The sequence below is a fragment of the Hevea brasiliensis genome, chromosome 8 (assembly GCF_030052815.1).
Source record: "Hevea brasiliensis isolate MT/VB/25A 57/8 chromosome 8, ASM3005281v1, whole genome shotgun sequence".
NCBI lineage: Eukaryota > Viridiplantae > Streptophyta > Magnoliopsida > Malpighiales > Euphorbiaceae > Hevea > Hevea brasiliensis.
In genome coordinates this window covers 97,565,698-97,709,876 of record NC_079500.1, presented here as the reverse complement: position 1 = coordinate 97,709,876, position 144,179 = coordinate 97,565,698, and the positions used below count along the sequence as shown (strand labels likewise).

Below are 144,179 nucleotides of genomic sequence, written 5' to 3'. Positions count from 1 at the left end.
CAATGACTTGTACCACTTTTTGGTGACCCACTTCATCAATTACTTCTTTTAGCAAATTAGCAATAAATTGCTTATCTTTCACTTCACCAGAACAATCTATAGATTTGATAAACATGGGGCCAGACTCAGAAACAATCATAAAATTAATCAAAGGCCTTCTCTGCTGGTCTAATTCAATAATAATTCTGATTCTAATTTTAATTCTAACTTTTAAAGGGTTCGATCCAATTCAATTTAAATGGCGTAGTCCTACACTCGTCAAATCATCTCAAACCATAATCAAACCGTCAAACTAAATCACCAATTCTCATTGAAAGGGAAATCAAAAATTACTTCTATATAAAATTCAGATCAATTACCATTAATCTTCACTAATTTCAAATTTAATTTAAACCCATTTCAGTCCGATTGAAGACCTAAACCGGCCCTAACCTGGCATATGCTTAGCCATGTTCTTCATGCTTTATTTTTTAACTAAATTCTTCATGCTATTTATGAATTAGTAGAAGCAATCACCATGACTGTAGCTTTATTAAAGCAAGTTTCGAACTTGTTAAGACAAAGAATCTGCAATTTTCAAGCCTTTTGCTGCCAACATTGTTCAAAAGTTGTCAAAAAGTTGTGCACAGCAAAGTTCTTACAACAATTTTTTTTTTTTTTTACTCATGGATATATATAGCCTCCTAATTAAAATTGGTAGAATAATTTCATAATTGTTAAAAACTTTCTCTAACTCGAAAAGTGTTGAAAGCTGTCAACATGATTGAGTTGTTTGAGTTTTGAATTGTCTATACTAAAATGGTTTAAATCAATTTGGTTTGACTCTCTCTTGCTATATATTCACTTTTAATTTCTTATTATTTTTCGATACGAGACTCTAACAAGGTACAATGATAATATAATGATCAGTCCATCTTCTTTTCTTTTTACATACGAATAAGATTATAATGTTTAATAGAAAATTAAATAGTTTATTAATAATGATCATTAAAATATTATATAGCATAATTTTTTTATAGACAATTAAAATCTTTTTTTAAAAAATAATCTGAATACAAAAGCATAAGATTATAAGTAAAATAAAGATTTAATTCTATATCTTACATCTATTGTGATGTTAATCATGTAGAAAATATTTTAACGTTTTTAACAATAAAACTGATTTTATAAATATAATTTTATAATTATATTTTGTTTTCTATATAGAACTATAATTAATTGAAACGCAATAAATAATAATAAAATTCACTTTTCAATGCCATCTTTTCCAATAATTACATTAATAATTTATATATGTAACTATTTCTTTTACTTTCTTTTCAATCTTCCCCTTTCACTCCCACCTCATTTAATAATTACACCAATAATTTTATACAATAATTATTTTTTTACAAAATAAAGAAAGAAATTCTCCAACTTAATTCTTTTTTTTTAATTTAAAAATATATTTATCACTCAATTGAGTGGTTTTTCAATTCATTATCGCTTAACCATTTCATTTAAATATATTCAAATAAATTCAACCATAATTAAATAAAAAAATCATTAGATTTTACTAGTTATATAATTACCATTTTTAAAATCAAATGGTTATACTTAGACTTTGTTTGTTTCACAGAAAATAACTTGTATGTAAAAGATATATTTCATAAAAAATGTTTTTCAAAAAAATATTTTCCATGCACATATTTTTCCTTATTTGATTATATTATTAACTAATGATATATATTTATATTATATATTTATAAGTGTTTTTCATTTTAATAAGATTATCAAAATCTATAAAACAGAAAATAACTTTATCAAGAGAAAGCTATTTTTCTTAAAAATAATATAATTTTTTATTTGACGAGAAAAATATTTATGGTTAATTTATTTTTCTGAATGTCCAATTATTAAAAGATATAAAAAAATATTTTTTTTAAAAAAATATTTTCCTTAAAATAAATGGAGCTTTAAACTTTAAATATCTACACATTTTTTTTTTCCCAAAGCTCTCCAACTAACAAATCTTAAAAATCAATCTAAAATTATAAATTATTGTAAGTTGCAAAATATATATATATATATATATATATATATATATATATTCAGGGAATACAATTCACTTTTAAGATGTCTTGGTGGTGAAATGGTAGACACGCAAAACTCAAAATCTTATGTTAAAGAGCGTGGAGGTTTGAATTCTCTTCAAGGCATAATATTGAGAATGCTCATTGAATGAGCAATGCAATGAGAGATCTCAGATCGAATCAATATCAATTCGATCTGAGATATTGGAAATGGAATAAGTTCGGCAACGGATCACGAAATCTTATATGTCACGACCCAACCTATGGGCCGGACCGGCACTAGGACCTGGGCCAGCCTAAAGCCCCCGAGGCCCGTAGTAAGCCTAACTGTTTATTTACCCAATTCTAAGGCCCATTTGGGCCCAATTTCAAGAAACCAAACGGACAGAGTCCAGCCATAAAAAGGACTTTCCAACGGGGAGTTTTCGACTCACCCGACCTGTAAACACAATAAATACTCATTTTGGGAGCTCAGCTCACCCTCCACATACTCATCAGCATAAAAATAAATGGGAGCTCAGCTCCCTCATCCAATCCATCAAACATGCATAGAATATTAAGTTTACAGGTCCAAAATAATAATTTAGTTTACAGACCCAAATCAAATAAACATTTCTAACACATGCGGAAATTCTAAGATTTAACAAGTTTATACAAACATTAGTAATCGACCTGCGAGGGAGAAAGCAGGTTAACCTCAAAAATATCCTCCTGTGGCCTGGAAAAATTTTTGAACAGGAGTGAGCGTTCGACTCAGAGAGTAAAATATCAATTTTAACCATAATCTCTATAACTATCTAAAACTAATGCACCCTGTAGAGTAAAATGCAACATCAATAATATTTTCACATCATAACATCAAAAAGGTAATTTGGAGCACTCACGCACCCTGTAGCATCAATCATAATATATGTGAGCTGATCCCCTATACAGCTCTCTTAAATCCAACCTGGTGCCAGCGAAGAACTCAAGCCGGACTTTTGCTTAATAAACCAAATCGAGGGTCCCAGCGAAGAACTCAAGCCGTGACTACTCGTCCTGTCCATAGTCCACACCACATCACACGCACACCAACGCACGCACACTGCTCCAAATTACCACAACAACATTCATGGCACGTTAACAGTTATGAATGCAACATAAGTCGTGCCTAGAGTTTAACTATATAATATATGCATATAAGTGATGCATGGGCATGCTGAACATATAATAATATCGAAATTACAATTAAAATTAATATTTTACTCACAGACTTGACGACAATCATCGTGTGGCGGTAGGAAGAAGGTCATCGACTCACCTGACAATTATATTACAATTATTTAATACAATTGACTCAATACAATTCAAGAAAAGACCAATTGCGTCCTAAGTCGTGCCGAAAATCCGGCAGAGTCTCCCCTATACCTAGGACCTACCCAACCTGCAAAATGGCTCAAAACACACTTCTATATTTACAATCCATATATCCACAGCTCAATCATATCACACAGCCCCTCCTGGGCCCGTCAAATCAATCATCCATCACAACATGTAAAATTTCAATTTAGTCCCTATAATTGACCATTTTTGCAAAAACTGCCCAAATAAGCTTTACAAATTCTAAAACTTTGCCCCGCGGTCCTTAGCAATATTACTAAGCTATTGCAAAAAGAATCATAATTTTCTAAGCTACCACGAATATTTTATGGATTTTTAATCCTATTTAAGCACTAGAAAATTACGAAAAAGCAAGGTTCGGGTTTACCTTTGCCAATTCCGACTTCGGGAACGCGCTCGGGACGTCTGACAATGGGGGGCTAGCCAAAACCTCGGTCCAATTCGGAGACTTTTCCGGTAACGGGTCTGTCTGGCCGGAATTTCACAGACCCGGTCAACTGTCGAATTTCCGCGAATCGAGGATACCTACACGAAGCCCATAACACGGGGGTTAGTACATAAATTTTTCAGAATTTTCTAAGCTCATTAAATGCTCGGAAAAATACTGCGAAGTTCCGTGGGACCCACCGAAAAACGGTGTCGGAAAAATTTGAAATTTATGTCGCCGCGAAGCTCTCGACGAGTGGAGCGTGCTGGTACCCTCGGTTTTCTCGTGGGATTCACGGTTTTCGAGAAATCTAGCCCAAAAGTCGAAATGGGCTAAAAACTTCCCGAGCAAAAATTGGACAAACCGCTCGATGGATTTCGGCGTTCTTGGTGTCTATGGAAAGCTCTCGCCGAGTAGATGATTTTAGACACAAGACCCGGTCCAATTGGTGGCCGGATCGGCCGGATTTTGGCCGGAGAAGTCGAAATGCCGCGCGCGCGAGGGAGGGAATTCGCGCGCGGTTTCTGGCCGTTTGGCTGGTGGTCAGGAGGTTGGGTGGCGGCCGTCGGTGGGGGTGGCGGTGGAGGTGGTGGTGGCCGTGGGGTAGGAGGAGAGAGAAAACGGGAGGAAGAGAGAAGGGGGAAGGGACGCGCGCGGGAGGAAGAAAAAGGGAAGGGAGCCGGTCCGATTCGACCGGTCCGATCCGGTCCGGTTCGATTCGGCCGGTTCGATTCGAAATACAAAATTTTGAATTTTTACTCTGCCTCGGGACTGAAAATGAGGTCCAAAAATTTTGAAAAAATTCCAGAAAACTCAGAAAAATACGTAGACTCCAAATATATTTTTAGTTTTGCCACGTGGTCTTTAAATTAATTTTTAAAATTCATCAAAGTTTATATTTTCGGAAAATCGAACCCGATTTTTAAAATCCGAAAAATCTCAAAAAAATTCCTAAAATTTAAATAAAATTAAAATACCAAAAATGCTCATAAATTTAAAATTTTTGGGGTGTTACATTCTTCCCCCCTTACAGAAAATTCGTCCTCGAATTTTACACAAGGCAGAATAAAGCACATGATTATTAAGCGAAAGTCCGGCTTGAGTTCTTCGCTGGCACCAGGTTGGATTTAAGAGAGCTGTATAGGGGATCAGCTCCCATATATTATGATTGATGCTACAGGGTGCTTGAGTGCGCCAAATTACCTTTTTGATGTTATGATGTGAAAATATTGTTGATGTTGCATTTCACTTTACAAGGTGCATTAGTTTTAGATAGTTATAGAGATTATGGTTAAAATTGATATTTTACTCTCTGAGTCGAACGCTCACTCCTGTTCAAAAATTTTTCCAGGCCACAGGAGGATATTTTTGAGGTTAACCTGCTTTCTCCCTCGCAGGTCGATTACTAATGTTTGTATAAACTTGTTAAATCTTAGAATTTCCGCATGTGTTAGAAATGTTTATTTGATTTGGGTCTGTAAACTAAATTATTATTTTGGACCTGTAAACTTAATATTCTATGCATGTTTGATGGATTGGATGAGGGAGCTGAGCTCCCATTTATTTTTATGCTGATGAGTATGTGGAGGGTGAGCTGAGCTCCCCAAATGAGTATTTATTGTGTTTACAGGTCGGGTGAGTCGAAAACTCCCCGTTGGAAAGTCCATTTTATGGCCGGACTCTGTCCGTTTGGTTTCTTGAAATTGGGCCCAAATGGGCCTTAGAATTGGGTAAATGAACAGTTAGGCTTACTACGGGCCTCGGGGGCTTTAGGCTGGCCCAGGTCCTAGTGCCGGTCCGGCCCATAGGTTGGGTCGTGACATTATATATATATATATATATAATGCTTAAAAAAACTGATAGTTGTATTCATCATTAATTGATATAATTAAAAATAATAATTTTATTTGAAAATTTAAAATATTTAAAATTTTAGTTTAATTTATGCTAGAATTTATAAATTTTAAAATATTTCTAATTTTTTTCATGATATGTAGGCTGCCTTTTAATATTTTAATGGCCAATTGTATAAAAAATACTAAATGTTTGGATTAATTCACATTTATATTTATAACTTCAATTTATGTACAAACTAGCTAAATCTTTAAAATTTGTCACAATTGTATTTAAAGGGGTGAAATTGAATTTGAAAAATTAATGTAAATTACAATATAGTACCTAAAATTTTTTGTAATTAACAAGTAAAAGTTTTAAATATAATCATGATTTAATATAAACGTTTAGCATTTTTAATCAATTTATTAAACTGTATATTTAAAAAGATAAAATATTAACATAATTATCTTTTAAATTAAGTGAAATAAATAAAATTTAAATTAAAAATAAATATAAAATATATTTTCTTTTTAAATATAAAATTTAATTAATAGATTAAAAATGCCAAATATTTATATTAAATCACAATTATATCCAACGTTTTTTTTTAATCAAATAAAATTTCAAGTAATATATTGTAATAACTTTTTAAATTTAATTTCATCCTTTGAATGCGATGGTGACAAATCTTAAAAATTTGATTATTTTACACAATTTACACATAAATTGTAGTTATAAATATAAATGTAAATTGACCCAAACATTTGGTATCTTTTATATAATTGGCTATTTTAATTAGTATAACTATTGAATTTATTATATTATATTACTAAACATATATACCAACCATAAATTATTAGATTCTTTTTTAGTATTTTAATTATTTGCTTATTAGGCCATGTCTCATAAAAAGAAAGTTGAGATGGAGGTCTAAAATGTCAATTTTATCCTCCTTGATCATCAGGCCAACATCATATTCACCTAACATATATATTATCCAATCAAATGGAAAAAAGGCCATCCCTCGAACGAAATATTAAAAATGAAATTATTATTTTTTAATACTTGATATAATTAAAAAAATAATAATTTTATTTAAATAGTATAAAATATTTGAAATTTGAAAATATAAATTATTTAAAAGTTCATTTAATTTATATCCCTCAAACGAAATGTTAAAAACGAAATTGTTATTTTTTAACACTTTACATAATTAAAAAATAATAATTTTATTTAAATAGTATAAAATATTTGAAATTTAAAAATGTAAATTATTTGAAATTTCATTTAATTTATCTTCTTTTAATTACGGTCTAAAATTTTTGAAATTTCTTTTTAAAAATTAAATTAGTTTTACTAGATAAAGTCTTTTAAATTTTATTTTAACTTATTTTATTTAATATCAAGTCAGAAATATAAAGAGAGTATTTTTCGGTTAGGGCACTAACTTGAATTGTCAAGTGAATATACCTTCTGCAACAAAGCTGTGAATTAGAACTACCACTGATTTGGATGGTTTAATTAAGGTTTGGGTGTTAGTTTTTTTCACCTGTTTCTTAATGGTTTCATACGCATCAATTCTACGATGTGAAGAGCAACGTTTAGAGTTAAAGTCAAGAGCAAATTCGCATGATGAAAGCAATATTCAATTCTGGCATGGTGAATCCCACCAAGAGGTGAGATAAGGAAGATCAGAGCCCAATAACAAGAATATGGCCAAGTTGGCGATACCAATGTCTTTTACTGGTTCCAAAATAGAAAAATCAATAAGCAAATGCAAGCTGAGAGACCTTCAAATAACTCAAAAGCCACAAACACATCATACCTCTTACTATGGGTAAATTTCACCCACCGTTCTTAAATTTTGATGGTTGTTTTAGTAATTTCCTTTAACTTCAATTGTCATAAAAAAAAAAAAAAAAAAAAAAAAAAAAAAAAAAAAAAAAACTCTAACTTTGAAGCCAAGAGAATCCTTCGATAATTTGTTTAACAAAATGAGTATATTAGCATAGCTTGGCAAGCCAATTGGGAAAATATTACAATCATCATAAATGAACTAGCATCTAAAGTATAATAAATAACGAAGCTTAAATATATCAAGAACATGTTACTTCTTTCATTCATTTATCACAATCAATACAATTGGATCAGCTGTTCAATGGGTGTGGCGAGAGGAGACATCACTATACTTGAGCTATCACATTTCTAGAAATACATAAATAGAAATAAATACCAAATATTCCTTTTAATCCCTAAAAATTATATTTTACTACCCAAACTTTAATTTAGCACTGCATAAAAGTCCCTCACACTGTTTCCAATGGTATCTCAAGCAAGATGTTAACATCTACATGCCAAGCTGGATTAATAACTATAAAAATTTTTCTCTCTCTTTCAGGTGGATACAACAGTCTCTCTCTTTCCTTATCTTCGGCGATAAGGAAATTCTAAATTTGACTTTTGCTATTCAGTAATGTCCATTATCTTCAATGATAACCTTTTCCCTTCCACCCATGACTCTTTAGAAGAGGTTCCTCTTCCTTTTCCATTTCAGCTTACGCCTTTTCACTAATCTTATGATCAAATCCTAAAAGATGTAGCAAACCATGAACCTGCACAAAGAAATTAAGGAATTTTGAGGTACTTGTCATGAATGTTAAAAGAAGGGGGGAAAAGAGAGATTGTTTGGAATTGCAAGTGTTACAACTTCAACACAATTTTTTAAAAGTTGAATATAGAGAACAGTTTATATTATATTATTTTCTTTTTCCTTTTTGAAATTATTTCATTAGCTTTCAAATATTTATTTTAATAGCAAGAAACATCTCTATCTCCTTTCTACCGCTTCTTTCCTCACCCTAATCATTGAAAAATCTCATCTAATTCACAATCACAACCTTCTAGGAGCCGAAAATTCTTTACTTTTGGAGTCAAAGAGTTGCCAAGCTGATTTGTTAAAATATGATTGTGAATTTTATTGCCATAATACCACCTTGAGTGTCAATTCGTGATTCTCTTAGATACCAACCAATGTTTTAGATAATTGACACTTCTCATGTGTTATACACTGTGGAAACTATAAACTGCAAAGAAATAAAGTATATATATAAAATACCAATATTTATATGGTTCACCCTCTTAACATAGGGCTACATTCACGGATATGTCATATTTCACTATCATCATTAAATATAAATCATCAATTATAAACTCAAGTTATATTATTCATCAACCTAATAACATCCAAGAGAACCCTCACATAATCTTTTTTACCATTCTCCTATTTATACTGTTAATTTCCTCAATCTTAATTTGATTAGGAATAACACTCAATTTAAGAATAACACTAAAATAAGAGTTTTACTCTATATAAGAAATATTCCTGCATCCTATTGAGAAATATTTTTTCCACTCAAATTAAGAAAAGTCTCCAAATTCTATTAAAATTTTGAGTCATAATTCTAACAATCTTTACCTCGACTCAAAATCTATAAACGATTGCATATATCAAATTTTTGGGTGTTTTCAATCATCAAATCTCCATTATTGAGTTTGAATCCTTCAAAATATCAATCTTTTCCATCTTCATCTTGAGCATAACTTGCTTCTTTCTTCAAAAAAAAAAAAAAAGTTTCGCATCTTCAACCATCTTGATTTCGCATGAAGAGTTTCACCCTAATTTCAACTCTCGACCATCACCATTATTGCATGTGTGACTTTATACATGTTGCAGCAGTTTCACCTTCAACCAAACTCACTAAGATCATCCCCAGGCTCTGATACTAATTATTGTACACCGCGAAAGTATGTAAATTATAAAGAAATAAAGCAAACACATAATTCATCCATATTTATGTGGTTCACCATCTCAACATAGGGCTACATCTATGAACATGCAATCTTTCACTATCATCAATAAATATAAATCATTACAAACTCAAGTTATATTATCCATCAACCCAATTACACCTAAGATAACCCTTACATTAAACTACCACTCATAGTAAATGCATTAGTTAGTCCTCTCAATCTTCTCTAGATATAACTCAATATATTTACTATTATAACTGTTACATCACAAATGGTGTCTTTAATTATAATGGGTTATAATCCATTCCTCTTAGATTATGCCCTTTCTCTACCTTAGGCCAAAGCCTCTTTCCCTTCATAGGATTGTAATGGGCAAGAGCCCTTCATTAATAGGCAAAGTCAAAACCTCAGCAATTGGCAAAGCCCCTCTCTGCAATGGGTGATAGCCTTACTCCATGAGCTGAAAGCCAAATAACCTTTTCTATCATTCTCCTATTTATAGTGTTAATTCTCTCAATCCTAATCTAATTAGAAGTCCCACTCAATTTAAAAATAACACTAAAGTAAGAGTTATAGAAAATATTCCTCCATCCTATTGAAGAATATTTCTCCCACTTAAATTAGAAAAATAACTCTTCAAATCTCATTAAAATTTTGAGTCATAATTCTAACGTCATAATATTCAAAAAACTTATAGCAAAACAAAAAACTATGCCAGTAGCAGATGCAAATGCATGAATGTTATTGGAAGAATAGAATTTTAATTTGCCACCCAATAGGATGATGTGAATTTCATCAATAAGAGTAATGCCCTCTTTCTTCTGCTTGTCGTGCAGCTATCTCAATAGGGATGACAAAGTCCCCTAACATAAGCTACAAAGAATTACCCAAAAAAAGCATCAACTAAACACAATCCAGATAAACCCTTCCTTCAATTGAGAGATATACTACTTACAATTGAAAAGTTGAGTTCAAGAACGTGTTGTAGCATGGAGAGAACATCAGTAGCATGGTCCGCATGGTCCTTATCTCCCATTCCTTATTAAGTTTGCGAATGAACTCATCATTGCAAAGGAGTACGGACAACTCAACACTTTCAAATCCCCCTAACATCACTTACAGCCTTATCTCTCGTATTATAAGCTTAATCTTTTAAGCCATCGAATGCTAACTTCATTGCCATTGCACATTAAGACGAAGTAATTATCCTATACTTTGCATATAGAAAAACAATTGAATGTATCTACTTGCCAATCATAATAAGAAAGATAATAATTTTGCTTGAAGTGTGCTGCCTTTTCTCAAACAAAATCCTAACCATAACAATTTTAAGGTTGTATGTTCTATACAAGAATTATCAACCAACTAAGGTAGCTTATGTGCCAAGATTTCAAGATCATCAAGCAGCTCTTCTTCAATGCAAATGCTAACATTAAGCTCCAACTCCTTATCTTTACTCTTCGGCACCACCCACCTCCTCACTTTTCAGTATCCTCTTTGTGCCGCCCAAACCCTCCATCCTATTGGTCGTAAAAGCCTCCTTCGATCACCATCTTCACACAAAGCATGAAACTTTTTACCAAAAGTGGAAGGGGTTAGATTTGGGAGTGAAGAATAGGTTTGAAAAAGAGTGAATGGAGGATATTGTAGTGGTTAGGGGAGAATTGAAGAGAGAGAGAGAGGTGGCGCGTGAGAAAAAGTTGTGAGGAAGGATCCACCTAGAAGATAACGAAGGAGAAAGAGTGATGTATCCACCAGAAAGAGTGAGAAAATTTTTTATAATTATAAATCCAGCTTGGCATATACACGTCATTATTTTGCCTGAGATATCATTGGAAAATGGCATAAGAGACTTTATGTAGTGCTAAATCAAAGAATATTTTTGTGATATAAATTGAAGTTTAAAAACATCACTAAAACAACCATCAAAGTTCAAAGAAGGTGGGTGAAATTTAACCCCTTGTTACCACTAATCCAAATAGTATTATTGTTCCATCTAATAGCCAAATTCAAACACCTAGAGGAAAATGGTACATTTGTGATAATGGCGTTTGCGTGTTTGACATTTCAATTATATTTCTTTTTCCTTTACATCATTAATCTTAATTATATATATATATACACCAAAACTTGATAGTCACCATTAATTAATACTTTACATAATTAAAAACTAATAATTTTATTTAAAAAAAATATAAAATATTTTAAATTTTATTTTAAAATTAAAATTAATTTTATTAGATAAGGTATAATTGAGTTTAAAATTTAATTTTAACTTATTTTTTTCCAATTATAAATTTAATTATTGGTATTAAATAATACTTACTTAATAATTTTGTCTTAATAATATATATTAATTTAATAATATTTTGTTTAAACTGAAATAATTGACTAAATTAAAATTTTGAAATTGACATTCTACTTATTCGTAATTTTGGTTTGCTTCAAGTGAAAAGTTTTTTTTATCAAAATAAAATCAGAATTATTAAATTAGCTTTTAAAAATTCTAAACAAACTGTATCTAATTACCAAATAAGGAAAATGTCAATTCAAAATTTTAGTTCGATCAGTTATTTTAGTGTAAATTAAATGCTACTAAATCAATATATATTGTTATACAAATTAATAAAATAATTATATTTTTTGTCAATATGTTAAAAAATAAATAATTTAATTGATTAAAATTTACTTAATTTAAATTAATTATTATCACGCAATGCATAAGTAGATGACTAGTTATTTAGTAATTTTAGTGTCCCTACTAATAATTAGTTTTCATATATTAAAAAAATTAATTAATTATATAAAATATACTTTTTTTGTTTCAACAAATAATTTTTTAGCAAAAATAAAATGCATTTCCATAAAAAGAAAAGAAAAAAAAAAAGAAAAAACAAAAAAGAAGGTTCCCTGGAGGACCTGTCAACAGAGACAGATAGGGCAGGACAGTAATGTTAATGAAGAACCTATTGTTATCCTCTAGTAACCAAACCAAAGAATGCTCCTGGTCTCCTACTATAAAATCAGAGCAATGAAAGCCCAACCATGCCCCAAAATATCTATCTTTGGATTAACATTTACATATTCATTCTCCTGTTATGCCTCAATCTTTCTGTAGCTCTATAGATTTGAGTTCTTTATTATAGGTATAAATGGAGCAAGAACTGCAGAAGAGAATGGGGAGTCATGAAGCTAAAGAAAATGGTGATGATGAACAGAAATGTAACACCCTTGATTTTTTTTATATATTATTATTGGGCTTCATGTAGGTATCCTCAATTCGCGAAAATTCGACAGTTGTCCGGATCTGTGAATTTCCGGCCAGACAGACCAGCTACCGGAAAAGTCTCCGAATTGGATCGAGGTTTTGGCTACCCCACCATTGTCATGCATCCCGAGCGCGTTCCCGAAGTCGGAATCGGCAAAGGTAAACCCGAACCTTGCTTTTTCGTAATTTTCTAGTGCTTAAATCCATAAAATATTCGTAGTAGCTTAGAAAATTATGATTCTTTTTGCAATAGCTTAGTAATATTTCTAAGGACCGCGGGGCAGAGTTTTATAATTTTTAGAGCTTATTTGAGCAGTTTTTGCAAAAATGATCAATTATAAGGACTAAATTGAAATTTTACATATTGTGATGGATGATTGATTTGGTGGGCCCAGGAGGGGCTGTGTGATGTGATTGAGTTGTGGACATATGGATTGTGAATATAGAAGTGTGTTTTGAGCCCTTTGCAGTTGGGTAGGTCCTAGGTATAGGGAGACTCACGGATTTTCGGCACGACTTAGGACGTATTGGTCTTTTTCTTTGTTTGTATTGAGTCAAATTTATTAAATGATTGTAATAAAATTGTCAGGTGAGCCGGGACAGCCTTCTTCCTCCGCCCAGCAGCCACAGTGATTGTCATCAAGTCTGTGAGTAAAATATTAATTTTAATTGTAATTTCAATATTATTATATGTTCAGCATGCCCATGCATCACTTATATGCATATATTTATGTAGTTAAACTCTAGGCACGATTTATGTTGCATTGATAACTGTTAAAGTGCCATGGATGTTGTTGTGGTAATTTGGAGCAGTGTGCGTGCGTTGGCGTGCGTGTGATGTGGTGTGGACTATGGATAGGACGGGTAGTCACGGCTTGAGTTCTTCGCTGGGACTCGATCCTTCGAGGGATAGTCACGGCTTGAGTTCTTCGCTGGGACCCTCGATTTGGTTTATTAAGCGAAAGTCCGGCTTGAGTTCTTCGCTGGCACCAGGTTGGATTTAAGAGAGCTGTATAGGGGATCAGCTCCCATATGTTATGATTGATGCTACAGGGTGCGTGAGTGCTCCAAATTGCTTTTTGATGTTATGATGTGAAAATGTTGTTGATGTTGCATTTCACTCTCCAGGGTGCATTAGTTTTAGATAGTTATAGAGATTATGGTTTAAATTGATATTTTACTCTCTGAGTCGAACGCTCACTCCTGTTCAATATTTTTTTCAGGCTACAGGAGGATTTTATTTTGGTTAACCTGCTTTTCTCCTTCGCAGGTTGTTTATCGATATTTGTGTAATTTTATTTACTCCTAGAATTTTCGCATGTGTTAGAAGTATTTATTTGATTATGGTCTGTAATATTATTATCATGTTGGACCTGTAAACGTATAATGATATGCATGTTTGATGGATTGGATGAGGGAGCTGAGCTCCCATTTATTTTTATGAGGATATGAGTATGTGGAGGGTGAGCTGAGCTCCCCAATTGAGTATTTATTATGTTTACAGGTCGGGTGAGTCTAAAACTCCCCGTTGGAAAGTCCATTTTATGGCCGGACTCTGTCCGTTTGTTTTCTTGATATTAGGCCCAAATGAGCCTTAGAGTTGGGTAAATGAATAGTTAAGGCTTACTACGGGCCTCGGGGGCTTTAGGTTGGCCTGTGGTCTAGTCCGGCCCATAGGTTGGGTCGTGACAAATATGGTATCAGAGCTTATGCTACCGATTCATAGTGAAAAATTATCTAAGTGTTGGTAAGAGTCTACTAGGAGTCACATGCGAGTATAGGATTATGATTCGACTTTTCCTGTAATTCTTTGTTTCTAGATTCTACGTTATACCTCGGGAAATATAAGATTACCTCAGTTAGTGTCTTGATTTTCGTGGAGTACACAGAAATGTGAAATAGAGTTAGTAGACATGTGAGGTCTATCATGAGGATACGTACTCCAAGAAATGTTATATTTTTGTCAGTATGGGTTTAAATGGTGTGCCCATTTCGTGTAAGGCACGAGTACATAAAAGTGAGTCTTAAAAGTACAGTTGCCCTAGATAAGGATGAGGATACCACTCTTCGGTCATCAGTAGATGACCCTGTCAGAATAAGTTTGTGATAATAGAAGATTCAGGAGAGATAAGAAATTAGGAGACCTAGTCTGTCAGGACGTATCGTAGTAACTATACAATGTTCTCGATGTCTGCTCTGTAAGCTGCAGATTACAGTACCGACATGAGATTATTGTGTAGAGCTGCGTGCATCCCCGTGGTGCTCCATAATGAGGGTGTTTGAGATGGCTTCTGTTTTGGTACAGTTATGCCAGAACAGAGTTCTATATTTGCAGAGGAGTTGGGAACTCCTGGCTAAGAGTCTAGAGTTAGAATATTGAAAGGTCACAGTTGGGTGATAACTAGAGTCAGTGACTCAGTTACCCCAGCATGAGCTAGAGTTACATCAAGAGTTGCCATCAGACCAGAGGTTTCGGACTAGTTGCAAAGTAAAGGTGACACTTATAGAGTGAGAATAGTATACCTTGTGTGTATCAGTATGGAATAAAGTACAACTCTACTACCTAGAGAAGGTCGAAACTATGAATTGATGATTTATAGAGCTATGATATGATAAAAGAGTCATTAACTTGACATGGTTCTGGCAAGGTGGTAGATGTAGTACCTTTGTTGCAGCAAGTTAGGATATAGTCCTATCTTTTCAGAATGGATCAAAGGTTATTATTGATAATGATGACTTATGGAATAGTGTCCCAGATGGGACTGTAGAGTGTGGTAGAGAGTAGTTGGCTCGGGTATCCTGGAGAGGATACAAGTTCCATTATAGGAATCATATATAATCAAATCACGATGGATGTAAATCCTTTGAATTGGATGACGGATTTGGGTGCCCGAAATCTTAAGTTTTGGAATTGAGTAAACATGGAAAATAATAATAATAATAATAAAAATAATAATAAATAAAATTACTGCAGAATCAGTTCTCGATGTAGTAAGGGTATTATGTAAGCTAAAGGATAAGAATAGAAATCATACGATAAAGGCATGACTGCAATTTCCTGAGTTCCTTTCTGACTTCATATTGTTCAAACAGTAGTATAATCTAATTATAATAGTGTTAAGAGTAATAAATTAGCGAAGATAAATCACAGAAGGCCAGTAGATAGAGAAAGTGTACAATGAAAATTGGGATAATTGATTACAGATGCAATATAATCTAAGTGCCAGTGGGAGTACTAGCTAGAGTGGTCAAAGGACCAAATCTGAGTAGCACAGACATATGATAACGCGATAGAGACTCTGAAAGATATAGTTAGCAAGTACAGCTGTTATGTTAGGAAGAAGAATGGAACCAGGGATAGAATAGTCAAGTTCTATTTTGGGTAAGACAAAGGAAATAAATGAAAGGACAACCTAAAGAGTGCATAATAAAAGGAACAAAGTTAAGATATAGGATAGGCTAAGTGTTATTCTTGGCAAGGAGAATGACAAGGATGGAAAATCCAAAATGGTACCACATTAGTGAGAAAAGTGATGGAGGTATGGAATACAATAATAATGAGTAAATGTTAGAAGGTGTGCGATGGTATTGCAGACTACCTAACTAGGTAGAGAAAGAGAAGTTAGTAAGCAGTAAGTTGAATAAAAGTCAGTCTAGGGGATCAAATAGGTATGAGGAAAAGAATGATAGATAATGACACATAGGTTTTAGGTTAGACTTTTGAGATAGTGAGAAGGTAGTTAGAGGTTCGTTATGAATGTCAGGCAAACATTTTTAGTGTGATCAACAGAATCACTTTGCAGTGAAGCAATAACGACAGAGCAACAGTAGGGGTAGAATAAAAAGTGACAAGTATGGATGGTAATAAATCACTAGAAAGTTTAAGGATCAAATTAATGACCATAGATAAGGGTGGAATTAGTGTTGGAAGAATCTATTAGCGAGAGAAATCTTTCAGGATTCAACAAGGGTTAAGGGCACAATATAAACGATGATAGATATGAATCATAGGTCGAGTATAAGTAAAGTTAATAAATTATAAAATATTATGTCAGGAAGGACGATGGTACAGTAAAGGGTTCATGCAGATGATACCTTATAGGTAGAGCATAATTGTGCTAGGAGATGTTGAAATTTGGAGAGAAAGACCAAGAAACTTAGGTGAAACGTTATAATATGACAATCGAGTGTAGTTGAATATAAGAGGATATTTTCTTTCTTTTCAAGTTTAGCTTGTGCTTTTGGTTCTAGAAGGTTATATAAGGAACAGAAACTGAGTCAAGGAGACCTAGTTATTGAGAGTTTGGTAGGCACAAATTCATACATAATTTCCTGATATGAGAATGACAGTAAGTGCATACCTAGTATTAAGTATGAAAGGACGAACAGAGTAATGACAGGAGTTAAATTGAGTTAGCTACTAAGGCTTGCGACTGTTTTAAACTATGAGCTAGATGAAGTACTATTTATGGATGAGTTTCAATAGATGAAATTGTTGCTGATGGGTAATTTGAGGTTGAAGTTTAGAAAGCTATGGGCAGTATATATGATTATATTAAGGAGAATGAACACGTGAAGTATCTTGTTTGGAATTAAGGCATGACACATATTTCCTACAGCCGTGTTAGTTCAGATGGAACTTATAGTTTATGGGGCTCATATTCATCCAGGATAAGCAATTTCCTACTAAGGCTGGTAGGGAATGATAATGTTCTGATAGTTAAGTTGGAAAAAAGGGGATACAAGAAAAATTTTCTATGGGTAATTATAAGTGTTACATAAGGTGAAGAATGTGCTGGTAGGAGTAAATCATAGGGTTAGAATTCTCGAAGTAATGAAACTAGTAATCAAGATAAGACTAAGAAATAAAAAGAAAGTTAAAGTTGATGATGGGATAGACATCTTTGAAGGAAAAGGTGTAAGGATGAGATAGGACTAAAATTAAGGAATAAGTACAGCAGGTTGAAAAGATACCAACAATACCAAAAATAGGAAAAGGGAAGTGGATAAGATGCAAAGGACAGGAAGAGAGCTAGATAGAGTCAGTTATAATGATGAGGATAAGGAGTGGCTAACCATCGCCTCGTGTTAACACTACCTATGAGCGGTGAAGGATACACCGTGTCTTGTGACGCCTTGAGTTGGCCTAGGTGTGTTTTGATGCGAATGGAAAAGTAGTGGCTTATGCTTCAAGGCAGCTAAAGAGGCATGAGCAGAACTATCCCACCCATGATTTGGAAATGGCGGCTGTAGTCTTTGCACTAAAAATCTGGAGACACTACTTGTATGGTGAAGTGTGCGAGATATACACCGACCATAAGAGTTTGAAGTACATCTTCCAACAGAGGGATTTAAACTTGAGACAGAGGAGATGGATGGAGCTTCTGGAAAACGATGATTGCACCATCCAGTACCACCAGGAAGGCCAATGTAGTAGCAGATGCTTTAAGCGTAAAATCTTCTAGCGCTTGGCACATTTCAGCAGAGAAGAGACCGTTGATTCAGGAAGTACATGAGTTAATGGATCAAGGTTTAATCCTAGATCTTTCAGATGAGGGGGTCTTGTTGGCTCATTTTTCAGTGAGGCCAGACTTGCGAGATAGAGTTAGAGTTTCCCAATACAGAGACCAACAATTAATGAAGATCATAGAAAGAGTACAAAGAAGGTGAAGGTGGTGAGTTTGGATTTGCCAATGATGGTGCCCTAGTGCAAGGTTCTAGGATGTATGTGCCCGATGTGGAGAATCTCCGAGATGAAATCATGCGAGAGGCACACTATACACTGTATAATGTCCACCCAGGTTCCACCAAGATGTACCATGATGTGAAAGATAGCTATTGGTGGAATGGCATGAAGAGAGACATAGCAGACTTTGTGTCCAAGTGCTTGACTTATCAGAAGGTGAAGTTTGAACACCAGAGACCGTCAGGGAAGTTGCAAGAGCTCCCTATCCCAGAATGAAAGTGGGAAATGATTTCTATGGATTTTGTGACTAGGTTGCCTCGTACCACGCGAGGATATGATTCGATATGGGTAATTGTAGACCGCCTAACCAAATTAGCTCACTTCTTGCCTGTGAAGACTACATATTCTGTGGCACAGTACGCCCGGCTCTACATTCGAGAAATAGTCAGATTGCATGGAGTTCCGGCTTCCATAATATCTCGAGAGGGCCCCAGATTCACTTCTCGGTTTTGGAGAAAGTTGCAGGAGGCACTTGGCACACGATTGAACTTCAAGACGGCTTTCCACCTCGCATGACGGACAAATCAGAAAGGACAATCCAAACACTGGAAGACATGCTTCGCATGAGTGTTTTGGATTTTGGGTCAATGGGATGAGCAGCTAGCTTTGGTGGAGTTTGCCTACAACAACAGTTATCACTCCAGCATAGGGATGCCACCCTATGAGGCACTATATGGAAGAAAGTGTAGGTCTCCTCTGTGTTGGACGGAAATGGGGGAAGCGAAGGTGCATGATGTAGACCTAGTGCAGTACACTTCAGAGGTAGTTCCTTTAATCAGGGAACGATCAAACACTTTTCGAGGCGTAAGAGTTATGCAGACCCCAGACGGAGGGATGTGGAGTTTGCAGTGGGCGACTATGTATTCCTGAAGGTTTCTCCAATGAAGGGAGTCATGAGATTTGGAAAGAAGGGCAAGTTGGTACCTCGCTATATTGGACCTTTTGAGGTTACGGATAGAGTTGGAGCAGTTGCCTACCGGTTGGAGCTACCACCCAACCTTTCTCACGTTCATCCCGTGTTTCACATCTCCATGCTCAGAAAATACATTCCAGATTCTTCTCATATACTACAACCAGATGTAATAGAGCTAAAAGAGAAATTGACATTTGAGGAGTAACATGTAGCCATAGTGGACTACCAAGTGAGACAGCTAAAATCAAAACAGATTCCTATGGTTAAGGTTTTGTGGAGGAGCCAGTCAGTGGAAAAGTGCACCTGGGAGTCAGAACGGGACATGCGTAGCAAGTACCCTTATCTGTTCAATGTGTAATCATGTACTTTATTCTGCCTTGTGTAAAATTCGAGGACGAATTTTCTGTAAGGGGGGAAGAATGTAACACCCCTGATTTTTTTTTATATATTATTATTGGGCTTCGTGTAGGTATCCTCAATTCGCGGAAATTCGACAGTTGTCCGGATCTGAATTTCCGACATGCACTACTACGTAAAAGTCTCCGAATTGGATCGAGGTTTTGGCTACCCCACCATTGTCATGCATCCCGAGCGCGTTCCCGAAGTCGGAATCGGCAAAGGTAAACCCGAACCTTGCTTTTTCGTAATTTTCTAGTGCTTAAATCCATAAAATATTCGTGGTAGTTTAGAAAATTACGATTCTTTTTGCAATAGCTTAGTAATATTTCTAAGGACCGCGGGGCAGAGTTTTATAATTTTTAGAGCTTATTTGAGCAGTTTTTGCAAAAATGATCAATTATAAGGACTAAATTGAAATTTTACATATTGTGATGGATGATTGATTTGGTGGGCCCAGGAGGGGCTGTGTGATGTGATTGAGTTGTGGACATATGGATTGTGAATATAGAAGTGTGTTTTGAGCCCTTTTGCAGGTTAGGTAGGTCCTAGGTATAGGGGAGACTCTGCCGGACTTTCGGCACGACTTAGGACGTATTGGTCTTTTCTTTGTTTGTATTGAGTCAAATTTATTAAATGATTGTAATAAAATTGTCAGGTGAGCCGGGACAGCCTTCTTCCTCCGCCCAGCAGCCACAGTGATTGTCATCAAGTCTGTGAGTAAAATATTAATTTTAATTGTAATTTCAATATTATTATATGTTCAGCATGCCCATGCATCACTTATATGCATATATTTATGTAGTTAAACTCTAGGCACGATTTATGTTGCATTGATAACTGTTAAAGTGCCATGGATGTTGTTGTGGTAATTTGGAGCAGTGTGCGTGCGTTGGCGTGCGTGTGATGTGGTGTGGACTATGGATAGGACGGGTAGTCACGGCTTGAGTTCTTCGCTGGGACCCGATCCTTCGAGGGGTAGTCACGGCTTGAGTTCTTCGCTGGGACCCTCGATTTGGTTTATTAAGCGAAAGTCCGGCTTGAGTTCTTCGCTGGCACCAGGTTGGATTTAAGAGAGCTGTATAGGGGATCAGCTCCCATATGTTATTATGATTGATGCTACAGGGTGCGTGAGTGCTCCAAATTACTTTTTGATGTTATGATGTGAAAATGTTATTGATGTTGCATTTCACTCTACAGGGTGCATTAGTTTTAGATAGTTATAGAGATTATGGTTAAAATTGATATTTTACTCTCTGAGTCGAACGCTCACTCCTGTTCAATATTTTTTTCAGGCTACAGGAGGATTTTATTTTGGTTAACCTGCTTTTCTCCTTCGCAGGTTGTTTATCGATATTTGTGTAATTTTATTTACTCCTAGAATTTCCGCATGTGTTAGAAGTATTTATTTGATTATGGTCTGTAATATTATTATCATGTTGGACACAGAACGTATAATGATATGCATGTTTGATGGATTGGATGAGGGAGCTGAGCTCCCATTTATTTTTATGAGGATATGAGTATGTGGAGGGTGAGCTGAGCTCCCCAATTGAGTATTTATTATGTTTACAGGTCGGGTGAGTCGAAAACTCCCTGTTGGAAAGTCCATTTTATGGCCGGACTCTGTCCGTTTGTTTTCTTGATATTAGGCCCAAATGGGCCTTAGAGTTGGGTAAATGAATAGTTAAGGCTTACTACGGGTCTCGGGGGCTGTAGGTTGGCCCAGGTCCTAGTGCCGGTCCGGCCCATAGGTTGGGTCCTGACAGGTTCATCATTCATCAGTGTATTATAAAGGAAGGACACCTCTTCGAAGATCAACTGGCGCATGGAAAGCCTCTCTCCTTATCATTAGTAAGTTCAATCTTGTTAAATGTATACACTTTTAACTTAGTGTTTAGTTAAAAAAAAAATTTTAATGAGTTTAATTTAGTGATATTTGAATAGTTTCTAAGGTCCTAATTAAAATGAAATAAAAAAAATTAAATTAAAAAAAAAAAAAGAATGTATTCGAATAGTGATTTAAGAAAAGCTAAAAAACTACATGGAAGAACCAGCCTCTCCTCTCCTGTGCACAGGGGAATAAATTCAAAGTTCATCTTTAATATTTTTGTGTGCAGTGATTGAATTTTGGGAGAGGCTCAGCTACCTTGGAATATCTTCAAATCTCATTTCTTATCTGACTAAGGTGATCCATCAAGAACTCGAAACAGCGGCAAAGAATGTGAATTACTGGGGAGGAGTCACAACAATTATGCCTCTTTTTGGAGCTTTCTTAGCTGATGCCTATACTGGCAGATTTGCTATGATCCTGATATCCTGCCTCATAAGAAGGAAAATGATTACAAATGGCTTCATTAACTGTTCTTTCACTGCCAAATTAAATTACAGGGTCTAAGCCCCTTGACAATGTCACAGTTCCTTCCAAGTCTGAGGCCATGCAATTCAGCCAAATGTCAGAATCCAAGAAAGATTCACGAAGTGGTGTTTTTCCTTGCTATATATTGTCTCGCTCTTGGAACTGGAGGATACAAGCCATGCCTTGAGAGCTTTGAAGCAGATCAATTCGACGGTGGTCATTCGGAGGAAAGGAAGAAGAAGATGTCCTACTTCAACTGGTGGAACGTGGCAACTGCTTGCGGCCTAATTCTTGGTGTTACAGTTATAGTTTATGCTGAAGACAACGTGAGCTGGGGTGCCGCATTCCTTATTCTTGCCATTGTCACGGCTATTTGTATTGTAACATTGTATCTGGGTTGGCCTTCGTACCGATATCGGTTGCCAGAAGGCAGCACTTTCACACCCTTGTTCCAGGTTTTGGTTGCTGCTTCAAGGAAGACAAAATTACCTTATCCTTCCAATCCTGCCCTTTTGTATGAAGTTCCCGTGATATTGAAGACCCAAGGCAGGCTTTTAGGTTATACTAATAGGCTCAGGTGAGTAACTTTTCTCCAATTTTCATTGTGGCTGTGACCTGTGATTTCTGTTAGCTTTAGATAACCATTCAACCTATAAGTTAGATTAGCCTAATTGATAAGTGGGTATTAGAATTTTATTTCAAAGAGACAAGAATTTCACTGATCACTGATTAGAATCTTAATTTGTTGACAGGTTTCTAGACAAAGCTGCAATAATTGAAGACAAGGTGCAAATGTCAATTGATCAGGCGAATAATAGCCCCTGGAGACTAGCAACAGTGACAAGAGTGGAGGAGATGAAGCTTGTCCTAAACCTGATTCCTATATGCTTAACTTGTGTAGTGTTTGGATTAAATGTGGCACAACCTTCAACATTCTTTGTCAAGCAAGGAGCTACACTGAACAGAAAGATTGTTCACAATTGCCATATCCCACCAGCCTCTGTCGCTACTCTTATTGCCGTGGATTGATACTCCTGTGACCATTTAAGATAAAATTCTTGTTCCAGCATTTAGGAGAATTACTGGCAATGAAAGAGGTACTAGTATCCTAAAAAGGATAGGTATTGGCATGATTTTTGGTGTTATAGGTCTGTCTGTGGCTGCCATAGTTGAAAGGAAGAGGCTGAGAGTTGCCAAAGAGGAGATCAATATATGCTGCAAGAATCAGGGAAAAAAATGAATCTGCCAATGAGCGTGCTCGGGCTAGCACCGCAGTACTTGATTCTTGGCATGGCAGATGGGTTCAGTTTGGCTGGCATGCAAGAATATTTTTATGACCAAGTTCTTGATTCAATGAGAAATTTGGGCATAGCTTTGTACCTTAGTGTGCTTGGAATCGGACACTTCTTATGTAGCTTTCTTATAATCTTGGTGAATCATTTTACAGATAAAGATGGCAAGAGCTGGATTGGCAAGGACTTGAATTCCAGTCGTTTAGACAATTTTTACTGGCTTGTGGCAGCCATTAATATGTTGAATTTATGTGTGTTTGTGTTCTTGGCTTGGAGGTATACTTACAAAAATGTGCAGGAAAAATTGGTAGCGGCTGATTGCTCTAAGGATGATATGGTTGTGGAGTTGATGCCTTGAAAATTTATCCAGTTGTAGAAGTGTGATAAATATTAATAAATAAGAGGCTTAAGAAAATAATTTAATTTAATTTAATTTAATTTAATTTAATTCTCCACACAATCGTATTTTATTTTTTTAAAAATAAATTTTTAAAAATTAAAAAAAATTGAATTCTTCAATTAACATTCAATAATAAAAATTAAAATGTCTTCAAAAAGATTATTCAACTGTTTTTTTTTTTTTAATTTGATAAGACTTTTAAAGTTATGTAATATTATGCAAATAGCCAGCATAACTATGGAGGAGTTATTTATAATTATTTTTATAAATAGCTAATATATTTTAAAAATGTTCAACAAATTATTCTAACTTTGACTAATAAAATTTAAAATATAAATTTATTATATATGCAATTTAACAAATTTTCTTTAAAATGTTCTCTAATTTTAAAGAAAATTCATTTATTTTACTCAAAACCATCTATGATATCCTTGAATTTTATTATCCAGATGCCTCAACTAATAATATTGGCAAAAGCCAATTTAGGAAGATTAGTATTAAATTGACATTTTTTTTCCTTCTAATTTCAATTAATTAACCAATAACTTGACTGATTGAATTTTTTCATTAAGATATTAAATAAAAATATTATTTTTTTAAGAATTTAATAAAACTGTTACTTCATCGATGGTTCATTTTCCCCATAAATAATCGAAAAATTTTTTATAAAAAATAATTTTTTTAAAAAAAATATTTTTATATATAAATTATTTTTTCTTGAAATATTTGATTCAAAGGAGCCTTTGTTTACCAAAAAAAAAAATTTACTTAGAAAAAGCTTCTTCTCCCATACTTTACGTCAAGACCCCTCTGGCCTGTCTGCTAACGCACAGCAACCACACTCTCTGCAACTCACAGAAAAATTTTAATCATTATATCATAACCCTGTGTCCTTCATCAATCATCATCACTTCTCTTCTCTTTCAGTTCCTTCTCTCAACTCAAACCCGAAAAGCTTTCCATTCATGGCACAAAACTTTGAACCCTCTCATATCCCACAGCAAAACAGAAGAAACAAGCTTCGCTTCACTACTCAAACCAGCCAAGAACAGCAAAACCCACCAACCCTCATGAGCCCTTCTCCATCTCCTCCTTTTTCTTCCATTCAAAACCCTAAAGATGATCAATTGATGAGCTACCACCCCTTAACTAGCCATCAAGGTTTATCTTTGTCTCTGTCATTTCAACTCGACAGCCAAAGATGTAATGCTGTTTCAGTTTTTGGAGATTTCTTGAAGCATAATGGTGAAATCAGAAGTTCATTCCCTCTTGGCCCATTTACAGGCTATGCATCAATCTTGAAAGGTTCAAGGTTCTTGAAACCTGCACAACAGATTTTGGACGATCTTTTTGGTACTGTAAATTATGAAGTTCTGAACCTCTCTTTGGATTTCTTGAACGAAAGCGAAGGTATTATGAGAGAAAGTGTTCCTTTTAGTGATCAAGTAGAGCATCGATGGAAGAATTCAAAGTTGATGTTGATGCTAGATGAGGTATGTTTCTTCCTCATTGTGTTTAAGAGAATTTAATAACTTTTACTTTCTCAATTTTTTGCAACTGCTTCAACGAGATTTTAATTTTTCAGTACTTCATTTCAAAATCCGAAATTCAAAAAGATGGATGCAAAAAATATATTATCTCAATAATCCAAACTTTTCATTAAAATAAAGAAGGTTGTGTGTTACTTTAGAGATTTAGATTGTCATCAATGAAATCATGCATGCTTTCATCAATTCTCCTACCTATCAAACATGATTGTTAAAGAAGGGTGTTGATTCAAAACTTTTCTTTAAATAAAAAACAACAAAATAATTTTCTTTTTCCTTGAAATTTATTTAGTGCAACAGTTTGATAAGGAACACAGCAGTTCACCATAGGTGTTTACTTGATGCTTCCTTTTCTTCCAATCCTTTGACTCAAACTAATTGTGTAATTTCTTGGCTGTCTATTAGAGCTTCAATGAATTATGAAACAACAGTAACAAAGGATGTCATGGCCTTCTCAGAAAAACCAAAAAAAAAAAAAAAAAACCAAATAATATCATGGCGGTATCGATTAGGAACCTATATTTTTAGTAAAAAATGGATTGAGCACTTTTTTTTAATTGTGTGTTAACCTATTAATTTAAAAAAAAAAACTTCAATTTAATAATATAACAATAATTTAAAAAATAAAAATTGCATTACTTTTTTATTGTCAAAATTATTGAACTAAAGAAAATAAGAAAAAAATATTTTTCAAATTCATAATTTTTCGAATATTGGTTATTAAGTGATTCACATTTTTATTTTTTAAATGGTGTCAATAAATTTCTCATTAATTACTTTAAATTGGAAAGTTCATGAAATCAATAATATATAATTGAAAATAAATTATTTTTGGCTCCTGAATTTTGTAAATTTCTTTAGGAATTTTTCTTGTGCATGAGGCATGTGAAACTTTGTTCATAGGCTACCGTAATTCAAATTCTTTTTCTTAACATGTACAGGAAAAAGCTACACACATGCACTGCCAATGAAACACTATGCATGGAACAGTCTAAGATTAACATAAAGAAAAGATGATAAAAGATCATGGAAGCTTGTGAATCTTTGATGTTAGTATTTCTTCCAATTGAGTTAATGAGAACTGGTGATTTGATTGTTAGTGTCAGTGCAACAGTGTATTGGGACAAGATATTTGAGTAATTTTAGTAGACATTGCTAAAAGATGACTTGTCTTGTCATATATTGAATCAATCTACTGTTCCTTGTTCTGTTTTGTTTGATTTAGTTTTCTTTAAATTTTCAGTCCTGCTTTCATACTGCTTCTTTAACTGAACTGAATCTGTTGCATGTTTACCTTACTGTGCCAGTCAAAATTGTATTATTGAACATAAATTGATTAATCAAATATTGTTTATTTGCTGATAAATTTTTATTAAGAGATCTCGTCTTTACACGAGCATAACCCCTTGATATACCACAAATTGAGGAATTGTACTATTATGAATTTCAGATTTGAAACTGATCACAATCTGTTGTTTGGTCATGTGTTTCAGGTGTACAGAAGATACAAGCTCTATTGCCAGCAAATGCAATCAGCTGTTGCTTCATTTGAAACTGTTGCTGGCCTTGGAAATGCAGCTCCTTACATTTGTTATGCTATCAAAACTGTTTCAAAGCATTTCACTTGCTTGAAGAATGCACTTCTGGACCAAATTCACTTCACAGGCAAAACTTCTGATGATGGTCGTGGTGAAAGAATTCCAAGATTTTTGGCAGCGGATGAGCAAAACCAAAATCCAAGTCTCAACATCAGTTTTCTTCAACATCCTGTTTGGAGATCTCAAAGAGGACTACCAGATCATGCAGTAGCTGTCCTTAAGACATGGTTATTCGAACACTTCCTGCATCCGTAAGTGAATCAAAACATATAGAATATTGTTTGGGGTTAAAAGAAATTGATTTAATGCTACTGTGTTCATGTATTGCAGCTATCCTAGTGACTCAGAAAAGCAAATTCTAGCTCAACAAACAGGTCTATCAAGGACTCAGGTATTTTCTCCCTTCAAATTTGCTTTCCATTGTTTACCATTAACTTCAGTGTTTCCTCTAACTTGAATGGTATAGGTGGACATACCTACTTGCTTCAATTGCAGCAAGAATCAACCTGAAAGGCTAAAATTTCTTGGTGATTTAATAGCATTTCTGTGAAAACTCTTGTTCTGCAGGTTTCTAATTGGTTTATCAATGCAAGAGTTAGACTTTGGAAACCAATGGTGGAAGAAGTATACAAGCTTGCATCTCAGCAAGCTCAAGTACCATTAGAAGCAGCTAACCACAATACCTGTTTACTGCCTGATTTCCCTGTGGAGAAACTGTCCCAAACCGCTCAGCCTCAGAACGCTGAGAATATTCATATCCAAACGAAACGTTCTAGAAATGAATTAGCTGATATATCTATGCAGAGACAAGAACAGAAGCATGCATCTTTTAACAATTCTTCAAGCCATTACCAAACTGCTATCAGTGGAAGCAATGGAGTTTCTTTGGCATTAGGACTTCATCAGAACATTGGGATTGATTTGTCGCGGCCACTTCCCATGAACATAGCTCACCATGTCAACTTGGAAATGATTAGTATGATGGATTCAGCATCGGCTGCAAGTTTTCAAGCACAAAACCAGCATTTTGGGAACCAGTAGAGGGGGAAGGTTCCACAAAATTTGCCGGCTGTAGTTTGATTTGTTGTGCTTCAATTATAGAACAATTTTTAGATTTTAATGCAACTTCAATTTGGCAATCTTTTTATTTTATCTTTTTTTTGGGCAGAAAGGATATTTTGGATATTTCATTGATGAAATAAGGGTTACAAAGCCTGAACCCATTGAAAGATACAATGTTACATAAAGTATTAACTCAACTCAGAAATAAAAGCTAAAATCTCATGGAAGGAAAGTATAAGTAATGGAAGGGTAATAAAGAGTAAGAAAAGAGAAAGGTAAAAAGAGTTATAATAAAAAAAAAATTTCATGTTTGAGAAGGGGTGAATTAATAGAAAGATAATGAGAGGTAATTTATGTATAAATAGAAATATTCACAACTTTCACCCTCAAAGTTTACTCTTACTTAATCTTATTTTTTATTATCTCACCTCTTTTAAAGCAGAGATAAAATAGTTACTTGTCTCTTTTTACTTTTATTTACTCCTCCATCATCCTCGTCAACAAAAGGGTATATGATCCTAAGGAACATGGATCCTTAGACTAAACGGGTATATGAACCGAAGACCATTTTCATCAGCAGCCGACGTCGATTCCATCACCCGCAATGCTTCACTGGCCTTCAAAGAGAAATCTACAAGACAATTAGAGACTTTAACATAGAAGGAGAAAAAATCAATATTAGAGGGAGTGCATAAGCACCTACTCAACTCAAATGACTTCTCTATTCAATACTTTCAAACCCAGATGAAAGACAGAGAAAATGCAATGAACACTAGAAAATAAATAGAGATTAGGATCAATGTCGAACAAATGGGTTAGACAAAAGTGATCAAATCGGTGCCAACCTTTGAAATTGCCAGTTGACAATACTTTAAAAGTTTCACAACATGCAGCACGAGAGCCGACTACAACGTGTAGTGCATCCCACAAAAACCTAACAAAAGCCTATTCAAATAGATTACTAAGACTTGATCTCTAGATGACTAACTGAATGTAAATTTACTAAGTATCATGAAAGAATTCTTTAGTAGAATGATCGGATCTCTGGCTCTGTTTAGATAGGGTGAGGGAAGGTAATTAATAAAAGTATAAGGAAGGGAAAGGGTGAAGAGGGTTAATGGAAATGTAAGGAAAGTTAATGTATATTCTTCATGTTTAGAAAGAGGTAAAAGAAGGATAAATAATTATTAGAAGTACAAAAATATAATTTTTTATTAAATAATTTATTAAATGGTAAATTCATTATGATAGATTTTAAATTTATAAATAATAATATCTACTATAAATAAATCATAAAATTAATATATCCAAATAATAATGTGTAAATCTAACAAAGATTGAATAAAAAATAAATTATTTAGAAAAAAAAATAATAATTGAAGTATAATTATTAAAGCAAACTATTAAGAAGTACAATAATTACAACAAATTATTTAAAAATAAATGATTGAAAGTAGAGAAACTATGTATGATCACTTGAGGGAGAAGACATTTATTTATAATGATATCCTAGATTTATTTTTAATAGATATAATTAAATTTTTAATAAAAAATTAAAAATACAATAAAAAAATTTAAAAAAATAATAATTTTTTACTCTCATCTCTCTTTACTTGCATATCAATTTAGAGTATAAAAAAGAATTAAAATTTAAAAAATAAAAAAAATAAATCTTATTCTTATATACTCTTATTTTTTATTAATTCACCTCTTTAAAACATAAAATAATAATTACTTACTTTTCATTACTCGTATTTATCTTTTTCTCACGCCACCCAAAGAGGGCGTAAGGGAATGGATTCCGAGCATGGGAGAGGAAGAGAGGTCACACGTGGCAATCAGCAAGTGGAGTTAAAAGGATTAACCGACTTGCAAAAGCAGCGGCTTTTAAACCATCGCATCGGACATCTGTCAAACCAAAGCACGTCATTGGAAGTCCAACTTACATAGAATATTCCAAACCGAACTTCTACTTATTCGGCCTTCCAAACACTCCCCTATTTTCCTGCCTACACATGGAATTAATTTCAACCGTTAAGATCGCTTACCCTTATGTCAAAGTCAATAATATCTTTCTATTATATAACATATCAGCGGCTGATGCTGTTTTGCATATCATAAACTGACAGCAGATAGCATAAAAGTCCAAAACCGACCCAAGCACCAAACGACGAATCTCTAGGTCCCAGGGTTACGTTACAGTAAAACGACGCAGTATCTGTGCTTTGTTGCTTCTTCTTGTTTGTTACTTTGCTTTCGCCATAAGCAGAGATCACACGGAGCTAGAAATCAAAAGCAGAATAAGGATTCGAAGAAATTTTTTTGTGGGTTTCTATTAGTTCACGAATGGGTGAAACAAAGTCTGGTTTTTTTTTTCATTTTTGTTTTTTTTAATATAAGAGGGTTTTTATGGAGACCCTTTTCTGAAGAGGAAACGCAAAGGTAAAGAGAGGGAAGGAGAGATGCAGACAGAGGCAAGAGTTGGAGTGGTGGTAGAGGGAGGGACGAGGGCTTTCAATTCGCAGAAGAAACAGCAAAAGCCAGTGCAACAGCAGCAATCCCAGATCGGAACAGTTTCGCAGCTTATGGCCGGTGGCATGGCGGGTGCTCTTAGCAAGACTTGCACTGCACCCCTTGCTCGCCTCACTATACTCTTTCAGGTTTTCCCTTTTGCTTTTTCTTTTTCCCTCTTTTATCATTCTATTGGTGGCAGTTTCTTTTTGTTAGCCATTTTTAGGATTGATTCATGGATTTTGTGTCATTTACCTGAGTTCCAGGTTTTTTAATTTGGGCTTTTGTTCTGGTTTAATTTCTACAAAAATCTATATATATATATATATATATATATATATATATATATATATATGTTTTTAACTTGCCATGTTTTGAGGTGTAAAGTTGCCTTCTTTTTTTCCTTGGTGGGTAGGAGCTTATTTGAATGCCACCATGGACAGTTATTCAAAGGATCCGGTGGATAAGCAACAAAGTGTTAAAACAATAAGAATACGTGGGGTAACGTGTGGGAATGGAAACAATATGTGAGCTTCAATGGATAACCTGGAGGAGTATGCCATCAATGGAGTTTCGAATGCCAACTCAAATGAAAAAGTGAAGAATGTTACAGGATGGTCTGACTTGAGTGAATAAGTAGTTAATGACTTGATTTGGCAACTTTTGTTACTAGTTGTAATGAGCAATTATTAGCTATTAGCTTGTTGCTAAACAGCTCCTCTTTATTCAAAAATGTTGGTATGGACTAAACAGGTTCTAGAGGTTGAGATTTTCAATGTCAAGGCTGTAGAGGGTATATCTGGAGCTCATCTTTGTCAACCTTGCAATTCTAACTTGATGCTTGGATTTGGGGAATTTTAAGACATGGGTAAAAATGGTGATTTTTTTAAATATTTTATAAAATAAGTTCCAGGACTTATTATGGAAAACTTTTAAATTATGTTTTTCATATTTTTAAATTATGTTTTTCATATTTTTAAATTATGTTTTCATGTTACAAAGACTTGCTCATAGACACGAACCAAAAAATATTTTTCATGGCTGACCTCCTTTATATTTGGAGAATCCCTTTCTTCCTCTCGTAGTATTATTCATGTGTAAACATCAATGACCAGTCATGTGACTTACAGTTCATTTAGTTGCTGGATCCTTCTTATAGAGAAGTATGACTCTCATTTTATGCTTACTTGAGGAGATACTTTATAATATGGTTGCATGCTTTGGTGTGGATTCATATTGTACGCATTTTAGCTTTCTTTCTTCATTGTTTTGCATGTGCTAATTTCCTAAGACATGGTTGTAATAATTTTTGGCCATGGATGAGCTGAGACCTGCATAGGGCTTTCTTTTGCTGCTGATAGCTATAGACACATGCCTAATCTTTCATTTTTTATGTTTATCATAAAATTTGTGGTTGGTTTAGTTATTTAAGGTGCCATGCTGGCTCAACAAATGAACGCTTTGGAATCTTTTGTTATTCTAACCTTAGCTGTTCAATATGGGTTTTTGAACACCGATTGTGTAAATTGAGCACCATTGTTTTAATGACCTTATATTTGTAGGTGCAAGGTATGCACTCTGATGTTGCAACATTGAGAAAGGCTAGCATATGGCATGAGGCATCTCGAATATTTAGGGAGGAAGGATTTAGAGCTTTCTGGAAGGGGAATCTTGTCACAATTGCTCATCGGTTGCCTTACTCATCTGTCAATTTTTATTCATACGAACACTATAAAAAGGTTTCTAAACTTGCATGAATGGTTATTGAAACATGGTTTGATTGCATTGTTAGTGCAGAATCTAAGATTTACTCCTTGTAGCTCAAACTTTGATAAAGCGATTTTTTGTTGCAGTTGCTACATATGATACCTGGACTAGAAAGCCACAGGAAAAATGTGGGTGGAGATGTCTTTGTTCCTTTTGTAGGCGGTGGTATGGCTGGAATAACAGCAGCATCTGTTACATATCCATTGGATCTTGTAAGAACACGCCTTGCAGCTCAGGTAAGATGAGATTTGTATAGCCTTTAGAGATGTGGCTCATAATTGTGTTTTTTAGCTTCCTTATCTTTTCCTGCTTCTAGTGTGGTTTGTCAACATGATTGGCATATTCAGGGACATGAACACTGCTCTTTACATATATATATATATATATATATATATATATATATATATATATATTTGAGATAGACAACACTGCTATCATTTCCCAAATTGTAATTCAAAATTTATTTTAGAAAGGAGTGAAGAAATGTTAGCCTATTATTTGCTTTTGAAGTAGTAGTTATATTTCCATGTGTTCATTTTGCTTGTTTATTAATTCATTTTATTCTAAATCTGCAGACAAATATTATCTATTACAGAGGTATATTGTATGCATTACGAACAATTATCAGAGAGGAGGGTGTTTTGGGACTCTACAAGGGACTGGGAACAACACTTTTGGTATCATTCTGTGGTTATGTTCATAACATTTACTCTAGACAAATGTCACAAGTCCCATTATTTTTTATATATATTAATTTAATACTAATGCAGGGTGTTGGGCCCAGTATAGCTATCAGCTTTTCAGTGTATGAGACGTTACGATCTTTTTGGCAATCACACAGGTAACCATCCTAGTTGGCTCAGTAATACTATGGTTGCTATAAGACTATTCCACTAAACCTATTTTCTGTTGTAATCTTTTACAATTGTCTACTTTGTTTCAGGCCCCATGATCCTACTGTCGCAGTGAGTTTGGCTTGTGGCAGTCTATCGGGAATTGCATCCTCAACAGGTGATTAACCTGAAAAATTTAAGTGAAAGGCTTCTTGCACATTTTAACTGAGATATACTAGTGTTTTGTTATTCAAACAAAGCATGGTCTTTGCTCTTGAAAGTTCATCTCAGCTAAGTGTCCACAGTTCAAGTCTGTCAACCATGATTAATGTTTTGTGTGTAATTTTCTGCAAAATGATTGCACATATTCCTTGAATAATCTTTTCGCTGCATATTTTCTTTGAATAGTAGCCCTTTTCATGTCATGTCTGCTCCCTATGTTTACCATAAGACAGAGGAACAGGCGATGTAAAGGTTAAAGTATTTTTTTCACTTGTCACAGAAATTAACTGACTGTATGTTTGGTAAACTTTTCATTGGACTACTCTTTATCTGATTAAATGATGTCAATATGTAATCAAAGAAGTTAATTGTTGTAGCTGTTTATTATGCTTTTGATGCAGAGAAGCAAGGTGTGGTGCAGGCTCTGCATTAAGTATCTAACCAGACTGACCCCTAGAGCCAGAGACCCGACAGGAGTTATTTATATCTTGCATTTGATAATTTAGTAAGGAAGTCGAGGAAGAAAAAAAAAAAACCATTTTATTGCCTTCCATCTAACTTTACTTTCTATTTAAGAATCTCAACTGCATTAACTTCATTTCTCCAACATTTGTTGTGGAACTTGTCTCCCCAAGCATTGCAGTTGATTCTATAATAGGTGGCACTATTCTCAGGTGAACTAGTACTGTTCTCTCAGTAATCAAATGTGAGAGGTGTCCTCTTTGAGGTATGCTTCTCAATTAGGTTTCCTTGCCAATTGCATTAAATTAGGATGTGGAATCCTGGTGATGCAGTTGTCAAAGGTGCTGCCCACTGGTTTGTACTAAAAAAAAAGGTTAATTCAAAGTGAGCTGATGCAAATGCATGCACAAAGATTAATTATGACCCATAGTTTTTTGTATAAACTTTGTAGTTAATCGATTGTGTTTAGGGAAAAATACAAAAAAAGTACCTTGAGGTTTTTGGGCTTTGACACTTAGGGATCTATGGTTCAATTTTTGACAAAATGATACCATGAGCTTTACTCCATCAGATGTCGTTAATTTTGCTAACATGGCAATGTATAGTAAGTAAAATAAAATATTTTTTTCAGTAAAAAATTACTAACTCAAATGTTTTTTAATTTCATATTATTTGCGGGACCTGAAACATTTTAAAAAAAAAATATTGTTTTATTAAACTTGCACTGCCATGTCATTAAAATTAATGGCATTAGTGCATTTGTCTTCTAAGTATCAGCAAAGTAAAGCTTAGGATATTATTTTGTCAAAAATTGAATCACAAGTCCCTAAATGTTAGAGTGCGAAACCTTGGGATACTTTTTTGTACTTTCCTCTTATGTTTATTGCTCATGTCAAAAAGTATTTGACCCTAAGGATAAGCAGAACTGTACTGGAAGCAGCTATAAGTCCAAATTCTCTTGGTGAGCTAGAACTTGGTATGTTCCTTTTGTTTGATATTAATATCACTTATAATTGTCTATGATAGCTGCATTGGTAAATTTTCTTTTGCATGCAAGCGCAAGGTAGCCTCTGTTATGGCAGTATCCGATAAGTGGTAATGGAATAGAACTTCATAATACCCAATGTGGATTTTCTTTTTTTAAGTAATTCATTGGCTTTTGAGATTATTATTCCTGTGACTTTGCCAATGTTTAATGTGCACTATATATATATATATATATATATATATATATATATATATATATATATGAACATTTGAGACCTGCATAATTTTTATTATCTTCACAAATCTGGTCCAGTTAAAAAGAGTTACATTGCTCAAGAATAATGCATTCTGTTTAACTCCGCAGCAACATTTCCTCTTGATCTTGTGAGACGACGGAAGCAATTGGAAGGGGCAGGTGGCCGGGCCCGTGTTTACACAACAGGTCTTTTTGGTACATTCAAGCATATAATCCAGACCGAAGGCTTTTGGGGTCTATATAGAGGCATTATGCCTGAATACTACAAAGTCATACCTGGTGTTGGCATTTGTTTTATGACCTATGAGACTTTGAAATTGCTGTTAGCAGATGTTACTGCCAAATTATAGTTGCTGTGAGCATTTTTCGGAGGCTGATGCACAAACGAAACAATCAATGCACTGTTATGCAACAGCATTTTCGGTTGTGCTCCATTGGTTTTCTCATGGTGCATAATTTTGTTATGCTACTGTGAGAATTATATTTTTAAGTGTAGATAGGTCAAAGCTCAATCATATTTCAAGTGTATTCTTAACAGTTTGTCCTAACAATTCACAGAAATTAATACCATTGGTGATACTTTTTCAGTAGTCCAGTTTCTTATCACCCTCATCTAGAACTGGGACATCCAACTGACACTGGATTGTCGACATTTGTAGTTTCATCACCATCAGCTTGTGAAACTATGTGACAATACAATTCAGAATCAATCTGCTGATGCAGCTTATGCCTCTTATCTACAAACTTTGTTTTGTCGTCCAAAAAATACCTTCAAGTCCCTAAAAGCCAATTTCTTTTTTTATGCATTTCCATTGTATTTGTTCAAGCATTTGTAATTGTAAGGAGAATTTTTATTCTTGATCTTATAAAAGTGCAATACTGTTAATAGCCTTTGGCATTGTCTCACACTTACCTTGCTGACAGCATTACAGTGATTTGTTCTGACCTTATCTTGTCATGATGATGGTGAAGAGAATAAATTTTGTTGATTGGTTCCACCAAAATTTGCAGCCTTGAATTGTAATAGTAATTATTGAGAAAATTAGTGTTTGTAATTATTTTTTACTTGATTGTTTTTGGAGTAAAACTTTTATCGAGCCACTATAAATTGTGTTCTTTATTTTTGTGGGATTGTTTTTCATAACAATGTGAGTTTGGTGTTGAATTGCTGCTCGCACATGGGTTATAGGCTCTTTCATGGCGAATCTCATTTCCTGTGTACAATGAACTCTTAAACTAAGAATAAAATTATAGCTATCACAAGTCTGCCTTCAGTTTTGTAGCTGTTACTTTCTCGGTTTCAGATTTTTTTCTCTGCATAAAATAATGTAGAGTTTAAAGTTTTTTTTTTTTTTTTTTCCTTTGCTGTATGTAATAGTCTGCACATTTTATCTTGGCAGACTTGGCAGTTACCTGGCAGAGGCAGAGAGAGGGAAGGGGAGTGAGAGAGACAATAACATCTTCCATTCTGCACATAACAAGTAATCTAACTGAATTGAATTATATCTATCTTGAATACATCAGCCATTCAAAGCCAGTATTGCTCAAATATGAAAGCACTGTAAAAATCATAGAATAAGAACAAAAATGAAATCTTTTTCAATTAGCTTCATAAGCTTTAATGGTTCATGATCAGTTTGGCAACATATTAGGTTATGCACCTTAATTGATAGTTTCACAATTGCTCGACCACATAACGGTTATGTTTTTTGCTCTCCCTGCTTTGTTACCAAATGAATATAATTAACAAGTGGGTATGCCTAGAGCATGACAATTGCAGCTAAAACATAATAGAACTGAAAGAATCATTTAATGACTAAATAATAATAGGACATAGTCAATGCATATTATTAAACTTGAAGAGTATTTTTGGACATGTGTCATATAGGACCCCAAAGAAAATTTAAGGGAGAGCTGTCCAAACTTCCTCAAGGGCAAAATACTACATCAAATCAGACCAAAGAAGAGATAAAGGCATGAAGCAACATATAACTTTTGTTAGTATTACAATGGGAAATGCCCAGTAAGCTTAATATGATCCAAAGTGCAACGTAAACCATACTTATTGACAGCAGCTTTAGCAGTCCTGAATCCTCCCCCATAAGCTAGTGATAGTGAAGCATCATTGGCAATTTGATGCATGAAAAACTCAGCCAGTTTATTTTCAACATTGGACTTGCCTCCCTTTTTTGAAGAGGATGATGAAGAGGAAGCTACTGAAGTAGATGGCATGACTTTAGACGGAAATACTTCTGATTCAAGCCACATATATGAGAGCACTTGACAGACACCTTCCTCTACCTCAAGATTAAGATTACGGTAACCTACATTATTAGAAAGGAAATGAAAAAAATAAACCATGTAATTTAAAAAAAAATTCCAGGTAGAACAATTAGATAGGCATCTATCCCACCCACCTTTAAGGCGTAACCAGGCATGCATCAACTCATGGGCAAGAATAGCACCTGTTAGTAGTCTGCATCTACCAAGAAAATCAATAAATGGGATTTTCCAAAAGCAGGAACATAAAGAAAGTTCAGCATGTTAGAGAATTGGTTGATATCTTAGCAATGAAAAGATAAATCAAATTATGAGTCTGCCTTCAACAAGGATGCTAATAAATTGGGACGAGTAAAAGTATAGCATGCTATGGATTCTATTGATATTCCTGTTAAGATTGATCTAATTATGCATGCTCCAAGTCATTTGCTCTTCTTTTTTTTTTTTTTGGTTGAAATCTTTGTATTAATACAGAAATGCTTTGACAAACTTGGCCCCAATCCCCAAATAATAAACAGACAAATAAATAGGAACTTCTGTTTTTATAACTTCACTGATTGCAGTCATGTTTAAACTGAGCAACTTTGGACTATAATGTGTGTGTTCAATTAAACTGGGTAGATTTACATAATCTCTTAAAAATAGGAATAGATTTTTTTTTTAAAACAGGAAGGAGGAACCCATGACCCTTCATTGAAATTTTGGCAAACCCAGATGCATGACTCCAATCAATCAACAAATTGATAAAGAGAAGTGAAAACCACCCAGACTATTACCTTGGAAGACCATAAAGTACAAGAATGGCCGTAACCTCACAACTTTTCCGAGTCAGCTTTCGTGGTTGAGTACTAATTCCAACTAGTCGGTTACCACCAATTCTTGGCCTCTTCTGTATCTGGATATAATCAAAGAGAAAGTATCAATTCAATTCCTCACTCATAAACCACCAGGTTAGTATTACAAAAACTAATAGCATAGTTGTCTTGTATCATACACTGGTAACAGTCAGCTCTTCTGAAAGGCATAGACCCCTTGTCTCAGGCATGTCATGATAACCCTGGAAAGAAACACAAATGAATAAGGGCAATTTCATACACAAATCTACATGATATAGCAGGAGATCAAATATTACATTTTTCTCCCCAACTCTAGCTTCATTGAGTGCTTGTCTTTCAACCAGAAGCATAGGAATCTGCTGATCCAATTTCACATTCATCCCTTCATAGTGGTCCCTGATGGCATGGTAAAGGGTTGGCAATCACCAGTGTCCATAATAGCAGATTCCATGCATTCTAAGCATAAGCTTCGTCTGTCTTCCAAAGTATAGTATCTTGCATTCTAAGACTTCAAGATGCATTAAATGGAAAAGACAAAGAAAATAACAATAACCATTACCCATTGTATTTCTTCCTGACAAAGTGATGACTATTGGACCATACAATTTTTTGCGCTAGCTTAGGTAAATACCTCCACGCGTTCACAACTGCAGCATCGAGCTGTGTTATCATGTTCATGTGATGGGCAGTATTTCTGGGACCAAAATGGATGGCATCTATACTCAATCAAACCAGCTTCATTTGTTGGGATCTGAAAAGTTTTGAAAGTGAAAACTATGATATTAATAAAGCTGTTTATAATGTACATGGACCATATCCAAGCCATAAAACATGCATAACCTCCTGGACCAAGCATAATGGTGGTATTTGAATCCAGTTTAAAATAGTGGCTTCATGTTGAACAAGTAATGCCCCTACTTTTTACCTATAAATTGATATGTTTATTTAACATAGTGGTTAAGATGATATACATTATACTGTCATCACATCACAAAACCATTACTGTTACATCAAATTCCAACACATTGCAAATTTTATATCTGATATCAAGAGTAATCATTTTTATTATCAAATAAAAAGGAAAAAACTCTTTAAACTAGCGTTGATGTATTTTATAAATGAAACTTAATTCAAAATTTCAGCTGGTTCAGCGTTGATGTTGAGAACAGTGTGTAAAAATGTCCTTTTTCTGATTACATGCAATAAATATTAAGAAACGAAGTTCTTACACTTCATATCAGTGTTATCAAGGCAAAAGGCGACACTAAGGCTATAGAGTATTCTATGGCTTTAGGCGAGAGGCGAGGCGAGGCGAGGCGAGGGCCTTTTTGAAGCAATGCGCCATAACCTTAATTGTTTAAATTATATATATATATATATATATATATATATATATATATATATATATATATATATATATATATATATATATATACTTTTAAATAGTTGATAAGTAAAAAAACATATTAAAAAGAAAAAAAATATGATTTACACTATGTTTATATCTAAAATAAGAGAAATTGAAAATAGTGCATACCTGTATTTCCAGCTTAAGTATAAGATACAAATGAAAGTATGAGACTGTAAAATTAAAATATATAGCATAAGTAAAAACACACATAATAATAAGAGATGTTAAAAAAAGAAATAGTTCATACCTGAATTTTCAGCAGATGTATATGATAAAAGTGACGCTATAAAATTATACATAATAAATAAAAAATTAGAAATAAGTCATAAGTCACATAATAGAAAATATAAATTATAGAAGTTCAGACTTTAATACATAAAAATAAGTTGTAAGTCATAATAAACAAAATGCAATAAGTACATAAAAAACTTATAACTAAAACTACTCATCATCAAGATTTCCAAAATCATCTTCATTTTCAACAACGGCCATCACAAATTCTTCCTCCTCTTCATCATCATCAACTTGCGAAGAGGATGCACCTCTCATTGCACGAGGCCTTCGAAATGATGGAGTTTCAACTGGTGGTGTTGATCTTGCAGCCGATCTCGATTCATAACGAGATTCAGAAACTCCAGCTGCTCTACCAACATCACCCCAGGTCAATACGTCATTCATGAAAACAAGAGAATCATCATCATCATCATCCCCATCACCTTTTTCTAATTCACCAAGCAACCATTCATTACTCTCATCAATATTTGCCAAATCAATAGGTGTTGTGATATCCCCAAAAGTGTGTCGGCGTAGCAACGCTCTATTGTACTTCACATATACCAAATTGTCCAAGCGTTCTTGAAATAGCCGATTTCTTTTCTTACTATGAAGCTGTCATTTATTTTACAGTAACAAATAAGTTAAACTTCAAACTCAAAAGGCTCAAGATAAAATTACAAATTAAGAAATTTATATATATATATTACTTACATGCTCAAATACACTCCAATTTCTTTCACAACCACTTGCACTACATGTGAGACTCAGAACCTTTACAGCAAACTTTTGTAGGTTTGGAGTTGAAGAACCATATGTTTTCCACCAAGCAGCTATTAAAATATAGAACCAATGATTGTTAAATTCATGATATAAATTAATAAATGAGCAAAATGAAAAATTAATAAGAATTAAATTAATAACCTGGAGATTTGGTTGTTCTTCCTCTAATAGCTGAAGGAAAACCAAAGGTCCCTGCAGCTGCCTTGTATTTCTCAATTTCATCAAGAATCATATCAACTTTTGCTGAATTTTTTTCCATTTTATGAATGCATGAAAGCAATCCTGTATTGACCTCTTCATCAGATTCAATTCTCATCTTATTTGGATAAAAAAATTCAGGATTCAAAAAGTATCCAGCAGCATGCAAAGGACGATGCAATTGAAGTGACCATCTCGCATCAATAATCTCAAAAATGCTCTTGTATTTCTCTTCATTGCCATTGAGTGAGTTGGCAATGGCTTCTTTAGCCCTATCCATGGCTTCATAAATATATCCCATAGCTGGTTTTTTTTCATTATCAACAAGTCGAAGCACACGAACAAGAGGACCGGAAACCTTAAGAGCATAAACAACATGATTCCAGAAGGCAGGACTCAAAACCGTCCTTTCACACTTTTTGCCTTTCACCTCTTTAGCCCATTTACTAGTTGTCCAACTTTCCGAAGTAAACATTTTTCTAATGTTGGCTTTCTGAAGATGAATCCTTCCCAGTGTAATAAAAGCAGTAGCAAATCTAGTTTGCCCTGGCCTTAGCAATTCTACTCCATTAGTAAACTTCCGCAACATATTTAGAACTCCTGAAGAGCCATATGTGAAACCAGTAAGCTCAACAGCTTTGCGGAATGTTTCTTTGAAAACACGGATCTTAAAGATATCCTCCAACATCAAATCTATACAATGAGCTGCACATGGAGTCCAGTATAGATGAGAAAAATTTGCTTCCAATATTCTCCCTGTCATAAACAAGTAGAAAAATTCATTCCATTAATAATAAAAATAAAATGATATTTTTTTTAGTAATATAAAAAATTAAATAAAAATTTTACCTGCTGCAACATTATTTGATGCATTATCTGTAACAACTTGAACTACTTTTTCAGGACCAATTTCCATCAATTCTTTCTCAATCAAACTAGCCAACAATGCCGCTGTCTTTGATTCATCACTTGCATCAACTGATTTAATAAATACACTTCCCTTTGGACTATTAATCAAGAAATTAATCAAGGTTCTCCCTTTTCTATTCGTCCATCCATCACACATCAATGTACATCCATAATTTTCCCATTCTTCTTTATGAGACTCGAGAAGATCATTTATGATTTGCACTTCTTTGTTAAGTAACCGAACTCTAACCTCATGAAAACTTGGAGGTTTCATTTCTTTCCCATAATTTCCAATTGCTCGAATCATTTCCCCAAAGCTATCATAATTCACAGCATTAAAAGCTATTCCCACATCATACATCCATCGTGCTATGGCAACACAAGCACGCTCCCTTAACTCCTTTTTAGCTGGACTATTTTCATCAATGGTAGTTTGCCTCATATTTTTTCCCAAAACAGCAGGTCTAGGGGAAAAATAACAGTCAATAGGCCCTCTACTACTTTGTGGTGGTAAAACTTTTGGTTTTTTAAAAGCACTAGTACCTGTAACTTCCAGTACTTGCCTTCTTCTTTCACTGCCAATTTCTTGCATCAACTCTTCCTCTTCCTCATTTTCATCTAATCCCAGTACTTCAACATCATCAAATTCAGGTAGTCTTTCCATATTCATAATTAATTTTTGCTCTCTTTTTCTAGCAGAAGATCCAGATGTATTATTCTTATCACCCATTTATAATCTAACAAAAAAATTAACAAGAACAAAAAATAAATTAATTAACAACAAATTAACAATATCCAATATAAATTAAATAAGTAATTAACAAGAATAATAAGTAAAAAGTAAAACAGTAAACTAATTAACAACAAATTAATAATGCCCATATAAATTAAACAATTAATTAATAAGAACAAAAAGTAAAATCATAAATTAACAATGCCTATATAAATTAAACAATTAATTAATAAGAACAAAAAGTAAAATCATCAAATTAATAATAAATTAATAATACCATATAAAATAAACAACTAATGTCTAATTAACAAGACAAAAGTAAAACTAATTAATCTAACAACTAATTAACAATAATAAGAAATAAAAAGTAAACTAATTAACAACAAAGTAATAATGTCCATATAAATTACACAATTACTTACTAAGAACAAAAAGAAAAATAATCAAATTAACAATAAATTAATAATACCCATATAAAATAAACATCTAATATCTAATTAACAAGAAAAAAGTAAAATTAATCAAATTAAAACTAATTAACAATAATAACAAGTAAAAGGTAAACTAATTAATAATAAATTAACAATACCCATATAAATTAAACAATTAATTAACAATAATAAGAAGATAAAAAATTAAATTAACAATAAATTAATAATATCTATATAAAATAAATAATTAATTAATAAATAATATCTAATTAACAAGGTATAAAATAAAACTAATCAAATTAACAAGAATAACAAATAAAAGTTAAACTAAATACTAACAAATCAACAATACCCATATTAATTAATCAACTAATTAAATAAGAATACAAATTAAAATAATCAATTTACCAATACCCATAAAATTTAAATAATTAATTAATAAAAATAAAATAATTAAATTAACAAATAAATAAATAATTAATTAATTAAAAGGAGGAGAAGGAAAAAAAAAAGAGACTGCTGAAAGAAGGAGAGGAGAAAAAAAAAAAAGAAAAAAACAGAGCAGCAGGAAAGGGACGTGAAATCAACAGAGCAGAGCAGCGTGAGATCAACAGTGGAGAGGGAGAGAAAAAAAAAAAGAAAAAAAAAGAAAAAAGGGACGTGAGAGAGATCGAAGCAGCGTTGCAGGAAAGAAAAAAAAAAAGATCTGAGAGAGAGATCAAACAGAGGTGGAGACTGGAGAGGGAGAAAAAAAAAAAGAAAGGGACGTAAGAGAGAGAGAGATCGAAGCGGGAGAAGAAGAAGAAGAAGAAGAAGAAGAAGAGAGAGAGAGAGAGAGAGAGAGAGAGAGAGAGAGCGTACCTGTTGTCGTCTTGAAGTCGAGGTTGAGCCGTTGAGGAGAAAAGCGTTCGTGAGGTTGAGGAGAAAAGTGTCTCTGCTCTGCATCAGGTAAGCATAGGTTTATTGATTTTTTAATTTAAAAAAAAAAAACAAAACACTTACCGTTGCTGTGAAGAGGCGTCGCCTCTCGCCTCTCCGGCCGGAGGCGTCGCCTCCTCCAAGTCGAGCCAGGCGTTCCAGTCGAGGCGACAGAGGGGCGCCTCGCCTCGCCTGGGCGCCTCGCTCGCCTTTGATAACACTGCTTCATACGAATAGGAAAACTACCATTTTGTCTCAATTAACAAACAACTGCAAGTAATAAAATAAAAATAAACAAACTATAATTTGTTTTCATACATATTGAAGGCAGACTTCACATTTGGGATGAGTCAACGCTTTGAAACAAGACCTGTGATATGGATTGCTACCTAACAAAGAAAACTTGGATCAACAGAAAAAGCAAATTGAGTTAAGAGCTAGATGAAAGAAAAGTTTAAATTTCATTATTGGATTTGCTTACTTTGATGTGCAATTTTCAAACATTTACTCAGTTGATGTAGTGACCAATATGGTAAAACAAAATTGAAATTAGGACACTTGTGGACCAAGAGGAACAAACTACCTCATTCTCAGTAATTGGGTAACCACAAGAAGAACAAAGAAAGCACTCCGGATGAAAAAAAAATACCCTGCATCTCAAATACTTGCCATAACCAATGTCACGGTTGCAGCCACCACATAATCTGAAAGTTCCAGGCATAAGCAATCATAACCATCAAAACTCAAGATTAGAATACTGAAATTTTTCAAATTGACAGATGATTCCTTTTTCTTCATTTTTCCCACTTACTAGCAATTTCCTGTTTAAATAAGCAAGGGAAAAGAATTGCACATAAAATTATTCAGGACCCTATTGAAAATGGGAATCACAAGAACCCCAAGCAGTGCAGATAATTCTTATCTGAATTCAGAGACAAATATTTGTCAATGTAGCACAATGCTTCATCACCTTATTTACACAATTCTTACAAACTTACAGTGCTAACCAGTGAAACAAGTGGAGGAGTCAAACGTTCTACATTCTTTATTACAATTCTTACAATGTTAACTAGTGAAACAAGAACAACTAGTCTCAACTAAGTTTGCATCCAAAGTAGTTGGATTGGCCATATGGATTTGTCATGACTTAAACCCAAGTCATCCTATGTCTTTCTGCCCTTCACTTTCTATCTCCTAATACTCCATTGAGCTCAACCTTCCATGCTGGTGAAACGGTGAGAAAGGATTTACTAATGAACACTGCATGCTAATTCAGATTATTGCTCTTGCAATCCCATCATGTTTATCATGTAAAGGATGTGTTTATATTGAGCCAATCCATATCCTTGCTCAATACTTGTTTGTACATCTACTATGTGTAACTTGAGGATTAGCCTTGACCTAGATCGAGAAACATAGCACTAGCAAATAATTAGTTGACTCAGTCATTATCATTCATTATTACTTTGAAGGATGATTAATCATGCTAACAAACACAAATAAATGGAGCTTGACTGGACCAACAACCCAATTAGGTTATCAACTCAACTACAAGGCAAATTAACAAAACTTAAATTTGATATATATTCCAAAATGTTTTTGCCAAATTCATATTTAAATTCTTACCTATAACCTCTGTTGCAATATTGTGGAAGGACATAAGAAGGGGCATAAGGAGGACATCCAAATGGATTAAGGTTATTGTGAAGCGCTCTAGCTAGTGCTTCATCATTATCTGTTTGGCAACTATATCCTGGAAAAGGGACAATTTTCAACACAAGCCCAAAGACAACACAGTGTGAACTTAAAATAAACAGAGCCTGATAGGTATAAAAACTTAAAACCTGGTCTCTTCCAATCGTCAGCTTGAGAAAGTGCAAGAGCATGATCTGCTTCCTCTTTCTTCTTATCGGCTCTAGCGCGCTCATCCTGATTACAATAGAGGAGCTAATTATTTTTTGTGAATTTCTAAGCAACCAATATGTAGAAGTTTCAGTAGTGCACTGTATGACATTTTTGAATTAGACTTCCCCTTTTTCACAATTCTCCCCTTCTATTTGCATATGGAACAATTGAGTGAACATAGTCAGGCACTCTAAAGCACCCACAAATAAGATAAGAATGGTTGAATTAACATCTGGGATATATATAAATAAGCCATATACTCCTTTAATTGCTACAAAAATAATCAATTTTATTTTCTTTTCATTGTTTAAGCACAATGTGCAGAGCACTGTCATCTAAAAGTTGTTTTGCAAAATGCACTGACATGTTCTGAAATAATGTCATTGAGTATCAGCTAAAATTAAGACATAAAGGGCTTCATTAATAGCATCAACATTGATAAAATCTAACCCCAATCACACAACTAAAGCAAAAGACAAGCGAAGGTACAGGATTTCAACAGAAAGAATGATCTTTATTAATTAGTCTAGAAATGCCACAAACTGTTTTCCAAGCTCCTTGGCACGTGGAGGTGACAGTAAAATAATCTAACTTTTCCCGCGGTTAACCTAAAGTGTCTATATTGAAAATAAAGGGGAGACTTGTCTAAGACAAGTGGCTTGCACATTAAGTAAACATTTTGGTGGTACAAATAAATAAGCATCACGTCCAGCAAAGAACCTATGTTGCAATAACTTATAAGCAAAAGCCTTAGCTTGGCAATGCAACCATAACATGCCCTTCAAAAAAAAGGGTATTCAAAAAGGACTAAAATGTTAGTAGCATTAAAAAAAAAATAAATTAGAGAACAAATAACAACTGAGATTTCTAAAGCACAGTTAAAAGCATATTTGCCATTCAAATTTGCAAGTTGCAGACCAATCCAAAACTAACTTTTTAATGCTTTTTTGGTTGCTTATACCAAATCAATACATCACCATGATCAAGAAGAATACATACATGTGTATATATATGGTTAGATGTTAAGATGATGATGATGACTAAATCTTACAATGGAATAAATGAAAATGACAATTAAAAAAAAATTACCAATGATCTAGCTGGTGGCCGCCAGCTGGCCATGTTTTCCTCCCCGCGAAACTGTCGGTGACGGCCGCCTCCACCCCCAACACCACCTCCTCGACTAGACCCACTTTTGAAAATCTTACTGAGCCATTTCATTAACCGAGATTTTCTCTCTGCGTAAGAAGAAACAAAGTCCCCTGCTTAACGTAAAAGTTCCAATACAAACCCCCCCCCAACCGGACCCACACAATTACAAATAGTAGCAATAATCAGTAAACAAGCAAACGAATCATTTTAGAAAAAAAAAATTATCAAACAAGTTGGAGGCGAAAACAATACAAAAAAAAATGCAAAGAAAAGATAATGATCGTACCATAAATGCAAGGATTAGAGAAATGATTGACACCTGAAGACGAGGAAGAAGAAGATGGAGGAACCATAGGAATGGAAAGAAAGATATTTGTATGTATAAAATCGGCCGAAATATGATGAAATCAAAGGAAACGCAAGGAAACGAAAATGACAGAAAGGAAGAGAACGAATAAAAGTGGTTAGAGAGAAGAAGAACAAGAGGGAGGGAACAACGCAGTAGGGACATGTTTGATTAAAAAGGGAGGAATTAGTAAGAGGGAAACAAAAGAATCTACAAGAGAGAAAAGAAGTAAAGAGAAAGAGAGATTCTTAGCTTGAGAAAGGAAAGAAAAGAAATGAGCTTTGAGGGAGATCGGGAAAAGATGAAATGTGGGAATCTGTTGAAGCGGAGATTGTTGAAGTGACGGTGGACGGCGGAGAATAAACAGGGAAAGATTGAAAGAGAGAGTGTGACTGTCTTTTGAGCACGAATGGGGTGGATTTGAGCTGGAGAGGAATTTTTTCCCCTGCTCTGTTTGGCTTTGCTTTTTCTTTGCTTTTCTTCCATTTGCTTTGAATTTTTCTTTTCTTTTTTGCCGGGAAAGGAATTTAGGAGTTTGAAACGCCCTTAACATTCTTTTAAATTACAAAATTGCCATTTCAGAAGCCTTTTTGTGGGCCCTGTGTAAGTCAATCACAAGGTACATCTAGTTTGTCTAATTTTTTTGTCTAATTTTTCCTAATAATAATAATAATCATTAAGATGAATGAAGAAAATAAAATAAAGGATTTTTTTAGGAAAATAATATATTGCAACCTTTATATATTAATTAAATTTGTTTTTAAATTTCAAAAAAAAGTTGAATCATGGCCCATTTGATATTAAGGCTTTCTTTGAGATTATAGTTAAAAAATTAAAAAAAAAATTGGAAAAATACTATTTTAAATGTTGTAAAAAATAATTTAAAAATGTTATTTAATTATTTGATATTTTATTTAAATGGAGATAAAATAAAATAAGATATATTAAAATAAAATTTTTTTAAATAAGATTTTTTATAGTTTTGAATTTTTTTTTTTTGAAAGAAAATGGAGTTATTTGAAAGTTTCAAATATAAAATCTTCTCAAGTTATTGATTTTGTAGATTCAGAAATAGAGGTTTTGAAATTTCTAAAAAAAATCTTATGTTAAACAATCACATATTCTTTAAAATATAAATTCATGATTTTTAAAATATTTTTATTATCTTATAAAACTTATTCTCAAATAAAGTGATATTGGAGTAATCTCTAAAGCTTTAAAATCTAAAGTTTGAATAATTATACCAAAAATGGGTATAAATATTTAATGAAATGTTCTCTAAAGCTTTAAAATCTAAAGTTTGAATAATTATACCAAAAATGGGTATAAATATTTAATGAAATGTTTTTATATATAATAAATACAAATTATATTTACTTTTTAAGTATAATATTTAAATAAATTGACTATTTTATCAATTAAATATAACCCCAATTACTACATTATAATTTACTGTTATCTTTTCAAATTTAATTAAGTTCTCTAACTAAAATTGCATCTAATTGAAAATGTTCCACTTTATTGCTCACAAGTAAAAGATTTGGCTATAACATGAATTAAGCAAACATTTGAATTTTTTGTAATAGGCCTTTTAATAGTCTTTGGCTAATTTTTATTAGCTCTTGCATACATGTATGTGTACTTTCAAAACATAAGAGATTGGCAAAAAGCAAATTGAGGCAAAGCACCCACTAACATATATTTAATGCAACTCGGGTCTGTTTGGATGAGAGTGTGAGAGAGGTGAATAAAAGTAAGAAGAAGTGAGTATCTATTTTACCTATATTTGAGAAGAAACGAGTTAACGAATAATAAGGGTAGCCTTACACTCATTTACTACTCAAATCTCAATTTTCCTTACACCCCAAATTCGGTGTAAGGAAGGGTAAAGAGGGAGAAATGATAGTTGTTAATATTTATATTTCTACACCCTTTAAATTTACTCCTTATTTACTTCTTTCAAAACCTAAATAATATATATTATCTCTCATTACCTTTCTATTAATTCACTTGTTCTCAAATATGAGATTTTTTTTTATTGTAACTCTCTTTATCCTTTCCTTTTCCTATCATTTTTTACCCTTCTATTACTCGCCCTTGCATTCAATAACACAACAATCAATTTTTTATACTCATTTAAATATAAATAATATATCTACAATTCTAAGAAGGAAATCAAACTACTCCAATCCAAAATAGGAATTACTCAAGTCATCAATTGCAAAAAATTGAAAGAGGTTAAACCCTACATTCAAGTTTAATTGATTCAAATGATTTTTAAGTCTCTAAACTATTAATTTCAAAATATATATAAGTTATTTCTAGTAGTTGAGCATGAGGGATTTAAATTTCTTAACAAATTCATACCTCATTGATGCTTATGCCAAACAAAAGGTATACAAGGATAGCAATTATTTACAAACCTAATTTTATCAGCTTCGAACTTAATTAATTTTTTTTAATTTTGTCATGACTTAATATTATATGAAGAGAGGATGATGATATCTTATTCCCGCTCTAAATTCTCATAACTTGCTCCCTATAATAATATATTATTATTTTTTATTAAATGAATTGATTTATTTTCATTTTAGACGAGTGAAAATGGATTTATTTAATTTTTCATTTGGGTGAGTGAAACATTTCAATCAATCTCATCATTACAACTTTCAAGTCCATTAGAGCTCCTTAGTTTTGCCATTTTTGGAAATTTTTGTTGCATAGAAAGCTTGCCACCCACAACCCATATGGAAATGTATTAAGCATTAATTATTAGATAATCATCAAATCAACCTTGTCAATTAGCTTTTTTTCCTCTATAATCTAGGTTTTCAAAAGTCTATACCAATGGGTCGTTATTAATTCTATTAATCTGAAATTTAACCTATTACTTAAAAGGGTCATTATTAAAATTATATAAAACTTTTTAAAATTATCGATAAATGTTTACTATATAAACTTTCCACAATATAAAAAAAATTATTTGGCAATAAGAGATGGAAAGAATTAACACTATAAAAAATTTTAAAAATAACTTCAAAAATTACTTATTAAATAATTTTTGTTCGTAATTATTGAAGATTTATTGACTAAAAAGGATTTTAAGAAAATTTAAAAGTAAATTAATTTTTATTTTAAAAAAATTTAAAAGTAAATTAATTTTTACCCACCAAAATACCAATTAATTACTGACAAAATATTTATGAAGTTATTTAGTAGATACAAATGACACTAAAAAATGACAGTAATTGTAGCGATGAATCTTACAATATATTAATTAAATGTATTTTGGGTGATTATTGGTGAACATTTATTTGGTAGCTAAATTTAAAAAGAAAATAAAAAATAAAATTTTAAAATAGTAAAATAAATTACCGACTAAATAAAGTAGTTGATAATTACAAACAAACTTTAATTTTTTAACTAAATTTAAAGAGAGAATAAAAAATATTTAAAATGGTTAAAAATTTTACTATGGATAAATTTTAATTTTATAAATAAATTTTTAAAAAATAAAAAATTAATAAAATTTTAAAATAATAAAAAAAAGATATCACTGACTCATTTGGTAATTAAAGTAATTTTATTGTTTTACTACTCAGAAATCTGTTACAGTAAGTTAAATACATTTTTTATGGAATAAATTAAAATTTAAAATTTTTTATAATAAATTAAAATTAGAAGATAAAAATGAAATATCAAATAAATAAAAATTACCTTTAAATTAAGATGGGCTTTAATTGATAAAAATATCTTATTTAAATTTGAAGTTGAATTACTTTTGAATTTAAACATGATGAGGTGGCATGTAAACATCAAGTTGGGCAACTCAATTTAAAATAAAATTAATTGGATAATTTATTCAATTCAAATTCATTTAAAAAAAAAATTATTCAAATTAAGATTGGCTGACTTGATTTGATTGCTTTGTCCTAATGGCTTAATTTTCCTTTGAAATAACATATTGAATTATTTTTAAATGGAATTAATTTAGGTTTGAGTTGACATGGATTAAGGTTTATTATAATTTAATTATAAAAATTAAAAAAATCAAAATTAAAAAATAAATTATGTAAACAATAAAACTTTAAAATATAATTTTAAATACTTCAAATAAGAAAATTTATAAAATACTTTAAAACATGTTAAAAAAATAATTATCATATTTACATTTATGCAATTATTTTTAAAATATAAATTGTAATTTCATATATATGTGAAAAATAATATTTATTTTAGAAGTACTAAATAATTTTTCAATTACTTTTAAATTTTATTTGACATTGAAATTAAAAAAATAAGAAAATATGATGTTAAATATTATTAAAATATTTAAATTATTTTTCTTAACAGCAAAATTACAATACATACCCTTAGACATTATCATATATTTTAGAAAACCAAACTTTTGAAAAAAAAATATTACAATTTTATTTTTGTAAAATAAATTTATTTTTTAATAATTATTAACAAATTAATAAAATTTAATTTAATAATAAAATATACATAAAATAAATTAAAATAAAATTCAAAATAAATTGACTTTTTAAAAAAAATTTAAGTATTTGAAACATTTAACAAATAATCAACGAAAAATATTTTCATGTTTATACGAAAAATTAAGAAATATGAGTTTGTTTTTAGCGCGTATGTATATTTTTTTGTTGAAGAAAATTTCTCTTTTAATAAAAAAAGTTATTTCCTGAATTTTAATAATTTTATTAAAATATAAAAATATTTATATTTATATAATATACATATTATTTATTAATTTAATATTATAATAAAATAATAAAAAGTATTTTCATGAAAACATTTTCTCATAAGATAATTTCCATTGAAAATATTTTTCTTATATAAATTATCTTTCACAAAATAAATGAAAACTAAATCTATTATTATATTAAAAACTGTAACAATTTAGTTTATATAATTTAAGATTTTTTTAATATTTTCTTTAAAAATAATTTTTATATTTTTTTTAGCATTTGAGGTATTTAAGAAATTGATAACAGAAAATATATTTCTAATCAGAGTAAAAATAAATTATTTTTAAGAATAATAACTTTCTTTAATAAAAATAAAATTACTTTCTGAATTTTAATAATCTTATTAAAATATAAAAACACTTACACATACATAATAAAAATATTTACCATCAATTTGTCATTTCAACTAAATAATGAAAAAATTTTAATAAAAAATATTTTTTTATAAAATAATTTTTATAAAAAATATTTTTCATAGATAAGTTATTTTTTTAAAAAAATTTAATTATGTAATTTTAATATTTATAATAATATAATTTTTTAAATTTAGATTAAATGTTCATTCATGATTGATTAATATTAAATTTTAAGAAAATGATTATAGGTGCGTTCCTACTTCCACATAAATTAAGAAAATATAATTAAAGTAATAATTTTTATTTAATATTTTCTTAATATATCTTCTCCTTCAATTGCTTTAAAAATTAAATAACTTATGTTATTAAATAGGAGTACATGAAAAAGTTAATAAATAAATTTATTTTGAAAAGAAAAAAAAACCCATAATTTAGAGTAAATAAAAAAGAAAATAAATTTATTTTTGTAGACAGAGGAATATTTTTTAATAGAAATAAACTTTAAAGACTATATTATTAAACTATAATTGTTATCATTTTTTAGGGAAAAATTACAGGCAGCTCCGCCGCATAAAAATTGCAGCCGTCTCCTTTTATATTTTTCACACTTTTATTTTCTCCGTCCCCTGGTTATAGAAATCTTTAAATTATTATTTTCTTCCTCTTTCCCACTCTTTTTCCCGAGAAAATACCTTCATCTTTTTATTTTTATTTTTATTTTTATTGTCCCCCTGCCCCACCCGACAAGCGAGAGTTTTTTGAACGCGCACAGCACACCAAGGCACGAAACTGAAAAAAGGCATACCAATAACGACTCCAAGACCAAATAATCGTCAAGAACTTTTTAGCCATTTTGATTTCTAGGGTTTTTTGTTTGGAGGAATCGGGCTCTTAGGTAGAGAAGGAGGTGAATTAGAAGATCCGATGGCAACGCAAGGGCAGGCGTCGATGGACCCTGCCGTACTGGATGATATCATCAAACGGCTAACGGAGGTCCGATCAGCGAGGCCAGGTAAGCAGGTGCAGCTCTCGGAGGTTGAGATCAAACAGCTTTGTTTGGCTTCTCGAGATATCTTCATGCAACAGCCTAATTTGCTGGAGCTGGAAGCCCCTATTAAGATTTGCGGTACGTTTTTATGGAAGGCGCCGACTTTTACATCTATATGTTGAGTTTTTTGGTCTGGATTTTGAGGGTTTTGTGGGATTATGTTGAGGGTTTTTTTGCTGCAAGATGAATTGTTGAGCATAACGTATGTTGAAAAGGGGTGGTTTGATTTGTTTATCATTATATACTGGGGAGTTTTTTTGTGTGTGTTTTATTTGTTGCAAAGTTTGGTACTTGGCATTGTACATTTCTGTGGAATCTAATATATATTAGCAATAATTATTTTTTTTTTTTTTTTTTTATGAATGGAATTAGGCTTCGGTTTGAAATTCGGGCGACTTAAGTCTTGTGTTATTGGGTTGTTTTTTGTATTGTATAAAAACTTGATTGGACGGTTTGATATACTGTTCCATTGCTGACTAACTAGGTGAGGAAAAGTGAACAACTTGGAGTTTAGATGAGGAAAAGTGAACAACTTGGAGTTTATGTAAATTCGAAAAACCCTTAGGTTCAACTAATGTAGAGGATTAAGTGCCTTGTGAGTTTTGATATTACATTTTTTGATATGAAAGAGCTCAACCTATACCCGCAAAACTTCTTGTTTCTTGTTTGATTTTTGAAAACACAATATGATTCCTGCATTTAATGAAGTCTCACAAAAGGCATTTTAGGCATTTTTTTTGAAGTATTATATGCTTTAGATTAATTTTTTAGTTTGAGCTCTGTGGTCTTGGTGGAAGATCCATGCTGTGATTATATATTGGAATTCAGTCTAATAATTGCCTATCTTTGTTTTATGTGACTTTCTAAAGATTCTTCTTTATATTTCAGGTGACATTCATGGGCAATATAGTGATTTACTAAGGCTTTTTGAGTATGGAGGTTTTCCTCCTGAAGCCAATTATTTATTTTTAGGGGATTATGTTGATCGTGGCAAGCAGAGTTTAGAAACAATTTGCCTTTTGCTTGCCTACAAGATTAAATATCCAGAAAACTTTTTTCTTTTGAGAGGAAACCATGAATGCGCATCAATAAACCGGATATATGGATTTTATGATGAATGCAAGCGGCGGTTTAATGTGAGGCTTTGGAAATTCTTTACTGACTGTTTCAACTATCTTCCTGTTGCGGCTCTAGTAGATGATAAAATATTGTGCATGCATGGTGGTCTTTCCCCTGATTTGACAAATTTGGATCAAATTAGAAATTTACCTCGACCAACTGCAGTTCCAGACACTGGTTTACTATGTGATTTGCTCTGGTCAGATCCTGGTAGAGATGTTAAAGGTTGGGGAATGAATGACAGAGGAGTTTCATATACTTTTGGTCCTGATAAGGTGTCAGAATTCTTGACAAAGCATGATTTAGACCTTGTCTGTCGCGCACATCAGGTCATTTACTTTTAGCTCACCTCCTTTTCTTATGTTTATGTATCATTCTTCTCTTTCTGAACATTAGCATGATTCTCTCTCACTTATTTTTTGGTTTGGGGGTTGTCTGGGTTTTAGGTTGTGGAGGATGGGTATGAATTCTTTGCAGAAAGGCAGCTTGTCACTATTTTTTCAGCTCCCAACTATTGTGGTGAATTTGATAATGCAGGTGCTCTCTCACTTATTTTTTGGTTTGGGGGTTGTCTGGGTTTTAGGTTGTGGAGGATGGGTATGAATTCTTTGCAGAAAGGCAGCTTGTCACTATTTTTTCAGCTCCTAACTATTGTGATGAATTTGATAATGCAGGTGCTATGATGAGTGTAGATGAAAATCTGATGTGCTCCTTTCAGATTTTGAAGCCGGCTGAGAAAAAAGCTAAATATATGATGCCAAATAAAATGTGACATTTGCAGCATCTATGATCCATATTCTCTATTAAGGTCAGTTAGATAAATTGCTTTTTTTTTCCCCTAGAGTTTTCCCATTGCTGATGATATGATAATGCTTCTGTTATGCACCCCATGTTTTTCTTTTTGCCTTTTGTGTTTGTTTGTGGCTTCTTGTTGGTAGCTTTTTCTTGCTCCATGTCAGTTCTCTTTCTTTTTTAATTATGTTGGAATGCAATCCATTTTCTGTATATTAATGAAGAATATGCCTTGTCTGCGTGTGGACATGTGGTTGAAGTGCTTTCTATTTGAAAATCATGTTACTCATAGCTTTTTTTTCTTCCCTCCTCCCTTCTCTCTCACTTTTCTGTTGATTGAGTTCAAAGATCAACATTTTCTCTAATAAAGATTGCACTTGGTCTAACTAAGAATTTGCATTTGTTTATATTTGGATATATGCTTTCAACTTATATTGTATCTCTGGATCCATTACTGTCAAGAGAGGTGTTCGGCTTCCAGATGCCGTAAAGTGAGTTTATCCCCTCAAAGATGGAAGTTTATGAGTATTCCAAGGGGATGCTATTGTACAAACATAAATGAGGCCTCTGTTTATTCTTAAAAATCAATCTTACAGATGTCCTTCAGAAAATCTAACATAGAAACTGGTGTCAGAAATGATCTTCTTGGAATCATGCTAGCACAAAAGAATAGTTATTAGTGAGGAACTGGATCTGGATTTGGGTTCAGTAGAGTTAGCAGGATTTGGCATGCCATACCTGTGTACAGAGGATAAGGAGAGTTTTGTAAGAGGTGCCCAACATTTAGGGTTTTAGGCTATTCACTAGAAAGTCGCCAGGCGACCGGAGTGAGCTAAACTGCTAGTCATTTCATTAGGGTGCATTCGATAATGTTTTGGTTTGTGTGGTCTTTTGTCTTTCTTTTTTGAAAAAAAATTGAAACACATTCTGCAATATCTGTTACTGTTTATTTTTTCATCACTTGTCTAGAAGCGTTTTGAAAGCAAAAACAGTTACGCTGAAAACCACAAATCTTGGTTTCCACTTTCCAACGTTGTGTTAGGTAAACAAAAAACATAAGGAGATAATGGGTTACTATATTATGCACTACTTCTTTATATATATATATATATATATTTCTTTTTTGAACATACTTTTTTACAACTTATAAGTACAGATAGTGGAGGAAATACTACTGCTTAAATTTGTTTAAATTAATTTATTTATCTATAATAATTATAATTAAGGTGTGTGTATATATATATATATATATATATATGTTAAAAGTCATTAATAAAAAATTTATATTTATTATTTCTTAAAAAACAATTCATTTACGTAAGCATACTGGTGAAAAACAGTTTTGAACAAATAAATAATAAAAAACTAAAAACAGTTTTTAGTTTTCATAAAACAAAAAACATAAGATCAATTTTGAAACCAAACACACCCTTAATTATTTGTTTGTGATTTATAAGAGGGCATGCTTGAAGGTTGGAATTTTGGATTCAGTATTGTCATGAGTCCGCATCCATTGAATATTCTGCTACGGTTAGTCAGTTAGGGTAATACTTTCCAAGTCTTCTGTCCTATGACCTGGGTCTGGAGTCTGGATTCATTTCATCTGCAGGTTCATGCATTGACTGCAACCTTGTTGATTTCGCCTTTGGACTTGGTACATGTGTAAGCATTAGCATCTCATAAGTTGGCAATCTTCAGCTTCGGCTTGTTCCCTGCAAGCATTTTGTTTTATTTATTTTTAGTTCTTTTTCTTTCCCTCACTCTCTATCTCTTTAGAATGCTGTATAGATATATGTTTTTTGTACAACCTGAACATTTATGATTTATCAGGGCTTCAGCGAATATAAATTGAAATTGAATTGCCTTCATTTCAGTGGCATGTAAATTGATGAAGTCTTCTGCACACCATTCTTTCATTTTGCAGAGAAACTAAAGGCTGAAACTGAAGATTGCCAGCTGTGAATCTTCTGAAATGTAGGATTTGAAAGGGTGCTTCTTTATTCTTAATTCACTGGTTATTGGGGGTAAAATCTTTGGAAATGCTGTCTCGATGATGTGTGGCTTGCCAAAGGCCAGGATTCAAAAGAAGTTATCTTTCTTTTTGCCCATTTTAGTCTCATTTTCTTGTCCTGTAGTTGCTACGTTTTGGTCCTTCTGTACATAAATTTGGCCTGGCAATTAAAATTTTTGGTTTTTGGGTTTTGGCACTGCAATGGTGTCTGCATTTACCATCCAAATTAGCTTTCCATTTTCCTGTCAATTATTAAGGTGCTTGTATTGTTTAGGCATATTCTCAACAAGGATGGTTATTTTTATTTTTATTTTAATGGTTATGTTCGGCCTTTCCACCTGTCATGCATGCCTATTGCAGCATCTTGGACCTTTCTCTGATATTTGAATGCCAAAGCAGCTTGTATTTTATCAGCGGTTGCTTTCTTCATTCCATCATTGAACAAGTTGAATCCTAGTATGGAAGATGCATGAAATATTATATCCTTCGTTTAGAATGTAGAATTTTGTAGGAATTCGATTCAATTGATTTTTTTTAGTTAATTTTTATATTTAGAATGAAAGAATTTATTCTTTTAATTTAAAAAATTTTTTATTTTAAAAGAAATAGAATTTATGTATGATTGTATGAGAATTCTTTTGATTTGTTTTTTAAATGATTTATTCCCAATAGATCTATTATGTTATGAATTTGCTATGCATGTGTTTGACACTAGAAGGTTTTTAGTTTAATTTATAAAATCAATCTATAAGTGTCTAGTGTTTATAAGTTAATTTGAGCTTATAATTATTTAAAAATTTTAAGTTATTATGTATTCAGTTAAAATAATTATAAGTGATGGTAAAAAATAATTTATAAGCATTTTTATTATTAAAATGATTAATATATAAATTTATATATAAAATTTTAAAAATTAAATGTGAATAATATAATAAAATATTTTATTAAATTAACTTACAAGAACATGACTTATAAACAATAAAATGAAAAGTTGAATCTCTTATTATTTTTTTTAACTTATAAATTTAATTTAGAAATTTAAAAATTATTATAAATAAGCATATAACTTTATTTTCAAAATTTATAAACTAATTAGCTTATAAATTAAGACGAATATTATCTTTATAGAAATCATTCAGCAATCTTCAAATGGTTACTACGGTCGAGATGCGTTGATCACCCTCTTTAGGTCGAGATGCGTTGATCACCCTCTTTAAGCCATATATATATATATATAATTGTTAGATATATCAGGGTTAATTAGAAATAAAAAAAAATATGTATTTATATTAGGATTTCTTATATTTTATAATAACACTCACTATTATTTCAATAATATATTAATTTTTAATTAAATTAAGTGTATATAACTAAATGTAAATAAGAATCAATAATGTGAAAATCCTAAACCACTCTATAGATGAAACTACCTCTCATCGTAATACCCTCTTACCCCATCTACAGTGTAGCTAAGCAAAAAATGTCACATTCTGTGTCAAAGCAACTAATTGTATCTTACTCAATTGATGATCAATTTAATTCTATCATAATTTAATCAAGAAAATTTTAAATGGAAACTGCAAGAGTTTTCCCGTATTATTAGTATTTCACTTGTTAAAGAATTGTCCTGTTAAAATTATCCACATTAGAAAGTCTCAAATTTATAATAATTTCAAAATCACAACTCACATTTCCTTATCTATTCGCATCAATTTCTATACATAAATTTCCTTCGTTACATTCATTTACAAAATGTGCACATTTATTATACATCTCAAAATTTAATTATAAACTTTGTGTTTAATTACAATACACATGATCTTGCACTACTGTAGGCCAATGATCCCTACCAAAATGATGCGCGGAGGTAACAATGACCACTACTGCAGATTAATCCAAAATTTCTGTCCAAAGTCTATTAGGTCTTATCGCCTGGACCTGTGTGAGAAGAAACTATCGCGCTAAGCATTTTTGCGTAGTAGTGCATTAACATAATAAATGTAACAACCAGAAAAAAAAAAAAAAGAGGATGGGACTTTTGGCGTGTGACAGTCGATTTCCCACTGTCACAGCCAGTTTTTATTAAAAAAAAAAAAAATCAAATCAAAAACGGGAGGAGGAACTCCCCCCCCCCCCCCATTTTCACCTCCCTCACTCTCTTTCTCTCACCTCTCCCTACCTCTTCCCTTCTTTTTCCGGCGAACCACCACTGCCGGTGACACCCACCAACACGGCACAACTCCGGCGACCCTCCAGTGGTGGCCAGAACCACCAGAAACGGTGGCAAGAGAGGGAGAAGAGAGAGAAAACGCGCGCACAGTGGCCAGCAGCTTTTCGGTTTCGTCCGACGTCCGATCGAGGCGATTCAGGTGGCGTTGGAAAGCTTGTTCCGAGACCTTTCTTTTGATACCAATTTTGCAACAAATGGAGGTCGGATGAGTGAGATATGGAGGAGAGAAGTTTCGGGTTTTTCAAGCTTTTTCGTCAGATCTACGACGATCCGACCGTTGGATCGACGATCCGAGACCACCTATGGACTGAGGAAGAGGAGAGGAACATGGTCTTATGATCAGATCCGACAAATGTCGCTGGCGGCCGTGATGCCACCGTCTTGTGATGGTGCGGTGGCTCCGGTGAGCTATGGAGATGATTCAACTTCCAAAGGCTTCCTCATAAATTTTTGGAATTTTTGAGATAGATAAACTTCGGGTAAGACTATTTTTATTATTTCTCTGTCTGTGGGGCATAAATACAGTGTTTCTTAAACAGGAAAAATTGGAGAAAAATTCTAAGAAAAATATATGATGAAAGTAAAATTATTTGGAGATATTCTATGGTGTTTGTTGAATTTTTGAGTGATTGTAGAATATTTTTGAAAAATATAGATGGATTTTAATTAGATTTTTAGCATATGGGCATATAAGATTATTTGAAATTAAGATAATTAAATTTTATATAATTGGTTGAAGCTTGAGGATGGAGGTTTAAATATGCAAATATTTAATTGGGTTGAATTAAGAATACGTTAGATGTTGGAAACTTATGGAATCGAGTAAAATTCTTGAATAAAATATCCATGGATGTTGTTGTGGTAATTTGGAGCAGCGTGCATGTGTTGGCGTGCGTGTGATGTGGTGTGGACTATGGATAGGACGGGTAGACACGGCTTGAGATCTTCATTTGGGACCGGTCCTTCGGGTAGACACGGCTTGAGTTCTTCAGGGACCCCGATTTGGTTATTAAGTGGAAGTCCGAAATGAGTTCTTCACTGCACCGTGTTGGATTTAAGAGAGTCAGATAGGGGATCAGCTCCCATATATTATGATTGATATTACAGGGTGTGTGAGTGCTCCAAATTACCTTTTTGCTGTTATGATGTGAATTTGTTGCCGATGTTGCATTTCACTCTACAGGGTGCATTAGTTTTAGATAGTTATAGAGATTATGGTTAAAATTGATATTTTACTCTCTGAGTCGAACGCTCATTCCTGTTCAATATTTTTCCAGGCCACAGGAGGAGTTATTTTACAGAGCAACTTGTTTTCTTCCTCGCAGGTTTAACGTCGATTATTTAACTATTTTACTATTTTTTCTAAATTTAAAATCTAGAACTACGCATGTGTTAGTAATAGTGTGGACCTTGTTAGAAATTGTGTTAATTTAAATTTTTGAAATTAATAAATGAAGATTCGTATGGTATTTAAACAGTTTGTAAATGAGGTAACAGGGTTGAGCTGGGCTCCCCTAATTTTAGTTTCTGATAATTACTGGGCTAAGTTGGCCCGAAATAAAATTATAACAGTTTAATTTAAATTATTTTATATGCATATTGGGCCTAAATTATAGGCCTACTCATGGGTTGAGGAATGGTAAGGCTTACTACGGGCCTCGGGGGCTTTAGGCTAGCCCAGGTCCTAGTGCCGGTTCGGCCCATAGGTTGGGTCGTGACAAAGTTGGTATCAGAGCTTAGGCTCTAGATTCATGGGAAAGAATATACTTGGGAGTGTAAAAGGAGTCTTGTTAGGATGTTACATGCGGAGTATAGGATTCTGTTTTGTCTTTTCTGTAATTCTTTGTTTCTAGATTCTGCGTTATACCTCAGGAAATATAAAAGTTTCTCAATTAGTGTCTTGATTTTCGTGGAGTATATAGAAAGGTGAAATAGAGTTAGCAGACATGTTGAGGTCTATCATGAGGATACGTACTCCAAGAAACACTATATTTCTGTCAGTATGGGTTTAAATGGTGTGCCCATTTCGTGTAAGGCACGAGTACATAAAGGTGAGTCTTGAAAGTACAGTTGCCCTAGATAAGGATGAGGATACCACTGCTAGCAGTCATCAGTGGATAACCCAGTCAGAATAAGTTTATGATAATAGAAGATTCAAGAGAGATAAGAAATTAGGAGACCTAGTCGGTCAGGACGTATCGTAGTAACTATACAATATTCTCGATGTCTGCTCTGTAAGCTGCAGATTACAGTACCGATATGAGATTATTGTGTAGAGCTGCGTGCATCCCCGTGGTGCTCCATAATGAGGGTGTTTGCGGATGGCTTCTGTTTTGGTACAGTTATGCCAGAACATAGTTCTATATCTGCAGAGTAGTTGGGAACTCCTAGTTGGGGATCTAGAGCTAGAATATCGAAAGGTCACAGTTGGGTGGTAACTAGAGTCAATGACTCAGTTACCCTAGCATGAGCTAGAGTTGCATTAAGAGTTGCCATCAGACCAGAGGTTTCGAACTAGTTGCAAAGTAAAAGTGACACCTATAGAGTGAGACCATCTAGTCTTCGGTATGGAATTTTGGATGATTTTTGCAGAATGACAGACGTTTTACTGAGAGCTTAGTGAGAATAGGATACCTTGTGTGTATTAGCAAGGTGTAAAGTGCAACCCTACTACCTAGGGAAGGTCGAAACTATGAATTGATGATTCACAGAGATATGATATGATAGGAGAGTCATTAATTTGACATGGTTTGGGCAAGGTGGTAAATGTAGTACCTTTGTTGCAGCAAGTTAGGGTGTAGTCCTATCTTTTCAGAAGGGATCGAAAGTTATTACTAATAATGGTGACCAACAAAATAGTACCCCAGATGGGACTGTAGAGTGTGGTAGAGAGTAGTTGGCTCAGGTATCCTGGAGAGGATACAAGTTCCATTATAGGAATCATATATAATCAGATCATGATGGATGTAAATCCTTTGAATTGGATGACGGGTTTGGGTGCCTGGAATCTTAAGTTTTGGCTAACTGAGTAAACATGGAAAAATAATAATAATAATAATAATGATAATAATAATAATAACAAATAATAAATAAAATTATTGCAGAATAAGTTCTCGAGGTAGTAAGGGTATTATGTAAGCTAAAGGATAAGAATAGAGATCATACAATAAAAGTATGACTGTAATTTCCTGAGTTCCTTTCTGACTTCATATTGTTCAAACAGTAGTATAATCTAATTATAATAGTGTTAAGAGTAATAAATTAGCGAAGATAAATCACAGAAGGCCAGTAGATAGAGAAAGTGTAGAATGAAAATTTGGATAATTGATTGCAGATGCAATATATTCTAAATGCCAGTGGAAGTATTAGCTAGAGGGTTCAAAGGACCAAATCTGAGTAGCACAGATATGTGATAACATGGTAGAGACTCTGGAAGATATAGTTAGCAGGTACAGCTGTCATGTTAGGAAGAAGAATGGAACCAGGGATAGAATAGTCAAGTTCTATTTTGGGTAAGACAAAGGAAATAAATGAAAGGACAATCTGAAGGGTGCATAATAAAAGGAACAAAGTTAAAATATAGGGTACGCTAAGTGTTATTCTTGGCAAGGCGAATGACAAGGATGGAATGGGACCACATTAGTGAGGATAGTGATGGAGATATGGAATCTAGTAATGTGATACTCATTGCATGATGTAGTTGAGGTAGTGCCAGGGGCTAAAATATAGAGCTTGGAGTTACATGATTGGATCATACTTTATCTATTCCCTATTCCTAAAGTGAATTGAATAGCAATGGGGCAAGATTCTTTTAACTTGTTAACAGTATCAAAAAGATTAGGTATGAATACAATAATAATGAGCAAAAGCTAGAAGGTGTACGATAGTATTGCGGACTATTTAATTAGGCAGAGAAAAGAAAGTTAGTAAGTAGTAAGTTGAATAAAAGTCAATCTAAGAGATCAAATAGGTATGATGAGTGGAAAGAATTATAGATAATGACACATAGGCTTTAGGTTAGACTTTTGAGATAGTGAGAAGGTAGTTAGAGGTTCATCATGAATGTCCGGCAAACATTTTTTAGTGTGACCATCAGAATCACTTTACAGTGAAGCAATAACGACAGAACAACAGTAGGGGTAGAATGAGAAGTGACAAGTATGGGTGGTTATAAATCACTAGAAAGTTCAAGGGTCAAATTAATGACCATAGATAAGGGTGGAATTAATGTTGGAAGAATTTATTAGTGAGAGAAATCTTTCAAGAATCAACAAAAGTTAAGGGCACAATATAAACGATGATAGATATGAATCATTGGTCGAGTATAAGTAAAGTTAATAAATTATAAAATATTATGTCAAGAAGGAAAATGGTACGGTAAAGGGTTCATGCAGATGATACCTTATAGGTAGAGCACAATTGTGCTATGAGATAATGAAATTTGGAGAGAAAAACCAAGAAACATAGGTTAAACATTATTATATGGACAATCGAGCATAGTTGAATATAAGAGAATATTTTTCTTTCTTTTCAAGTTTAGCTCGTGTTTTTGATTCTGGAGCGTTATATAAGGAGCAGAGACTGAGGCAAGGAGACCTAGTTATTTGAGAGTTTGGTAGGCACCAATTCATACACAGTTTCCTGATATGAGAATGACAGTAAGTACATACCTAGTGTTAAGTATGAAAGGACGATCAGAGTAGTGACAGGAGTTAAATTGAGTTAGCTACCAAGGCTTGCAACTGTTTTATACTATGAGTTAGAGGAAGTACTATTTATGAACGAGTTTTAATAAATGAAATTGTTACTAATGGGAAAAGTTGAGGCTGGAGTTTGGAAAGCTATGGGCCGTATATGTGATTATATTAAGGAGAATGAACATGTGAAGTATCTTGTTTAGAATTAAGGCATGGCACACATTTTCCATAGCCGTGTTAGTTCAGATGGAACTTATAGTTTCTGGGGCTCATATTCATCCAGGATAAGCAATTTCCTACTAAGACTGGTAGGGAATGATAATGTTCTGATAGTTAAGTTGGAAAAAGGGGATACAAAAAGAATTTTCTATGGTTAATTATAAGTGTTACAAAAGGTGAAGAATGTGCTGGCAGGAGTAAGCCGTAAGGTTAGAATTTTCGAAGTAATGGAACTAGTAATCATGATAAGACTAAGAAATAAAATGAAAGTTAAAGTTGATGATGGGATGGATATCCTTGAAGGAAAAAGGTGTAAGGGTGAAATAGGACTAAGATTAATGAATAAGTACAGCAGGTTGAAAAGATATCAACAATACTAGAAATAGGAAAAAGGAAGTGGATAAGATCCAAAGGACAGGAAGAAAGCTCGGTAGAGCTAGTTATAATGATGAGGATAAGAAGGAATAGGTATGCTAGAAGCACACTAAGAGATATTTAAAACAAGTTATTATGAGATGATAGATTAAAGGAGTAGTAGAGCCTCGATCTAAGTGCCAATGTGTCAGAAGTAGGCCACGTACTAAGAAGCTTTAGGAAAAAGTCTAGATATTCTCATTCCAGAGGAGGAGTGAGAATTGATAAAGTTGCATGGATTGAGTTGTCAGAGAATATAAACACTTTTGTTACCTAGAAGGAGAGACCCAGTCCACTTTCCAATATTGATAAATGATACACTTGGCCCTTGGAGGAGACTCTACCTGACCAGTTACATAAGATGGGTAAAGGTTGGTCTAAGTACCTTAGTAATGACACAAAAGAGATTAAAAATTTAAAGTAGCATGGGAGTGAGAAGATTTATAGGTATTGACCACTGAGGTCATAAGAAGAGTGAAGATCTCGAACAAGATGCCTAGATTAGGTGCTACAGGAAAGCTACTCATAGGATACCATTGAATAAGGAACATAAGTTATGTCATTGGGGAAACAAAGATTATTGAAACAAATGAATGATGACTGAAGTCACCAAGAGACACGTTAGGGCGTAATAAAAGTGAGGTAAGCGCCAAAGTTAATTAAAGTTATCAGAGATCAAGTCGAGAGTAATAGGGTTATAATGAATACCTGAGGTGTCAGAAGAATGGTCAGGGAATAGCCAAGAGATAAGAAATGACAAATAGGACACTATAGTAGAATCAGAGAGCGGTAAATGTCATATATAATATACAAAGAGTTTGAAGAATAAATGTTTTACCAATCTCTGCATAGCTGCAGGAGTAATGATTGCACTTGTTTTAATAATCTTCTTTTCCTCATTTCTTTGTTTATTCGAAAATTCGAGAACAAATTTTTCTTAAGGGGGGAAGAATGTAACAACCAGAAAAAAAAAAAAGAGGATGGGACTTTTGGCGTGTGACAGTGGATTTCCCACTGTCACAGCCAGTTTTTATTAAAAAAAAAAAAAATCAAATCAAAAACGGGAGGAGGAACTCCCCCCCCCCCTTTTCACCTCCCTTACTCTCTTTCTCTCACCTCTCCCTACCTCTTCCCTTCTTTTTCCGGCGAATCACCACTGCCGGCGACACCCACCAACACGGCACAACTCCGGCGACCCTCCAGTGGTGGCCAGAACCACCAGAAACGGTGGCAAGAGAGGGAGAAGAGAGAGAAAACGCGCGCACAGTGGCCAGCGGCTTTCCGGGCCGATTTCGGCTTCATCCGACGTCCGATCGAGGCGATTCAGGTGGTGTTGGAAAGCTTGTTCCGAGACCTTTCTTTTGATACCAATTTTGCAACAAATGGAGGTCGGATGAGTGAGATATGGAGGAGAGAAGTTTCGGGTTTTTCAAGCTTTTTCGTCAGATCTACGACGATCCGACCGTTGGATCGACGATCCGAGATCACCTATGGACTGAGGAAGAGGAGAGGAACATGGTCTTATGATCAGATCCGGCAAATGTCGCCGGCGACCGGCGGTCGGCCACCGTGCGCGGTGGTGCCGACGGTGGCTCCGGTGAGCTATGGAGATGATTCAACTTCCAGAGGCTTCCTCATAAATTTTTGGAATTTTTGAGACACAGATAAACTTCGGGTAAGACTATTTTTATTATTTCTCTGTCTGTGGGGCATAAATACAGTGTTTCTTAAACAGGAAAAATTGGAGAGAAATTCTAAGAAAAATATATGATGAAAGTAAAATTATTTGGAGATATTCTATGGTGTTTGTTGAATTTTTGAGTGATTGTAGAATATTTTTGAAAAATATAGATGGATTTTAATTAGATTTTTAGCATATGGGCATATAAGATTATTTGAAATTAAGATAATTAAATTTTATATAATTGGTTGAAGCTTGAGGATGGAGGTTTAAATATGCAAATATTTAATTGGGTTGAATTAAGAATACGTTAGATGTTGGAAACTTATGGAATCGAGTAAAATTCTTGAATAAAATATCCATGGATGTTGTTGTGGTAATTTGGAGCAGCGTGCGTGTGTTGGCGTGCGTGTGATGTGGTGTGGACTATGGATAGGACGGGTAGACATGGCTTGAGATCTTCGCTGGGACCCGGTCCTTCGGGGTAGACACGGCTTGAGTTCTTCGCTGGGACCCCGATTTGGTTATTAAGTGGAAGTCCGAGCTGAGTTCTTCGCTGGCACCAGGTTGGATTTAAGAGAGCTGTATAGGGGATCAGCTCCCATATATTATGATTGATATTACAGGGTGTGTGAGTGCTCCAAATTACCTTTTTGCTGTTATGATGTGAATTTGTTGCCGATGTTGCATTTCACTCTACAGGGTGCATTAGTTTTATATAGTTATAGAGATTATGGTTAAAATTGATATTTTACTCTCTGAGTCGAACGCTCATTCCTGTTCAATATTTTTCCAGGCCACAGGAGGAGTTATTTTGCAGAGCAACCTGTTTTCTTCCTCGCAGGTTTAACGTCGATTATTTAACTATTTTACTATTTTTTCTAAATTTAAAATCTAGAACTCCGCATGTATTAGTAATAGTGTGGACCTTGTTAGAAATTGTGTTAATTTAAATTTTTGAAATTAATAAATGAAGATTCGTATGGTATTTAAACAGTTTGTAAATGAGGTAACAGGGTTGAGCTGGGCTCCCCTAATTTTAGTTTCTGATAATTACTGGGCTAAGTTGGCCCGAAATAAAATTATAACAGTTTAATTTAAATTATTTTATATGCATATTGGGCCTAAATTATAGGCCTACTCATGGGTTGAGGAATGGTAAGGCTTACTACGGGCCTCGGGGGCTTTAGGCTGGCCCAGGTCCTAGTGCCGGTTCGGCCCATAGGTTGGGTCGTGACAATAAAAGTATAATATACAAACAAAATAATTTTCATGGTTGTATGAAATAAGGAAAATTCACGTTTAAATATTCATAAATCATTTAAAGAGAATATAGAATTTATAACATCAAAATTTTATAGTCATTTCACTTGTTTAACTGCGTACCTATTTTGGATACTTTTCACAATATTTTTCTCTCGTTTTCTCATATTTTCACGATCTTTGGAAATATCTATTTTCATAGGATCTTTCCTTTTTTTTTTTTAATTTCGATATTTAAATTTCTTAATTTATTTCGGTGTCCGAAATAACCTTTAACAGAACTGTCTGGATTGGATACGTAAGTTTTATTGGCACTGGACATTTGGTGCCTCGAGCCGTCATACTATTTGACACATCGATGCCTACCGGGTATGCAATATAATTGGGCATAAAAGTCATAGGAATAATCATATTGGACACTCGGTTCTTGCCAATGATTATTCAAAGCAATCATGAATAAGGGATAATCATATCGGAAGCTTGGTGCTTGCCAATGGTATCCGGGCATAGAAGCCATGGGCAGTACTGCTAGTCTCGTCCTTTCTTAAAATGCCAATCTATCCAACCCTTGCACTACTGTCTAGGCATACTCGGGCTAATTTATTATCATTAGCAATTTAATATTCTCATTACTTCGTTATCATTCTTTTATTATTCCATCATCATCTCATTCATCATAGGAACATAGGTCCCAAACACAATTTCACATGCCATTCATGCTCAACATGCCATTGGCATTAATCACAATTCGCATTTTAAACAATTATGCTTACATTTCAAAATTTTCAGATTTGGTATCTCAATTTCCTTAATAAATTTGGCTCAGGTATAGCAGAAATTAGGTCACACATTCCTCATGAAAATTGTAGATCTATGTCTTATGTTTATTTTGGCTTTGAAATCATTCAATTTGCATTTGTGTAGCTTGAGTTATGGCCATTTCGCCAAAACTGTTCAAGTGACCAAATCTCAGTTTTCATGTCTCTTCCAGAATCTAGGTAGATTTCTGGACTCACTTTGTTAAGCAATTTGGATAGTTTACAGTCATAATTTAGCATCATAGTCTGCATATGAATTGTTTCCCTATGTCTCAGGATTACACAAGTTCAAGAACTACTAAATTTAGAGTTTTGTAGAGTAAGTTATGCTCAATTTAGTGTGTACTGTTCATTTGATCATTTTTCAATATTTCAGTTTTGCATTGCCGGATTCCAATCATAATTGCAGTATCTTCCAGTTAGTTTCAGGTCAAGAGTTCTTCATGAAAATTTTAGTATATTGTCTTATTTTTAATTTGCCTTTAGTTTAACATCAATTGAAATTATGTAGCTCAAGTTATAAGTATTTAATCCCACTGGATTCAAGCTGTTCAGATTCACACTAAATGCACAATATCAATTCATTTAATTTCTTCATCATATCATTAATGTTTCTCAATAAATACAAATTAAATAATCATAATACAAGCATAATAGCATCAAATAGGCTTCATACAATGAAAACCCTAATTGTATAAAACCCTAACTTAATTAGCAATAACTTTTAAAATTTATGGAATTTAAAATTTATGAAATTTCTTAGCACTAACCTTGATTACAATTCCTAATCAATCTCAATCAACCTTCAATTCACTAAAACCTTAACTCTCCTTCTTGTTCTCCCAAACCGAAATCCCTTCCTTCAATAACATCTATAATTTCAATCAATACTCATAGTAATCTCCATAATTAAACTTGAATTCCATTAATTCACAACTAACCAAGCTTAAATCATAACTTAACTTAATTGGTCAACAATTCTTCTTTACTAATCTTTCAAATTTTATAAAATCCTTGCTTGTTTTCTTCAAATCAAGGCTTGATACAAGGTTTTCTCTTAATTTCCTATAAAAATTATGGAGGAATTCATGTGTTTAAAGCTTAAAAAATGAAGCTTTAATGGAGGAAAAGAGAGAGAGAAAAGGGACGACAAAGGGAATGGGAAGAAAAAGATGATGGAAATGAAATGATGGTAGTGATGAGGTGTTTTAACAAGGGATTTCCTTAATTAATATTTCTTGTCTTATTTGTTATATAAATATCTAAATAAATATAATTATAATTATAATTATAATTATAATTCTACTTATTACAATACTACCATCCCTTCTACATCCTAATTAAATTTTCATACTCCTTTTGGTTAATTAAGTCCCATTATGATACATCAATCTTACTTAATTTAATTGACATTTCGGTTAAAAGTCAACTTTTTAAGTAAATTGACCAAAATGCCCTTCATCGGGTTATAGTTCATCTGTTTTAATAATATCGATTAAGTCCATAATTCGATGATCACTTCGATTTTTATTCTGCTTATCTTAATTAATTTCCATCTTATTTTTAGTCCTCAAGCTGGCTTTGAATAATACTATTCACAGATTGGAAATAATACTATTCATAGCTTGAAATTCTCGAGACGTTACAACTCTTCCCCTCTAAAGAGAAATTTCATCCTCAAAATTTATCTAATGTAAATAGCTGAGGATACTGCTGTCTCATTGTCTCCTCGCTCTCCCAAGTGGCTTCCTTTGTGTTATGGTGTCTCCAGAGCACCTTCACTAGTGGAATCTTCTTATTCTGTAATTCTTTGATTTCTCGAGCTAAGATTTTTACTGGTTCCTCTTCATATGTCAAATTTGATTGCACATTAATTGCCTCCGCTGATATGACATGTGAAGGATCTGATCTATACCTCCTTAGCATTGAGACATGAAATACATTATGGATCTTATCCAATTCTGGTGGTAAAGCTAGCTCACACATTCAATGATTTCATATGGACCAATAAACCTCGGGCTTAACTTACCCTTCTTCCTAAATCTTAACACTTTTTTCCATGGCTACACCTTGAGGAAATTTTATCACCGACTTCATATTCTATGTTTTTCTTTTTAAATCTACATATGACTTCTGTTTATCTGAGGCAACTTTCAAACTAGGTCTGATCACTTTTACCTTCTCCTAAGTCTCTTTTACCAAATCTGGCCCCACAATCTTCTCTTCACCCAATTCTATCCAGCATAAGGGTGTCTTGCACTTTCTCCCATATAATACTTCATAAGGAGCCATCTTTATACTTGCTTGTTAATTATTATTATATGCAAACTCTGCCAATGGGAGATACCCATCCCAACTTCATTCAAATTCCATAACACAGCTTCTTAACATATCCTCAAGTATCTGGATTACTCTTTCTGACCGCCCATCTGTTTGAGGATGAAAAGATGTGCTATAATACAAATGTGTACCTAAGGCTTCCTGTAACTTTTTCCAAAACCTAGATTTAAACCTCGGGTCTCAGTTTGAAAGGATCGATACTGGCACCCCATGTAACCGAACTATCTCATTTATATACAATTCTGTTAACTTCTTCAGTGAGTAGTTAATTCTAACTGGTAGAAAGTGAGCTGATTTTGTCAATCTATCAACTATTACCCACACTACAACATGTTTTTTCTGTGTGATAGGTAGACCAATGATAAAATCCATCTTAATACGGTCTCATTTCCACTCAGGTATAGCTACAGGTTGTGACACCCCTTACCCGACTACAGTGTAGCCGAGCAAGTTATGCCACTCAGTGTGCCGAGCACTCTATTTTATCTTAATTCATTTTTATTCTTCCTTTTGAATATAACTTGTGAAATATAATTTATTTAAGCCTTTTATCGAAATTATAATTTATTTGAGGTTCCGAGAATTTTATAGAAAATCCGGCAGAGTACCGGCTAAAAATAGAGAAAACAGTTCTTCGGAACCTGTGAAAAACACTTCCTATGATCATATTCAATCATCTCATCACTCTCAAACTTCAATATCAAAATCTCAACATTTTTCACCATTCATTTCTCAATCATTCATCTTATGTGATAATCATGTACAAGTCACAGTTATGTATTCACTTTTCCATTCACAAACACAATTTTCTTAACAATTCCTCTATTTGTCATTCATTCATTTCACATCATCATTAGACTCAAATCATAAATGAATTCTCACATGTGATTTATAATCACAAATTACAAGTACTTACATTAATACAAAATTATATTACATTTGTTTCAAATACACATGATAAAATAAGAGTTTAATTACAAAATTTACAAAAATCTCAAAATACAAAATGGGACCTAGTGTCCTACCAATGCACTGTGGATGGTGAGGTGACACGGACACTATGCAGAACTATGAACTGCCTTACCGAATCTGTGGTCTACTAGGCCCTCTGTCCAAATCTTCAGTACCTACGCGTTGCAAAAGCGACGCGCTAAGCATAAAGCTTAGTGGTGCCAATAATACAAGAAAATACAATATGCAAATAAAAATAATAATTTCCTTGCTATTGTGTTCATAAGAAATGAGTAATTACTAACTTATTGTTTAGTCGAGGGCTAATCATGTTTTATGATATTAATTTCTTCATGCATTTCGTTAATTATTTTCTTCATGATCTTGAGCTTCTTTGTATTTTTGTAATCATTCCTGATACTTAATTTTCGTATTTTCTTTAATAATCAATTCAATCACAGTTATACTTTTCCATGCCCAAGTAACCTATACTGGATGACTGGACTGGATAACGGGTCGTTGGCACTGGACACCGCGGTGCCTCGGGCCGTCATACTATGGGACGCAGAACGTCAACCATGTATGCAGTCAGTATGGCTAAAAAGCCATGATATCACATAATCGGGCATAAAAGCCATGCATACGGGCATAAAAGCCATGAATACAGGCATAAAGCCTTTCGCAGTACTGCTAAAACAATACCCTATTGGCATGCCAAACTATCCAAACCATTCTTGTTAGGTATACTAGGGCATTTGATACTTTAAAATTCTTCAATCTTTGAATTTCAACTTTTGGTGTCACTATTCATTTCATTGGTCAACAAAAAAGTTGACTTTTGCATAGAAAATATGTACATTGACTTTGGCACTTCAAACATACCACATTTTTCATTTAAAACTTGTTGGCATTAAGCATTAATACCATTTCTAAGCTTTAACCAAGGGAAACAAAAATTTCAGTTTTTGAAACTTAACTTTACTATTCCATTAAGCACTGTTGCAGTGGGAATTTGAGGAAATGGTAAACATGAAAGTTGTTCCTTATTTTGTCTAGTTGAATTTCCTTTTTTGAATCACTCCATTTGGAGTTTTGTAGCTCAAGTTATGGCCAAAATAAGTTTACTGTTCACGTGTACTGTTCATGCTGCACTTTTGGGTTTTGGCAGATTTTGGTCCAACTTTGGTCAGTAATTTGATCAAGTTAAGTTCATAATTTGGTCTTACTTTCTTCATATGAAATGTTCTACCATGCCTTAGGTTTCCATCGGTTCAAGAATCGCCTAAATCTGAGTTTTCTAGAGAGAGTTATAGTCCTCCAAACATTACTGCTCAAATGAAAATCTGCAGAGTTGCAGGTTTGATAACTCAACTTTGCCCAATAATTTGAATGGGTTAATGGCATAATTTGGGGTGATGTTCTTCATGAAAGTTGTTTGTCTATATCCTATCTTGTTGCTGTAAAAATTTCAGGTCAATTGACCATATCTACAGTGAGTTATGGCCAAATGAATAGTTACTGTTCATTTGGTCATTTCTGCAGGTGCTGGTTGCAGGGTATCCGGAATGGGGCCAACTTTTGGTCCTCTTGCTTTGGTCTTTTGGGCATGGTTTCTTCAGCAAAAATGTGACATTACAAGCCTAGTTACATGTCCAATTATCCAAACACCAATTGGACCAACACAGCCCAAGATATGGCAGTCCAAGTGGACTGAAATTTCAGTCACTCTGCTGCTGTCCTTAGGCAGCCTACACATTCACTTTGCCATACCATAATTCAGTCCAAATTGTGGTCAACTTACCTAAAATGGTCACTAATTGACCATTAAAATGTTCTCTAACAATTTCCTAAGCTAAATCCAAGTTTCACTCCCAAATCCTAGCTCATTTTCAAGGATTACACCAATTACCTTAGTTAGCACACCAATTCATCATACATATATATATATACCTTAAACATCATATTTAGTCCACTCTAAGTCCATCAAAAACACTTAATCTTGTTCCTCCCTAAGGCTACCAAAATTCATTGTATACATACACATAAATTCTATTCATTTAATTCACAAATTCTTGCTTATTTTAGGTCTCTAATCATGGAAAGAGAAAGATGTATGCATAATAGGCACTAACCTCACTTTAACCTCTTGTAGGGCAGATTTCTCCAAGCTCAAAACTTCACTTTCCTTCTTCTTCTTGGCTGCCAAAAGCTTCCCCAAGTGATATGGTCAAGGTTTAATGAAAGGGGTTAGGGTTTAGTGGTGGAAACAAAGGAGAAAGGGAGCTTGCTTGATTGAACATCAATGGAGGGAGGAAGGAAGAGGTTCACGTCCAAAGAAGAAGAAGAACCAGAAATTTTGTGTCTTCATTTGTCATTTTTCTCTTTTTAATTTGGCTTATTAGGTTGTGATTGGTGGAAGCCCTCCAAATGACATCATGTGATGTTATATTTAGGTTTTTCTTTCATTTTCTTTTCTTCTTTTCTCTACTCATTTTCACATTAATTTTTAGTAATATTTATTCATATTTTATGTCATATTAATTATTTACTCAACTGGACAAGTCGGCCAAAAATCACCTCCAAGGCGAAATGACCAGAATGCCCTCCGTTTGGCTTAACGGGTCAAAATTGTCTGTACCGATTGAAAAATTTTTCTAGGTATTTTCTTGGCATTCTAATGCCATAGGAACCTCAATGACCATTCTCTGGAGTCCCAAAAATTATTTTATAATTTTTCTCTCGGGTCTAGGGCTCCTCGTTGCGAGAACCGTAACTTCCCTCTGGTTACCCATCACTTGGGCACCGGCTCTTTTGACTTAACTGTATTTTATTTCTAAAATTTTTACTAAATTTTTCTTATTAATATTTGAGTTAATTATGGTTCCTGACTTTAGTTTAAATATTTTTCCGGACGTTCTAGCTGTCCGACCGACACCGATCACCGAATAAAGAGACTATGCGGAATTGCTACAGTGAGGGTGTTACAATTCTTCCCCTCTAATTTAAATTTCGTCCTCGAAATTTACCCAATGTAAATAGCCAAGGAGCTAATACCTCTTTATTTCTTCACCTTTTCGTGTTATCCTACTTCACTTTCTCCTTAGTCTCAATCCTATCCTCAAACAGTTATGTACTCATCCTTTTTCATCTTAAATACAGTCTCCTTCTCATCTCCATTCACTATCTCATTGTCTCTTCACTCTCTTATTCCATACCTTAACCTAAAATAAACAGGAAATACAGATCTGCAATAGTGTCACCTCGACTCTTATGAATGCAATGCATGATATGCAATCTATCTAGGTCCAGAAACGCCTTAACCGCGCTCTGATACCAATAAATGTGACACCCCTTACCCGACTACAGTGTAGCCGAGCAAGTTATGCCACTCAGTGTGCCGAGCACTCTATTTTATCTTAATTCATTTTTATTCTTCCTTTTGAATATAACTTGTGAAATATAATTTATTTAAGCCTTTTATCGAAATTATAATTTATTTGAGGTTCCGAGAATTTTATAGAAAATCCGGCAGAGTACCGGCTAAAAATAGAGAAAACAGTTCTTCGGAACCTGTGAAAAACACTTCCTATGATCATATTCAATCATCTCATCACTCTCAAACTTCAATATCAAAATCTCAACATTTTTCACCATTCATTTCTCAATCATTCATCTTATGTGATAATCATGTACAAGTCACAGTTTTGTATTCACTTTTCCATTCACAAACACAATTTTCTTAACAATTCCTCTATTTGTCATTCATTCATTTCACATCATCATTAGACTCAAATCATAAATGAATTCTCACATGTGATTTATAATCACAAATTACAAGTACTTACATTAATACAAAATTATATTACATTTGTTTCAAATACACATGATAAAATAAGAGTTTAATTACAAAATTTACAAAAATCTCAAAATACAAAATGGGACCTAGTGTCCTACCAATGCACTGTGGATGGTGAGGTGACACGGACACTATACAGAACTATGAACTGCCTTACCGAATCTGTGGTCTACTGGGCCCTCTGTCCAAATCTTCAGTACCTACGCGTTGCAAAAGCGACGCGCTAAGCATAAAGCTTAGTGGTGCTAATAATACAAGAAAATACAATATGCAAATAAAAATAATAATTTCCTTGCTATTGTGTTCATAAGAAATGAGTAATTACTAACTTATTGTTTAGTCGAGGGCTAATCATGTTTTATGATATTAATTTCTTCATGCATTTCGTTAATTATTTTCTTCATGATCTTGAGCTTCTTTGTATTTTTGTAATCATTCCTGATACTTAATTTTTGTATTTTCTTTAATAATCAATTCAATCACAGTTATACTTTTCCATGCCCAAGTAACCTATATTGGATGACTGGACTGGATAACGGGTCGTTGGCACTGGACACCGCGGTGCCTCGGGCCGTCATACTATGGGACGCAGAACGTCAACCATGTATGCAGTCAGTATGGCTAAAAAGCCATGATATCACATAATCGGGCATAAAAGCCATGCATACGGGCATAAAAGCCATGAATACAAGCATAAAGCCTTTCGCAGTACTGCTAAAACAATACCCTATTGGCATGCCAAACTATCCAAACCATTCTTGTTAGGTATACTAGGGCATTTGATACTTTAAAATTCTTCAATCTTTGAATTTCAACTTTTGGTGTCACTATTCATTTCATTGATCAACAAAAAAGTTGACTTTTGCATAGAAAATATGTACATTGACTTTGGCACTTCAAACATACCACATTTTTCATTTAAAACTTGTTGGCATTAAGCATTAATACCATTTCTAAGCTTTAACCAAGGGAAACAAAAATTTCAGTTTTTGAAACTTAACTTTACTATTCCATTAAGCACTGTTGCAGTGGGAATTTGAGGAAATGGTAAACATGAAAGTTGTTCCTTATTTTGTCTAGTTGAATTTCCTTTTTTGAATCACTCCATTTGGAGTTTTGTAGCTCAAGTTATGGCCAAAATAAGTTTACTGTTCACGTGTACTGTTCATGCTGCACTTTTGGGTTTTGGCAGATTTTGGTCCAACTTTGGTCAGTAATTTGATCAAGTTAAGTTCATAATTTGGTCTAACTTTCTTCATATGAAATGTTCTACCATGCCTTAGGTTTCCATCGGTTCAAGAATCGCCTAAATCCGAGTTTTCTAGAGAGAGTTATAGTCCTCCAAACATTACTGCTCAAATGAAAATCTGCAGAGTTGCAGGTTTGATAACTCAACTTTGCCCAATAATTTGAATGGGTTAATGGCATAATTTGGGGTGATGTTCTTCATGAAAGTTGTTTGTCTATATCCTATCTTGTTGCTGTAAAAATTTCAGGTCAATTGACCATATCTACAGTGAGTTATGGCCAAATGAACAGTTACTGTTCATTTGGTCATTTCTGCAGGTGCTGGTTGCAGGGTATCTGGAATGGGGCCAACTTTTGGTCCTCTTGCTTTGGTCTTTTGGGCATGGTTTCTTCAGCAAAAATGTGCCATTACAAGCCTAGTTTCATGTCCAATTAGCCAAACACCAATTGGACCAACACAGCCCAAGATATGACAGTCCAAGTGGACTGAAATTTCAGTCACTCTGCTGCTGTCCTTAGGCAGCCTACACATTCACTTTGCCATACCATAATTCAGTCCAAATTGTGGTCAACTTACCTAAAATAGTCACTAATTGACCATTAAAATGTTCTCTAACAATTTCCTAAGCTAAATCCAAGTTTCACTCCCAAACCCTAGCTCATTTTCAAGGATTACACCAATTACCTTAGTTAGCACACCAATTCATCATACATATATATATATACCTTAAACATCATCTTTAGTCCACTCTAAGTCCATCAAAAACACTTAATCTTGTTCCTCCCTAAGGCTACCAAAATTCATTGTATACATACACATAAATTCCATTCATTTAATTCACAAATTCTTGCTTATTTTAGGTCTCTAATCATGGAAAGAGAAAGATGTATGCATAATAGGCACTAACCTCACTTTAACCTCTTGTAGGGCAGATTTTTCCAAGCTCAAAACTTCACTTTCCTTCTTCTTCTTGGCTGCCAAAAGCTTCCCCAAGTGATATGGTCAAGGTTTAATGAAAGGGGTTAGGGTTTAGTGGTGGAAACAAAGGAGAAAGGGAGCTTGCTTGATTGAACATCAATGGAGGGAGGAAGGAAGAGGTTCACGTCCAAAGAAGAAGAAGAACCAGAAATTTTGTGTCTTCATTTGTCATTTTTCTCTTTTTAATTTGGCTTATTAGGTTGTGATTGGTGGAAGCTCTCCAAATGACATCATGTGATGTCATATTTAGGTTTTTCTTTCATTTTCTTTTCTTCTTTTCTCTACTCATTTTCACATTAATTTTTAGTAAAATTTATTCATATTTTATGTCATATTAATTATTTACTCAACTGGACAAGTCCGCCAAAAATCACCTCTGAAGGCGAAATGACCAGAATGCCATCCGTTTGGCTTAACGGGTCAAAATTGTCTGTACCGATTGAAAAATTTTTCTAGGTATTTTCTTGGCATTCTAATGCCATAGGAACCTCAATGACCCTTCTTTGGAGTCTCAAAAATTATTTTATAATTTTTCCCCCGGGTCTAGGGCTCTTCGTTGCGAGAACCGCAACTTCCCTCTGGTTACCCATCACTTGGGCACCGGCTCTTTTGACTTAACTGTATTTTATTTCTAAAATTTTTACTAAATTTTTCTTATTAATATTTGAGTTAATTATGGTCCCTGACTTTAGTTTAAATATTTTTTCGGACGTTCTAGCTGTTCGGACCGACACCGGTCACCGGAACAGTAGACTATGCGGAATTGCTACAGTGAGGGTGTTACACAGGTTGTAGCAAACCTGATGGAACTTGGTGCTCTGCCTTAACTTGCTGACATATCAGGCATCTAGTCACATAATCAACAATGTCTTTTTTCATACCAGGCCACTAATAATGAGACTTCAAATCACGATACATCTTCGTACTCCTGGGGTGCATAGCATAAATGCTATTATGTGCCTCTTTCAAAATGCTCTTCTTTAATTCTTCATCATCCGGCACACACATTCTTCCTTTGTAGTATAAGCACCATACCTAAATGGCATTTATCACTAAAAATTCATAATGCCCATACCCGAATGGCATTTATCAACCTTCAATTCACCAAAACCTTGACTCTCGTTCTTATTCTCCCAAACCGAAATCCCTTCCTTCAATAACATCCATAATTTCAATCAATATTCATAGTAATTTTCACAATCAAACTTGAATTCCATTAATTCATAACTAACTAAGCTTAAATCATAACTTACCTCAATTGGTCAACAATTCTTCTTCACTAATCTTCCAAATTTCTTAAAATCCTTGCTTGCTTTCTTCAAATCAAGGCTTGATAAAAGGTTTTCTCTTAATTTCCTATAAAAATCATAGAGGTATTTATGTGTTTAAAGCTTGAACAATGAAGCTTTAATGGAGGAAAAGAGAGAGAAAAGGGACGGGAAAGGGAATGGGAAGAAGAAGATGATGGAAATGAAATGATGGTGGTGATGAGGTGTTTTAATGAGGGATTTCCTTAATTAATATTTCTTGTTTTATTTGTTCCATAAATATCTAAATAATTATAATTATAATTATAATTCTACTTATTACAATCAACTGTTCCATCTACATCCTCATTAAATTTTCATACTCCTTTTAGTTAATTAAGTCCCATTCCGATACATCAATCTCACTTAATTTAATTGACATTTTTGTAATTTAATTGACATTTTGGTTAAAAGTCAACTCTTCAAGTGAATTGACTAAAATGTCGTTCATCGGGTTATAGTTCATCTTTTTCAATAATATCGATTAAGTCCATAACTCAATAGTAACTTTGTTTTTTATTTTGCTTATTTTAATTAATTTTCATCTTATTTTTGGTGCTCAAGCTAGCTTTGAATAATACAATTTATAGACTGGAAATAATACTATTCAGAGCTCGAAATTTTCGGAACATTACACTCATATCGAATGGTTGTAATTCAATTATCATTATTTGCCCCACCAATTGTTATATACTATACCATGATTATACATAAAATAGAAAATTAATTATAAATTAATATAATGAAAACGTCAACCCCACCAAAGCATCACACCTGAGTATGACTCCTCTTGATTTAGCCTTAGCCCAAGAAGAGTGCAAGCAACTGTTACAACAGGGACTTATTGAACCCACAAGTTTCACCTTGGGCTTGCCAAGCCTTTTATGTTGAAAAAAGATCTGAGAGGCTACGAAATAAAAAGATGTTAGTCATTGACTATAAACCTCTTAATCACTTCCTTCAAGATGACAAATTTCTATTACCTAAAACTGATGTCCTATTTACTTAACTCCACAAAGTCCATATCTTTTTCAAGTTTGATCTTAAAGCCGGATTTTGACAACTTAGTATTCATCCTTCAGCTTGTGACTGAAAGTCCTCTTCTTCCATGTAGAGTGAGGATTAGTCTAATAGCACCAAAATACAGATGGGAATATCTTTCATTCCTCCATCTGGGTACAAGAGGGGAAGGAAAACATGAGTCTTCGCCTCCCTATAATCAAATAAAAACTATTTTATTATATCTAAGAAAATAATAATAATATAGATGTAAATATATATAATTAATATATGTTAATATATTGTAAATTACTTCATAATAATTCTATTAAATAATTTATAAATTACATATAATAATAAATATTATGTGTAATACTATAAAAGATAATGTCACGTGTCTATAATTAAGCAAAAACCGTTTTATTTTATCTAAGAAAGTAATAATAATATAGATGTAAATGTGTAATTAATGTATGTTAATATATTGTAAGTTGCCTCATAATAATCTCATTAAATAATTTATAAATTATATATAATAATAAATATTATGTGTAATACTATAAAAAATAATGTCACGTGTCAAACGAGAAGTACCCATACTAACACACGTGGTTATTAATAATTTTAATTTATATATTTTTTTAATTTTAATATATAAAATAAAATAATATTTTTTATTTTTATTAATTATTTTAAATTTTTTTAATAAAAATTTCATAATAAAAATAATTAATATATTTTAATATATTGTAATATATATATATATATATATAAATGTTAAGAGCACCTTTCTGTATTATATATATATATATATATATATATAATTTTAATAATATATTAAATATTAATTAAGCGGATGTGGCAAAGAAGCTTACAAAGAGGTTTCCATGAAAATATGGTAACTTTGTAACAGCAGTCAAACTGCTAGGCTGAACATCAAGTCACCGTTAACACTTGGGTCTTTCCTCAACTCAGACAAGCACCATGTCGCCGATACCCATCACTAGAGAAGTTGCTTCGTCATCCTGCGATTTTTCAATTGATGATGATGATATGAGCAGAAGACGTCTTTCTGTCCTCAGATTATACTCAAAACGTCTTCATGCTTCCCCTTGGATCAGCCACACGCGCCTCCTCGCGGTCAGCAGAAATCTGGCAGGAAAGAGCATAAAAACGCCACCACGACACAGGAGGGAGAGAGTGAGATTCATGGTATCTGGAAAACAGTGATGGTTTATTGTGAGAAACTTAGAGATTATCATATCCCATATGCCTAATTTAGTTTAAAAATAACTGATGAAGCATCTTCAAGTTTTTTTTTTTTTTTTTTTTTTCTGAGAAGATATATGTCCTCTTCTAAGCTACTGTGACAAAAAGAAAAAAAATATTAAACAAGAGAAATGGAAAAAGAAAATCGTTTTCTTAAACATTCTAATTTCTTGATTTCTTGGTGGTAAAAGAAAACCGAGCCAAGGGAGTAGGAGATCCAATGGCCACACAAAGGCAGGCGGGCATAGACCCTGCCTTACTGGATTACATAATCGAAAGGCTAACGGAGGTCCGATCAGCTAGGCTAGGCAAACAGCTGGTGGAGCTCTCGGAGACTGAGATCAGAAAGCTGTGTCTAGCTTCTAAGAATATCTTTCTTCAACAGCCTAATTTGCTTGAGATCAAACCTCCCATCAAGATTTGCGGTAGGCCATATATAAACATCAACGAGTTCTATCATGAATACATGCTCTCTTTGCATTCTTGTCTTTGCAGATCTATTTCTGCTCTAGCTTCCTCATGCCCTTATTTCACAATTAATTGGAAATGAGAAACGGTGAGGCACCCGATACACCGCTTTTAAGATTTTTTTTTTCTGTATTTCAGGGGACATTCATGGCCAATATTGTGATTTATTAGGGCTTTTTGAGCGTGGTGGTTATCCCCCTGAAGCCAATTACTTATTTTCAGGGAACTATGTTGACCATGGGAAGCAAAGTTTGGAGACAATATGCCTTTTGCTTGCTTATAAGATCAAATATCCAGAGAACTTCTTTCTTCTGAGAGGAAACCATGAATGTGCTTCTATCAATCGGATATATGGATTTTATGATGAATGTAAACGGCGTTATAATGTGAGGCTTTGGAAAATCTTTACTGACTGCTTCAATTGCCTTCCTGTTGCGGCACTAATAGATAAGAAAATATTGTGCATGCATGGCGGTCTTTCCCCTGATTTGGCAAATTTGGATGAAATTAGAAATTTACCTAGACCAACTGATGTTCCAGACACTGGTTTACTATGCGATTTGCTCTGGTCAGATCCTTGTAGAGATATTCAGGGTTGGGGAATGAATGACGGAGGAGTTTCATATACTTTTGGTCCTGATAAGGTGTCAGAATTCTTGACAAAGCATGATTTAGATCTTGTCTGTCGTGCAAATCAGGTTATTTACCAGCTCACCTCCTTTCATACGTTTGTTTATGATTCTTCTCTTTCTGGACACTGACATGATTCTATCTCACTTTTTTTTTTTTTTTTCTCTTGGGGGTTGTATGGGTTTTAGTTTGTGGAGGATGGGTATGAATTCTTTGCAGAAAGGCAGCTTGTCACTATTTTTTCAGCTCCCAACTATCGTGGTGAATATGATAACGTTGGTGCCATGATGAGAGTAGATGAAAATCTGATGTGCACCTTTCAGATTTTGAAGCCTGTTTTGAGAAAAAAAAAATGTGACGGATGCAGCATCTTTGATCCCTAGACATTGCAGATGATGATAATGCTTATGTTGTTTATGCGTTTTGTGTTCGTTTGTGGATTCTTGTTTGTATCTTCTTTTTGCCCCATCTCAGTTTTCTTTCTTCTTTAATGCAAGCCATTTCCTCTATATTAATGAAGCATATGCATTGTTTGTATGCTTGTGGAATTGAGTTCAAAGATCAACCATTATATTTATCCTCTAATAAAGATTGCACTTAGTCCAACTAAGAATTTGCATTTGGTTATACTTGGGCATATGCTTTTAACTTCTATTAAAATAAAGTCTAAATGATTTGTATGAATATTATCTTTTAAATATTTAATAAATTTATCAATTAAAATATTTTATTAATAAAAATTATTTAAAAATACGACTAATTAATTAAAATAAACTATAAAAAATTTTTCAATTTTATTTAAAATTTTAATTTAATTAATTTTATTAATATTGTAAAATTATTGTTAGTTTTAGTTTATTTACCTAAATTAGCTAAAATTTAAATGAAATTTTGATAATTTTAATCAATGTTTTTAATATAAATTATTTTTTAATTTATTATATCTGAAAATAATTTGAAAATATAATTTGTTTATTTTTATTGAAAATAAAATAAACAAAAATTTATGTATACATAAAAATAAATTCTAAGCTCGATTAAAGTTATATTTTTATCAACATCAATAATTTTTTTTTTAAATCTATAAATTTGTAACCAATAAAGTGCTTGTTATACTTAAATTATATTAAAAATTCAAAATTTTAATTTTAATATTTAGTTAAATCTTATCTGTTATTAATATTTTTCTTAAAGAAAAGCTACAAATTTATAAAAAATAAAATAATGATATTATTGAATAGAATTAGAATTTCATATCTATCACATTTTTTATTTAAGTAAATGTTTAATTTTTTAATCATTCTGGCTTCTTGGGTTTTGTTGTTAAAAGAAAACATTGGACATCCAATGGCCGCAGAAAGGCTGGCGTACATTGACCCATCCGAAGTGGATTATATAATCGAAAGGCTAACAAATGTCCGATCAGCGGGACCAGGCAAACAGCTGGTGGAGCTCTTGGAGACTGAGATCAGAAAGCTGTGTCTAGCTTCTAAGGATATCTTTCTTCAACAGCCTAATTTGCTTGAGCTCAAAGCTCCCGTTAAGATTTGCGGTAGTCCACCCATATAAACATCAGCGGGTTCTTTCATGCATATGTTCTCTTTTTGCACTTATGTCTGAAGAATTTAACTAATAAATTTTGTAAATGAGCAAAAGCTATATGTTTCATTAAATAATGGTATGTGTATATACAAGTAAAAGAATGCTCTCGAAGCTATTTTAGAAGAAATCTCTATGCTACCCTCCCGTATTTACAGGTAATTCTAACTAATTTACAACAACTTGTAATGCCATTCTTAGCTGGAATGAGCAACATGTGGGAGTGATTGATTCTCTGCTGCTTCGATGTTTTGAGAGAAATTGCAGGGCTAAATTGGGCCTAAGGAAGAATGGAGTTGCAGAACTGAACTAGACCCAAGCCAAAGCTAGATGGGCTTGTAAAAAAATAACAGCTGGTCCACTTTTGTCACGATCCAACCTATGGGCCGGACCGGCACTAGGACCTGGGCCAGCCTAAAGCCCCCGAGGCCCGTAGTAAGCCTAACTATTCCTTAACCCAACTCTAAAGCCCATTTGGGCCCAATTTCAAGAATTCAACCGGACAGAGTCCGGCTATAAAGTGGACCTTTCAACGGGGAGTTTTTCTACTCACCCGACCTGTAAATACAATAATAATCAATTGGGGAGCTCAGCTCACCCTCCACATACTCAAATGTCATAAAAATAAATGGGAGCTCAACTCCCTCATCCAATCCATCAAACATACATAAAATAATAAGTTTACAGGTCCAGAATGACAATTTATATTACTGACCCAATTCAAATAAATATTTCTAACACATGCGAAAATTCTAAGATTTAACAGGTTTATACAAACATTAATAATCGACCTGCGAGGGAGAAAAACAGGTTAACCTCAAAAATATCCTCCTGTGGCCTGGAAAAATATTGAACAGGAGTGAGCGTTCGACTCAGAGAGTAAAATATCAATTTTAACCATAATCTCTATAACTATCTAAAACTAATGCACCATGTAGAGTGAAATGCAACATCAGCAATATTTTCACCTCATAACAGCAAAAAGGTAATTTGGAGTACTCACACACCCAGTAATATCAATCATAATATATGGGAGCTGATCCCCTATACAGCTCTCTTAAATCCAACCTGTGCCAACGAAGAACTCAGCTCGGACTTCCACTTAATAACCAAATCGGGGTCCCAGCGAAGAACTCAAGCCGTGTCTACCCCAAAAGACTGGGTCCCAGCGAAGATCTCAAGCCGTGTCTACCCCGAAAGACTGAGTCCCAGCGAAGATCTCAAGCCGTGTCTACCCGTCCTATCCATAGTCCACACCACATCACACGCACGCCAACGCACGCACACTGCTCCAAATTACCACAACAACATCCATGACACTTTAACAGTTGTGAATGCAACATAAAACATGCCTAGAGTTTAACTACATAGATATATACATATAAGTGATGCATGGGCATGCTTGAACATATAATAATATCGAAATTACAATTAAAATTAATATTTTACTCACAGACTTGACAGCAGTTACTGTGGCGGCTGGGCGGAGGAAGAAGGCTGTCCCGGCTCACCTGACAATTTTATTATAATCATTTAATAAATTTAACTAAATACAAATTTAAGAAAAGACTAAATACGTCCTAAGTCGTGCCGAAAATCCGGCAGAGTCTCCCCTATACCTAGGACCTACCCAACCTGCAAAAGGGCTCAAAACGCACTTTTATATTCACCAACCATACACCCACAACCCAATCATATCACACAGCCCCTCCTGGGCCCATGCAAACAGTCATACATCACAATATGTAAATTTACAGTTTAATCCTTATAGTTGATCATTTTTGCAAAAACTGCCCAAATAAGCTCTAAAAATTCTAAAACTTTGCCCCGCGGTCTTTAGCAATATTATTAGGCTATTGCAAAAAGAATCATAATTTTCTGAGCTACCACGAATATTTTACGGATTTTTTAATCCCATTTAAGCATTAGAAAATTACGAAAAAGTAAAGTTCGGGTTTACCTATGCCGATTCCGACTTCGCGGACCCGCTCGGGACATCTGACAATGGTGGGGTAGCCAAAACCTCGATCCAATTTGGAGACTTTTTCGGTAGCCGGTCTGTCTGGCCGGAAATTCACAGACCTGGACAACTGTCGAATTTCCGCGAATTGAAGATACCTACACGAAGCCCACAACACGGGGGTTAGTACATAAATTTTACGAAATTTTCTAAGCTCATTAAATGCTCGAAAAAATACTGCGAAGTTTCGTGGGACCCACCGAAAAACGGTGTCGAAAAATTTTAGAATTTATATTGTCGCGAAGCTCTCGATGAGTGGAGCGCTTTGGTACTCTCAGTTTTCTCGTGGGGTTCACGGTTTGCGAGAAATCTAGCCCAAAAGTCAAAATAGGCTAAAAACTTCCCAGACAAAAATTGGATAAATTGCTCAATAGATTTTGGTGTTCTTGGTGTCTATGGAAAGCTCTCGACGACTAGATGGATTTAGACATAAGACCCGGTCCGATTGGAGGCCGGATCGGCCGAATTTCAGCCTGAAAGGCGAAGCGGTGCGCTTGCGTGTCGCGTCGCTTGTCGGCGCCCGGCAAGCTGGGGTGGCTGGGGAGGTGCGCCGGCGGGCTAGGGTGGCGAGGGAGGCGGCTGGTCGGCGGGCTGGGGCAGGAGGAGAGAGAAAACGGGAGAGAGAGAGAGGAAGGTCGGGACACGCGCGGGGAGAAGAAAAAGGAGGAAGAAAGGCTAGTCCGATTCGACCGGTACGATCCGGTCCGGTTTGATTTGGCTGGTTCGATTCAGAATACAAAATTTTAAATTTTTTACTCTGCCTTGGGACCGAAAACGAGGTCCAAAAATTCCGAAAAAAATTTCAGAAAACTCAGAAAAATTCGTAGACTCCAAATATATTTTTAGTTTTGCCACGTGGTCTTTAAATTAATTTTCAAAAATCACCAAAGTTTTATATTTTCGGGAAATCAAACCCGATTTCGAAAATCTGAAAATTTCAAATAATTTCCTAAAATTTAAATAAAATTAAAACATCAATATTTGCCCAAAAATAATAAATTTAAAAATTAGGGGTGTTACAACTTTCACCCATCTCATACACATCGTTTTAATCCCATCAGGCCCCCCCCTCAAGATGGAGACACATGGATGTCATGTATTCCCATCTTGAAAAGGTGCTCATTGAATAAAACTGAAGCCAGAGGCTTTGTGAAGATATCGACGAGTTGGTGCCGGGACGGTACATGCACGGTGTTGATAAAATCTTTAGTCAGCTGATCTCGGACCACATGACAATCGATTTCAAGGTGTTCAGTCCGCTCATGGAAGATTGGGTTAGCAGCAATATGTTCTGCCACTTTATTCTCACAATGCAAAGCAATTGGAAAGGGTAACTGTAAACCAAATTCACCTACAAGATAGCTAATCCATTGTAATTCACAAATCGTCATCGCCATGCTCCTATACTCTAGTTTAGTCGAGGATCGATTGATGGTGGATTGCTTTTTAGCTTTTCATGAGATTAAGGAGGGCCCAAGGAAGATACAGAACCCAGTTATCGATTTCCTGGAAATAGGGCAAGACATCCAATTTACATCACAAAAGGCTCTAAGCTTTAAATCATTATCTGATGGATAGAACAAGCTCTTTGATGGACATCCCTTCAAGTATTTTAACACAAGGATGGCAGCATCCCAATGAGTTCTTCGAGGGGCTTGCATAAATTGACTTAGCTGCTGAGTTGCGTAAGAGATATCAAGCCTCGTAAGCCCCAAGTACAACAATCTTCCCACTAGCCTTCTGTATTTATCGGGGTTTTGTAGCAATTCTCCTACTTCATTGCCTAATTTTAATCCCTTGAGCAAGGGGTAGGTAGCTATCTTGGCATTCTGTAAACCTGTATCCTGGAGAATATCTAGGATGCATTTTCGTTGATTTAGAAACATCCCCTTTTCTGACCTAGCAAATTCAAGCCCCATAAAGTACTTCACATACCTCAGGTCCTTAATTGTGAACTGTTTATCCATAAATTGCTTAACTGCTATAATTCTTTCCTCATTTGCTCCTGTAATCAACAAATCATCTGCATAGACAAATAAGGCTAGAAAATCATTTCCAAAACCTATAGTAAATAGGCAATGATCAAATGCAGATTGGTGGAATCCAAAACTCTGTAATTTGGCAGTCAGTTCTTTATTCCATTGTCTTCCTGCCTGCTTAAGGCCATAGAGACTTTTCATGCGCTTACATACTTGTCCCTGAGCTGCTTTAGTATATCCTTCTGGGGGCTGCATGTACACATCTTCATCTAGATATCCATGCAAGTATGCATTGTTGATATCAAGTTGATGTATAGGCCAGTTGAACTTTGTAGCTACAGCCAAAAGTAATCTCACATTGACTAATTTAACCACTGGAGAAAAGCCGTCATGATAATCAATCCCTGCTAATTGGTTATATCCCTTGGCAATCAATCTAGCCTTATATTTATCAACTGTCCCATCTGGTCTGTACTTTACTTTGTATACCCATTTAGATGCTATGGCCTTTTTCCCTTATGGAAGGGTGGTAAGTAACCATGTATTGTTCTTCTCTAGTGCCTCTAATTCAGTTTGCATTGCAAGCATCCAATTGTTGTCCTCCCTAGCTTGGTGGTAAGTCTATGGCTCATGTATAGTAGACACATTTGCTATGAAGTTTATATAGTCATGACTATGTTAAGGGTTAGAAATAAAATGAGGGATAGTGGGTAAAGAAATTGTACTTACAGGATCATTGGAAGTGTTAGCAAGTGGGGCAGCACTTGAGTTTCCATTTTCAATATGAGCAACAAAATCATTAAGCCAACTAGGTCTTGTAGTAGTCCTTGTACTCCTTCTGACAGGTATAATAGTAGTGGATTCTAAATCTAAGGGAGGGTCATTAGTGGAAGGGGAAGGAAGTGAATCAATGTTTGCAATAGGTAATGTTGTAGAGGTAATTAGTGATTCATGTAGGTTAGGTGTTTGACCAGAAGTAGGTTGAAAATATGTTGGTGGTGGTGATTCAGTTTCAAAAAATGACAGAGGGGTGACACCATCATCAAGTTGCTCATTAAAATTTCCACTTGAGTATGGAAAGCAATTTTCATAAAATACCGCATCCCTTGAAATAATAATTGCCTTGTTTTGCAAATCATATAATTTATAGCCCTTGAAACCAGAGGCATATCCAATGAAAACACATTTTAAAGCCCTTTGCTCAAACTTATGTTTTTGTGGTTTAATGTTAGTTGTAAAACATAGGCAGCTAAAAATTTTGAGATGGTCATAATTTGGTACTTTGTTAAACAAAACTTCATATGGAGTTTTTCGATTTAAAAATGTGCTTGGCATCTTGTTTATGAGGTAAGTAGCAGTTAAAATACTTTCCCCCCAAAAACTCTTTGGTAGATTAGAAGTAAACATCAAAGCTCTTGCCACTTGAAGCAAATGCTTATGCTTTCTCTCCACAACTCCATTTTGTCGTGGAGAGTAAAGGCAAGTTCTTTGATGTATTATTCCCTTTGATTTGAAAAGCATTGTGCACTATTGATTTATAAATTCGGTGCCATTATCTAATCTAATCACCTTGACTTGCTTCTGAAATTGCGTTTATATCATGAGTAAAAATTCAGAAAGTGTGTTGCAAACTCTAGTTTTATCATGTAACAGGCATGTCCAAGTTACTCTTGAAAAATCATCAATAATAGTAAGAACATATTTGGATTGTGAAATAGAATGCACTAAGTATGGTCCCCATAAATCAATATGAATTAAGTAAAAAACAGATTCTGTTGCAATTTTACTCTTTTGAAAACTAAGCCTTTGTTGTTTGGCAAGCGGGCATACCTCACATATTTGATGATCTTGACTCTTTGGTTTTATTGAGGTGATATCTAATAATTTGGTGCTTGAAATGTGTCCAAGACTGGAATGCCACAATTCAAAAGAATTAGGTGTAACAGAAGATTGGTAAACTTCATTCATTTGCAAAGGAGGTTCAGTACAGTGAGTCTTAGAAGTAGGAACATACTTGCTACCAGAAAATCCAGGATTACGCTTATTTCTAAGAGACCTACTACTTATTATGTATAATCCTCCTTGCTGCTTCCCCCTTGTTATCACTTCCTCAGTCACTTGGTCCTGTAAAAGGCAGTAATTAGTGACGAATTGAACTTTTATTTTGGAAGTTTTGGCAAGTGCACTGACTGACAATAGATTGTGTTTGAAGCTTGGTGTGTAGAGTGTGTTGTATACGTGTATTTTTGGGCTCAAGTTAATGGTTCCACTGCACAAAACTTGCCTTGTGATTCCATCTAGTAAGGTAACTGTGCTATGGCCATTTAATTTTGTAGGGTTATGAAAAAGAGTGAAGTCATGACTCATGTGTATGGAAGCTCCTGAATCTACTATCCAAGAGCCTCTTTCCTCACCATTACTGCTAGAAGAGTAGCTACATGGATTTTTACCTACAAGGCCTATGAAATTAACACAGCTTGCCTCATTAATAGCAGGGTTTTGGTTCTGCATGTACTTGACTATCTCCTACTAGATTATGCTTAACCAGTCAACACTAGCCTTTTCAATTTTCTGCTCAGTCTTGCCCTCAATTTCAGCTACCTTTTCATATGCATTTGCTGCTATATTACCCTTGCCTTTCCATTTCTTTTGTTTAAGTTCAGTAAACCATTCTAGATAACCATTTAGCTTAAAACACGTTTCTCGTGTGTGGCCATTTCCATTACAGTAATCACAGTATCTATTTTCCCTTTTTCTAAATTTCTTCTTCTTGCCTTGAGATTTCTCCTTTTGGAACTGTCCCTTTACTACCATGACAGAATTAAATTCATCACTTGAATCAATGAGAACTTCTCTTTGCTTTTCCACCCTTAACACCATGGAATATGCTTTGTTCACACTTGGTAAGAGGTCCATCAAGAGAATTTGATTTCTAGTTTGATCATAAGTTTCATTCAAACCCATCAAAAATTGTATAAGCTTGTCCTCACTATTAATCTCATCCATTTGTTTTGAAGCCCCACATTTACAAATAGGTAAAGGTTTAAGGCATGACAATTCATCCCATAATTTTTTAAGTTTAGTAAAATAAACCATAACAGATGCATTTGATTGAGTCAGATTGCTTATCTCTCTTTTGAGTTGATAGAGGAGAGGTCCATTACTTTCTCCAAAACTCTCTTTGATTTCTTCCCACAGATCTTTGGATGAAGCAGCATAGATAAAGGCATCCACCAACTCTTTTGAGACAGAACTCAGGATCCAGGAGGTCACCATGCTATCCACCCTTTTCCATTTGTCCAGTGTAGTAGGACCAACAGCAAGCATTTCACAGCTCCCATCAACAAATCCAAGCTTGTCCTTGGCCCTCAAAGCAAGCACTATGGATCTACTCCATGATAAATATTTTTTCCCAGTTAGAGGGGCACTTACAAGTATCATGCCTGGGTGGTCAGAGTTATGTAGATGAAGAACACCATTTTCACTGATAGTAACCTGGGTACCAGTGCCAATGCCAGTCCTAGTCCTAGATGTCTCGGTTATATAAGCCATTCTCTAGAATGGCTTAAGGGTAGAATGAAAGAAAGGCAATTAGAGGGTTGTATTTTACTAAGAAGAACAATCTATCAGTAGCACAGGTTGTGCTCTGATACCATGAAGAATTTAGCCAATAAATTTTGTAAATGAGCAAAAGCTGTGTTGACCCCATGAGCTCAAAGGAGCATAGATTTTGATGATAACAAAACTCAACTAGAATCAAACTAACCTTGTTTGAAGTGTTGTGCTTCAAAGAACAAAGAAAAAGACTCAAGGAATTCATGATGAATTTGTGCTTTTAAAAGAAGGATGACATTTTAAGATAACACAGGATGAATCAAAGGAGATAAAGGAAGAAAAGGTTACCTTCCAAAGCTGCATTAAAGATCAAAATTTGAAGGTACATTTAGTATAGAAGTTAGTTTTAACTTTTAGGATTGCTTGTGAAAAGAATTGAGGAGTAGAAGCCAATGATACTTATTTTTAATCCCTTAATTTTTTTTATCCTAAGTTTTCAAAATATCATCAATGGCCTAAAAGCATTTGATTATGATTTGGTGTAAAGTCTTAAAGTTTTCAAAGTTATGCAGAAAAGCTTTCCTGATATGCTAACTAGTTTGGTACCTAGTCTGGTATGCTAACTGACTCAACTCTGCACAACGTCGCAGAAAAAGACAAAATAATGGCTATTTCTTGAAATTTGAAATTGTAATGTTCAAATGAGTTCTCAAATGGTCAGAATGAAGGAACGGAAGCGTGAAAACACAAGTTTATACCATTGAAATTCAAAAATTTTCACCTAGGGTCACATGCATCATGCAAGATTTATTTTTATCTATTTGATTTCAATGATAAACAACATATTAAAACTCTTTTAATATGTTTTTGGATCTGTATTTGCCATTTAAGATTTTAAAATTAATCAGATTAATTTTAGAACCCTAGATTAAATCAAGAACGATTACACTAACCTCTTGATGTACTGCAGCGTGTCTACGCCTTTGAGATTCATCTTCAGGACACCAGATGTTGTCCCTCTAGCTTGTCCACACCAAGAACACCTATGGCAGCCCTTGAACAGCTTCTAAAGCTTTTTCTATTAATTAGAAATTCAAGTTCTGCCTTTTAAGAGATTAGAGATGTAAACAGGACACTAGAACAATTTTTAGCGTTCTTAATTCAAGAGATTGATGGCTAATCTCTTTGAATTGATGAGAGATGAAGAAGAATAGAGGGAGGGCTGCAAAATGTCGTGACAAAGGAGTGTGGCTGCTGGTTGTATTTTATTTTCTCATAATAACACTTAAATAGCTAGGTTAACACATTAAACCCTTGCCACATGTCACCCTTTGATTTGCTCTAGGTTTAAGTGACCCAATCACATTGTGCCAAGTGTCAAACCTATATTTAATCTTGATTTTAATCATCTTACATGATTAAAAAAAAACATTTGGCAAGCTTATGTGTAATCCCATGTGTCACCATCTCATGGTGCCACGTGTCACACTGTGAAATGACCAAAATGCCCCTGTGTCTTAATTTTGAGTTCTTAGCCCAAAATAATTATTTTCTTCTTTTAATTAATTTATATCAAATATAAATTAATTAATTAATCTCTATTAATTAATTTCTCATTAATTAAATTCATATTTAAACACTTTAAATATAAATTTAACTTATATTATACATCCAATAATCTAGATTTGGTTTCAAGTCATGCTAGGGACTTTGCAATCTAATTGCAAACCAAACCTATTTAATTAATCAATTAAACTCTTTAATTAATTAATTAAATCATATTTAATTAGGTGATAACTTGTGTATGTGTGTGACTTACTAGGCTCATCACTAATTGGCAATGAGACATGATATCAACTCTTAATATCATCAGAACTCTTTCTTACTATAAATGATTTCTCTAAATCATTTTATGAACCTCATATACCATGGTTAACACCTAGCATAGCATGCCATGGCCACCCAATTAGTAATAAGGTTTACCTTAAATGAACCTATAATCATATGTTACCATGCACTAGAATCTCTCTGTTACAAAATCCCAACTCAAGCTGGAGTCATGGTTTATGATAAACTCCATTTGCTATGAATATTATGTTCTCTTTTAATTCCAATTCTTGATTAAAAAGATTTTCTCATCAGAAACTCTTTTACGAATAAATCTATCTGTCTGGCAGAACTTGAAACATCAAGAACAATTAAATGAACATAGGATTTTATCTCTATTTACTTAGAGGAACAGATTCTATCTTGATCAACACCTACCTCCATATATAACTAGTAGGAGCCAACACATGCCCATATACCCATACACAGTACAAGTATGAAAGCAGTATCAAACTCAAACTACCTATATACAAGATAACTGTGCTATCTCAGGTCTAAAGATTATATGCACTGATATGATTTATGACAAAACATTGACAAGAGTAAACTCCATGTGCTTGTCATAAGTGTCACTGGTTCGGCCTACTTATCATTTATAAGTGCCTATCATGTTTGTTATATGGCATGAGACTCACCATTCCATCTTATTTATATCTCATATAAATAACTTGGGAATAAACATGAATACAATCTTTCTGGATAAGTCATGTCCTTATTATAAAGTATCCTCGATTGTGAACCTATTTATGATACTTCGTGCTAGAAATATTGTCACTCATATTCTTAACAACTTAAGAATAATATTTCTAACAAAATATCAATGGACCTTTTCTATTACACATAAATATATTATGTACACGGAAAAGTGGAAATGCCTTTTATTAATAAAAATATGTACAAGATGCATACTAAATGATATGCTCTAGGGCATACTACTAACAATCTCCCACTAGCACTAGAGCCATTCATTACAATATCTTAGACCTATCTTCTCAAGATGTCGGTCTAACTGAGTCTGTGACATAGGCTTAGTGAATGGATCAGCTGGATTTTCAGCTGATGCTATTTTCTGCATGGCTACATCGCCTCGCCCAACTATTTCTCTGATAATGTGGTAGCGCCTTTCTATGTGTTTGGATTTCTGGTGAGACCTTTGTTCCTTAGCCTGTATGACTGCTCCATTATTGCCACAGTGTAGTGGAACTGCTGACTCAATGGAAGGAACTACTGTAAGTTCTGTCACGAACTTCTTTATCCAAAAGCGACTTCCTTTGCGACATCGATGCAATAATATACTCAGCCTCTATAGTGGAATCTGCAGTCGTGCTCTGTTTGGAACTCTTCCAACTGACTGCACCTCCATTACAAATGAACACATATCCAGAGGTAGACTTTCTATCATCGATATCTGATTGGAAATCAGAATCAGTATAACCATCCAATTGCAAGTCTCCACCTCTATAAATCAAGAATAAATCCTTAGTTCTTCTCAAGTACTTAAGAATATTCTTGACAGCTATCCAGTGTTCCAAACCTGGATTGGATTGATACCTGCTAGTCAAACTAACAGCATATGCGATATCCGGCCTAGTACACAACATTGCATACATTAAACTTTCAATAGCCGAAGCATATGGAATCCTGGCCATCTTATCTCTTTCTTCAGGTGTCTTTGGAGACATCTCTTTAGAAAGATGGATACCATGTCTCACTAGTAACAATCCTCTCTTGGAATCAAGCATGTTAAACCTCTTTAACACCTTTTCCAAGTATAGACTTTGGGATAAACCAATTATTCTTTTCGCTCTATCTTTATAGATGCGAATCCCAAGAATATAGGTTGCCTCCCCTAAGTCTTTCATGGAGAATGTATTTGACAACCATACCTTTATAGTCGTCAACATACCTGTGTCATTACCCATCAATAGTATGTCATCCACATATAAGACAAGGAAAGTGATAGCACTGTCACTAATCTACTTATATACACATGGCTCATCCTCATTTTTGATAAAACCAAAGGATTTAATGGCTTCATCAAAACGGATGTTCCAACTCCTCGAAGCTTGTTTCAACCCATAAATGGATCGCTTTAGCTTGCATACTTTGGAACCATCTTGGGATTCAAATCCCCTAGGTTGTTCCATGAAAATGTTTTCTTCAATGTATCCATTGAGAAAAGCTGTTTTGACATCCATCTGCCAAATCTCATAATCATAGTATGCAGCTATTGCTAATAAAATCCTTATTGATTTAAGAATGGCAACAGGCGAGAAAGTCTCCTCATAGTCGATTCCTTGCCTTTGGCGAAACCCTTTCGCTACTAGCCTTGCCTTATAGGTCTCTACCTTTCCATCAGAACCAATTTTCTTCTTGAAAACCCATTTGTTCCCTATAGGTATAATACCTTAAGGTGGGTCAACAAGATCCCAAACTTGATTCTTATACATGGAATCAATCTCGGATTTCATAGCTTCAATCCATTTAGAAGAGTCTATATCTGATATACTTCTTCATAGGTAAGTGGATCATCTCCATGATCTACTTCTTCATGAGTAGACAACTCTTGTTCTTCTTCATGAAGAAAACCATATCTCACTGGTGGGTGAGATACCCTGGTTGTTCTACGAGGAACAATTGTAGATGTTTCATCAACGGGTATTGGTTGACTAGATGGATCTATATCCATCTGATCTATTGGTTGGTCAGAATTCTCAAATTCTAACTCTATTTGCCTTCCTTTGCCTCCTTCTTGAACAAACTGTTGTTCAAGAAATGTGGCATCTCTACTTATCACAACCTTTTGTGAAGTAGGCAAATAAAAATAATATCCAAAATTATCTTTTGGATATCCAACAAATCGACCTTTTTCTGATCTGGTCTCCAATTTATCAGTGTTCAGCTTTTTGATATAAGCTGGACAACCCCAAATCTTAACATGCTTAAGACTTGGTTTTCTTCTATGCCATATCTCATAAGGTGTGGAAGAAACTGATTTTGATGGAATTCTATTCAGAATATACAAAGCTGATTCTAATGCAAATCCCCAAAAGAAGATTGGCATATTAGTATAGCTCATCATACTACGTACCATATCCAATAGGGTATGATTTCTCCTTTCAGATACACCATTCACCGTATGGCGTTCTGAAGTCGGTGAGAAACAATGCCATGCTCTCTCAAGTATTCATCAAATTCAGTACTCAAATATTCACCTCCACGATCTGATCGAAGAGCTTTAATATTCTTTCCTGTTTGATTTTCTACTTCAGATTTAAATTCTTTGAACTTTTCAAAAGATTCATGTTTGTGTTTCATCAAATACAAATACCCAAACCTTGATTTATCATCAGTAAAGGTAATAAAATAATGAAAACCCCCTCTAACCGTTTCTTTAAATGGACCACATACATCACTATGTATTAGCTCCAAAATATTTTCAGCTCTTAGCCCTTGTCCAATAAAGGGTGATCTAGTCATTTTACCCTGAAGACAAGATTCACAAGTTGGAGTAGGCTCAGAGCCCAATGAGGATAGAATCCCCATTTTCTCCAATTTTGCAATCCTATCTTCTGCAACATGACATAACCTTAAGTGCCAAATATATTTTGAACTTGAGTTGGTTTTCACCATGGTATTGCATTCTTTTAGATCACTTGCATTCAATTTGTGTTTGTCATTATTATCCAAATAATAAAGACCATCATTCATATAACCCGAACCAACATATTTATTTCCAAAATAAATATTGCAAACATCATCAGTGAACTGAAATTCATAGCCATTTCTAGTCAAACTAGATATAGAAATGATGTTCTTAAAAGCATCAGGTACATATAAAATATTATCCAAACACAAAACATGTCCAAACATGTAAAAGGTTTTAGATCCTATGGCAAAAGCTTCAACAGTTGAGCCATTGCCAATCCGGACTCTAATATCTTGAGAACACAAGCTGCTACTGTTTGCTAGTTCCTGCATATCATTAGAAATGTGAAGCGGCACGATATCTAAAACCCAAGTCGTAGATGAACTATGAGTATCGTCGAATCTAAATAACAAGATATGGACATACCTTAGAAGGTGTATCCTTCTTGTCCTTGAGAGAAGCAAGATACTGCAGGCGGTTCCTTTTCCAGTGCCCATCCTTTTGGCGGTGGAAACACTTTCCTTTGCCTCCATCGACTTTAGTCTTCCTTTTGTTTAGCTATTTTCTTGGAAGGACCAGAATCGAGGTTTCTTTTTCCTATTGCCCTTCTTCTTGTTGGACTTTCCAGAGAAGAAGATGCAACAAAGCTACCTCTTTTCCTTTATTGCACAGCATATTCTTTTGGACAATAACCAGCATGTTGAGTAAACCAGCTAAGGTGCATTCCTGTTTAGTCATATGGAAATTTGTCACAAAATTCCCAAAAGACTCAGGAAGGGACTGAAGGATCAAATCCGTCTGTAGTTGGAAATCCATGTTGAAGTCAAGATGTTCCAACTGCTCAATTAGCCGAATCATCTTGTGGACATGATCCCCAACATTCTGTCCCTCAGACATCCTCATACGGAATAGCTGTCTAGATATCTCATACCTAGCATTCCTGCTGTGCTCACCATACAACTCTTGCAGGTGAAGGAGGATCTCACTCGCACTCTGCATGTTCTCATGTTGCTTCTGTAACTCATTACTCATGGAAGCAAGCATGTAACACTTAGCTCTCATATCATGCTCCTTCCACTTGTCCAAAGTATCATGTTCCTCTTGTGTGGCCTCTGGAGGTAAGGGACCAGGAACATTTGAATCTAGAACATATCCTATATGTTCAAGGTTCAGGACAAGTTTCAAATTTCTTAGCCAATCAGACAGATTAGGTCCTGTCAACCTATTGTGATCAAGTATGCTTGCAAGGATATTAGATGGTGGTGGTTGTTTTGTGCTCATTTTTATCAGAAAATTAATTGCAGAAAATAACCAGATTAATTAGTAATGTATCATGTAATTAACCAAAATGATTATGGTCTTTTAATCAAATTGGTCCTCCCACTAACTTAGCGAATCCTACACTTCCAAAGTAGGAAACGGAAATCCTAGTTGGATGGATTTCTAGTGGGTGATTGAATTCTTATAATTCTATTGATCATTACATCCATTATTGGAATTACAACAAACTATAAGTGAGCAACTCCTTGCCCATCACATCTCATGTGAGGTTCAATCCTTTACCTAGCCCCTAATGCTCAAAATCTCAGGTACATCCATTATTGGCTTATCTTGCATTAGTTAAGTTGATCCCATTGAGCCAGTAATTATGCAAATAATTTTAATGTCCTCAGGTACATCCAATATTGGCCACTAAACCATTTACATATTTACAACATCTCATGCTTAACAATTATTCTTAAGAAAATCTCTTAAATTAATTGCATCTTATGCAACTATTTAAAATTTCTTAAAATAATTGCCCCAATGGAGGGTCTATGTTATAATTACTTTAATTATAGCATTTCCAACTTAATCATTTGTTTGGAAGATTTTATGGTCATTCTAATTACTATTAAGGTCTCACTTTGCACATTATCCATTTAGCATGCATATATCATATAATTGCATACATTCCCATACATCTCATGCATTCATGGATAAGCAGTAAATATGGTATGATCATGGACTTTCTAAGGGATTCAATTCTGAGCCACCAAGAATTGAATCAGGGCATTCCTAGGTGCATTTCATTCATTCATTCATTTTACAAGAGTTGCTGAAGGAGTACATAATCAACACTTGATCTTGAATTCCTCCCACTGGTCCCACCAATGCTTTTGACCTCCTTGAACTTCTTGCAATCCAATATTACATAGTAATCCTTGGCATACCAAGGCGAATTTACAAGAACTTAAATAAATGAAATTACAACCCAAAAATTATTACAAACTTAATAATACATGCCCAAAATAAATTAAAATAAATTAATTAATTTACAATCCCAAAGAAACATAAAAGAAATAAATCCGATCACATTGGTCTTTTATAGTCCATGACCATCTATCATGCATATCACTATTTAACAATCAAATAAAACATACATACTTAAATTAAATTGAATATCTCATATTCAACTTAAAAATCCAGATTTGAATATGATTCAAATAAATTTAAAAATTCAGATTTGAATCTCATTCAAACAAATTTAAAAATTCAGATTTGAATCACATTCAAACAACTTTAAAAATTCAGATTTGAATCACATTCAAACATTTTTTAAAAATCAGATTTGAATCACATTCAAATATTTTTTAAAAAATCAGATCTGAATTTTATTCAATCAATTTTAAAAAATCAGATTTAAATATGATTCAAACAATTTTAAAAATTCAGATTTGAATCACATTCAAACAACTTTTAAAATTCAGATTTGAATCACATTCAAACAATTTTTAAAAATCTGATTTAAATCATAATTTAATTGTGTGATAAAAATTCTAATTAAACAATTTAATTAGACATAAAATGGATCTTAGATCATACAACAATTGCACATTCACCATCCATTTACCTTTGCACACCATTGTGATGCATCAACCATGCGCACCATGGTGTTCATCATTTGTGCCGCCACCTTGACTTTGCAACCAGCAATAAACTTTTGATCTCATGATCAAACACACAATTAAATTATATAAACATCAATCTAAATGGCAAATATAGTGGCTCTGATACCAATTGAAGGAACGGAAGTGTGAAAACACAAGTTTATACCATTTAAATTCAAAAATTTTCACCTAGGGTCACATGCATCATGCAAGATTTATTTTTATCTATTTGATTTCAATAATAAACAACATATTAAAACTCTTTTAATATGTTTTTGGATCTGTATTTGCCATTTAAGATTTTAAAATTAATCAGATTAATTTTAGAACCCTAGATTAAATCAAGAACGATTACACTAACCTCTTGATGTACTGCAGCGTGTCTGCGCCTTTGAGATTCATCTTCAGGACACCAGATGTTGTCCCTCTAGCTTGTCCACACCAAGAACACCTATGGCAGCCCTTGAACAGCTTCTAAAGCTTTTTCTATTAATTAGAAATTCAAGTTCTGCCTTTTAAGAGATTAGAGATGTAAACAGGACACTAGAAACAATTTCTAGCGTTCTTAATTCAAGAGATTGATGGCTAATCTCTTTGAATTGATGAGAGATGAAGAAGAATAGAGGGAGGGCTGCAAAATGTCGTGACAAAGGAGTGTGGCTGCTGGTTGTATTTTATTTTCTCATAACAACACTTAAATAGCTAGGTTAACACATTAAACCCTTGCCACATGTCACCCTTTGATTTGCTCTAGGTTTAAGTGACCCAATCACATTATGCCAAGTGTCAAACCTATATTTAATCTTGATTTTAATCATCTTACATGATTAAAAAAAAACATTTGGTAAGCTTATGTGTAATCCCATGTGTCACCATCTCATGGTGCCACGTGTCACACTGTGAAATGACCAAAATACCCCTGTGTCTTAATTTTGAGTTCTTAGCCCAAAATTATTATTTTCTTCTTCTAATTAATTTATATCAAATATAAATTAATTAATTAATCTCTATTAATTAATTTTTCATTAATTAAATTCATATTTAAACACTTTAAATATAAATTTAACTTATATTATACATCCAATAATCTAGATTTGGTTTCAAGTCATGCTAGGGACTTTGCAATCTAATTGCAAACCAAACCTATTTAATTAATCAATTAAACTCTTTAATTAATTAATTAAATCATATTTAATTAGGTAATAACTTGTGTATGTGTGTGACTTACTAGGCTCATCACTAATTGGCAATGAGACATGATATCAACTCTTAATATCATCAGAACTCTTTCTTACTATAAATGATTTCTCTAAATCATTTTATGAACCTCATATACCATGGTTAACACCTAGCATAGCATGCCATGGCCACCCAATTAGTAATAAGGTTTACCTTAAATGAACCTATAATCATATGTTACCATGCACTAGAATCTCTCTGTTACAAAATCCCAACTCAAGCTGGAGTCATGGTTTATGACAAACTCCATTTGCTATGAATATTATGTTCTCTTTTAATTCTAGTTCTTGATTAAAAAGATTTTCTCATCGTAAACTCTTTCTCGAATAAATCTATCTGTCTGGCCAGAACTTGAAACATCAAGAACAATTAAATGAACATATGATTTTATCTCTCTTTACTTAGAGGAACAGATTCCATCTTGATCAACACCTACCTCCATATATAACTAGTAGGAGCCAACACATGCCCATATACCCATACAGTACAAGTATGAAAGCGATCAAACTCAAACTACCTATATACAAGATAACTGTGCTATCTCAGGTCTAAAGATTATATGCACTGATATGATTTATGACAAAACATTGACAAGAGTAAACTCCATGTGCTTGTCATAAGTGTCACTGGTTCGACCTACTTATCATTTATAAGTGCCTATCATGTTTGTTATATGGCATGAGACTCACCATTCCATCTTATTTATATCTCATATAAATAACTTGGGAACAAACATGAATACAATCTTTATGGATAAGTCATGTCCTTATTATGAAGTATCCTCGATTGTGAACCTATTTATGATAGTTCGTGCTAGAAATATTGTCACTCATATTCTTAACAACTTAAGAATAATATTTCTAACAAAATATCAATGGACCTTTTCTATTACACATAAATATATTATGTAAACGGAAAAGTGGAAATGCCTTTTATTAATAAAAATATGTACAAGATACATACTAAATGATATGCTCTAGGGCATACTACTAACACAGAAACGTTCCAAAGCTATAAATACACAATATCCTTGGCCATTTTGCACTTAATGAAAGTCTCTCTACTGTTTCTAACCTTTGAAGATCATTAAAGCTTTCATTCAAAGTGTTCTAAATTGGTTTTATTGCTCATCATTGGCTTACCTACTCGTCTCTTCTTTATAGATTCTATTGTATTGAGTGAGATTGAGTTTTAAACACTTTCTTATCATTTATGAGAGGTCACTCAAGCACCTATTGAAGCTTGATTGTAAAAAGTGTTTGGGATAACACTTGGTAGAAGTGTGAAGCTACTTGTAAAAGCTTTGGTGAGAAGATTTGTAAAGGGCTTTTGTCTCTTGCCTTTAAAAGAGAAGAATAGTGGAGTGAAGACTCAAAGTGGGATCTTTGAGAGAGTGGATGTACGCTAGTTGAGCTGAACCACTATAAAAATTCAGTGTTCAATTTTCTCAACCCTTACTCTTTACATTTATGCATTTTAATTTTCTGGTTGAAGTGTTTTTTGTTGAGATGAAAATTGATACTGTTTACTGTTAACTCTGCAGCAAACTGAGATCATTTGTTTACTATTAAATCTGCTGATATCTGATATAATTTGCTTACTGCTATATCTGCTGTTAACTAATATATTCTTTTTATTGCTCTATTTGCTGTGTTGTGATTTTATTCAGATTACTGAAATTCTTACTGAATGCCAATATATCCTGTTAGATCAGTATACTGAATGCTTATGAGCCAACTTTGTATCAACTTATCAATTGAGCAGTATTGCACATATTTCACAGTAGAAAATTAGGTTGAACCAAGCTGTAATTTTTCAAAGGTTTTGAGCAAGAACCAAAAAATTATTTTAAAGTCCAATTCACCCCCCCTCTTGGACATATTTTGGGATATCAATTTGGTATCAGAGCTTGTCTCTCTTGCTTGAGGATTAAACCCCTTAGAGTGATCCATACATATGGCTGGTTCATCTAGTAACTCGGCTGGTATACCTGCTTTTTTAGCTGAAGGTTATTCAATCACTAGACCACCACTTTTTAATGACACAAATTACTCTTTTTGGAAAACTAGAATGAGAAACTTTATACAATCTGTTGATATTGATGGTTGGAGAATAATCAAAGATGGTCCTTATGTTCCTTATAAAATTAGTGAAGGAAGTGTGCAAATTCCTAAAGCTGAAGTTGAATTTGATGATAATGATTGGAAGAAAATTTCTATAAATGCTAAAGCCATTAACATTCTTCATTGTGCTCTTGATATTAATGAGTATAATTGTATTTCAGGTTGTCAAACTGCAAAAGAAATATGGGATAAACTAGAAGTCACATATGAAGGAACTGATGTAGTGAAAGAATCAAAGGCAAACCTCCTTATCCGTGATTATGAGTTATTTGAGATGAAACCTGGTGAAACTATTGCTGAAATGAGTACAAGATTCACAGATCTTGTTAATCTTCTTAAAGCTCTTGGAAAGAAATTTGAGGAACAAGAACTTGTAAAGAAAATTTTGAGATCTCTTCCAAAGTCATGGGAAGCAAAGACCACTGTTATTCAAGACACCAAGGATTTCAGAAAGTACACCTATGATGAGCTAATTGGTTCTCTCATTGCACATGAGATGATCTACAAGAAAGATGAGAAAGAAGGTGATCAAAAGAAAAAGAAAGGTATAGCTTTCATATCTGAAAAGGTAGATGAGAAAAAGAAAAGTGTTACTTTCAAAGCTAGTTCAAGTGATGATTCAAGTGCTTCAAGTGATGATGATGAAGATATGGCTATGATAGTCAAGAGATTCAAAAGAGCATTTAGAAAAGGTGGAAGCAAATACAAGAAGTTCACAAAGAAATATGCTCCAAAGACTCCAAATCATTCAAGTGAAATTGTTTGTTATGAGTGTAACAAACTAGGCCACATTAAGCCAAAGTGTCCTACATTGAAGAAGAAAAACAAGTTTAGAAAGGATAAAAGTAAAAAGGCAATGGCGTCAACATGGAGTGATAGTGACTCTTCATCAAATGGTGACACAAGTGACAAAGATGTTGCAAATACTTGTATGATGGCAATTGAAGAAAAATGTGAAAGCTCGCACATTGAAGATAGTGAAAATGAGGTAAATCTTGAACCTTCTAATGTTGATGAGTTAGAACTTGCATTTGTAAAGACATATGATAAATATAGATCTTTTAAAAAGAAATGCAAAATTTTGATACATGAAAATTGTGCTTTAAGATCAGAAAATATTTCTTTGAGTATAGTTTCAAAGGAAAATGAATTTTACAAATCTCAAATGAAGTTATTTAAGGAAGTTAATGATGAGCTTCAAAGATTAAAAGAAGTTTGTGAATAACTTCTTGAGAAAAACAGAATTTTTGAAGCAAAAGTTGAATCTTTGACAAGAGATTTAACTAAATTTATGAAAGGAAAAGAAACACTTGATGTACTTCTTGAGAATCAAAGATCCACAAATAAAAATTTTGGAATTGGTTATGATGGATTTATGAAATATGGAAAATACAAACATTATTTTGTTAAAACTTCATCTTCTTCTCAACCAAATATTACATGTTTTTATTGCAATCATAAAGGTCATATGATTAATGCTTATCCTATTAGAAAAAGAACTTTTAAGGCAAAGAAAGTGTGGGTGCCTAAAGGAACCCTACCTAATATCACTGACAAACAAGAACCCAAAGTTGCTTGGGTACCTAAGGACAGTTAACTGATTTCAGGTCTGCCTAAGGAGTATGCTAGAAACAGGACACTGGTACATTGATAGTGGCTGCTCTAGGCACATGACAGGAAATAAAGGCAAATTCTCCTCTCTTACTTTGAAAGAAGAAGGTTATGTCAAATTTGGTGATAAAAGTAAAGCTAAAATTATTGAATGTGCAACTATTGATAAAAATCCTTGCATTGAGAATGTTGCATTAGTACAAGGATTAAAATATAATCTTTTAAGTGTTAGTCAACTGTGTGATAATGGTTTTAAAGTCATTTTTACTTCTACACATTGTGAGATTCATAGAAATAATGTTATGTTTGTTGGTGCTAGAATAGATAATATTTACCTACTTGATTTAACAAGTCTTGAAGAAAATCGTGAAACATGCTTTTTGACTTCGGATGATAGTGCATGGTTGTGGCATAGAAAATTAGGACATGCTAGCATGAGTACACTTGCTAAACTTTTGAGAAGAAATCTTGTTAGAGGCCTTCCAAAGTTAAGTTTTGAAAAAGAATTTCAATGCAAAGCATGTGCACTTGGTAAGTATACAAAATCATCTTTTAAATCAAAAAATGTTGTAACTACGTCTAAACCATTGGAGTTATTACATCTTGATCTTTTTGGTCCAATCACACCTAGTCTAGGAGGCAAGGCATATACATTTGTAATTATTGATGATTTTTCAAAATTCACATGGACTTTCCTTCTTGCTCATAAAGATGAAACCTTTGATGTATTTGAAAATTTTGCAAAAGAAGTCAAAATGAAAAAGGCTATTGCATTACATTTTTTATGAGCGATAATGGAAAGGAATTTGAAAATAGTTTGTTTGAAAATTTCTGTTCTTAAAATGGAATTTATCATACATTTTCAGCTCCTAGAACTCCACAACAAAATGGAGTTGTTGAAAAAAAAAATAGATCTTTGCAAGAAATGGCAAGAACAATGCTGAATAAAAATAGTTTACCAAAATATTTTTGGGCAAAAGCTGTAAATATAGCATGCTACGTTTTGAACAGAGTTTTCATTAGAGCTATTTTAAAGAAAACTCCTTATGAACTTTGGAAAGGAAGAAAACTTAATATTGCATATTTTCATGTCTTTAGTTGCAAATGTTACATTTTGAATAACAAAGACAGCAATCTCAAGAAATTTGGTGCTAAATCTTGTAAGGGAATATTTTTAGGTTATTCAACAAATAGCAAAGCATATAGGATTTTCAATAGAAAAACCTTGACCATGGAAGAATCAATGCATATACTTTTTGATGATGCTAACACTTCCTTGTAAAGGAAATATTCTTGTGATGATCAAAATGAGTAGATTCTAAATTCAAAGAATTCAAATAAAGATGAGCTTGATCCAAAACAACTAGTAGAGGATGATCAAAATGACAAAGAAGAAGAACTTCCTTATTCCACAAATGTTGAAAGAAAGCATTCTATTATTGGAAATAAATGGGTATTTAGGAATAAGATGGATGAAAAAGGATATGTAATTAGAAATAAAGCTAGACTAGTAGCTTAAGGATACAACCAAGAGGAAGGTATTGATTTTGATGAAACCTTTGCTCCGGTTGCTAGAATTGAAGCTATTAGAATGTTGTGTGCATTTGCATGTTTTAAGAATTTCATGCTTTATCAAATGGATGTTAAAAGTGCATTCTTAAATGGATATATTGATGAAGAAGTTTATGTGACTCAACCTCCTAGTTTTGAAGACCCTCATTTTCCAAATCATATTTATAAGCTTACTAAAGCTCTCTATGATTTAAAGCAAGCTCTAAGAGCATGGTATGAGAAACTTAGCAAATTTTTGCTTCAAAATGATTTTAAAAGAGGAAAAGTTGATACTACTCTTTTCATTAAGAAACTACGAAAAGACATGTTTGTCGCAAGGTATTTTGCGGTCGCCTGGACGAACACTCACCGAAGTGGGAAAGAGTGAGGAGTCGCCACTTTAATTTTGAGGGAAATCAAAGGAAACCATTTATGAAAACAAACTAACATAAAACCACTTCGAAAACAGAGATTCTAGGTTCAGGGTCCGTATACGGGCGGGGAAGGTGTTAGGCACCCCGCCTCATCCCTCTATGAGGGCAAGTAGATTTAACATTATGCTCTTTATAAATTAAAAATCAATAGCTAGGAGGGTTGGCCTAGAATGAAGATGTTAATCCCTTTGACAAAAGAGAATATTTAATTTTTCACTAGTTTTTGGGTTACCCAGATACACAAGTAAATGAGACGACCTTAGTGAATTGGTGTTGTGTTGCGATTTTCGTTTATGGGATTACTTTGCGTTTTTATTAAAATTTGATCATGAGAATCGGATAAGAACTCTCCTCCGATCTCTGTGTATTTAGTAAAATTTGATTCGAGAATCGGATAAGAACTCTCATCCGATCTCTATATATTTAGTAAAATTTGATTTGAGAATCGGATAAGAACTCTCCTCCGATCTCTTTTTAATATTTAAAATTTGGATTGAGAATCGGATAAGAACTCTCCTCCGATCTCTTTTTAATATTTAAAATTTGGATTGAGAATCGAATAAGAACTCTCCTCCGATCTCTTTTAAATATTTATTAAAATTTGGATTGAGATTCGGATAAGAACTCTCCTCCGACCTCTTTTAAATATTTATTAAAATTTTGATTGAGAATCGGATAAGAACTCTCCTCCGATCTCTTTTAAATATTTATTAAAATTTTGATTGAGAATCAGATAAGAACTCTTCTCCGATCTCTTTTAAAAATGCAATTTGAAAATTTTAATGAAGGATCTCGGATAAGAACTCTCCTCCGATCTCCTTTTGTTTGGATGAGGATCAGGTAAGAACTCTCCCTCGACCTCTTGAAATTTAATTATGATCGTATCGTGTGAGGACCTTAGGCTAAGGGTTCTGGCATCCGAAGACACTGGGAACTCGGATTAAGCTTCTTTTAACTCATTGGTGTCTTGTGTCTATTAGGGGATACCAGACTGAATTTTTACCGATCTCTTTCGTGATCGGTTCACTAGTACCTTTCGACAAGCAACATTTGCTCTATTTCATTTGCTAGCCTGAAATCTAATTTTACTCCGACTCTCCACCTTACCCAGTCATCTTCTCGAGCTAGTCTAGTGGTTCGACTTCATAACTTTCTGATTTATTATCCGAATGTTTATTTAAAAAAACTCTTATGTTAAGATACTGCTACCAACACTTTATCAAACTACCTATACGTTACCCGAAACCAGAACACCTACATTAGGAGATAATAAAAGACCATGAACAAATAAATAACATGAACTGATACATCAAAGGTAAACTCAAGAGGATAACCACCCACGTGGGACCTTCCAATGTAAGACAAACTTTAATGAAAATTACTAGCGTAAAAAGAAAGTAAAGACGAACACTGGATAGGGCAATGGTTCAGACACTCACCTGCAGGAAGTTGAATCTATTGAACTAACTGTGGAGTTGCGAATATTGCAGAGTTGCGTGCTAATAGTCTGAGGACTAATGCTTGCCTTGAAATGACGAATGCCTAGCTAGCATGGGATCGAGCCGGAATGACAATGAATGAGATTGAGCTCAGAAAATAAAAGTGGATATAAAGGTGATGAAAACAGAACTGAAACTTAAGAAAGGGTATCGCAGAGCGATGAACAAACTGAAAATCAAGAGTTCCAGTGTCCAACACTTCTTCAAAGAAAATACTTTAGAAAACTGGTTTCTAAAGTCTTTCTAGCTTAAAAATAGCAGAGTAGCAGAAATGAATCAATTTTCATAGCCTTTCCACTATAATCACTACCCTTTTTCTTCGTCCTCCCCTTTCAACAGTTTTCATGCAGGTATTTATAAGGAACGGATGTTCCTAATGAAGGGTTAGGATTTCCTTTGAGGGAAATGGAAGGTTTGGATTTTAAAGGACACGATCTGATGGTTGGGAATTAAAGAGAATTAGAATGAACAGCCGAGATCCTTTTCAGAATATTTGTCCTTTTTCTCTTCTAATTTGACGGTTCCCAATTTTCTTGTCAAGGGCGATCTGAGGGCTGGGAATAAAAGGCGCTAGCCTTGTCGTCTTCTTCTTTAATCCAAGGGCTCCGAGCTCGTCCTTACAAGTAAGATCAACGGTGGAGATTGGGATGTACAGGACTGTCATGACATACTCTGACACCTGTCAGTAATGTGGGCGATTCTGTAAATGAGGCGTGCGGTGGAGATCTCGTCTGCAACGCTTTAACTACCTCGGCTCTGATTATGACGACAGTTATTGGAAGTTGTCTTATTCTCCTTGCTTTCCGATCTCCCCTCCCTTTCGATCTTTCTAACACGATCCTTTTTCGATCTCTCATGCCGGGCCCCTCTGTTTCGATCTCTCCCACTCCAGTCTTCTCCTCTATCTGGTCTGGTTCAGTCAAAGCATTTATTCCTTCGATTTCCGAGACGTCCGCTTCGTTTTCTGCTAGCAATAAATGCTCAGACCTTCCCTATATATACCTTTAATAGGAAACCCTTCCGTATTTGATTTTCTTCTCTTTCCTGCTCACTTTTCCTATTCTAGCCGCTCCGGCAACAATCCCGGCCATGATAGCTGCTTTTGATCTTTTTCCGACTATTCACCTTGTTTATCAACTGAAAATTTACGACCCCGGTGATTAGAAAATCACTATGGCTACCTCTGATGACAGTGAGAGAACTAGACTAATTTACCGACCCAGATCGAGAATATCGATCGTGTTGACCTCGAATCGGTCGACCGATATAATCGGCGAACTGACTTCGGGCGAGAAGACTGTTAATTTCCCTCCTGTCACTGGTGACCGCCCTTCGAAGCTCTTTTAGCTTCTCACCACACTGGGTGTTCCGATAGCGGCTCGGTTCCGAGCGATAACAGTGATGACAATCTCTCTTATTTTCATGAGAGTCATAGTCACCCCATCTGAGCTGTACATCTATCCAATGTCGATGGCCGGTCTCCTGATCAAACACATCTTTTGATTCAGCCACGAGACCAGGCTTTGACATAGGCCTTTACTAGATAGGATGTACCACCGATCTCTAGAGATCGCCTAAATGATGTAATCTAACCTTTAATGTAATCCGATCTCTTGAGATCGCCCAAATGATGTAATCTGACCTTTAATGTAATCCGATCTCTTGAGATCGCCCAAATGATGTAATATGGCCTTTTGGAAATAAAATTTTATTTTGACAATTATCATTTTGTTATTATTACATTGATTATTTTTCGATCTCTGATATGTTTATCCGATCCGGTTCCTAACTGAACAGTCCTTAACCGATCCGCAATTCCAAACAAACACCTTAATCTGTCGGTCCTTTAACCAGCCGATCTCTCCTTATTCAATTATGGAATTTTCGGAATATTCATGAAACGTGTCAGAAAAAGCTAGCGAATCTCGCTAACCGATGCGCCGCTTGGGACACCGTGAGCATTAAATGCTCAGACGGGTATAAATAGGGGATGGGTCCGCCAGTTGCTCCCTTATGTCATTTTTAGCCTTTCGTGAGCGATTCCAAAATCCTCTCGTTTTTTCAAGTTCTTCCGACACCGATCACACTCCGGTAAGGGTTTTGATCTTTCTTTCAGTTTAAATTTTCTCTTTTCTTTGAAAATGAGCGGCGCCGAGGGGTCAGAGAGCGGCAAGCCCCCCTTCTGTTCAGATCTCGTGGTCATCAGATGAAGTAGAAGTGGTCGGACCAAGCGGGCGACCTGAACCTCCTAGGACCTCCGTTCCAGCCCGTGGTCAAGCAGCACCCTCGAGGCAAACACATTCTTCAGGGAGAGAAAACCTCCCCATGGACGAGCTGCCATCAATCCTTCAAGAAATCGATCTGCAGTCGTTCAGCCAAGAGTATAACATTCAACCCGATTCATATGAACTCATTAAGTGTCACGGCGATCTTCGAGCCGATCACTTCTTCGAAGAGAATGATATGATCATGGTATACGAAGAGCAATTAAAAGCCGGGCTGCGGTTCCCTCTTGACGACTTCTTCAAGGAAGTTCTAAAATTTCACCAAGTGTGCATAGCTCAAGTTCACCCGAACTCATGGCGGATCCTAGTAGCCTTCAGAGGCCTTTGCCGAGCCAAAGGACTCAGTCCTACAGCTAAGGTGTTCGCCGAACTACATACGCTAACTCGTTGAAAGGACGACGAGTATTGGTTCTTTTAGGTGAAGCCACATTGTGGGCTTTTTACCGATCTGCCTTCCTCCCTGAAGAATTGGAAGAATCGCTTCTTTATTCTGAGGAGCAAAATTTCGAACGGCTTTGAGGGTTTCCCACGTAGCTGGCTGCACCAGGGTCTCTTACTTCCGAAGCGCATCACCCTGAATAGGGAAGAAGGCCTAATGGTGATGGAACTAAAAGATCAAGCGGCCCGACAGAAGTTCTCTTGTTTAGATGCAGTGACGGCCGAACTGCATCATTGGACAATGGAGTTGATTACTGGCGAGAAAACGCGGGCTTCAGCTCTCTGACCTCGGATTCGGTACTTTCTATATCTCTGATCTCTGAACCCTTAGTGAACTCACTGACTTTTCCTTTGCGCAGGTATGGCGGGCGGTGAGGGTTCCAAAGAGAGCCGGAAGCGGTAGAGAGAGCTCTCCAGAAAGGTGCGGGAGATGAAGAGGCCCGAGGCTTTAGACGCCCAGGCATGATCCCGGGGAAATGCAAGGAGGCTCGTTTCAACCCTCGGGATCGCCGATCCCTGACATAGAAGTGGTCCGGTCTCCTCCTCGTCAAGAAGAGCCGCCACCACCCCCTCTAGTTGCTTCGAGTGCGGAAGGGGGTCCTTCCCAACCCACGGCGCTCAAGTACTGATCCATTCCTTGGAGAAGAACCGAACTGTTCTGGAGAATCCGAGTTTGGCTAAGGTTTTGGGGGCCTCCATCTGCCTTCGGGAGGATCGGGATAGGCTAACCCCGAACAATCTCGATGATATCCTGACCCAAACTATGAGCCTGAGCGTGGAGAGTTTGGTGAACCAACACATTGTCCAGGAGAAGGCTCACCGCTTGAGGTAGGAGGTCGAGAAGGTGGGTCAGGAAGCTGCTTCCCTCCGATCTCAACTTTCGTCTGCTCAAAACTACATATCTGAAATTGAGGGGCGGATGAAATTCTACGAGGATAAGCTGGCCGAGCAAGCTCATGTTCTTGAAGAGGTTCGGGCGCTCTGAGCCACTGAAGTCGCTCGCCTCACTGAGGAGCTCAAAGCAAAAGAAGAAGAGGCAGTGACAAGGGAGGTCGGTGCTTATGTGAACGCTCATGGGGATCTCTTAGCCGAGCTCAGGAAGCGTTATCCCGAGGAGGACTTCTCCTAGATGGTGGACCTGGCTCCCCAAGACGGAGAGGATAGCGAGGAGGAGGCCGAAGGTGATAGAGGGGGTAAACAAAATGTAGAACAGACTGGGGGTGATCCTCCAGCCGAATGACTTGTATAAATTTTTAATTTGAAATGAAATGAAGTTCCTTTTTTTTAATGACTGAATGAGATCGGAAAGTATCTAAGTTGCATGAGCGCCTGATTGTCTGAACATATTAGAATAACTTGAAAGCAATTATTAACCTATGTATGAGAGATCGATAAAACTTTGTAGACATGAGATCGGCCTAAACCGAGAACAAACACTGAACGGAACTTAAGATTATTAAAACTGGAAACCTGATCTGAACACTTAAGATCGGAAGCACTGTTAAGCCGGATTAAAACTTTAACTTTATTGAACAACTATCCACAATATTTATGAATGGGGAATCGGATGGCATGAAGACCTAATGTTGGTTCAATTTCGTTTGACAAGAGAGATCGAAAATGTGATTGACTGGCCAAAAAACTTGGTAATTGATTCGAGAGATCGGATAGGATTTAAATGATATGGAGACTTAGTATTGATTTGATTCCTTTTGAAGAGAGATCGGAAATGTGACTAACTGGCAAAGAGAGACTTGGTGCTGGGGATCGGTTTCAAAGTTTATTGATTCCAGGGATCGGCCAAAATATGGTGTCGACAATGCTTATTGTGCAAATCTATTTAGATGATATCATTTTTTGTGCTACCAACCATTCCCTTTGTAAGAAATTTTCTAATATGATGAAAAGTGAATTTGAAATAAGTATGATGGGCGAACTTACTTTCTTCCTTGGATTGCAAATCAAACAAATGAAAGATGGAATTTTTATAAATCAGTCCAAGTACATAAGGGATATACTAAAGAAATTCAAAATGGAAGATATGAAAAGCATTAGAACTCCCATGAGCTCAACAGTCAAATTAGAGAAAGATGAAAAAGGTAAGGAAATAGATAATAAACTCTATAGAGGTATGATTGGTTCTTTACTCTACTTGACAGCATCTAGACCAGATAGGGGTGGCCACGGTTCAGGAACCGCTGGTTACGGTTCCTGAACCGCCGGTTTAGGTTCAATGAAATCATGAACCTGAACTAAACAGCCAGGAGACGGTTTGGAAGATGGTTCCTGACCGCCGGTTCCGATTTGAGCCCCGGTTTAAAATGGTTTGAAGGGCGGTTCGAAAAAGAAAGGTTCAAGACAATTTGGAGAACGGTTTGGAAGCAGTTTATGGATGGTTTAAGGGTAGCTTAGACAAAAAAAATTAGAGAAAAATTTTATTGATTCAAAATTTAAGTTATATTTATAAAAATATTTTAATTTTTCTTAGAAATCTTTCAATCAAAATAAAATAAGAAAAAAAAAGAAAGAAAATAATTTATCTTTAAGAAAAATTTAATAAATAAAGACTTGAACTTGATTAAAAAAATAGAGATGAAATATTTTTTTTTAAAGAAATTAGCAAAAAGTGTATGAACTTATTTTTGCCTAAATATCTCTTTAGGATTTAGAGGAATAAAAAATTTTAGTTCTATTACTTGCCCTTTTTTAAAAATTATATAATAATTGATAATTAAAAAGTATAAAAGAGAAAAAAAAAATAGAGGGTATTAGAAATTTTATTGAGGATTTAAAGCAACAACAAAGTAATTGAGATAGTATTGAAAATTTCAGTAAGTATATAAAATAATAAAGTAGGAAAATTGAGAGAGTATTGAAAATTAAAATGAGTGTAGAAAATAATTATTTAGAGAATTTGAGAAAAATTAAAAAAATATTAAGAATTGAAGAAAATGCAGAGAATAATTATGTAGAGAATTAATGATATATATAAATGAATTAGGAGTGAGGTAACATATTTATTAAATTTTTTTATATTTAAATCGCCGGTTTAAAATGGTTCGAAATTATCAGTTCAATCCGGTTTGGAACCGCCGGTTCACGGTTCTTAAAAAATATGAACCTAAACCAAACCGCAGAAGGACGGTTTCGGTCCAGTTCGAAACTGGTTCTGGTTTTGACCGGTTTTAGTCCGGTTTTGACCGAATTGGTTTCAGTTCGATTTCGGTTCAAAACCGGACCGTGGCCACCCCTAAGACCAGACATTCATTTTAGTGTATGTTTATGTGCAAGATTTCAATCATGTCCAAAAGAATTTCAGCTTGTTGCAGTTAAAAGAATTTTTAAGTACCTCATTAGCACACACAACATTGGCTTGTGGTATCCAAAATGTGAATCATTTGATCTTATTGGTTATAGTGATTCAGATTTTGCTGGTAGTAGATTGGACAGAAAAAACACTTCTGTAACTTGTCAATTTCTAGGTCATGCATTAATTTCATGGCACAATAAAAAGTAAACTTCTGTTGCATTTTCTATAACAGAAGCTGAATATATTGTAGCTGGAAATTGTGTTGCACAAATTTTATGGATGAAACAACAGCTTGAAGATTTTGAAATTAAATTTGATCACATTCCCATAAGATGTGACAACACTAGTGCTATAAACTTGTCAAAAAATCCTGTCCAACGCTCTAGAAGCAAGCATATTGAAATTAGACATCATTTTATTAGGGATCATGTTCAAAATGGTGATATTCAAATTGAATTTGTCCCTTCTAAAAAACAGCTTGCTGACATTTTTACAAAGCCACTTAATGAGGAAACTTTTTGCAAAATAAGAAGAGAACTTGATATGACTGATGCTCTTGCTTAACTTGTAACACCCTCGTTTGCATAGCCTGGTAGATCTCACTGTTCCGGTGACCGGTGTCGGTCTGAACAATTAAGGGGATTAGAACCACATCTAAGACAACTAGATAACCTATAAACACAAATAATTAGTAATTGCCAATTAGTTAAGTATAAATAAGAAAAACAGAACATAAGAAGTTAAACGAGCCGAGAGTCACAGCGATGGGTGACCTTCTCGGGAACGACCGTGAAGTCAATTTAAACTCGAATTTCGAACGGTAAAATGTGACACTGCGGTCCTTAGGACCATTACGAACATAGTGGAAAAGAAAAAATCACGAAAAAGAACTGTTAATCCAGTCAAATAATTAGGTCAGAGAGCCAGAAGAAATATTGAATTATTTGCAAATCGGGTTGAACCGACGAGGGGCAATTTGGTCAATTGACCCCGAGAGCTGACTCCTGACCTAACTGTCAAATGAAATCGGAGAAAAGAAAATTTCAGAATCGAGAATTAAATTAAAGAACTAATAGAAAAATAAAAAAAAAAGAAAGAAAATGAAAAAGGTGTAGGAAGATGACATCATGCATGATGCCATAAATCCTATAATTAATAAATTAGATTAAATGGATTTTTGGGTCTTCCATAAGACAAAAGACATAAAGAAAGAAAAGAAAAAAAAAACAAAACACAAAAGTCTTCTTCAACCCGTCACTCTCCCTCTCCCTCACATCTCCATTGTTAAAACTCCATTAAAGCTTGCTTCAAGCTCTTAAATCCCTACTAAACCCCAATTTCTCCCATAATTACTACATAAAAACTTGTTTTAGTCACTTGAGAAGAGGATTGAGTAAGAAAGAAGGAAGGAAGAGGGGTGGAATTGAAGATTGAAATTCAAAGTTTAAGGTTAGTGAATTTAAATTGAAAATTTATGTTTAATATTTGTGTTCTTGGTGTAAGTAACTTAGATCTTAACTTAAAATGAAATAAAAACATTTATGAAGGACCAAACTGAAAATTTGGCCAACTAGGGTTACTATGCATATGTTTGAGGTTTGATTGAAATTAAATGGTAGGCAAGTTTGTATGGATGTGCTAATGAGATTGGTATGCTTAAATGTGGTTAAATGCAACAAGTTAGTAAGTTAGGGTTTTGGGACACTTAGGGTTAGAGACAAAAATGTGAAAAACTTGTAAATGGTGTCTTTGACCTAATGTGAAGTGAGAAATGGTCATTTGTGACCTAATTAAGTGTGTTAGAAGTGTTTGAATCAAAGCTAAATTCGGACAAAAATGAAATTTTACAAGTCCAATTGTTATGGGACCAATTGAGAATGAAAATAGACACTAAATGACACAATTTTCATTTAGGAAGCATGCCCAAAAAGTGACCAAAACCTAGTGAACAAATTGACCAAAGTTAGAAAATTGCAGGCTACCTTGTATAAACTGACCAAATGAACCGTGTTTGTTCATTTGGTCATAACTTGAGCTAGGAAGGTCTAAATGACCTAACATTTTACCAGTGGTTAGATGAAATATAGACCTAAAACTTTCATGAGGAACACAAATCCAAATTATGCCATTAACCAAGTCATTTAGCCACCCCAAGTTGGTGACCCAAAACTGCCAGCACCAAAAATTGCCCAGAATTCTGCGTTGAATCCAATCCGGCAGCCATGGTTCAAATGGCCATAACTTGAGCTACAAAACTCCAATTGGGGTGATTCAAAAAGGAGAATAAACTTAAGACATTAGGGAACATTTTCTATGAAGAAAGTTTTTCCAAATTCCAACAGTAAAATGACCAATGGAACAGTGCAACTTAAGACTCCAAAACTGAAAATTAGCAATTTTGCCTAAAAGACCTAAGTTTTGAGAAAATAACTAAAACCAACAAATTTAGTGACCAAAATGTGGTATGTGGGTGAAGTTGAAATTCCCATACCTATTAAGCCTTAGAAAGTCAACAAATTGACTTGAATAGTGTAGTGAATAGTAACCCCGAAACAAAAAATTTATAGAACGTCGAGTTTAGCAGATATTAACTAGATAAAAGTGAATTTGAATTTATTTTTGGATTTATGCTAAGTTATGGTACTGAAACACTGTGAAACTGAGTGTTTCAGCTGAAAAAGACTTGGAAGGTCTGAGAGACTGAGTCAAGGCCTAGAGGCGACTCACGTCAGGTTTGTGCACAATAAACCTTAATTGAGCATTTTGTCATTGAAAAATTGATTTAGTATAATTTATGAAAAATTGATGTTAATCATGAATTGTGTTGCCACCTTGTGAATGAAATTATGACTTTGGAAATTTATCGGATTTCTCATGAATTATTTGAATAAAATGTTTGAAATGGATTTTTTATTCACACTTAGCATGACAGTGCCTTAATACTCCTCCTCCATTCATGGGGTGAGATCGATTATTTTTCCTCCCTCTCTGGTTTACCGGTTGAGGTTGTAGATCGGATGAGTACTCATTAGCTAGCTAGCCACCTCCCTTATTGATTTCGATTAGTGGGGTTGTAGATTGCTTTGTCGTGGTGTACAACACGGCATTGATCGAAAATTTTGTGTCATTGCTTAAGTTGTGTATGATTTGGCAACACTTTGTTTATTAAATTATTTGATCAAATTGTGTTATTATGAGTTTTGATAATTTGTGAAATGTGATTGAGAAATATTTAAATTGTGTTTTGTCAATGAATGATTTATGTATTGTATTTTAAAATTTTATTGTGCACCACTGAATATTTTTATACTCAGCGATAGCTTATTTTGATAAGAGCAAGGAGAAAGCAGCAGAGTGAGCTGCTATTGAATTGAGGACCACACTTATATTTTTGTACGGGTATTGTTTTATAACCTTGTAGTTATTTTGATGTAAATATTGCTATGTTTTATGTATCAATGTAAAGTTGAGCAGTTATATAATAAATTATAATAATATTATTTTTGGAATTTCTTTTTGTAAATTAAGGTTTGTATTTGTGAATTTCACACTTTATGCACTGTGAATGAAGTTATGAAATATTTTGAGATGATAAACTTTGATTGGATTGTGGAATTGAGCTGACTTGAGATTATTTGGAGGTTGAGAGTTGAGAAAATTATTGGAAGTGTTTTTTTTCAGGTATTTGAAGAACTGTTTTCTCCAAATACAAACGGAACTCTGTCAAAATTTTTATAAGATTTGCGAAAAAATAAAAATGGACAAAAATTTTTACTAGTTTATAAGCTTTGAATAAATGATTTTAATTCCTACCAAAATGCTCACCACTTCCAAAATGCAAGAAAATAGTTTTAAAATCCCTTGTAGTATACTTAATGAATTATCGGTAGGTGAAGTTTGGTAGTTCATTAGGTATTCTACGGGAACATGTCATGCTTTACAGAGGGGTAAGGTGTGACATAACTTTTGATGCATACTTATGTTCCTATATGAAAATGAAGTGATATATGTTAGATTGTGGTGTTAAAAATGTGTTCTGATATTTCTAGTGCAATTTAAAAATTTCTGGGTCTGATATGACGTGAACAATATTCTGCAGAATTTGATTGCAGTGGCATACTAATCTGTTTACTAATTTTCTTGTTTGCTAAGTGCTTTACCACTGCTCCTAATTCTTCGTTGGCAAATTGGTAGTCAAGTCTGATTGTACTAAAATTCTAAGATTATTTTTCTTTTCTGAGCGCCTATTCAGTATTTTTAAAAGTCAAATTACTTAAATACCCCTTTATTTAAAGCATTGTCTCATTATGTGTTTAGAGGGGCACAATAGACTTTTCATATATTAATTTCTGGCTCGGGACTCAAAAATTTGCAGAACCATCAGTCTTCTCTGCTTCTCCACTGATGCACGGTATCAATCACTCTATAAAATTTCCATTTATGTCTTTTCAAGTTTAAATTTCAAAATTTTTCCTTTTCCAACGCATCCCAAAATTTGATTGAACCCATCCCTTCTCCATTGATTAACCCGTTTCATTCACAACCCTCTCAACCACCACCTCCTTTCATTTTCTTTAAAAAACTGCCGAAACCCATTTGCTCTATCACAAAGCTTTCTTCTCGCATTCTTCAAAACAAAAAATCCCAAAAATTTTTCTTACTCATTCCCCGACATTTCACTCTCTCTACCGAAGGAAATCACTCAAGATTAGTTCTTTTTGGTTTAAGTTTTTCGATACATTCTCTCCTTCTCTCGCCTTCACTAATTATCGTTTGCTCTACAAGTATCAGGTATTTTTTTTTTTGCGACATTGTTGTGGTATTTATCTTCTTATATGCATTTTCAATTTTCTTGAAATTAGTTAATGGGTTTTCTTATTTTGAGCATTTCCACGACAATAAAATGCATTGTTTGTTAAAATTGTAAATTTGTTGTTGATATTCTCAAGAACCCTAATATCTCTTACTGTCAATCCTACATTTTTTTCAAATACATGACATTGTGTCAAAAATGTGTTGATATACTTCTAATAGTTATACGTTGGTTGCTCACATTGTTTATTTTGTGAACCGAGTATCATCTATCCCTACTGCCAACTTTTTCTGATTTGGTCATGGCACGGTCAAAAGGAAAAGGAAAGGAAAAGGTTACCACACCCTCATCATCTTCAGATTCTACCAATGTCAGTGTCCCTGCATCACTCCTCCACAGAGAGAAGCTCCTCTAGTCATTGGAAAATCAAAAGAAAAGTCCAAGAAGAGGACTAGTGAGCCTATCCAAGAAAAAGGTTCTAAGAAGAAAAAGACTTCAAAAGCTCCAATTGTGCTTATGGAAAGGGCCATTCATGAACCAAGGTACATTCACTAGCTTGCTTTTAATGAAGTCTCTGTTCCTTTACAGTCTCTGTTTAAATATCAAAAAAGGGACAAATTATGCTCTAATACTGAGGGAATATATATGGATTTAGTTCAAGAATTCTACTAAAATTTGAGAGTTGATGATGCTAAAAGTGATGAATCTTTTAAGGTTAAAATGAAAGGAAAAGTTTATGAGGTGACAGTAGAAAGGTTAGCCAAAGCCCTAGGCATCCCAAATAGTGGGAATAGAATCTATTCTCACAAAAAAATATTTGCTGTTGGAGGGTTCAATAAAAGAGATTTTGAGGCAGAGGTATTTAAAGGAGAAGTGAAAGATAAGACTAGCATCACCCATGCTCACCAACACATCAAAATCCTTCATAGCTTAATCATTTCTGTGTTGAATCCTAGAACTGGTAGTCCAAACTATTTAAGCACACTTGATCTCTGCATAATTTGGCATATTGTGAATGAAATTGAGTTTAATCTTGCCTACTTTATGCTGAAACAAATTATGAAATGAAAACCACCTTACAAACTACCCTATGCCCATCTTTTTAATGGCCTATTTAGAGACTTTGGGATATTCCTGAAAATTGAGAAACTTAGAACAAATATGATCCCAATTACAAGTCTACAGAAAGATGATGATGGCAGAAAACTAAGGTTTGAACAAGGTGTTAGTTCTAAGGATAGTGCAAGTGGTGCTTTTGATGTTGAAGAAATTCTGGAAAAAGTGAATAATTTAAGGCAATTTTTTGAGATTAAATTTGGAGAAATACAGAAATTTAGATCTTTTCAAGATGTTCTTATGAATGCACTTGATTCTAAGATTGATGGAACTTTGATGATGATGTATAAAATTGTGGATGAGCTATCCAAAATCAAAGTTCATTTGGGTCTTTCAAGCACTAAGAATTTGGTAGCAGATCTATTCCTTGGACTAAAGCTTCTTTTGATTTGTCTCAGTGACTATCTTCACCCTTTTAGGCTTGACAGGTTTATCACTTAGGGTTTGTAGAACTTCAGTAGCCATTGCAGTTCCAGGTGTTAAAGGTACAATAGAGCCAATAACTAACTTAAATGCAATAATCGATTTCGCAATAGGCTTTTTGCGGATGGTTTACAGCTTCTTCTTTACCTTTTTTATTCCTCTTTGCATTGCTTTTGCCTTTAGCAGTGCGGAGAAGCAGAGTGCGTAGTTACGGCTCGAGCGAGTCACTCATGTCATCTCCATTTTCTTCTTTTTCCTCTTTCCATTACCATCATCAGATTGGCTCAGAAGCAGAGTCACTCATGTCATCTCCATTTTCTTCTTTGCTGCCTCCTCTTCCATTACCATCATCAGAAGAAGAAGAAGAAGAAGAATCTGATGATGGTAATGGAAGAGGAGGCAGCAAAGAAGAAAATGGAGATGACATGAGTGACTCTGCTTCTGAGCCAATCTGATGATGGTAATGGAAGAGGAGGCAGCAAAGAAGAAAATGGAGATGACATGAGTGACTCTGCTTCTGAGCCAGAACCACAGACTCCTGCTTCTCCTGCACCTGCTAAAGGAAAGGCAAAAACAGCTAAAGAGGAATAAAAAGGTAAGCAGAAAGAAGAAACTGGTAAACCATCTGGCAAAAAGCCTATTGCAGAATCTGACACTGTTATTGCATTTAAGTTAGTTATTGGCTCTATTGTACCTTTAACACCTGGAACTGCAATGGCTACTGAAGTTCTACAAACCCTAAGTGATAAACCTGTCAAGCCTAAAAGGGTGAAGATAGCTGCTCCGAGACAAATAAAAAGAAGCTTTAGTCTGAAGGAATAGATCACCTTACTGGATGCTTACTGATTTTATTTTGTCTGATAGTCTGTTTCTTAGTTTGCTACTCTGTTTGCTATTTTTAGTTTTAGTTTTTTGGACATTAATTAGTGTGCTATATTGTCTACTATTTTGTTCACTGCACTTAAACTGAATTTTGGTTTATACACATGTGTATGTTTTCTCCCATGTTCTTTTGATGCTGACAAAAAAGGGGAGAAATGAATGAGTGATCTTGTTGATATAGCTTATGAAAATATCTTGTTGATATAGCTTGTGATTAATATATTGTTGATATAGCTTATTAAAATATCTTGTACATATTTAGTTAGTATTTTAGTCACACTTGTACTCCTTGTGACAGAAAATGCTTATGAATATTTCATTGAAATTATTAAGGGGGGGTTATTTGTTGATATGTGTTGATATAGGTACATACATAGGGGGAGTTATTCCCACATATACATTTATACACATACTCACACTTGTCAATTCTTACATGGTGATTCAATTGAGTTTTGTCATCATCAAAAAGGGGGAGATTGTTGACCCCATGAGCTCAAAGGAGTATAGATTTTGATAATAAGAAAACTCAACTAAAATCAAACTAACATTGTTTTAAGTGTTATGCTTCTCAAAGAACAAAGAAAAAGACTCAAGGAATTCATGATGGATTTGTGCTTTTAAAGAAAGGATGGCATTTTAAGATAACACAGGATGAATCAAAGGAGATAAAGGAAGAAAAGGTTACCTTCCAAAGCTACATTGAAGATCAAATTTGAAGGTACATATAGTATAGAAGTTAATTTTAACTTTTAGGATTGCTTGTGAAAAGAATTGATGAGTAGAAGCCAATGATACTTATTTTTAATCTCTCAATTTTTTTTATCCTAAGTTTTCAAAATATCATCAATGGCCTAAAAGCATGATTTGGTGTAAAGTCTTAAAGTTTTCAAAGTTATGCAGAAAAGCTTTCCTGATATGTTAACTGGTTTGCTACCTAGTCTGGTATGCTAACTGGTTTGCTAACTGACTCAACTTTGCACAACATCGCAGAAAAAGATAAAATAATGGTTATTTTCTTGAAATTTGAAATTGTAACGTTCAAATGAGTTCTCAAATGGTCAGAAACGTTCCAAAGCTATAAATACACCTATCCTTGGCCATTTTGCACTTAATGAAAGTCTCTCTACTGTTCCTAACCTTTTAAGATCATTAAAGCTTTCATTCAAAGTGCTCTAAATTGGTTTTATTGCTCATTATTGGCTTACCTACTCATCTCTTCTTTATAGATTTTATTGTATTGAGTGAGATTGAGTTTTAAACACTTTCTTATCATTTATGAGAGGTCACTCAAGCACCTATTGAAGCTTGATTGTGAAAAGTGTTTGGGATAACACTTAGTAGAAGTGTGAAGCTACTTGTAAAAGCTTTGGTGAGAAGATTTGTAAAGGGCTTTTGTCTCTTGCCTTTAAAAGAGAAGAATAGAGGAGTGAAGACTCAAAGTGGGATCTTTGAGAGAGTGGATGTAGGCTAGTGGAGCCGAACCACTATAAAAATTCAGTATTCAATTTTCTCAACCCTTACTCTTTACATTTATGCATTTTAATTTTCTGGTTGAAGTGTTTTTTGCTGAGATGAAAATTGATACTGTTTACTATTGACTCTGCAGCAAACTGAGATAATTTGTTTATTGTTGAATCTGCTGATATCTGATATGATTTGCTTACTGCTATATTTGCTGTCAACTAATATATTCTATTTACTGCTCTTTTTGTTGTGTTGTGATTTTATTCAGATTACTGAAATTCTTACTGAATGTCAATATATCCTGTTAGATCAGTATACTGAATGCTTATGAGCCAACTTTGTATCAACTTATCAATTGAGCAGTATTGCACATATTTCACAGTAGAAAATTAGGTTGAACCAAGCTGCAATTTTTCAAAAGTTTTGAGCAAGAATCGAAAAATTATTTTAAAGTCCAATTCACCCCCCTCTTAGACATATTTTGGGACATCAAGCTGTATGTTTCATTGAATAATGGTATGTTTATATACATGTAAAATAATGCTCTCGAAGCTATTTTAGAAGAAATCTCTATGCTATCCTCCAGTATTTACAGGTGATTCTAATTAATTTACAACAACTTGTAACGCTATTCTTAGCTGGAATGAGCAACATGTGGGAGTGATTGATTCTCTGCTGCTTCGATGTTTTGAGAGAAATTGCAAGGCTGAATTGGGCCTAAGGAAGAATGGAGTTGCAGAACTGAACTAGACTCAAGCCAAAGCCAGATGGGATTGTAAAAAAATAACAGCTGGTCCACTTTCACCTATCTCATACACATCTTTTAATCTTGTCACAGTCCTTGCAAATCTATTTCTGCTCTAGCTTCCTCATACCCTTTTTAAAGATTTTTTTTTTATCTTTTGTTGTGGGTGTTTCAGGAGACATTCATGGCCAATATAGTGATTTATTAAGGCTTTTTGAGCTTGGAGGTTTTCCCCCTCAAGTCAATTACTTATTTCTAGGGAACTATGTTGATCATGGGAAGCAATGTTTGGAGACAATATGCCTTTTGCTTGCTCATAAGATCAAATATCCAGACAACTTCTTTCTTCTGAGAGGAAACCATGAATGTGCTTCTATAAATCGGACACATGGATTTTATGATGAATGTAAACGGCGCTATAATGTGAAGCTTTGGAAATCCTTTATTGACTGCTTCAATTGCCTTCCTGTTGTGGCTCTAATAGATGATAAAATATTGTGCATGCACGGCGGTCTTTCTCCTGATTTGACAAATTTGAATCAAATTAGAAATTTACTTCGACCAACTGACGTTCCAAACACTGGTTTACTATGCGATTTGCTCTGGGCAGATCCTTGTAGAGATGTTAATGGTTGGGGAATGAATGACACAGAATTTTCCTATACTTTCGGTCCTGATAAGGTTTGAGAATTATTGGCAAAGCATATTTTAGAACTTGTCTGTCGTGCACATCAGGTCATTTACTATAGCTCACCTCCTTTTCAATGTTTATGTTTCTTCTCTTTCTGGCCGCTGACATGATTCTCTCTCGCTTCTTTTTTTCTTTTCTTTTTTTGGGTGTTGTGTGGGTTTTAGGTTGTGGAGGATGGGCATGAATTCTTTGCAGTAAAACAGCTTGTCACTCTTTTTTCAGTTCCCAACTATCGTGGTGAATTTAACAATGCTGGTGCTATAATGAACTTAGATGAAAATCTGATGTGCTCCTTTCTGATTTTGAAGCCTACTGAGAGAAAACGTAAATTTATGATTTGCAATGTAATGTGACATTGCTGATTTGATAATGCTTATGTTGTTATGCATCCCATGTTTTTATTTATGCCTTTTGTGTTCGTTTGTGGCTTCTTGTTTTGTAACTTCTTCTTGTCCCCAAGTCAGTTTCCTTTCTTTTTTGATTCTGTAAGTGCAAGCCATTTTCTCCATATTAATGAAGAATATGCCTTGTTTGGATGCTTGTGGAATTGAGTTCAATGATCAAACTTTTCTCCTCTAATAAAGATTGCAATTGGCCAGGCCACCGGATTGAGCTGCACTGCTAATCATTACATTAATTATTTACTTGTGATTTATGAGAAAGGTTGTAATTTTGGACTCAGTAATGTTATGAGTCCCCATGCCTATGAGTATTCTGTTACAGTTAGCGAGTTATGATAATACCTTCCAAGTCTTCTGTCCAAAGACCTGGGTGAGTCAGGATTCATTTCATCTGCTGAATTCAGGTTCATACATTGACTGCAACCTTGCTAATTCGGCCTTGAATATGGAACATGTTTAAGCAGTAGCATCATGGATTTAAATTGTGGTCACCACAGCAATAATGGGGAATGGAAACAGAAACGTAATCGTAATGGTATTACCATTATGTAATTTTTTTTTTTAAAAAAATTAACAAAATCTATAAAAATAATATATATTTAAAGATATAAGTAAGATTAAGAAACACAACTAAATAATAAATATAAATATATCAAATGAATACATAAATTAATCCATCAATTTAGCATAAAAAATATATATTTTTTTAATAAATAAGGCAAATAATTCACCATTTAAATGGACATAGATTACTCTTTTCATTTCAAATAAATCTAAAATAAGGGAAGATTTTGTAAAACCAGAAAATTTTAAATAAAAAATAGAGAGAAAGTGACAAGTGAATTATTAAGATTATGTTATTGTGATTGTGATATGTGAATTTTTCTTAAATTTTACTTTAATTGCGATTGGGTAAATAGTTGTTATTTTATTTGGCTTCTAGAATTTATTAAAAATTATGGCATTGTAATTTTTATAAGTTTTTTTTTTTTAAGATTTTCTCTTGTTACTCAACTCAATTTAACTAAACCTTTATTCAAAAAATTATAGATCGGCTATATGGATTCTCTTTCTCTTATTATATTAAAAAAAAAATAATAGTCATAATTTCATCTGTCTCCATTAATAATTTCAATTTTGGAGTGGATAAAATCAAAATTTCATATTTAGTTTTACCGTCTAATAATTTCACAAATATATTATTATTCCAAATCTTTTGATTTAATAGTTTAACAATTTAATACAATAATTATTGTTTTAATATTTAGGGTATTTTAAAAAGTAAGAGTAAATGAATTTAACTATGAAATTATACTTTATTGTCCCTTGTAGCAACCCAAGAGAGGGATGAATTGGGTTTTAATTATAAAATTAAAAGTTAAAAGAAATTTAAGAAAAATAAACATAAAGAAGGGTAGAGAAAGAATGATGACACAAGAAATTTATAGAGGTTCGGCTATTTCAAGCCTACGCCCTCTCCTCAAGGCCCTCCTTGAGAGTTAACTCCACTAAAATTCTTCTTTAGGTAAAGAACAAACTCCTTACAATCATCACAAGAGCAAACCCTTGCTCTTTTATAAATCTCTTTACACTCAACAACTATTTAAAACTCTATCATACTCAAAATTACAATAAATGCTCATAACAACTTTGAAAGAACTCTCAGAACAAGAAAATTACAGCTCAATTATCAAGCTCTCAATAATTAATTATGGTAGCTCAAGTTCTAGAGAGAGAGAAGAGAAAAAATCTTTTTAACACAATGAATTCCCAAAACAATAGTTGTTGTTACGCATTTCGAGTCATAAATAATGTCTATTTATAATTTTTCTAAGAAAATGACCATTGCAGATGCATTAAATGCAAAACTAGTCATTCAACCACCTAAAGCTCTGCTTTATCGAGTTGCAGAAACTCAGATTCGGTTGTCGAAGTTATTTATTTCGGCTATCGAATGTTGGAGTGACAAAAAATAACTTTTGAAAAGTGACTTTCGGCTGCCGAAGTTCTCACTTTCGACTGTCGGAGTGCTCTCTCTATAAAAGGGTTTTTAACACTTAAAAACCATCATTTAAAGAGTGAACTTCGGCTTTCGAACTTTTCACTTTCGGCTGCTAAGGTGCTCTCTAGACAGAAAGTGTCAAAAGGGTACTTAGATTTTGAAAATGCATAACTTTTTTACTGAAACTCGAATTTTCGATCCGTTTGAACCGTTGGAAAACTAATTTGATAAATTTTTCAATGAAAACACTTTCAAAAACAAATTTGCATTTCTTAAATGTGAAATTTTCATTTTACTCCCCCTTGGTAAAAGAAAAGTTATAACTAAAGACACTAAGAAATTAAGAGTTTTAAAAAACTCATAACTTTTTGATCTGAACTCGGATTTTTGATCCATTTGAACAATTAGAAAGCTAATTCAATGTATTTTTGAACTAAAACACTTTTCAAAATTAATTTTGTATTTTTGAAAAATTTATTTAATTTTTCCTTGGTAAAGAATTAGGTGAAAACTAAATTAAACAAGATTTTCTTAGTACCACCTAAACTTGAGCCAACACAATTAATTAAATGAGATTTATAAGATATAAAAATAAATAAAAATTATATTGTCGGATCCCATAAATGTTTGTTTTCTTATCCTGCTCTTCCTTAGCCTTTATTTGATGTAATTTGACAATTTTGAATCTACGGCCTATAAACTCAATACAAACACTTTCAAAGTATATTAGTAGCACACTAATTATTTATTATCATCAAAATATGGGTTAAGACATCTAGGTCTAATAATCTCTCCCTTTTTGATGATAACAAACAATTAGTGGATGAGAAAAATTAAGCATAAGCAAAGTGTGTGTTTTTCAGAAATTCTCCCACTTAATGTACTCCCCCTTTCAAAAATAATTTGTGCCTTAATAAATAGAATTTGAAAAGCACATAAGAGAGGCTTTGAGTCAATGAATGCAATGCCGTAAATCCTAGGTCAATGATGATGCAAAGTTATTACTATATCAGAAACAATGCAGAATATGTATTAAAGGATTACCAAGAAACATCATATAATTATACTTAAAACATGTATCTCACTAAAAGGCATGTAATCATTTATATATCATATTTAAAATCTAAAATTTGGAACTATTCATGCACTAGCTATATATCTCCCACTTTTGGCATTATCAAAATACACTCTAAAAGGAAAGACATATAAAAATTATGGTATCATTCAAAAGCTTACCACCGTGCCAAAAGCTTAAACTTTTAGCATCATTGTCAATTCAGTAAGCATAACATTATTAAGGTAACAAACTAGCTTAGTATTATAAAATCAATTGTGAAGAGATAGAAACACATGACAATGAATAAAGATTACAAGAACACTTCATATAATGGCAAACTCATAAGTGCATTTCTAAGACAAGGCATTTTAAGGATAACTTCAGCTAAACAGTTTACATTTGAGCACAAAAAGTAATACTATTAAAGTGGTTATATGTTAGCTAAGCAAATGTACATAATTTACTTAATTTGAAATTGAACATGAGTATAATTGTGTTATTGAGACACTCAAAACACATGTATAGTATATGCTAAATCTAGAGGCAATATACTAAAAAACTATTCTCAAGAATAGCCCATAAAGAGCTAAAAGACTACAATACAAATTCAGTAATTTCATTTGCATAGAACTTGTAAAATGATCATAGGGTCTATTCAAAGCAACAATAGAATTTTAGCAAATAACCTTCATAGAACAATCAAGGAGAACAATTTAAATTAATGAAAAATGGTATTGTGATCATATGCAGCCAAAAATAGAAAACTAATATTTTGTTCATGTAAACAGTAAATATGTATGTAACATCATAAAGCAAGACCATAATAATTTAAAAAATCTTTTCTTTTTGAGCAAAAGAAACTTCTAACACATAAAAATTTTAGAAATATTGAGACAAATCTTAAAACATTAAAAATACATTAATTGAACAAGAATTTTCAAAAAGCATATATACATTCAATCATCACAATTTCAAGCATCAAAGTTATCAAGCTTGCCTAATTCTCTATTAATGAAATTGAACATATCTTTTCACAAAGGTTTTGTAAAGATATCAGCCAATTGGTTATTTGTATCAACAAACTCAAAAACAATATCACCATTCAATACATGATCACGTATAAAATGATGTCAAATGTCTATATGCTTGGTTTTAAAATGTTGTATGGGATTTTTGGCCAAATTGATTTTACTTTTGTTATCACAGTTAATAAGGATGTGATTAAGAGACACTTTAAAGTCTCTCAATTATTGCTTGATCCAAAGTATTTGGCTACAACAAAGACCCACAGCCACATATTCGACTTCGGCTATGGAAAGTGCAACCAAGTTTTATTTCTTGCTACACCAAGAAAATAAAGAGTGTTCTAGGAGTTGACAAGTACCTAAGGTACTCTTCCTATCAAGGATGCTTCCAGCAAAGTCGGCATCTGAGTAGGAACACAAATCAAATGATGCATTTCTAGGATACCATAGATCTAAAAATAATTTACCATTCAAGTATTTGAGAATACATTTAACAGCATGCAAATGAGACTCTTTAGGACATGATTGAAAATGTGCACATAAACATACGGAAAACATAATGTCCGGTTTACTAGCTATGAGATATAAGAGACTATCAATTATACCTCTATAAAGCTTTTCATCAACCGATTTTCCTTTTTTATCCTTGTCAAGTTTGATGTTTGTGCTTATTAGAGTTCTACTTGGCTTCCTATTCTCCTTCTCAAACCTCTTGATCAATTCTTTAGTGTGTTTGGCTTGGTTGATGAAGATGCCACTTGATTTGAAGCCCAAGGAAGAGCTTGAGTTCTCCCATCTTACTCATTTCAAACTCACTATTCATGGTATTAGCAAACTCTTCACACAAACACTCATCAGGAGCATTAAATATAATATTATCAATATATATTTATACTACAAGGATGTCATTTACATGATTTTTAACAAAAAGAGTTGTATCAACTTTTCTTTTTGAAAAACCATTTTACAAAAGAAGGTTACTAAGCCTTTCATACTAAGCTATAGGAGCTTATTTTAAACCATACAAGGCTTCAGTCAATTTAAAAATATGGTTTGGAAATTCATGATTTTCAAAACCAAGAAGTTGCTCAATATATACCTCCTCATCAATAAAACCATTTAGAAAAGCACTTTTAACATCCATTTGAAAAAGTTTAAAATTCATAAATGATGCATATACAAGCAAGATTCTAATGGTTTCTAATCTAACTACGGGGGCAAAGATTTTATCATAGTCAATGCCCTCCTCTTGGTTATAGCCTTTGGCTACTAACCTAACTTTATTCTTAGTTATGTTTCCATCCTCATCTAATTTGTTTCTAAACACCCATTTGGTGCCTATGGATGGATGGTCCTTTGGCCTATGAACTAAGGTCCAAACTTTATTCCTTTCAAATTGATTGAGTTCCTCTTGCATTGCAAGTACCCAACTCTCATCATTGATAGACCATCTACGCTCATAGGTTCTATTTGAGAAATGAATGCAAGGTTATTATATATATTTCTAAGAGAGGATATAGTTGTTACCCCTTTTGATATATCACCAATGATTAGGTCCTTAGGATGATCCTTCTTGAATGTCCAATTTTTAGGTCGATCTTGTTGAACTTCTTGATATGGAATTGGTTGACCCTGTTGCTCTTCAAGCTCAACTTGATCAAGTCCCAAGTCCTTCAAGGGATCTTCCATGTGTTGATCTTGATTTCCACTAGATTGAGGATCTTTAAGAGTTAACTCATCAAGATTACCTACAACATCATCATCACAAGAAATATTCTTTCTAGGACCAAAGGGGTTAGCTTCATCAAATACAATATGCATTGACTCTTCAACAACTAAGGTTCTCTTATTGAAGACTCTATATGCTTTATTAGATGTAGAATACCCTAAGAAGATACCTTCATCAGTTTTGGAGCCAAATTTATCTAAATTATCTTTAGTATTCAAAATAAAGCATTAACAATAAAAAAACTCTAAAATAACCTACTTTAGGTTTCTTGCCATTCCATAGCTCATGAGGGGTTTTCTTCAAAATAGGTCTAATCAAAACTCTATTTGAAACATAACAAACCGTATTAATAGCTTCCACCCAAAAATAAGTGGGCAAGTTATATTTATTTAACACTGTCCTCTTCATGTCTAAAAGAGTTCTATTTCTTCTTTCAATGATACCACTTCGTTGAGGAGTCCTGGGAGAAAAAAATTATGAGTGATTCCTAGTGAGTTGTAAAACTTATTAAATTTCCCATTGTCAGATTTTCTACTATGATCACTCTTAATAGAACAGATTTAAAAACCATTTTCATTTTGAACCACTACTAGAAAAAGGGAGATTTGAAACCGAATATTCGGTTTCAAATATTCGGTTTCAAATAAGTGAAAATCGGAATTTAGAAACTGATTTGAAACTGAAATATTCGGTTTCAAATCCGTATGTTTCTAATTAAATTAGACACGAAATATAACATTTGTTTCAATTTCTGAAACTGATTTCATCTTTTTCAAAGTTTACAAGCTACATTATTTCGGTTTCAAAATCTGTTTCAACTTAGAAACTGATATTTTCGGTTTCAACTTATCTGAAACGAATTTCTGTTTCCAATCGGTTTTTAAATTGTAAACAAAAATAAAAACATTTTTTAAAATTCTGTTTTAAATCTGTTTGTAAAATTATATTTAGTTTGAAACTGAAAATTTTACTTTTTGGATTAGAAATGAAAATTCGATTCTAATCCGTTTCAAATTAGTAGAAAATTTTTATTTTTTTATTTAATACATAATTTCCTGCTTTGAAGCATATAATATAATATTAATTTTAAATGCTCAATATCACAATATTTATAATATCATACTATCAAATATCAATCAATATTATATATAGATATGACAATAAATAGTTATGAAAATAATGTACTGTATGAAAAAATAAAATATCATAATAACAAAAAAACAAGATACTTGTCATCAACAATATTATCACTCATCACCACTATCGACCTCTTTACCCTCATTCTGATGAGTCGCATTTGGAGCTAGGGCTTTAAGCTGCATACCCTGCATCTTTTGTGCCATCATATTTTGCATCATTTGTTATATGTGCTCCTCCAGCTTCTACTCGCGTTATCTCTCCTCAAGCATCAGCTCGCACTGTCGGTCTCTCTTGATTTTGAACTGTTAGACTGGCTAATGGCCTATAAATCAATTTAACTCAAAATCAAAATTTATCGAAATTAAATTAATCAAAATTAAATTTAAATCAGACTCAAATTAATCAGTTCAATTCTAAACTAAAATAAAAAAAATAATCTGATCAAAACTAAAATCAAAACTAAAGGCCCTGTAATTAAATAATTATTTTATTGAAACTTAAATTTATTTTAAATAAAAATTAGAAAAATATTATTATAATAAAAATTAAATTTACTACTTATAAATATGTCATTTTTCTGTTTTCATATTTTCTTTTTCTTTAATATTTAACTTCACATTATCTTTTGATTTTTTAAAAGTAGAATTGTCAAAGACAATGTATAATATTTATTGATTTTCAATAAAAAAATTTATATAGAAATATAATTCAATCAGTCTCGTTAATTTCATTTTCTAAAAATATTAAAAGGAAGCTGTTATCAATTTATAAATTGATTTTAGAGATAAAAAAAATATATATATATATATATATATATATATATATATATATATATATATATATATATATATATATATATATAATAAAAACTGCAACTCCTCTTACTTCTCTTTTAGTGCTTTTTGTCTCTCCTTATATTATTTTCAGGTCTTTTCATTTAACACTGAAAGTCTTAAGTTGATTATATGAGGTTTGATCTAATGATCAGTGACTAGTTAAAAATAAATAAAAAATAGTTTAATTTATTTTGATAATTTATTAAAAAATTAAGGAAAAAAAAAAGAGAAATAATGATGACAGTTTAGAAAAGTAAACCATAGTTGAAGTTAGGAGTATAAAATAAGATTTAGAAAACAGATTGCAAGGATAGAGAATCACCCATCAAGAGGATTTACAACACCAGGAAAATATTCTCCAAATGATAGTGGAAGATTATACCATCATTGACTAAACTTAGTGGAAGATTAGACTTAACCATTTATAATCTGAGTTCCAAATGATGAATTTTTCCTTTTTTAGCAATTTCTAGAACTTGAATCCATAAGTGCAGCAGAACTTTTACACGGTGATGAAGAACTTTCTTAAATAATCTTTCCTTCCTAGAAATTTCTTGTCCAGACCGTGTCTTGCGGACTCAAGATTGTAACGTGTTTAATAGGTTTTATCATACATCTTAGGTCTAGGCATCTCACCGACACCGAGGGTTTCCTAGTTGTTATACGCATTCTCCTACTCCTACCCCACTGCCGCTAAGATGCTAACAAAAGCTGGTCAATAATTAAGTTCAACACCTAATTGCTGGCTGCAATTTTTATTTACTTGTTCATTTATTATATGATATGTTCTGTCTTATCTGTTTTTTTTTTTTTTTATTTAGCAAACCCTAGTTTTATATTCAAGTGTGTGGTTAGGGAATGGTTTGTTTAACAATTAATAAGCTTAATAGGCAAGTGAAATCATGCTCTCCGCCTAAGTTTTTTTCTACTTGCAAATAATTTCTCTAACTATTACAACTAATTTTCTTTATTTGATTTAAAACTTTCAGTTTTTCTCTCTCTTCCAAACATCAAATAATTAAAGAATTCACTGGGTGGCATGCAAAACTGAGTGCAAAGGCATACTCTTTTCTAGTCGTCAATGTTCTTCATGTATTCCTTTGAAAGTTTATTCTCCATTATCAGCTGTTGTTCTTTGATGAGAGAATAGCCTGATTCAAGCAAAGCCTCCAATGTTTGTTGTTCAAACAGAACAAAAAACCAATTAATGCCATTGTACCTATATAAATATTTAGGATCAATGAAACTAGTCAAATGATGGAAAGCTGAAAACAAAGAAACTTTCAGAGAAAATGTTCATGCCGCATAAATGTTCCTTGTTCCATCTACTGCAGAATTCATTTTCTGGCATCAATAGAATCAATCTAAATCCTTACTTTAGTACAGAACAATTGTGTTACTAGCAATGGTGACTCGTAAAAGAATGGTTTTAAAGGAAAACATTATCCCTGCATTCCTACACCCAAACAAAAGAATGAAGGAAAGAAGAATCCCCAAAGAAAAGCGGGAGAGAAAAGAAGAAACCAGGAAGTTCATTACACTACCTTTGGGGGAGTAAACACAAAAAGTTCTCCATTCTTTCTTCGTTTCAGAAGGGTGTCACCAAGATTTTCAACACCTCTGATGTCGTCAATCCACGACAGTGGATCAAGAGTTAGACCATAAGCTTGTATATATAATTCAATGATTTTCATTCCTTTTTAGAGAAACTAATACCTTTAAGCTTTAAGGCCAAATTTACCAACAATATCTTCTTACACAACATTACACCAACAATATCTTCTTACACAACATTACACAACTAGAAACAAATTATTCAGGAAAACCTGATCCATTAAATATTGCAAAGCACAGCTAATCAAAATCTAAAAATCCTCGTTTTTCTCTTAATTTTCTTTCTATCACAATTTCTCAGCAAGCAAACAGAGTAAAAGCAAATAAGAAAGTAAACCCACAGCAGTAGCAGTCAAAGGACCATTTACAGAAGCGAGTGACCATTTCTAAGGATTCTGCTCGGTAACCGCCGTGGATCTAACAAAAAAAAAAACTCGCTTTTGAAATTGAGAGAAAAATCTGGTTCAAGTAATTGTGGAATCCAAAAGAGAAACATCGCCCAGGTTCCTCGATGAGGATAAAACGTGAGGATCCCTGGTGAACATTCTCGGAGAGCTACGGCTAATAGTCGCCATTTGTATAAGCTCTGAAAGAGAGGGAAGAAAGGGATCGAAGCTTAAAGGAGCAAGGGGCGGGCGGTGGAAAACAGAGGAGTGTTTTAGGTTTATTAAGTTCACCCAACCTTAAAACTACGTAGTTTTGAATAAGAATTTAGACATTTTTTTTTTGCTATTTTATTTGTTATTTTAAATATTAAGAAAATATTAATTATTTTTTAACTTTATTTTAATTATTATTATTTTTAATATATTTATTTTTTTACATATTTTTACATTTTAATGATATTATAAAGAAATTTTAATTAATTTTTAATATTATTTTTATAAAATGATATTATCTAATAATTTTTTGAAACTTGACTTTAAAATTTATTAAATAAAATATAAAATAAATAAATTTTGAAGTCAAAAGCTATCGATTTTCGTTTGTGTAACTAAAGAAATTAGAAACAGATAGAAATCGGTTTCTACTTTAACTTTAAAATTTAGTAAATAAAATAGAAATTATATTGATTTTGAAACCGACAGAAATCAGTTTCTAAATAAAATTCAATTATAATTTAATTTTTAAAACCGAAAGTAATCGATTTCTAAATAACTTAAGGAATTAAAAACCGATAGAAATCAGTTTCTAAATAAAATTAGATTATAATTTAATTTTTGAAATCGAAAGTAGTTGGTTCTAAATAACAAAAGAATTAGAAACCGATGTAAATCGGTTTTCTATTTTGACTTAAAAATTTATTAAATAAAATAAAAATTATATTGATTTTGAAACTGATATAAATCGATTTCTAAATAAAATTAGATTACAATTTAATTTTTGAAACCGAAAGTAATCAGTTTCTAAATAACTAAAGGAATTAGAAACCGATATAAACCGGTTTCTATTTTGACTTTAAAATTTAGTAAATAAAATAGAAATTATATTAATTTTGAAACTGATAGAAATTGGTTTCTAAATAAAATTAGATTATAATTTAATTTTTGAAACCGAAAGCAACCAGTTTCTAAATAACTAAAGGAATTAGAAACCGATATAAATCAGTTTCTATTTTGACTTTAAAATTTACTAAATAAAATAGAAATTATATTAATTTTGAAACGATAGAAATCTGTTTCTAAATAAAATTATATTACAATTTAATTTTTGAAATTGAAAGTAATCGATTTCTAAGTAAGTTGATGAATTAGAAACCGATATAAATCGGTTTCTAATTTGACCTTGAAATTTAATCAATAAAATTGATAATAGATTTAGTTTGAAACCGACATGAATCGGTTTCTAACTATATACATATTTTGAAACCGAAGTTAATCGGTTCATAAATTTAACTTTAAGAAATTAGGAACCGACTATATTCGGTTTCTAATATGACTTAAATATAACGGAACTAATTTTGGGCCTTCAAATTAGAAACGGAAAATGATTCAGTTTTAGATGTCAGTTTATAATATGTTTCTAAACCGATGTTAAATTTGCCGCCAAATCATGCCGTGCAATTTAGAAACTGATATGTTTCCGTTTCAAATTGGTTTCCAATCAATTTCTAATATATTTAACCAGTTCTTCTCAATTTCCATTTCAAAAGCCGTTTCAAATTATAAACCGACATAAATCCGTTTCTAAATTCAGTTTCTCTTTCGATATTTTCTTTTAGTGAACCTTTTTTGAAAATCTCTCAAAAACATCAAAACATTCATCCTTATGAGTAAAGAATGCAACCCAAGTATACCTACAGTAATCATCAATAATCACTAAGGTATAATATGCACCACCTAAGCTAGCTACTTTAGTAGGACCAAATAAATCCATATGCAACAATTGAAGGGGTCTAGAAGTAGATAACTTATGAATAGATTTAAAAGAGCTCTTGACTTGCTTACCCATTTGGCATGCATCACACACCTTGTCCTTTTGAAACTTGATCTTTGGTAGCCCATCAACTAGTTCATTCTTGTTCAAGTTTGCAAGAAGGTCCATGCTAGCATATGCATGAAACACCCCCATAGTAAGTAGTCTATACATTCTACTATTCCAGTGACTAGTGTCTGTCCGGACAGTCAGGATGTTTAGAACCATATCTAAGCCATCTAGAAAAGTCATAAATAAAAATTAATAGAAATCACATGAAGGTCAAATGGAAAGAAGAAAAACAAAGCTTAATCGGTTAAATGAGCCGAGATCCCGGCGATGGGTGACCGACCCGGGAAGCAACTGCGAGCTCAGTTGCTACCCTAAATTCGTGTGGGAACCTATAACACCCCAGGCTTAGGGATAATTGTGAAACTATTGGGAACTAGAAAACCATAGAAAAGAAAAGAGAACAAGCTCCAATAAGTGAATCATAATTCAGAAGTAACCAAGTACTATTAGAAAAATTGATTAGATCCGATAAGGGGCATTTTGGTCAATTCACTCCTAGAGATGACTTTTGGCCTAAATGTCCATTAAAGTGTGTAAAATTAAAATATTAAAAAATAGATCAAAAGTGAAGAGGTATAGTAGAAGAAGAGAAAAAGAAAAGAAAAATTCAATTTTTAAAGTGATTTATGATATCATCAAGATGTAAACATGACTTAATTAAAATTATAATTTTAATTCATGAAAAATTGGGGATAATTATACATAAATAAAGACAAAAATTAAAAAAGAAATAATTTATCTTCTTCCTCAAAAAAATCCAGCCGGCTCCTCTCTTGTCTCTCTCTCTTTCTTATAAAAAATCCTCCATTGTTAGCCATGATCAAGCTCTTGAAACACTAATTCTTCCCATAATTTTCTTATAAAATTATAGAAATCCTCAAATTAAACTCCAAAGAGAAGATTGGGAGAGAGAAACTTGAAGAAATTTGAAGAGATTTGGAGTTTGCAAAAGTTCAACTAGAGGTAAGTTGCTTCCCTAACTTAAATAAGTGTGTATGCATGAAATTAAACTAGGATAAGGGAATTTAACTTAAGAAAGCATGAAAATCATGCATGTATGGGAGACATAAATTTGTCCAGCCATAAGGGAAGTATAGTTTGTGTAACACCCCTGATTTTTTTATATATTATTATTGGGCTTTGTGTAGGTATCCTCAATTCATGGAATTGACAGCTTGTCCTGGATTCGTGAATTTCCGGCGACAGCATCTACTACCGGAAAAGTCTCCGAATTGGATCGAGGTTTTGGCTACCCCACCATTGTCAGGCATCCCGAGCTGCCTCAAGTCGAATTGGCAGAGGTAAACCCGAACCTTGCTTTTTCGTAATTTTCTAGTGCTTAAATAGGATTGAAAATCCATAAAATATTCGTGGTAGCTTAGAAAATTACGATTCTTTTTGCAATAGCTTAGTAATATTTCTAAGGACAGCGGGGCAGAGTTTTATAATTTTTAGAGCTTATTTGAGCAGTTTTTGCAAAAATGATCAATTATAAGGACTAAATTGAAATTTTACATATTGTGATGAATGATTGATTTGATGGGCCCAGGAGGGGCTGTGTGATGTGATTGAGTTGTATATATATGGATTGTGGATATAGAAGTGTGTTTTGAGCCCTTTTGCAGGTTGGGTAGGTCCTAGGTATAGGGGAGACTCACGATTTTCGCACGACTTAGGACGTATTGGGTCTTTTCTTGATTTGTATTGAGTCATTTGTATTAAATAATTGTAATATAATTGTCAGTGAGCCGATGCCTTCTTCCTCCGCCCAGCCGCCACAGTGATTGCCGTCAAGTCTGTGAGTAAAATATTAATTTTAATTATAATTTCGATATTATTATATATTCAGCATGCCAATGCATCACTTATATGCATATATTTATGTAGTTAAACTCTAGGCACGAATTATGTTGCATTCATAACTGTTAATGTGCCATGAATGTTGTTGTGGTAATTTGGAGCAGTGTGCGTGCGTTGGCGTGCGTGTGATGTGGTGTGGACTATGGATAGGACCAGGCGACACGCTTGAGTAATTCGGGACCCGATCCTTCGAGGGGTAGTCACGCTTGAGTAATTCTGGGACCCTCGATTTGGTTATTAAGTGGAAGTCCGAGCTTGAGTAATTACCGCACCAAAGTTGGATTTAAGAGAGTCAGATAGGGATCACCCCATATGTTATGATTGATACTACAGGTGTGTGAGTGCTCCAAATTTCCTTTTGATGCTATGATGTGAATATGATGTTGATGTTGCATTTCACTCTACAAGTTGCATTAGTTTGAGATAGTTATAGAGATTATAGTTAAGATTGATATTTTACTCTCGAGTCGAACGCTCACTCTGTTCAAAAATTTTTACAGCCACAGGAGGATATTTTGTTCAGGTTAACTCGCTTTTTACCTCGCAGGTTGTTTATCAATATTGTGTAATTTTAATTACTCCTAGAATTTCCGCATGTGTTAGCAGTAATTATTTGAAATTGGTCTGTAATATTATATTCATGTTGGACCTGTAAACTTAATATTTTAAGTCTGTTTGATGGATTGGATGAGGGAGCTGAGCTCCCATTTATTATTATGTTGCTGAGTATGTGGAGGGTGAGCTGAGCTCCCCAATGGATGGTTTATTGTGTTTACAGGTCGGGTGAGTCGAAAACTCCCCGTTGGAAAGTCCATTTTATGGCCGGACTCTGTCCGTTTGTTTTCTTGAATTTGGGCCCAATGGGCCTTAGAGTTGGGTTAATGAACAGTTAGGCTTACTACGGGCCTCGGGGGCTTTAGGCTGGCCCAGGTCCTAGTGCCGGTCCGGCCCATGGGTTGGGTCGTGACAGTTTGAGATGATTTAATGTAATTGAACATGTAGTCTTGTTTAAATGATGGTGTGAACATGATTTAAGTGGTGAATTGCATGAGAATTGCATGTGTGAATGAAATTATGAAGAAGGGAATTAGAGTTTTGGTGAGAATTAAGGTTTAAGTGAAATGTTGACCAATTGGTGTTTATAATGCTTAATTATGGTCATTTAGAGTGTTATGAATTGAGAATTGATGATTAGAATGGAGAAAGTGAGGGTTGTGGGATTGCTGAATTTCTGGACCTCTGAGTCTAGTATGCTTTTAGGGTTATAAGTAGAGTTAGGCAGCTCCAATTGGTGTGAGGCCAATTGGAAATGAAACTTAAGATCTAAAGCCACATTTTTCATGAAGAAATCTTATCCAAAGTTGGTCTAAAAATTGCTTGAATCTGGAATTGGTGTTCTGGAACTAGGCAGAAATGACCAAATAAACAGTAAATGTTCAAATGGCCATAACTCACTCTAGGAAGGTCAGAATGACCTGATTCTTGAACCATTGGAAATATTAGACATAGGAGCATATTTTTTATAAGGATTATGAGCCAAATTCTGACTCTAACCCAACCAATTCACTAGAACAATTTAGGTCAACAAATCTGATCAGAATCAAAACTGACCTGAAATCTTGGACAAATACCATCCGATCAGTTTTGGGAAAAATGCCATAACTTGGTCTACAGAACTGCAAATGCAGTAAAACCAAAGCTAAAATTTCTATAAGACTTAAAAATACAACTTTGATATTTTGACCAAAACCCAAAACCAAATGCAACTTAGAGAAATTGCCAGAACAAATTAGGGATTCCAATTCTAGAAATTCCTGCACTTGGTCAGATTGACCACTTGATACCTGAATGGTAAATTGACCATAACTAGAGCTACACAACTCAAAATTAAGTGATTCAAATTGGAAATAAAACTTAACACATAAAGGAACAACTTTTATTAATTAATTATAGTAGCTCAAGTTCTAGAGACAGAGAAGAGAAAAAATCTTTTTAACACAATGAATTCTCAAAATAATAGTTATTGTTATACATTTCCAATAATAAATGGTGTCTATTGATAGTTTTTATAAGAAAATGACCATTGGGGGTATATTAAATGTAAAACTAGCTGTTCAACCACCCAAAACTCTATTTTATCGAGTTGCAAAAACTCAGGTTTGGCTACCAAAGTTATTTACTTCGGATGCCAAAGGTTGGAGCACAAAAAAAAAAAAGCTTTTGAAAAATGATTTTCGGCTGCCGAAGTTCCCACTTTCAGTTGTCAAAGTACTCTCTGGATAAACAGGCTTTTAATACTAAAAAATATCATTTAAAAAGTAAACTTTGAATGCCGAACTTCTCACTTTCGAATGCCGAAATGCTTTCTGGACAGAAAGTGTCAAAAGGGCACTTAGGCTTTGAAAATGCGTAACTTTTTGATCGAAATTCAGATTTTTGATCTGTTTAAACTGTTGGAAAGCTAATTTGATAAATTTTTCAATGAAAATACTTTCAAAAATAAATTTGCATTTCTCAAATGTGAAAATTTTATTTTACTCCTCCTTGGTCAAGAATAAATTACAAGTAAAGATCTAAGAAATTAAGAGTTTTAAAAAACTCATAACCTTTTGATCTAAACTCGGATTTTTGATTCATTTAAACCATTGGAAAGCTAATTCAATGTATTTTTCAACTAAAACACTTTTTAAAATTAATTTTGCATTTTTGAAAATTTTATTTAATTTTTCCTTGATAAAGAATTAAGTGAAGACTAAGTTGAACAAGATTTTCTTAGTACCACTTAGACTTGAGCCAACACGATTAATTAAATGAGATTTGAAAGATATAAAAATAAATAAAAATTACATTGTATGATCCCATAAATGTTTGCTTCCTTATCTTGCTATTCCTTAACCTTGATTTGAAGCAATTTGGTAATTTTAAATCTAGCGCCTATAAACTCAATACAAACACTTTCAAAGTATATTAGTAGCACAATATTTATTTATTATCATCAAAACATTTATTAAGACACCTAGGTCAAACATACTTGATGAGAGTTATTTAGAATATAAATTCATGTTTTAATATTAATTTTGATTGTACTAACACCTTAAAAGGGAATCAAATATTAATTTTTTTATGAACCAAGCTAAAAAAAATATTAATTTTAATTTAAGAATTTAATATGAAAAGGTCATTCTATAATTTTTCAGTGAAAGTTTGCCCACTTTAATTCTAAATTCTGATTTCACCACTGCTCTTGAAAGGTTAAATATTAACTTTAGAAGACTAAATTAATAATTATCTTTTTAGACATTAAAACTTATAAGTTAGTATTTAGAGGGTGCTTGGTTTGGTTTATAAGTCAATTATATAAGTAGAATAGTGTTTGACTTGACTTATAAATTGAAAAATTACTTAGAATAAATCACAAGACTCTTACTTATTACTTATTTATTTTAAAACTATATTTTGACCAAAAGACTATCCTAATAAATTTTAAAATATCAAATATTATTGTTATTATAATGATAACAATACTCAGTGATATATTCTTTTTTGTTATTTCAAAAAATTAAATTCCCTTTAGTGCATTTTAACTAAATATTTAAATTATTTAAAAGTTAAATTTGAATAATTTTACTAAACAATTAATTACTTATTTTTAAATTAACTTATTAGTTAAAAAATACATTTTAAATCAAAGTTAAAATTAAATAAATAAGCTAAACACAATCTTAAAATTTTATTTTTTAACATATTACCAAACATCAGTACAATTCAAATTGAAGCAATTCAATAGTAAATAATTTTTCAAATTGTCTTTTCTCTTTTTTTTTTTTTTTAAAAAAATTGTGGGTTAAACTACAGTGGACTATGGAGTCGAATTGCTGATTTCCATGCGATCCAATTCATGAAGATTCAAAATGAAAAGGAATTAATATCAACTTTTCAAGATAAATAACTATATATAAATAAACAAAATTCTAATAATTTATTTTTAAGTATAAAGAGTAGTGATGCAGGTTTTAATGATAGCATATTTATTGATAGCTCAAGAATGGGTAGGTATAGGGGATGAAGATATGTGTCTCTTAAAACTTTGATCAATAGGATGGACAAGAGACTTTCGACTGAGTACGACTATTTTGTTACTTCCTGGCTTGGGGTAGCCTTTTTTGGGAGGGTTCTGTTAAGGTATCATAAGGATTGGGTGAGAATTCCCCACCTGTTGAAGGATGACCTAGATTTATAAAGTTAGAGAGCTAACGTGCGCTTGACACGTATAAAACTGTACATTGATAAGTTTTCTCAATCATTGTCATTCATGTTGAAGTCAAATTACGCTGTTTTTAAAGTAACAAAAGCTCAAAGGTACATGAACTTATATTACTTGGATATGACCATTAGGCTATTGGAGGAGGGTCCCACTCAGCAGGCTTTTGGCATATCGATACGCCAACCTTGGAAAGGGGCAACATGACTCAAGCTGATTGGTAGGAGTGTGGCTCAACTTATGTGATACTCTAGTTCTAAATTTTAGACATCATGGGATCATAGGACCTGTTATCTTGTTTTATAGGTGTATCTCTTTATACGGGTCGAAATTATAATTATTTCGACTACTTAACCCTAACAGTTCCTAAAATACTGAAAGTCAAGAGTGTTGTTATTTCATAAATGATTTCCTTCGGTATTTCATTCACTAATTTAAGGGGGTTGATATTGGTGTATGGTCAGATTGACGACTCCTTCCCTCAATCTATCCTTAGATGATACTGCCTGGATTGTCAATATACAGGGTAGACATCCACTTGTACAAATTTAGATACTCTTCATGGAAAACCCAGCAAGGAATATATATATATATATTAAAGTCTTTTATCCAAAGCACTTGTGTCCCTCATAAGAGATTCCATCTTATTTTATAGTCCATAATTTATAATTAAGGAATTGAGCACCTAATAGAAAGAGGGTCCAACCGTGACCGGCAAACTTCGTCCCTCAAAATTCTTTG

General features: G+C 33.7%; 6 protein-coding genes, 1 long non-coding RNA gene and 3 pseudogenes across 12 annotated transcripts in view; 6 read left to right on the top strand and 4 right to left on the bottom strand.

Moving 5' to 3' along the window:
- The window catches only part of LOC110665805 (uncharacterized), a 1,551-nt gene extending 1,412 nt beyond the window's left edge, over window positions 1-139 (bottom strand). Inside the window, exon 1 of the mRNA XM_058150838.1 lies at window positions 1-139. This exon is cut by the window's left edge and continues 604 nt beyond it. Within this exon, the coding sequence (XP_058006821.1) occupies window positions 1-139 (139 nt within the window).
- A 22,091-nt stretch (window positions 140-22,230) lies between these two features.
- Window positions 22,231-23,857, top strand: LOC110659791 (protein NRT1/ PTR FAMILY 5.7-like; annotated as a pseudogene).
- Window positions 23,858-24,693: 836 nt separating this feature from the next.
- Window positions 24,694-28,183, top strand: LOC110659796 (BEL1-like homeodomain protein 9). Its single transcript, XM_021817841.2, has 4 exons — window positions 24,694-25,392; window positions 26,940-27,295; window positions 27,375-27,435; window positions 27,612-28,183. The coding sequence occupies exons 1-4, from the start codon at window positions 24,865-24,867 to the stop codon at window positions 28,083-28,085; spliced, it is 1,419 nt and encodes a 472-aa protein (XP_021673533.2). The 5' UTR covers window positions 24,694-24,864; the 3' UTR covers window positions 28,086-28,183.
- Window positions 28,184-30,238: 2,055 nt separating this feature from the next.
- LOC110659806 (uncharacterized) lies at window positions 30,239-36,035 on the top strand. Of its 2 annotated transcripts, XM_021817854.2 has the most exons (7): window positions 30,246-30,766; window positions 32,180-32,356; window positions 32,471-32,620; window positions 32,960-33,061; window positions 33,155-33,225; window positions 33,328-33,395; window positions 35,253-36,035. In XM_021817854.2, the coding sequence occupies exons 1-7, from the start codon at window positions 30,569-30,571 to the stop codon at window positions 35,492-35,494; spliced, it is 1,008 nt and encodes a 335-aa protein (XP_021673546.2). In that variant the 5' UTR covers window positions 30,246-30,568; the 3' UTR covers window positions 35,495-36,035. The 2 variants fall into 2 exon arrangements, with proteins under 2 accessions (XP_021673547.2, XP_021673546.2); XM_021817855.2 differs by lacking the exon at window positions 32,180-32,356 and having other exon boundaries at window positions 30,239-30,766.
- Window positions 36,036-36,952: 917 nt separating this feature from the next.
- Window positions 36,953-47,913, bottom strand: LOC110659807 (protein DA1-related 2-like; annotated as a pseudogene).
- Window positions 39,998-42,579, bottom strand: LOC131182371 (uncharacterized). The gene is made up of 4 exons (XM_058151786.1): window positions 41,775-42,579; window positions 40,869-41,681; window positions 40,659-40,777; window positions 39,998-40,559 (listed from the first exon to the last, which is right to left on the bottom strand). The coding sequence occupies exons 1-4, from the start codon at window positions 42,562-42,564 to the stop codon at window positions 40,113-40,115; spliced, it is 2,169 nt and encodes a 722-aa protein (XP_058007769.1). The 5' UTR covers window positions 42,565-42,579; the 3' UTR covers window positions 39,998-40,112.
- A 5,098-nt stretch (window positions 47,914-53,011) lies between the features above and the next one.
- On the top strand, window positions 53,012-57,758 carry LOC110659808 (serine/threonine-protein phosphatase PP1 isozyme 4). 4 transcript variants are annotated; one of them, XM_058151783.1, is made up of 5 exons: window positions 53,014-53,570; window positions 54,381-54,940; window positions 55,058-55,148; window positions 55,286-55,424; window positions 57,328-57,758. In XM_058151783.1, exons 1-4 carry the CDS (start codon window positions 53,369-53,371, stop codon window positions 55,381-55,383), a joined length of 951 nt encoding a protein of 316 aa, XP_058007766.1. In that variant the 5' UTR covers window positions 53,014-53,368; the 3' UTR covers window positions 55,384-55,424; window positions 57,328-57,758. The 4 variants fall into 4 exon arrangements, with proteins under 4 accessions (XP_058007767.1, XP_058007766.1, XP_058007768.1 ...); XM_058151782.1 differs by having other exon boundaries at window positions 53,020-53,570; window positions 55,286-55,419; XM_058151784.1 differs by lacking the exon at window positions 55,058-55,148 and having other exon boundaries at window positions 53,012-53,570; window positions 55,195-55,419.
- Window positions 57,759-81,272: 23,514 nt separating this feature from the next.
- Window positions 81,273-83,320, top strand: LOC131182370 (serine/threonine-protein phosphatase PP1 isozyme 2-like). Its single transcript, XM_058151780.1, has 4 exons — window positions 81,273-81,628; window positions 81,877-82,110; window positions 82,292-82,851; window positions 82,972-83,320. Exons 2-4 carry the CDS (start codon window positions 81,906-81,908, stop codon window positions 83,164-83,166), a joined length of 960 nt encoding a protein of 319 aa, XP_058007763.1. The 5' UTR covers window positions 81,273-81,628; window positions 81,877-81,905; the 3' UTR covers window positions 83,167-83,320.
- Window positions 83,321-84,130: 810 nt separating this feature from the next.
- Window positions 84,131-125,848, top strand: LOC110659810 (serine/threonine-protein phosphatase PP1 isozyme 3-like; annotated as a pseudogene).
- A 4,863-nt stretch (window positions 125,849-130,711) lies between these two features.
- Window positions 130,712-135,475, bottom strand: LOC110659813 (uncharacterized). 2 transcript variants are annotated; one of them, XR_009150715.1, is made up of 3 exons: window positions 135,172-135,475; window positions 134,282-134,435; window positions 130,712-131,259 (listed from the first exon to the last, which is right to left on the bottom strand). It is a non-coding gene; the product is annotated as an uncharacterized LOC110659813 (long non-coding RNA). The 2 variants fall into 2 exon arrangements; XR_009150716.1 differs by lacking the exon at window positions 130,712-131,259 and adding an exon at window positions 132,364-132,694.
- Between the last annotated feature and the right edge of the window lie 8,704 nt (window positions 135,476-144,179).

Excerpts from the sequence above, each read along its gene's own strand:
- LOC110659796 (XM_021817841.2), top strand. The coding sequence starts at position 24,865 with ATGGCACAAAACTTTGAACCCTCTCATATCCCACAGCAAAACAGAAGA. Across the intron at positions 25,393-26,939 it reads TGATGTTGATGCTAGATGAG|GTGTACAGAAGATACAAGCT; the intron begins GTATGTTTCTTC and ends CATGTGTTTCAG. Across the intron at positions 27,296-27,374 it reads TTCGAACACTTCCTGCATCC|CTATCCTAGTGACTCAGAAA; the intron begins GTAAGTGAATCA and ends CATGTATTGCAG.
- LOC110659806 (XM_021817854.2), top strand. The coding sequence starts at position 30,569 with ATGCAGACAGAGGCAAGAGTTGGAGTGGTGGTAGAGGGAGGGACGAGG. Across the intron at positions 32,357-32,470 it reads CATACGAACACTATAAAAAG|TTGCTACATATGATACCTGG; the intron begins GTTTCTAAACTT and ends TTTTTGTTGCAG. Across the intron at positions 32,621-32,959 it reads GAACACGCCTTGCAGCTCAG|ACAAATATTATCTATTACAG; the intron begins GTAAGATGAGAT and ends CTAAATCTGCAG.
- LOC131182371 (XM_058151786.1), bottom strand. The coding sequence starts at position 42,564 with ATGGGTGATAAGAATAATACATCTGGATCTTCTGCTAGAAAAAGAGAG. Across the intron at positions 40,778-40,868 it reads AAGAACAACCAAATCTCCAG|CTGCTTGGTGGAAAACATAT; the intron begins GTTATTAATTTA and ends ATATTTTAATAG. Across the intron at positions 40,560-40,658 it reads ATTGGAGTGTATTTGAGCAT|CTTCATAGTAAGAAAAGAAA; the intron begins GTAAGTAATATA and ends AATAAATGACAG.
- LOC110659808 (XM_058151784.1), top strand. The coding sequence starts at position 53,369 with ATGGCAACGCAAGGGCAGGCGTCGATGGACCCTGCCGTACTGGATGAT. Across the intron at positions 53,571-54,380 it reads AGCCCCTATTAAGATTTGCG|GTGACATTCATGGGCAATAT; the intron begins GTACGTTTTTAT and ends TTTATATTTCAG. Across the intron at positions 54,941-55,194 it reads TTGTCTGTCGCGCACATCAG|GTTGTGGAGGATGGGTATGA; the intron begins GTCATTTACTTT and ends TCTGGGTTTTAG.
- LOC131182370 (XM_058151780.1), top strand. The coding sequence starts at position 81,906 with ATGGCCACACAAAGGCAGGCGGGCATAGACCCTGCCTTACTGGATTAC. Across the intron at positions 82,111-82,291 it reads ACCTCCCATCAAGATTTGCG|GGGACATTCATGGCCAATAT; the intron begins GTAGGCCATATA and ends TCTGTATTTCAG. Across the intron at positions 82,852-82,971 it reads TTGTCTGTCGTGCAAATCAG|TTTGTGGAGGATGGGTATGA; the intron begins GTTATTTACCAG and ends TATGGGTTTTAG.